The sequence below is a fragment of the Leuciscus leuciscus genome (genome assembly GCF_965113295.1).
Source record: "Leuciscus leuciscus genome assembly, chromosome: 12".
Classification (NCBI taxonomy): domain Eukaryota; kingdom Metazoa; phylum Chordata; class Actinopteri; order Cypriniformes; family Leuciscidae; genus Leuciscus; species Leuciscus leuciscus.
Genome location: NC_138736.1, coordinates 12,235,216 through 12,379,394, shown reverse-complemented (window position 1 = coordinate 12,379,394; position 144,179 = coordinate 12,235,216). Strand labels below are relative to the sequence as shown.

Genomic DNA, 144,179 nt, shown 5'->3' with positions numbered 1-144,179 from the left:
TCCATACCAGCTTAATCTGTAGAGACAACTGATTTCCCTAAAATATTTAAACACGACTATTAAAACAATGCTCTGTTTTATTTGATCATCTCGACCAACCCAACACAGCAACATTAGCTCAAATCCCATTGGCTGACCAATGATAGATAGGAGAGTTTTTGATCCATAAGTTTTGCAAGTGGCACAGAAATTACAGTTCAGAAGGAGTTGACCTTGAAAGATAAATTCAAAGATCAACAACCTCGTGACAAACAAACTACAATACAGTCACAACAAAAATTGGCACTGTGGCCATAAGAGGCAACAAATGGGGTCAGATAAAAGCTCCCATAAGCCCCAGAGACACATTCAGATGGACAAACAGTGATAACTAGGTAAATATGTGATCATATGTGAGGCTTAAGGTCTGCGGCAATAACTAAATGTGATAAGTGAAATCCAAAAGTGATGGAATGAGCGAGCAAGGGTGAAAGCAGGCTTTACGGGATTTCTGTCTCTGTCTGTCTCCAACTGACACACTGGAGATACAGCATTAATGCTCCCAGCACCATCTGGCCCCTGTGAAAAGAACACCACGTTTCTCTTCGGGGATTTCAAACTTATCTGCCCTGGGATTATGGGGTGCCATCTTTGATTCATATTCAGAGCTGCTTTCTAAAAATGACTGTGCCTGTTATGTTATGTGTGACTGTGTGGGTGGAGAGGTAGAAGGAAAGTGAGAGATCAGGGAAGACGTGCGTTAAAATTTTCTGTGGTAAAAACGAAGAGAGCTGGTGCGCCAAGCGGTCCAAAACAGGACGAAAACCATTCATATGCTCACAAATCACAGTGCTAATTAAATTCAGAAACAGAGTAAGTGTGGAACGATCGTTCAAACATTTGATCTTGTATTAAAAGTAAACTATAAACCAAGTGATACACAGTAATGCTGAAAAAATGCTCAAAAAGTGCAATATATTTGGACATGGTATTACGCAGGTTTCCAGAATAACGTTTTTTTATAATGAATATGTTTAAAATAATTATTTTATATTTACAGTATATACAATATGTAAACTTTTTTTAACAGATTTTAAATATATTTATTATTTATAATTTATTTTTAAATATATGGTAAGTAAAATAACTATAATATATAAAATTAATTAAATTAAAAAAAAAGTTTAATCAAATGTTAAGCTTTATAAAGAAAATGAACAATAATACCACAAAATACCATGCCGCGGTTTTGAATATTGATGTACTGATGTACCATAGTGCACACACAAATACCAGTTCCGAGGAACATATTGAAACTAAGAAAAAAAGAAAAACTACGTAATGTTCCAAACCAAAGTATTATCATTCTCTGTGGTCGGTGGCAGATTCTGGCTTCAGTTCTCTAGTGTTCATGTTTGCCTGCTCTCCAGTCCAATGAAAACATGCCCTCACTGATACACATGTCCTGACAAATGGCTGCAATTTTAATTGCTGCATTAAAAAAATGTCAGTTGAGCAAGATTTGAACTTATGACTGAAACTAAAGGCAAGAAATGTTTTACTAGGCCAAAACATATAGGAGCTGAACCTCCCTAAGGCAAATTCACAACTGTATCACTACACCATGATCATAATATCACAGTAATTCTTCATAAATCAGTGCAGCCATATAGTACTTCACTCAGCAGTTTCTAAACTTTAGATTTAGGTGTCGTTTACCCTCAACGACCACTAAATATATGAAATGAAAAGTGGTGAGGTTCAGTTGGTGAGGGAACTAAATAGCAATGAGTCGATGCACAGCCATAGCGCAAACATCAGGCTTTGGTAGATGAGCACAATACTGGGATTAGAGGAGATGTTCTAAGAGGCTTTAGGGGGAAATGATCACAACTCACAGCCCAGCGCTGTTAAAACGTGTTTGCTTGTTTTTCTATTAGGGTCCCTATATATCTCTCTGCTTTAGAATATAGAGATTGAGACTAAAATGGCTCAAAACAACATCCCCAAAAGACACGTGAGGGAAGGTTGTTTGTGTACTGAATATATGTTAGTTCAACCAAAGACTTTAGATACCAAGACATTCAAATTACTATGAATGGGAGAAAGTGTAACGCGCAATAAGTAAGGGATAATGTATATAGAGGCGGTCGTTATAGCGAATAACAACCCCGACAGGCTGAACGGGATCAGATCTTGAATCAGCCTGAAGGGGTTGTTATTCGCTATAACGACCGTCTCTCTATACATTATCCCGCGTATTACATGGCTACCTACAAAATAAATAAATAATTTGACACAAATTATTGATTTAAAAAGGAGTTTATTGATTTAAAAATGATTGTATTGCTTCCGCCAAAGAAAATAGTTCCGCGTCCATAGCAACGCGCTGTTTTTCATGGCAACGGTGTGTTATACTTAGCAGCGGTCTGTTATCAAGAAATAACAGACCGCATTCTACATTGGAATTCGATTTTAAGCATAAGAAAGAACATTTATGGTACTGTTCATGTTAGATTTTGTTGCCGATTTTAAAATATGTTATTTAAATGCGAGTGTGAAAGTAGGGTTGGGAATCGAAAACCGATTCCTATTCTGGAATTGGATACTTTAGGTCAATTTTGTTATAAAATTTAAATTTTGATTCTGTTTATTTTATTTATATATTGAAGACTCTGCAGTGTAATTTACATTTGATTTTAGTTTCTGGATACTAGACCTACCCGAAAAACTTAAAACACTGTTTCTTAAGGCTGCTGATTTCTGTTCAAATAACTGGGAATCGATAAGAATTGGAATCGAAATGTTAAAATTCATGCGATACCCAACCCTAGTGGCAAGTCGTTTTTTGGAATTTCAAAAGAGTTTGCCTTGGATGCCCAAACAGCTAAACAGAGGCGTTGCAAATATGGCCACAAAGTTTCCCTCAAACGGGACTTTGTTTCAACTCTTCAAAGCTGTGAAAAAAAACGCAGCTGTTCTTACTAAAACTAAGCATTCTGGGATGAGTATGCCATTTTTCAAACTTTTAATATGGAGCTTTATCTTGTAAGCACACAGTTGTCACATCAAATTAAACCAAATAAAATAAGCTAGATAAAATCTGTTAAAGATCTAATGACTGTAATCTAAACCAATTCAGAGTATTTTTACTCACGTTTACATGTCATTGAGTGGCATTTCAAACCAGCCTATTACCGACTACTGCCTGCATATTAGAGAATGTCATTTATTTTAATTTTGATACGACAACCCATTCAGGCACTAATATCACAAAATCACAGGCTCTAATAGTCATTGCTGCTTGCTTTATCTAAGATCTGTTGTTGTGCTGAAGTCTAATCATGAATGACATTTCTCTGTAGTGGAGGATGTTGGGTTCCAAGCATAGCAAGGCCCCCTGAAGTAATCACCATGTTAATTAAAACAAGGAAAAACAAATCATTCATTAGCTTGTCTCAAGGTGTCTCCTCAATATAATCTATTTATAACCACAACACAAAAAAAGAGACCCCAATTAACCTTCATATGTACTTTAGACCTACAGTATATGAACTATTACAAGTGCTGATGATAACACAGATTAGGGATAAAGGAAGAGAAGTGAGGGGTAAACCAACACTTAACCATATCATAACAAATGGGGCAAAGCAAAAAAATGAAAATGAAAATGAAAATGTACGTGTACAAAAACTAAATGGAAGTTTATATATTATGCAAAGGAATTAAGCCTTGAAAATTGCTTTGGAGAGGAAGCACCACATGTCCACCTCCATCTCTGTTTGACTGGCTAACAGGAAATGACTAATTAACAGATCAGTCTATTGGATGAGTTGTTACTGAGAAAAAAAACAAAACAACAACTGAAAATCATTTCACTTACAAATTACTACTATATGAGCCAGTTCATTTTGGTGAATCAAAAACAATAGCAAACCACCATAGTCTGATTCACAGACAAATTACTCTTATAAACAGTTTCCAGATCAGACCAGATCATAAACAATTGACCCTTATGAGCCAATGTTTTTTTTGTTTTTTTTTGAGAATCAAAAACATAGCACAACCAGTTTAGACCAGTGCACAAACAAATTGACTCATACCAAGTCGATTACTTTTAAGGAATCAAAAACATATGCACCACCAACATAGTCCAATGCAATTGATTCTTATGAGCCGTTCAAAAAGAATTATTCAAAAAGACTCAAAGTCATGAATTACAGGTTTGAATCTGTCTGATGAAATCCTTCACAGACATTAATGAATCAACATCTGACTAAATAGTTAAAAAGTTTACATTACTTTCATTGATATAATGAATATAAAATTTAAAGGGGTGGTATAATGCCCTTTTCACAAAATGTAAAATAAGTCTTTGATGTCTCCAGAGTGTGTATGTGAAGTTTTCGTTCAAAATACCCCACAGATATTTGTATATAGCATGTTAAAGTTGTCACTTTTTGAGGGTGAGCAAAAACGCACCGTTTTGTGTCTGTCCCTTTAAATGCAAATGAGCTTCTGCTCCCCGCACAGGGGGCGGAGCTACAGCAGTTTGTATCCTTTTACCTCACACAGACATGCACTGAAAATTTCAAAAACATTTAGCCTTTTGTGTTCAACCCGGAGTCAGAGTTGAATTACCATTGGTCCGTGGCGAAATTTGTGTGAGTATATCGGAGCCTTCACTTTTTTAACTGGTGTAGTGTAACTTGCAATTAGCTACTCCCCAGCTACAAACTCACAGAAAAACTTCCCAAAACTTAATTATATCCTCATGTATTGGCGTGCTGCATTATTGCAGACAGTCTCTTGGGGTTGGTAACCAGGACTCCTCCAGCATGTAATTGTCTCAAAAAAGATCCTTCTGCTGCGAGAGCCTTTGCAGGAGTGACTTGACCCTTCATCTCAATCACCCATTCAACAATGCTCCAAACCATTCAGAATCATTACCCTCCATTACCCAGCAGCCCCTGCTGTAATGCCACCACATCACATTCCACAAGGTCTCTCACACACGCTCACATACAAAAGACTAGGTGACACAGCGACCCGTTAAAAGTATCTCATCACAGTCTTTTTTAATGTAGAGGAGTGTGAGAGGAGAGGGGCTACGGGAGAGTGGGGTAATGACACTTTGAAGTGTCAGGGAGGTCAGGTGAAAGCAGCGTTTGTGACTCTACTCCATTCCTGCCGAGAGAGGATTCAATTATCTTCATCCAGACCAATTATAGGCGTTCTTCTGTGGCCCGTGGACCTCACCTGCATTATTCAACCCTGCTCTTAAACATGAATGACATGATAAGGCAGAAAGAGTGGGATTTTTCAGGAAAAAAATGGATGAATGCACACAGAAGAAAGTGTGGAGTCTGAAACTCCACAGTTCATGCAGGGATTTATGAGAATGGTACCTCATGTCCAAGAGCAGAGGGGCTTACGAGCAAACTGAGCAAAACTAGAGCATGATGGGTCATCCTGACATGTTGTAGGCAATCCGAGCATATTCTTAGAGATTTGCAGACAATCTAGCTTGTAACGCGTAAAGGTTCCTGGTCCCTTTTTGCTGTATGAGGTTGTTTGTTAAGGTTATTTTTATTTATTTTTATTTTTCATGGTGACTGAAAGAGTTCTTGATATAGAGTGCAACAGAGCCTGTACTTTTTTTTTTTTTTTTTTTTAGTGGTCTTGGTCCAGAAGTTCTTTTTTGTTTTTTCAAAAGATTTTTTTAAGTCTCCATTAAAGAATTATAAGCCATGAATCAAACCAACCAGCTACAGGATGAATCACAACATTAACTTTGATGTGAAGCATTGAAGTATTTTAAAAATCGGAAAAAAAGACATTCTTCATTAATAATGAAGAGAAAGAACTATCCTATGAAGCAATGCAAATGATAGATAGATAGATAGATAGATAGATAGATAGATAGATAGATAGATAGATAGATAGATAGATAGATAGATAGATAGATAGATAGATAGATAGATAGATAGATAGATAGATAGATAGATAGATAGATAGATAGATAGATAGATAGATCTATCTGAAAAAAGAAAAACTTTTACCTGTATGTCATGTGACCATTAACTAACATCAGAGAACCGTGAGCATGTAAATGTGTTAAATATCGTGAAATATTAACTTAAAATCTCAGGGTGTACTTGAAGTAAATTTTTTAGGAATATGAATATTTTATATTTTCAGCTCACAAAAAAGTTAGTGAATCCCTGTTCTGCAGCATAACGCTGTAAAACAGCTTTTTGAAACCTTTAATTATAACAGAGACAATGACAAACGAGTCCCCATAACTTCACAAATCAGCAAGCATAAATATTTGAAGAGCATAATCCCAATTTATCACTTCACCTTCAGAAATGAGTACAATAGCTTCTGCTAACTGTAAGTATATTTAACAAAACAAAACATTACATAGGCTACATGCAATACAATACATAACTAATTAATATTTTATTTTAAGTAATTATGTATTGTATTTATGGATTTCCAGTTCATTCGTCATACTGGAAATAAAAGGTCAAGCTGAGCAGACTTCATTATGGCATACAGTACTGTGGGTATTCCATGCATAAAAGAAAATTTGCATACTGTACACAGTGTGTATATATTCTATGGTATAATGCTTTTCAAACAAGATTGTTTTTATCCTATAGCCGCGTTTCCACCGCAGCCGCAGGAACTTTCCTCAGGAACTAGGGACTTTGGGGAGGTTCTGTGAGTTTCGGCCGCAGGGACCAGGGTCTAAATGGAGTTCTGGGTAAAATGTCCCCCTCAGAAAGTCCCTGCTCGCGAGGTAGTACGTTTTCAAAGTTCAGGAACTTTCGGGGTTTGGGACTTGGGCGCTGAACTTTGGTTGAGTTCATGCAGCATTTTATTTCAACCACCATTTTTCAAAGTCTGTTGTAGTGCGTGCTGTAAGAGTTGTTTTCTGTTCGAATCAACAATGGAGTTTAAAAAATACGACCGATGGGCCGACGACGAGGTTCAGGCTTTATTAAGCTTATTCAGAGGACGAAATCCAGCGGGAACTGGAAAGGCACGCAGTCACCGAACTAATTTGCCTAATCTTCACGGTACTTTAAACCGCGATGGGGTTCGGTTGGGGAGATCCTGGGACAAATTGTTCCGGGTAATTTCGGTGGAAACGCGGCTTATGGTGTGATTTCTACAGAGCAGCTTTGGAACAAGACACATGGAGGGAGAAGGGAGAAAAGTGGTGTCTTTCATCACTCCCATTTCTGTTTTCTCTTACCACCTCTCCTTCATGGTCTGACAGTTTCCAAGGGACATGACGTACTCAGCTCCAAGTGTAAGAGGAATCCTGCAAGGACTTCCTCCCAAAACCAAGTTGATCAGGAGCACCTAAGGCTCACCTTGAAAATATAACTAGAAATCTGAAGGGACAATGTAGAGAATTCAGAGATACTGAAATAAGGCAGTATACAAAAAAAAAAAACAAAAAAAAAAACATCCAAATGAACTGGCTTCGTTCAACTCAAAAATATTATTTAGCATCACTGAACCTAAATGCATTACACTAGTTTTTTCGCAATGCAATAGAAGAACCTTTTTGAGTTCTCAAAACCTGAACAGCTCTTAAAATATATATTTTTTTTTTTCTTATAGTGTGAATAATATTTTCTAATATGTATACCAGATGTAAACCAACAAATCTTTCATGGTTTAATCAGGTAGATATTGGTCTTCAAGGTAACAATTGCAAGTTACCACATTTTACATTGTACAATAAATACACTGGTAGGTTTGTCGATTGAATGCATTAATATAGTGTAATTAATTGCAATTAATTTGATACATTCCTCAGAACATCATGTAATTTGATCAACATTTTTAATCAGCCCAAGCAGAAAGCCTTACAGAGGCAGGACTAATAGCTTGAGGCTCTGCCATAAAAGCACACAGCACTGAAACTGCGGGGGTCACACTGTGAGTTTGTGAGTGTGTGTTTGCGTACGCACAGAGCAGATGAGAGCACAGCATTACTCTATGATATGAGTGGCTGTTCGGTTCCCAAATGTGTTAAATTATTCAGATCCAACCTTCAACTCACATCAGATCACCCCCCTGCTGGACAATACGCTCTCATTTCAGTCAACAATCCTGACGATACTATCGCCCAGAGACCATTATTGCGGGAAGGTAAAAGCTCAGGAGTGATCTGGCGAGCAGGCAGAGAGCCGTGTGTATGTGTGTGTAAGGTGCTCTTAATTACTGCTGTTATTTCTGGCAGTGTGTAAATCATACGTTATCCTCGCTAATGAGAGCTAGCGCTCCATACGTGCCTGTAATAAAATCTCACAGCTTCAGAGTCATAATCATCTGCTTTTCCTTTATTGGGAATTAAAAAAGACATACAGACAATATCCTGTGATCAAAGATTGTAGCCTAAGTGTAGAAAAAAACTGCACATAAAGCAATTATTTTATACTGGTTGAAACTCTCTTCACATCCTGATAGCAACCAATACTAGAAGTGGTACATATATATCTTTTGAGGCAGTCTCAGGACCAAAAAAAATTCATCCAATCATTCTATTCGGTCTGAACGCAATGATACGATGCCCTACATCCCTGCCTGTCAACATATGTGATGCGATCTGGAAAAACCCACCACATGGTGAAATTTAACCTATTACAGGTTTTGATATCATATGGAAGCTGGTATCAAGCCCTTTCCAAATCTGTTTTTATTTTTATCATAGCTTGTTGGTAGCAAAAGTTATGTTTATCTGAAGTCGGCCGATCGCTATGATTTTCTGGAACGGAATTTTGAGAAAAACAGGTTTAATAACTGTCACCGTCGGGATGCTTGGCACTCTTTTTTTTAAAACAGGATTGGTGCGAAATGCGCACTAATACACATTCACTGTACATGTTATGTGGTTTATTTTATAGGTAAACTATCTTTGTAGTGTTAAGAGACGGACAGGTGTATGGGATATACGGCGATTGTTTTTTAGTTTTTTTCACCTCTGCCGGGCGTTAGAGAAAATGGTCGCATAGAATGCATTAGAGAAAGAGAGTATTTTCAGCTTGACACTATCGCTGTTTTTCTGCACTAAACAAGGGAATTTTGCCAAGATATTTTCAAAGATAAGAGAAAATATGTTATAGAAGAATCATTTAATGAAAAAAAAAATTGACAAAAAACTGACATTCAAACTATTTTAGAATTTACTGAAAACGGCCCAGCGCGACATCCGACGGGTTTTCCCAGATCGCATCACATATGTCCACAGACCCTGCTCACACAGACATCACACGTCATCAGCATGTTCTCTGAGGCTATGCAGAGACACACAGTCACCGAGTGCCCTAATCAAACAGCAGCCACATTTTACAGTTCCTCCTGAACCAAAACAAATGAGCTTATGCTGCACCATGACACCATTTCATAACCATAAATATGAGATGGCAACCCATGTTGTTCAGCCTGGAGCAGTTCACGTCCTCAGACTTTGATTTTCGCGTTTCTATGTCAACACTATCAACGTCAAAATGAATCTGCAGCAGTCAGGAGGTACATGTAAGAGCTCTGTCTTGAGCCCCTGCCCCTTTAATCGCTAATAGAAAAGTGCCTTTTCCCCGTGGCCCCAGGACGCAAATTCATCTCGGCCCAAGGCCCCCAGCGGCGGTTTGTGCTGCATGCCACTGGGTTCTGAGGAAGCAAAAATGGTTCTTCTATAGCATTGCTGCAAAAAAAAACATTTTTGGAAACTTATTTTAAAGAATGTGTTGCTAAACAAACAAACAGACAGACAGTTAAATAAATACATAGATGGATGTTTGCATGTGCGAAAAACGGTATGTGACAAAATAAGTATGTCCAAATTCACAGCACTCATGTAGAGTACAAAAAGGGCCGGTTGACCAACTTCAGGCGATATTCTAAAATGTGCAAACAATGGACACTTTAGGCTATTCTATGAGGCCACGGGAGAGGATTTGTAAATGGGCCTAACTACTCAAGAAAGTAGGCTATGCGATTTTGGACACAACTTTTACACGTGAATGGGTATTTACATTATAAAATCTGTTGCTGCACGTGATCGCCATCCTCTTTGTTTAAATTTTTTTTAACATAATTGCATATTTACTAACAAAAATATATATTAACTCTACAATTGTACAACAACACTTCAGCTTCAATATTACTATTTTATAATGACAAAGTTCCAGCGACAAACAATTTGCGTAATAGCTAAGTTACAAATCAAAACGGAACTTTGGAGTTTTAACACAGCACATACCTGTTCAAATATGCCAGCTCTGCCAAATTTGCCATGTCAAACAACGTCCACTGTGTCACTACTCGAGCCGTACCGGAAACACGATCTGTAGGCTACTGCTCATGTGCAAGAACGCAAGTTTTGCTGCCACTTCCTGTCATCGCCAACGTTTTCACGCCAACGACGTCACTGTCACTACTCGTTCCGTACTGTACTGTCGCGATTTGTACTGTACTGTAATGTGCGAAAAAACATCTTGGTTACGTAGATAGCATATATATCGACATGGATAATTTTGCATTTTATGTACAAATTCAAGAATTTCTCTGCGAATTTTATCATCAAAGGTAACTATGGCCCAGTTTCACAGACAAGGATTAGGCCTTAGTTCAGTTATGGCATATAAGTATCTCTTATAAACATGCCTTAGAAAAATAAACATCACTGGTGTGCATCTTGAGACAAAAAAAAATATAAAAAAAAATAAATGGCACTGACATATTTTATAATAAAATAATAATAATAATTCACAAAACATTAATAGAAACTAAACATACAATAAATGAATACAAATAAATAGAAATAAATAACATGGAAAAAAAAATTGTCTTCAGGAAATCAGGAGGTAACTTATAATGAAACCATAATTTATTTGAGCAACAGAGCAGTTTTAGCAGCTTTCTTGTTAGCTGATAAACAAAGAGAGTAATAAAATAACTTTAAATCAACACAAAAAAAGTCCAAAATTGGGCTTAGAATCAGTTACTTTACATTTATGGAGATAAAACTCACCACATAAAGTTAGCAGTTTTAATCTGTCATCCATCTCCTTTGACCCGGAGTCCCAAATCAAAAACAGCACATTCATAATCTCAAAAGAAAAAAGTTTGTAATAAACAGAGAACTCAGAGATTTCCAGAACTCCTTTGCATAATCACATTCAAAAAACAAATGTGGTATTGTTTCAAGATTACAGTTATAGAATGTGCACTGTGAAGAGATGTCTAATTTAAACTTAGAAAGAAGAGAGTTATAGGGATAGTAATTATGTAGAATTTTCACTACACTGAAGCTACCACCCTGGGAAATGTAGCAAGCTAAGCTACAGCAATATGGTAAAAGTAGTTTACTACATCTAAGCTATTTTGTTTAAATTTCATTTTTTAGATTGAACCAACTTCATTCCAAGTAAATGCTATCTCAGTGATCAAAACTGTCAGTCAAACAGATAGGCAGGCATAATGTGCCAGTTCAATTGTTTATTCAACAACTGTTCCAAACAATTTGGCAACAAAAAACAAAACCATAACTAAATAAAACCATAAAACTATAAAAAATTAATTAAAAAAACAGGTGTCGAGAGTGTGTGCATCTTTCCATTAAGTAAATTTCTCACTTGTCAGCCCAAGGATTGAGATTGGTACGTCACGTGATGTCACCTTCTGGAGCAGACGGTGGTGGTAATGCTCCAAAAAGCTGGTTGTAGGGTCCTACACGTTCCACTTTTCCCACATTCCAAATTAATTTATTTTATTTTTTTGTTTACATTTTTCTATATTCAGTTTTTTTCCATTAAATTTTTTTTCGACTCCCATTTTAATGGTTAAATCAAATTTAAGTAATCAAAATTTAACAATAATTTATAACCAATTAATTATATTACATCATAACAATTACATACACGTGGTTACATACAATGGTTTAATTAAATTGTAATAACCAATGATTTAAAATGTAATGATTTAAGCAAAACTTTCTTCAAAGTTAAACCAACCTTTTATTTTGACGGGTTGCCATAGACCTTTGAGTTTCTCTGTTTTTATGATATGACGATAATTTTTCTCAAATCAAGCTAAAATGCTGCTGAAGTTACTCTCTGTGTAGATGAAGGTCATGCATTCATGTCCATATAGGCAGAACATGCATGATTCCTAAAATAGTATGCGTTTAACACAAGAAGTGCCAGAATTCCATAACTACTAGAACTGCCGCGAGCGGTCAATTTGACCGCTAGATTCCAAACTCTATATCTTTAATGATAAATACCCAATTGAGAGATTAATGCATTTATTGTATTAGGATATATTTTAAAAACAAAACAACACCAAACTGTACATTTAAACAAGTTTAATTATACATTTATAAATAATATCTGTAGATGTCCTGAACAAAATAACGGAGTAGCCTATGTTTTCATGTTTCCACTGTTCGATCGCGCCCGCCGACACACACACACACACACACACACACACACACACACACACACCATATTACAGCATTGCAGTCTTGACATTGCAGCCTGTTAACACATAATAAAATAGTCAACCTAACATATAAAAATTCCACTGCTCTGTCAGTATAGCCTCGTACAATTCGTACCATTTTGCACGTGTGAAGAGGATGATTTTTTTCCGTCGATATTGGAACGTGAGTGAAGTACAAAGCCTATAATAAAGTAGTTTAGTTTAAAATAGTTTACCATCCAAATACATCGCAAATGTTGAAACATTTTGATTCTAATTAGAGAATTACGTGAACCTAACGCCGCTTACTTTCACTTTCGCTTATAAAGTATTTCATTTTGGCTTGTTTATAGTTATTTTTTCATTCTTGTTCTGTTCTGAATATCATTACATTTAAATTATTTGTTGTTGAATATGTTTTGTGTATTTTGACCACATTTTATTGTTGTGTATATTGGTATAGCCTATAATAATACCGCGAAATTCAGTGCGGTCAATATGACCGTCTATGGCCGAAATAGGTAAATATGTTCATTTGTTTTTTTGCCTTATGTGCAATTTATATGAAAAACATTTTAAATGAAAATACAGACACTTTTAGGAAAAGTCAGGTACCGGCAGGATTTTATTTATTTTTTCAACAAAGTTATTGCAGATATAAAATTCAAAACGGTCAAAATGACCGCCATGGCACTTCTAGTGTTAATATTCACTGACACTAGTCTGCATCGCTATTTTATTTAAGTTTAGTGACTTCTTTTCATCCAAGATCTGACAAATTCCGTGACATTCCGTGTTACAGTATAGGTAAATTACGTGTTATGCCTTATCCATGTTTTCCACAATCGAAGGAATGAAATATGGCCCTATGGTTGCCAACCACCGTGAAACACTAAGACAAAAAAGATTTGAGCTTGAGCTTAAAAATGCTTGGGAAAATGTAGCTTGTGTGGATGCTACCATGCAAAAAAAGAGCTTCACAAATGAAAAGCTACCACCACACTACTGAGAAAAGTAGTTATTAACTTGACATAAATGCTCAGGGCAAGTTGTTATGACTGAGTATGTACATTGAGCACTGCTGTTCAGTTGGCTCGTTAAGGGCCAAATATCTTTTTATTTTTTGATAAATTTGTATTTTTGAAATATAACTTTTTATTTTATTTGGATGAATTTGTCTGTCTTTTATCAGATTTACCAATTGTTATAATTTCCATTTGTGCTGGTCAATTATGAAGAATAGGCAAAATTGAACTGCTAGCAAAAATTGAAGCGAATTTGGTGGGGCCGAGCGGCCGCTGCTGCAAATATTTGGGTGGCTCCTCCCCTAACAGATCTCACTCCAAACTTTTGATAAAACTTGAGAGTCCTGCGTAAACTACACTGAACAAAATTATAAACGCAACACTTTTATTTTTTCCCCCATTTTTCATGAGCTGAGATCTTAGACTTTTTCTATGAACACAAAAGGCCTATTTCTCTCAAATATTGTTCACAAATCTGTCTAAATCTGTGTTAGTGAGCAGTTCTCCTGTGCCAAGATAATCCATCCACCTCACAGGTGTGGCATATTAAGATGCTGATTAGACAGCATGATTATTGCACAGGTGTGCCTTAGGCTGGCCACAATCAAAGGCCAGTCTAAAATGTGCAGTTTTACTGTATTGGGGGGTCCGAAAACCAGTCAGTATCTGGTGTGACCACCATTTGCCTCACGCAGTGCAACACATCTCCTTTGCATAGAGCTGATCAGGTTGTTGATTGTGGCCTGTGGAATGTTGGTCCACTCCTCTTCAATGGCTGTGCAAAGTTGCTGGATATTGGCAGGACCTGGAACACGCTGTCGTATACGCCGATCCAGAGCATCCCAGACATGCTCAATGGGTGACATATCCAGTGAGTATGCTGGCCATGCAAGAACTGGGATGATTTCAGCTTCCAGGAATTGTGTACAGATCCTTGCAGCATGGGGCCGTGCATTATCATGCTGCAACATGAGGTGATGGTCGTGGATGAATGGCACAACAATGGGCCTCAGGATCTCGTCACGGTATCTCTGTGCATTCAAAATGCCATCAATAAAATGCACCTGTGTTTGTTGTCCATAACATACGCCTACCCATTTGTAGTGACGCAACTGCCCAACACTGAGAAAGATATGCAGTCATATGATGACATTTGCGAATCCGTTATTAGTTATTATTAATGGGAAACAAGCCGTGTGTGTGTAACGTTGGCTAGTAAGATCTGTGCATGTAAACTTCACTGTGTATTTAGCGTTAGCACGCCCGACTCCCATCCCGGAGATTATACGAATCCCGCTCGGAGAGGGTCGAGTAGGACCGGTTACATGTGCGCTCCCGTCGCTCTGATATTTCAGTATGGTCGCGTGTCTGGTGAGTGTTGTATTAAGGAGTTGATGTAGGCTACATATTGACATTAGACACTCCAAGCACAGACACACACTCTCTGACAGAGGAACTGTTCACTGATGATCTCGAAACGCCTTCAGATCGCCATATTCGGGACATTCAGAAGGTTTTCAGGTTTGAATCCTCAAACTTAATCTTGAACTTGGTAAAAACAATTATCTTTATTTTAAAAATGTTTCAAGCCTTCAAAATATGTTCTAAGTCTTAATATGTTTTTCTTAAACACAGCCCTACCTAGAAAATGTTCTACCAGCTGTCACTGAGTTCTATTTAGAACCATCATTCTGTAGAACTGTTTTATGCTTAAATGGTTCTTTGTGTTAAGCCGAAGACACACTTAACGACTAGCTGAAAGATTCCAAGACTGAACTGAACACACTTACAGACTGTTTCCAATGACTGGAGCAGATTTTAAACACCGACTGTGAACACCGACTGAACGCAACTGTCTCTGACTCGGCTCGTTTGGGAATTATCAGTCGTAAATATATAATTACATTCATAATCGGCCTAACAGTCGTTAAGTGTGTCTCCGACTTTATGGTTTAGGGTTCTTTATTTCCTCCTTTTTTTATTAATCTGTAACTGTCAAAAAATCCTTTCAAAGCCACCTCATTACTGATTTCCTGGAGCTCAACCATCCAACTACACAGACTGTCAATACACTCTCAACAGGTATGATATCCTTCTTAAAATGTCTATAAATTTTAACTTTCAGTTGTAAAGGGGTTTCAATGGGCTTCAAATTATGTTTTTTTCTTTTCTTTTCTTTTTTCAGTTTATTGACAGAACATGCAGGCTAAGTGTGTGACCAGCTCTTTCCAGCTTACCTCCTCTTCTCCACTAAGCAAGTAAGTGACTTGATATTGAATGTATGATCCTTATTGTCAAAATGTTCAATTATTACTTGCCCTTATGCATAAACATGCTCAGTCACAAAAACATTAAAGCTATCCAATTTCACTTTTCCTTTTAACATTGTGAGAGTCTCAAATACTGTCCATTCTTAATAAATACTTTTGGCCTTAATGAACATAATTGCTGTACTCTTAATGGAAAAGATGCACTGCAACTCTAAACTCATGCATCACACAGAGAAAAACTGTTGTTTAGGCAACGTCATTGTTTGTTTGTTTGTTTGTTTGTTTGTTTGTTTGTTTGTTTGTTTGTTTGTTTGTTTGTTTTGCAACAATAAGCTGCAAGCAGGTCATTTTGGTGCAGGAAACGTTTTTTTAAGTATTACAGTAATACTTAAAAAATATGTGTTATCCTTTAATAATATTGAACCGGTTTGGCATAAGAACATGAAATTGAGAGCAAGAGAAAGTGGCATGTATCTGTTCTATCATTTCACTATGGGTCTCTGGTGGGCAAAGAGTGCATATGAGTAGGTGGTCTCAAGTGTGTCTAACGTGTTTAATGTACGCCTGCTCAGAACTTGCCAATAAAACAACAACCATGAAAATACAGATATATGCAATCACAGCCAGCATAATCAAAAGCGACTGAAAACATCTTTAGAATCCTAGAATCATTTCCTTTAGAATAATTTTGCATTTATATTCATGTGCACTCATCTCTTTCAATGGCATCTATTCTCTGATGACGTATTTACTGGTGTGAGGACGGGACAACCTGTCACTCACATGAGATCACAGCAATAGCAAACAACACCGATCCAATCAATCTCCAATAGACAAAATCAAGTCCTGCCCTACATTTATTTTATTTTTTCTTGTTCGAGAAGCCGTTTCAATCAGATATACGTCACAATAGGGGAAAACCACAGGTGTTTTGTACAGTGACAGCACAAATGACATACTACTTTCTAAATGGTGAAAAAAAGGCCAAGTATGTTATCTTTGCTCTTTGAAGTTTGTCTCTTAGGCAACAGACAGCTGAGAAATGGTCTTTCACGCAAAAGACTTGGGAGGTGATTATTTTAAGATATAAGCTAAAGAGCACATAAAAGGTCTACACTTAAATGGGCAGATAAAGGATCAGGTTAGAACAGCCAAACAAATAATTACTATAAAAGTCAGTCCTGTCACTGCCTGAGCTAAATGCCACAGAAAGAAAGCCGCTTGATGCAGATATCTAAGACAAGGTGATATGGTACCATATAACCTGTGTGTGTGTGTGTGTGTGTGTGTGTGTGTGTGTGTGTGTGTGTGTGTGTGTGTGTGTGTGTGTGTGTGTGTGTGTGTGTGTGTGTGTGTGTGTGTGTGTGTGTGTGTGTGTGTGTGTGCGTGAGAGTGTGTGTGTGTGTGTGTGTGTGTGTGTGTGTGTGTGTGTGTGTGTGTGTGTGTGTGTGTGTGTGTGTGTGTGTGTGTGTGTGTGTGTGTGTGTGCGTGCGTGCGTGCGTGTGCGCGTGTGCGTGTGCGTGGGTGCTTTTGCTGACTTGATGGGGACCAAATGTCTCAAATAAAGAAACTGCTTCATGAAGAAATAATAATAAATAAAACACCAGAAGTTTAGGCTTAGGTTAGTTGTTTGACTTCTTCCTTAGCAATTGAAAGGTCTTTTAAGCGAGGTTGTTCATTTAAAAAAACAAAAACAAGTCAATGATTCAAATGAACCATCTCAGGAAACATGTATTGTGTGTCGTCTTTTTTCTAGCAAAATACATTTTTTGTTCAAAGCCATTTAGCATTTTGAATGAACTGTCCCTGTAAATATAGCTTGACCTTCCAGTTTTAAAAGAACGCTAAAATCCATTCATTTTTATAGTAGTTTAATCTTAAAATGTGTTTGTTGTTACTTTTTATCCATTTAAGCCATTTTTAATTAATCTTGCACATTCAAGTGGATTGTGCCTTCTAAAAGTGTCCTTGTACTATAGCAAATCTATTTCTTTAGTTTTTAGAGCTGCCAACACATTCCCTCGTTTATTCAACGAAAAGAACGCTGGCTTTTTCAATGTTTGCACCGAATATAATTGTGACTTAGTCAGAGGAAGGTTATCTTAACAATAATCCGTTTCTTTGACAGACTGGAGCAAGCACAGGCATGATTAGACCTCTTTAGCACAGTCGGATATTCTGCCAAGACCTGAAGAAAAACAGCTGGTGAAATATGCGAGTGAAAAAGAAAAGCATGAGTGTTTTTGAAACGTAGGAAAGTCTTAAATAGATTGTTTTCATTCACCCATGAAAGCCTCAGTGGTGCAGGCACTGGGAGCACAGGACACGTCTGGCTAATATGTATTTGATGAAACATATTAATATTCTTCCGACAGCTTTTGGAGTGAGCTTCTGAGGAAAGAATATGACCTAATATTGAAGTCAATAGCAGCTAAGGAAAAACGATATACGAAATGTAATGGAACGGTGAAAAAAAAAAAAAAAAAAAAAGAAGCTGCTAGAGATGAGTATGAAATACATTAACACACTTACATATACACACACTCTGCCCTTGTTTGCTGACATTTGCTCCTAAACAACCTGCAGGCTGTATGTGTATTTCTATGTACACGTATGTGAACAAATTATACAGCTCCAGTGAAGATGACCTAGAGGTCAGGTTAGAAAATAAAAAAAATTATACTAGGCCATTTTATACTATATTCGACTTCAGTCTGTCATGTTTATGCGACTTTCTCTTTATTAATATCTCAGTAAAGGCTGGCACTCGTCCTGCTGACAATGTGGTTTGGAAAAGCTCACGATTAACAATTATGCTTCCACATTTTGATGATTTAATAAAAACAGAATTAATAACTGTAATTGATTTGCTAGTAATTTTACTGAATAAGCCAACCACATAATTAGTTTCATGTGACTGGTTTCATGTGCAACGCTGCTACTGATGCTTTTGTAAAAGAAGAACCTGATTTCATGGCTTATGTCATCAAACGTATTTTTCAATTACAGCATGTGGCTCTCGTTCAAAATGCATGAAAAAAAAATAGGTAAACTCTTCATCAAAAAGCATAAGGATGAGATGAGTGCATGAACACTATCTATCTATCTATCTATCTATCTATCTATCTATTTAATTAATTATTCTATAATTATCTTATAATATCTATCAGACACTTTGCCGACAATGTGGTTTGGAAAAGCTCTCGTGTGCTTTCATAATTTGCTGATTTAATGAAAATAGAACAGATAGCTGTAATTGAATTGCTCATTCTATTGAATTAGCCGACCAAATAATTAGTGGGTAGTTTCATGTTCCACACTGCAACTGATTCTTTTGCCAAAGAACAACCAGTTAATTCATGGGAAATGTCAATCAACACAGCATAGCACTAATACAGCGTGTGAGCTCTTGCATGTTTGGGGTAGTTATATTTTCAGCTAAAATGTATTTAAAAAGATGAATATTTTATTTCCCCCTTTTCATTACTTTTACATATTTCATGGATTTGTTTACTGTACATGTTTAGAAAATCAAGCTAATTGTGCCTGAAGCTACTTATATTATAAAGTTAACTAGATCTGGACTGGATTTGCAAATTAGATGCGCCTTCCTAAAGTGTCTATGCTAATTATACTCGATTACTGTCTTTTTTAATTGAATAAACGTTGACTGATGGTTGACAGAGTTAGTTTTTAGTGATGCAATGGCTGCACTTAGTCTTACATTAATGAAATGTTCTCTTAAATTAAATTAAAGACATTTCCTAATGAAATTGTTTCTGCTAAACTGGGTATACAAGACGACAACAACAAAAAAACTGCAAAAAAAGTAACAATTTCTATCATAAAGTATAAGCATGTTTGGGTCACGCAATGTTAAAACATTTTTTTTTTTTTGCTATTCATGTCTCTTTATTTCCCAGCTTAAGTTTATTGAACAGCCTAGCATTCCTGTAGCTTAATTAGTAGACCATGGTGCTTAGCAATGCCAAGGTCATGGGTTCGATTCTGAAGGAAAGCATGAAGTGATAAAACGTGCCCCTTAAATGCAAATCCAAATGTTGTAAATTACTAGACTAGACGGTGTCTACAAAGTATATTTCAAATCAAACTGTAGCCATATATATGCTGTACAATTACATAACTGATCTAGATAAATCGCATTAACACAGAAAATGGAAGACACTTAAGAACAAATTGTGAAAAAATCTAATGTACCAACTATAATTTGCAGTCTGTGCTGCATTCATTGTAAATTACACATTTGATGTGAAATGCATTTCAATGCAGCCAGTTTGTGCTGTTTATATGTTGTGAATTAAAATATGTATGCGAGATGAAAAAGATGGTTTTATTCTTTATATAAGGAATTTGATATTCAACTAAAGCATTGGAAAACATTTGTATGATGACGTTAAAAAGGAATGTAGGGTGGGTGTAATCAAGACTATACTCTTAAGAAAATTTGTTCTAAACAGTACTAAATTGGGGTTCTTTGATTTGTAACAATACTAGAACCCTTTTTGGTGCTATATAATCTGTAGTTCATACAGAACCATGCTTTGAAGGTGATATAGACTTTTTGAGGGGGTCATTGTACTACTTGTTTTTGCAGTAGTTCTGTATGGCATCACTGTCGAAGAGTAATTAGCTGGTGAAGTGGATTTACTTAAAGTCCCGCTGTAGTCAATCATTTTATCCCTTAAAACTCCTCTTTGATCACCAAAATGACATTTAATAAATAAAAATCCTTTGAAAAAAAAAAATCTTCATGCCTTACAATAGCTTGAATGCAACACTACACCTTTGCTTCATTTATACACTGAACCATGAATATGCTAATTAGCCCCGCCTCCCTTCACTCACACCTGCTCAGAGATTCACTCGGCCAACTTACTGAGGTAACGCTGCACAATGGTATCGCTCTTTACAACATCGAATGCATACAGTAATGAATATGATTTGCCTTTTGCTTGACTATGTTGCTATACACAAACTATGTTCCCGATTGCCATCTCAGTCTGCCTTCTAACAATCATCAGAAACGCTTTGAACAACATCAGTGGAGAAAGGCATATAGTTCATCATAACATTGTAATATACATCATACACCAGCTATATTGCTAAATATACCCTATTTTATATATATATATTAAAAAAAATGTATACCGGGATAACCTGGCATCTCTCTCGAGACCCCCCTGCTAGTTTGCTGTCAATGATATGCTAAAGCCTGCCGGCACGTTGACGTGATTGGTTACAAGGTAGTTTGTGACCTCAGAAACACCAGCTTTTTTTAATAATAATAATAATTTATTTTCATTGCATTGATACGAGATTACATTAGACTAGAGCATCAATCGACAGTGCAATTTCATGAAGTGCAAGAGATCAACAATAGCCTATTTTATAAACAGGGAACAGCGACATATAACCAACAAGGAAAAGGGTATGAGGCGAAGAATCACTATTAACCAGAAAATGTGTAAAATTGTGTGTGCTGCATCAATGCAAAGTCCAGTTCACAGTTATTTCAATTGTTGGATAATGTTAAGTAAGTGGATTAAGTGAGAAGGGAACGGTGCTTATTCAGCAGTCTAACTGCTTGAGGGTAGAGGCTGTTGGCCATACTGGTGGTTCTGCATGGCTTGAAGAGACCTGTACCTCCTGCCCGATGGTAGCAGGCGGAACAAGCCGTGTGCTGGATGGAACCGATCTCTCATGATGTTGTGTGTCCTACGCAGACAGTGGGAGGTGTACACAGATGAAATCTCCGGGAGGACAGTCCCGATGATTTTGCCTGCAGTTTTCACCACCCTCTGAATCAACTGCTGTTCAGCTATAGTGCAGCTAGAAAACCATACTAACCATACTAATAAGTCAGCACACTTTGAATTGCACAGTTGTAAAAATGTATCATGAGCCTCTGGGGGAGTTTTGCTCTTTTCAGCTTCCTCAGGTAAAAGAGCCGCAGCTGAAGTGATGCTACTGCCCCATGACAGATCCTCCGACACAGTGACACCCAGGAATTTAAAGTTGTTTACCCTCTCAACTGCCTCCTCATTGGTGTTAAAGGGTGAGTGATCAAGGTGGTTTGATTTACGAAAGTCAACTATGATTTCTTTTGTCTTTTTGATGTTAAGTATCAGGTTATGCTTTTTTACAGTAGTTCAATCTCCTCCTTGTACGCCATCTCATCGTTGTTTGTTATGAGGCCGAGCACAGTTGTGTCGTCAACAAATGTAATGGTGTGATTAGTGGGGAAGGAGGCGGAAAAGTCATGTGTGTAAAGTGTGTAGAGTAGTGGACTGAGCATGCAACCCTGAGGGGCACCAATATTTATGTATGTGGTGTTAGAAACGTGCTCGCCTATTTCCACACATTGAGAGCAGTTAGTTAAGTAGAAAATACTGTTTTAAGTAGAAAATACTCAGCAATGGTGTTGACTTATGAATTTGCACATGATTTGTCTTAAAGTAAATTAAAACCACCACATAGACATATAAACAACATTAAAAACTTGATTCTCACCACAGGGGGACTTTAATGAAAGTTATCAAGAGCATTGTAATGTTTTTAGCGGATGTCATAAATGTCAGTAGACTGAGAAGATTTTAAAACCACCAGTTCATTCATAATTCCATATGATCTTACCCTCATGCTATGGAAATACAAGCTAGAAAACAAAACACAACAAGAGTAGCACTGAAAAGGGCCGGGGCTACATAAGGTCTGTTAAATAACTGTTTTAATTGTTTTCATTAAAATGAGCAATTAGTAGGTCATAAAAATTACAGTGCCCTGTTAATGGTTATATTAGCCAAATACATTAATAAAAGATGTGAGATGAATTGTGGTCAGCGAACTGAGTGGATAAGCTGAGTGCGTTGAGTTCATAGGTATGATCAGGTGGACACCCCGAAGGAATCGCTTCAGAGGCAATGTCACTGGCAATTTGCTCCATTAAGGACCAGTGGATGGGATTAAGTCATGCGGTTTCAACTTGCATGGGCTCCATTACTGGTTCTGGAGGGCTGATATACTTTGGCTTGCGAGGTGGAATAGAGGACTGCTGCACACGATGAGCCACTCTGATGGACAGTTGGATGAATTTTTCGATCAGCAGCAGGTGTCAGATTTCATTTATCAGCATGGTGGTATGCCGTGCTTATTCGTTTTCTTAATAAAGACATCTTATTCATTTTGTTAATACATGTTTTGTTTAATAAAAGCGAGTTTGTTATTGTACTGTTTTATTGTTGTGCTTTTCATTAAAGGGATACTTCAGGATTTAGTATTAAGCTTTGTATTAGTAGAAAACCTGTAGTATTTTCGAATTACCATGCTTTCCACCCTCATATCCCCCTGAGATGAGAGATTTATGTATTTTTTGTCTGGTAAAAATCCTCCGATGACGCAAAAATCGTCATTTTGCGTCATCGGAGGATTTTCTGGCCAGAGGCTGAAGACTACAGCCAGTAGGAGGGGCTGTCCCGCATGTGTTCAACCAGCCCATAGGAGGTGGGATCTCACTCACAGACTGGACACATAGTTTCAGCCGTCTTTCTTTGGAAGCTAAGCTAGCAGGCTCTTACTCTGTGGAGAAAGCTGAGTAGTAGGGGTTACCATCCTCTTTTTCCCGGACATGTCCGGCCGTCGAGATCGTCCAAAATGTCCGGGATTCGGCTTTTGCTTTCTGCAGTCGCCATTCATTGTTTAAATGCACACCTTTTGTTTCAATCTAACTGAATTCATTCCGATTGGTGAATCTGAATGTAGTGTTTACATGAACGCTAAACAAGTGATCGGCTGATGTGCGTTTTAACATTGCTAAGAAAATTCCCGCTCCTCCGTGAGAGATAGGAGACCGGTGCGTCTCAGTAATGACGCCACCGGCCTCGCGCCGTTCTCCCGTGGCTCTCAGCCTCGTCCTGCTCGCCACAGTAAACATGATGAATGGCAACTGTAGAACGCAAAAGCCGAATCCCGGACATTTTGGGCGATCTCGATATCCCGGGCAAACTCGTCACGGAGACTCACTAGTAGCCTAACCTTGTTGTTTTCAACTGCGCTCTCTAACCGGGAGGCGTGGCTTGGGAGTGGCCTCCTAGGGCAGCGAAGCAAGTGCATTCTGGGAGTTGTTGTCTTTCATCCACATAAGCCAAAAATAAATTTTCTAGCTTTTCTCAGTCTAGAAAGCTCCAAATTAAAAAATGTCTTCACATTTCTTCTCCATAAATTACCTATTTTAAATACACATTCATCTTTCCAGAGGTGAAGTATCCCTTTAAGAATAATACTGAACCCACCATTCAAGCAATTTCCACCCCGTAATTGCCACTAATTCAAAAGCAAAAGTAAAATGCGCACAGCTGCACGGGCATTCATAAGCATAAGCTGCACGGGCATTCATAAGAGAGGTGGAATAGAGGGAAAATCAGCTGCCGTCTTCCACCGAACCAGAGTTGGGCGCTGGATTGACCATGGGTCTGGCAACAACCCTAGGTAAAATGGGAACCAATGCAGTAATGGGTATGGCGAGCACTCTTCGTAGCGCGTCAACGATCTCTTGAACCAGATACGGGATTGGATTGGTCATTCTGCTTGTGTCATTCTGGTCTTCTGTAATGGTTGTTATACTCAAAGAAGAGAAGCACAGATGCAGTTTAACAGTTTATTCATGCAGCAGAGGAGCACAAACAAACAGGTGAGTAAATATGGCAGTACACAGGACAAAATAATAAACAGAATGAATTAACCACTTATCTTATCTTTACAGGAATGGTGACAGATCATGATGGCTGAATTCTGGAACTTTCCAGTTGCTGCAGGAAAGTGAAGCCCAGGTGAGTAGGTGAGTGAATGGTGATCAGAAAGTGTGACGATGGGGATAGACAATGGATCAGAGATTCTCAGAAGAGACAAGGAAGAATCACAAGGAACAATGGATTCAGAATCGCTGGAGGTAGGGATCACAGGTAAAGGTTCTTTGGTAGAAGTGAGGTGTGTTCTTAAATGCATAGGCTGATTGAGGTGCAGATGGGAAACAGGAGCAAGTGATTAATATTCGGGAGATTGGGATTGTTGTGCTGGAGTAATTGTGGAGCCTTGAGAATCTGTGAAAATTTTAGCATAAAGGGCTTCTTCAGGATGATATAGTTCTAAATAGAACTATGACAATGTGTAAAGAGCCTATAAAGAACCATCTTTTTTAGAGTGTATTTTTATAGGGCCTACCTAAACATACAACCCACAATGACTCTTTTTAATGAAAGACAGTAATATGACTGAGGAAGGTGAAAAGTTGTGACCAGGTCATTGAGAAATATGGTTCAAAGATCCCATTGGCGTAAGCTTAGCACCATGACCGATCCTGTATGTAAAGTAAACAGGAGGCCCCATGACTCCTAATCCCCAGTGAGGGTCTCAGAGCCTCTGGCCACATCTCCCCCAAAGCCAAGGGGGATCCAACTCCTGCTCTGATAACCAGTTAATCCCCTCAGCTTGTTAAAAAGTCTTTTATCTTCAACCAGCTCCATTCCAAACGGTATCTCTCTACATTTCCACTGAAATTCAAAGCAAGAAAAATCAATGCTTTGACCACAACAGTACAGCATCAGAGTACCATAAACACGGCCTATTGCTACATCACATAGAAATCCTCTAATCCAGCTAAAGGTTACCCTCATTTCTGTTCTCTTCCTGCCAATCAAATCTTGTCATGTTAATGTAAGAAACAGTTGGCGGTCAAATCACGGAGGACCCTTGGGGATTGTACACCCCTGACACACTAGTCTCAGACCTTGACACTAAAAAAAAAAGAAAAAGAAAAAGAGGCGGTTGGTTTATAAATCCTAAAGGAAATAAATGAATTGTGAGAAATATGATGCTTCCCTTATCAGCTCCCCCAGAGGATACACCAATTTCAATGAGGAGTCAAGCTTTTGTGGATCAGGGCAGAGAGATGATGTTCATAAACTGCTAATGCCTTATATCTGGCCCATGATGGGAACATCTCATCTTTAATCACTTTAATGCTGTCCGGCATCACAGATAAGGAGAGAAATGACTGAGAAGATGAGAACTCGGCACAGGAAAGAATCTGATGTATGCGATGAGATAGGAGCAAAACCATCCTGTCACAGCACCCCGTCCCACACAAAGAGCATTAGTGATAAATATGTGCTGAACTGATATAGAGGTTGTGTGTAGTTGTGCAACACTGTGCATTCTCACACAGGACAAGATCAGAATACTTTGTTTTAAAAGGATAAACAAACAAAACAAATAATCTTAAAACAGAATATTAACCTGTTAAATGTCACCCCCCATTTTGAGGGCTGGAATTCATTTGAATTGTAGACCTAAAGTTGATCTCGTTTCAAAGACAGAAACACTGAAGAAGAAAGCACTTAAAAATGTTTATTTTATACAAAATAAATTAATAAATCTCAGCCAATTATAGCAAACGTGCAAAGCGCTTAAAGTGAAATTAAAGTGTAAAGCAAAGTTATAGAAGTTTACTGTAAAGCAAATGTATTGAATGAAACTTGGTATACAAAATATAAATTTTACAAAAAAACGAAATAAATATGGACTCTAGATATGGCAACTAGAAAATCAAAGCCATGCCAAGTTGTGTTCCAAATTTGAAGTTATCTCCTCACAAAGCTCGCTAAAAGGTTTTAAAATACTGTTTCCATGGCAATGTTGTCCCATTTCAAAAGGTTTTCACAGGCTGAATTTTGAATGATACCTAATTTATGATGATTACTAAAATATGTGATTGGGGAAAGAGACAATAAAATGGCACACCATTGTGTCCTGTTACCAGGATACTGACAGTTAATAGGCCATGGTCATTTCTCAAATTTACTAACACAAATAGAAGTCTTTCTGCCAAGAAATAGAGTAGAGATGTTCAATCCAAACCACCAAGGGTAAGACTAAAATAATGCAATAAACATTAACAAAGTAGCTTTAAATGTAACAAAACACAGTAATTTATATTACTGATAACCAACATAAGAAAACATTTATATAAAAAAATAAGTGTCTCACAGGGACTTTTTGGAATAATAAAGTAATCTATATTGATTTTACTGTAAAAATGAATTATCTTGCAAAATTAAACCATCTACAATTTTTCATTGTATATGGTAAGTTAACGAACAGTTAACCATTTGAAAGATTTTGAAGTGTCATTTTTTAGGGTTTTTTTCTGTAAAGCAAAAAAATAAAAAAATAAAAATAAATTATATATATATATATATATATATATATATATATGCAGTGTAGTACGTCGACTAGAATTGGTGAATCCTTTTTTATCTGTCCATTTAAACGAATCACCCAAACCAATAAGTTGCACTTTCCAAAGTGACTAATGTGAGAAAGGACTGTTTAGGCTGAACCAACCAATTCACTTTAATGAATCAGACCTTCCTACAATAAGAGAGAGCCGTTCAGTACGAACCAATTTACTACAATGACTCGGATTTTCCTACGCTACATGAGCGAAGGGACCATTTAGGATAAACAGATTCACTAGAATTAATTACACATACAGAGTGAGAGACTAAGAGATGACAGTTGAGGTGAGTGTGTCTGATATTTCCTCAGCTCAGACGCGAAACATCAGCAAAGTAGCGTTTGGCTACAAGTTGGACAAAGTAGCTCGATATAAAAATAGCTGAACTACTCGCACAGCAACGCTACTGAAAAATGTTGTTAGGTTAGCAGCGTCGCTAGTACTTAGTTGTTGGTCTTGCTAGTTTAAACTAGTAAAGCTATTCAAGAACTGATGAATGGAAGAGCGACATGTGAAAGAAAAGTAAAAGAACTTAAAGCTGCTATGCAATAATGATGACCTTTTGACTCAGAAAAAACAACCATCATTGCTCATTTTCAGAATGGCAAAATTCACCTGTGAAGCCACCCTCTGTTTCTGATTAACCATATTTTCTTATCTCACCCCTTTCATTTTCATATGCTCATAAAGCCTGGCTGGTAATTGGAACTCCGTTAGCATGCCTGGCTGAACTCTTTGTGAGGAAGGAAAGCTCCAAATGGGACATTAGGATAACACACAGGACCTTCAATGAGTAATCAATCATGTTGTTCTTGTTGTTATGCAAATGATTTGTTGATTGGTTCTGAATCAATTAGCAGCATTCATTAATTAAGGACGAGGTGAGCTGGACGACGTCAGAGCCGGTGGGTAGATGTGCAGTGGGGAATAACTCCTGCGTGTGATTAATGGTTGTATAAATATTGACTCTCCCGAGACACTGCCTGGATATATGTGCTTTTGTTGTGTGTCTAAGTAAATGTTGACATTTTGAGTGATCTGTGCGTCTGTGTTTAAAAAGAGTGGCTGGTAGAGTTTTAGTTGGCATGAAATGGAAGGTGCTTTCCTATAGTTTTGTCTTTCATATTGTGACGTATTAGAGTGAAACGGCTTCTTGAACAAGACATTTTTTTTAAGGTGGGACTTGATTTTGTCCATCGGGAACTGATTGGAAAGTTGTGGTTTGCTATTGCTGTGATGTCATGTGAGTGACAGGTTGTCCCGCCCTCACACCAGTAAACATGCATTGATAAATCGTAATAAATAGCCTACTGAATTGTTGCAAATAATTGTCGATTTTGATTTGATGGTGACTTTAATATTGTGATGATCTGGAATAGGCCTACTGGATTCTGATTGATCAATTGCGGCATTCTTACTTTGCTAATCTTCACGCTATATTTTTTGTGATATGCTTGGTGTCACGTTTGGTCTTAGTTTTGTTGGAGTTGTATTCTTGGTTGGTTTTATACTGTTTCCTGTTCTGTTTCCCTATGTTTGCGTTAGTTTCTATGGTGATTCATTGTTTGATTAATTCAAGACACCTGATTCTCGTTTCCTTTCATTGGTCTCCATTTGTACAAACCCGATTCCAAAAAAGTTAGGACACTGTACAATTTGCAACTTATTAGGTCAATTGGCAAGATGATTGGGTATAAAAAGAGTGGGGAGGTAATGCTATGCTATATGCTACTGACAGTACCAAGTCTGCAACTGCACAGGGCCTCGCGCTAAAGTGACAGTTGATGATGTAAAGCCAATTAAAAGTTCCTGTTTTTGCCCTTCGAAATATTATAATAGTTAAAAGACATGGCAACAAGTGAGACTGTGTATCGTGATTCTGTACTATTCTGCTAGTTGAAAATGTATATGCAGTAACTTAATATTACTCTGAGAGAGAGTGTGTGACAGTGATTTATGTGCATACATGTCAGTCACTCTTTTTTTATAGTGTATGGTCCGTCAGCGCGGCATCGCTCGTCAAGTTCGTAGAGAGCTTATTCAGTCCATTTTAAATTCTGATTTTGGCCGCCTCTCAAATGGGTTAAACCATAGATAAATTTGCTGAGGTGAAGTGACGGCTAGTAACAGCAGACAAACGGCTAGCATTGACATCAGCGGCAATCCACCTGTCACTCAAGTGGACACACCCTTAATTATCTAGAACTTTAAATATTAATCAACTAAACGGATGAGTTATAAAAAAAATCACCCCCCTCACAGTTGTCATGAAGGGCAAAATTAGCTGTATAGACCAAAGCCACATACAGACACCAGGCTGTAAACACGTTTTTTTCTGCTGTAAAATTTGGCATTTTAACATGGGGGAGATACAGATTTGACTCACTTTTGACACCAGCCTCAAGCGGCCAGTCAACGAATTGCAGTTTAACTCACTTCCGTGTTGGTTTCAAGAGAGAGACGGGGAGGTTGCTGCTTGGCTAAAACTCTATAGGTCAAAAAAGAAGCCATATCTTAAAAGGATCCAGAAGCGCAAGCGTTTTCTCTGGGCCAAGGTTCATTTAAAATGGACTGTGGCAAAGTGGAAAACTGTTCTGTGGTCAGACGAATCAAAATTAAGTTCTTTTTGGAAAACTGGGACGCCATGTCATCCGGACTAAAGAGGACAAGGACAACCCAAGTTGTTATCAGTGCTCAGTTCAGAAGCCTGCATCTCTGATGGTATGGGGTTGCATGAGTGCGTGTGGCATGGGCAGCTTACACATCTGGAAAGGCACCATCAATGCTGAAAGGTATATCCAAGTTCTAGAACAACATATGCTCCCATCCAGACGTCGTCTCTTTCAGGGAAGACCTTGCATTTTCCAACATGACAATGCCAGACCACATACTGCATCAATTACAATATGATGGCTGCGTAGAAGGATCCGGGTACTGAAATGGCCAGCCTGCAGTCCAGATCTTTCACCCATAGAAAACATTTGGCGCATCATAAAGAGGAAGATGCGACAAAGAAGACCGAAGACAGTTGAGCAACTAGAAGCCTGTATTAGACAAGAATGGGACAACATTCCTATTCCTAAACTTGAGCAACTTGTCTCCTCAGTCCCCAGATGTTTGCAGACTGTTATAAAAAGAAGAGGGGATGCCACACAGTGGTAAACATGGCCTTGTCCCAACTTTTTTGAGATGTGTTGATGCCATGAAATTTAAAATCAACTTATTTTTCCCTTAAAATTATACATTTTCTCAGTTTAAACATTTTATATGTCATCTATGTTGTATTCTATAAAATATTGGAATTTGAAACTTCCACATCATTGCATTCTGTTTTTATTCACAATTTGTACAGTGTCCCAACTTTTTTGGAATCGGGTTTGTATAGCCCTGCAGTGTCCTTGGTTCGGTCTCGTTATTATATAGTAATTTTCATTAAAATCACTGTTGTGACTATATCAGTCTTTATTTTCATCCTTGCTGCAATCACTCCTTAATATGTGTAATCATTTCCCAGAAATACATTTTGAGTTTTATGCAAGGAAAAGGAAGAAGTCCCCCCCCAAAAATTTTTACTGTTAGATTTATTCAAACATACTTAAGATATCACTAAAAGATTACACGTGTGTGTGTGTGTGTGTGTGTGTGTGTGTGTGTGTGTGTGTGTGTGTGTGTGTGTGTGTGTGTGTGTGTGTGTGTGTGTGTGTGTGTGTGTGTGTGTGTGTGTGTGTGTGTGTGTGTGTGTGTGTGTGTGTGTGTGTGTGTGTGTGTGTGTGTGTGTGTGTGTGTGTGTGTGTGTGTGTGTGTGTGTGTGTGTGTGTGTGTGTGTGTGTATATGGTTTCTTTTTTATATATATGCTCTCCTTTGAAATAAGTGTAACAAACTTTTATTGTGATGTAAAAGGGACATAATTTTAGTAATGCATACATTAACCAAAGCCCTCTGATTCATTCATGTTTTAGTTTTTTTTTGTGTGGAAATTAGAATAGGATGATTGATTCACTTGTGCTCACGCCAAGCTACAAATAAAACTGTAATAACTTTTTGTAATAAAACTGACATCATTTGAAACCTGAGTTGTTGTTGCTGTTGTTGTTTTCAGAAATAACATACAACACAAAACTGTCAAAATTCAAGGTTTATTTTTTGGCTTATTATTGCATTTCTCCACAAATGGCTTATTGTGACTAGATCAAATCACACATTGTCGTCAATGTAAAACAAGGCTTTTTGCTTTGGTTCTAAAGCTTCTTGTCAGTGTTATTTTGTAATTAATTTTGCAGCCCTAATCATGTCACAAAAACAACAAAGAAAATACATATTCCAACACGCTCTCCTGTATTGTCTGTATACGTGATAATTTTTCACTTCCGAATTGAGTGAAGCAGGAAGAAAAAGTACTTAAATATCAATCTTTGCACCTAACGTAACCTCCGGCGACAGTAGCAACACACACACCCACAATTCCACTTCACTGCAGTTTGTTCACACCTTACTTGTGAAAACTCTGCCTGCTCAGGCTACCAACTGCTCCCTTACTGCAGAACAAGGGCAAATCTGGACCGCCAGACACCACCACTGAGTCATGCTAACACATACACGCTGCCCAACATTTCCTTCAGCCCGATCCTACATACCCCGTTTCCGCACAAGAGAACGTTTTCTCCATTCCAGCAATGCCACGCAGGGAAATGTAACATGCCGTCAGGCTTGAATAACTGGCCTTTGATCACAGGCCTCTTAATCTTTGCACAGACACCATCGTAGTTCGTCATGCATTCCTCCCGAATCAAACCCAAAAGCTGCTTGTTAATTCTTAACCTGTCTAGCGAAATTCAGGCGAAAGTCCCCATCCGATCTGAAATAATTACCCCCTTTATTGAAGAAAAATTAACCCACACCCCTCTGCTGCAGCATAAAGCACCAGCGGGGCCTCCGAGGTTCCCTTATCTCCACAAGTAATAAACATTCCAGTCCCTCAAGCTTTCAGTGTGAGTGAGTGAAAAGCAGACAAAAATGAAATAAATAATTAGAAAATCTCATGCATGCTCTGAACCCCTTTTAACCAATGCTTTCATTGCAGCTGATAATCAAAAAGAGGTATTACACAGAACAATCAATCATGTGTCTGCGCAGATATTCTACACAAGGCCTTTTTCGCGCCAAGTGCTGGAATTAAGATTGTATATATCCTGCACTGTATTTAAAGAAGTTAAATTATTCAAAGTAGCCTCACCTTATGCCACAGAGCGTCTATTCACACAAACGCATGTTAAATAGAGAAATAGAAAGCTCTTGGCTTTTGTGTGTGGCCTTGCAGATGGATAAGGCTGATTGTTTGCAGGGAAAGATGTATTTTTCCTCGCACGCCGCTCCTTTCACACTCTAAATATTGAATCATATAAAACTGAAAAGACCACATTATCCAGAAGATTCAATGCAATTTGCATATTCATTAGAATTAATTAAAATTCTTTGCTGTCTCAATTTTTTTCCTCCTTTATATCCAGTACTCGAGAGGGGCAAAAAGACAAAGAGGAAACAATCGGAATTAACAATTGGAGGGAGAGAGAGATTTGACATCACCAGCGGAGGAGTCTAGCACGGAAAATGTGTTTTCATTCAAAATCAAGTCCGGATCCCTGTAATGAGTTCTATTCAAAATTAAGCAAACATGGTTGCTTTTTTGAAAGCCTGGCCACTTTCTGTGATTTGAAGGAGTTTGGGTGCCTTTTCAGAAGGAAATTTAAATTGTCAATGCCGCCCATGCCCCGCGCCAGACGCACAAAGACCCCTGGTGGCTTTTTGTGTGCGAGCCGTGATGTATGAAGCAGTCAATCAGTCGAGCTGAATGCTTACGCATTTAAAACACCTTGATGCATTTACAAGCTTTTAAGTGAGGTATTGAAGAGCGACGGACAGGTATGCGACGAGGTGATGGCAGCTCCGTGTCACACTCACTCTAATGGACATCAACGGCTCTTTAAATAAAAAGTTAAGAGGAAGTTGTTGTAACACCAACCACTCTAGCTTTGGTGTACTGCATACGTGTGAATAAAGGTCGCTGTGTAAATTTTGTGATGGGGCTTTGTGCCATTTCTCAGGTTTTTGTGAAAGTGTGCCACTTAAATGAAGTGGTAAAGTGTCATAGCGACAATGCCGCCCAGTCTCAAGCTGCCTTGAGTGAACTCTGGCACTTGGAGAGCTGCCTGGATCCTTTCTCGTGAATAAATGTGGTGACATTTCATTCATTCTTTTTTTTTTTTTGCATAAAATAATAGTACTGACAAAACACATAATGTGTGTTAGGGATGAAATGGTTACCATTTCATATTTTAATTATCACTAAAAGCGTATTTGTTTACCGTAATTTGAAAAGCTCAGGATAAATAATGTCCCCCTGTGGTGAAAATCAAGCTTTTAATGTTGTTTATATGTCTATGTGGTGTTTTTAATATGCTTTAAGACAAACCATGTGCACATTTAATAGTCAACACCATTGCTGAGTATTTTCTCTTTAAAACTGTAGTGAACCAAAGACAGTCTCAAAAGCACGGTTTGAAATCACTGGTGTTTCTGACGTCACAAACTACCTTGTAACCAATCACGTCAACGTGTGATCGTCAACGAGTGGATCTCTGAGCTGATGTGAGTGGAGGCGGGGCTAATTTGCATATTCATAGAACCATGTATACTAAATGAGGCAAGGGTGTAGTTATTCAAGCTATTTTAGAGCATGAAGACATTTTTCCAAGGAAAAATCATTTAAATATGTCATTTTGGTGATCAAAGATGAGTTTTAAGGGATATAACTGTTGACTACTGGGGGACTTTAAGAAAAGTTAGCAACAGTCTCACACAGACGCTACATGCAATGTAGGGTTTGTTTAGTGTGAAAACATGCATGACGTAATGCAGAGAGAGGTTTTACAACTTCTCCAACCTTTACAACTGAGTGCTGAGGGAAATTGTGTGATGAATATATGAATGAATTAATTATATGTATGTATCTCTTTAGGGAACTGACTGAAGTATCCAACTGAAAAGAATCATTTGTTTTTGAATCGGACAACATTTGTTGCACAGTATGTTTTTAATTCAATTAAAAAATAAACGCCTTGCCAGATTTGTTTGTGAATTAGACTAAATTGGTTAAGCTGTATCTAAAACATAGTGTTACTTCATTTTTGCGCCCATGCATTTCTTAGGTGCCGAAATAACACCACAGACACAGTTTAATCACCATGGGAAAATCTCAGAGTAAAACTGGGAGTTGTGAAAAATATGATCCACCAGTGGTTTGCCAGATGAGAAGTTGATCTATGTATCATCTTTTTTAATCTTTTAATTCATTTTATAACTGTATCATATATCTCTTTTAATTTCTTTTATAACTTTTAATTTTCAGTGCTTTTATTTTGTGATTATTTTAATTCCTTTCTGTAAAGCACTTTGAATTGACATAGTGCCTTGCCTAAAAAAAGCGACTCATTAGAGTTATGCCACACTTTAACACTCACTTTAACTGCCAAACTGAATGTTTCTGCCTTACAAATATAAACCAACGAGTAATTTGTTCTGTAATCGGACTTGATTTGTACTCGCAAGAGTCATATGTTCTGGAATCAGACTGTATTCTTTTTAAATCACTAAAACGAATCATGAGAATCATTCGTTCAGCATACACATTGCACTTACAATACTGTATGTTTCCTAAAATGAATCGATCATGACAGTAATTTGTTCGGGAATTGGACTATACTGTATGTTTTTGATTCAAAATTTAGACTACACATTGTGTTGATGAAATGCAATGTAGTGGTAAATGGGTAACTAAAACATATTTTTGGGCTTTGAACCAGCCTGATTTGATGGCTTTAGAGGGATTTTGGGCACTGCGGACAAGAGTATCAGCAGAGTATCTTCACAATAAGGGAGTCAGCAGCCATTATGAATGCATATAATACCATAGAGTCTTGTGACGAGGTAAGAGCTGGTCTGAACAGGCTTTAGTGTTTCTGAGAGGCTGTTGTGGCTGAGCCGATCTTTAGCCCTTTAAGTGTTGTCTGCTTTTATTCATGCTTCAGATGTTTATTAGCTTTACAGCTTCTGACAAGAACCTCCAGGGAAGAACAGAGAGGGAACAGTGAGGAGAAGAGAGAAAGAAGCATAAGAACCATCCAGAGAAAAAAAAAAAAAAGCAAACAGCAAATGTGCATTAGGTGAACCCAGATCTCACAACGGACAGATGTTCTGAGTATTACAGTCATGAATACTGCATTGCCTTTCTGTTAATGTGGCGTGCCAGAGAGTGTTGTTTTCTCCATTCATTCATGCTCTCTATGGTCAGAGGTGAAACTCGCTGCCTGTCCAGTGGGAAACATGAAATAGTGACTCTCTGCTTCAACAGCACTTGACCTGAGTCTCCATGGTGAAACGTTCTAGACGGCCCCCCTGGAACCCTGAGAACCAGAGAGTCATGACATTTGTAAGGGTATGAACTGGCAAGGGGTCCCAGTCACGCAATATGAAACATTACATTTGATGTGAAGATTCTCACTAATTTAGGTTAGAATTACCTACACCTTGTTTTACAAATGAACTTCATTAGCTATTCAGTCAGTGATGAAGATATCCTATAGGCAATAGCTGTAGGTCACCTGGGACTGTGCAAGTGCATATATACGAACATGATATTTAGCCCACTTACCCCCTCTATAAATGTATAGGATATTACAATTTAAAAAAAATTCTGAAAACTACATAAGAGGTGCTTGCCATGCCACAATGAGAAGACCCAGCAAGGTTTTTATAACATATTTCTTACTGCTGCATTTTGAAACAACACCGGAAATTTGTAATAATAATAATAATAATAACATACAATAAATGTAAATGTACCAAAAGTTTTACTCAGGGAGGTTTTTCTGTACTTTTTCCGTATTTTCTTACTATATGACCCACGTGAATAGAGTAAATCAGAGAATCAAATCTGCGTTTTCAAATACATTTAAATTAGTTAATTGAATTCAAAAATAAAATGCGTATAAAACATGTATTTCATGCATGTATTGCCTATAACAGCACTCATTATTGCGTTGTAATTATTGCCATAGTAATATATCTATTTATTTGTTTAATTTTTATATTTGAATAATAATGAAATGTTATTTTTTAATTATTATTATTGTATAGTCATTTGAATAAAAAAAAAATGTTCCTTCTTTTTTTTTTCCTTAGCTGATCACATGCCTGAAAAGTTAAAATAAACTATTTTATAATGAAAAATGTTTTTGGGAAGTTTCATTTTGGTTTGTATCTTTGAATGAGATGTTTTAAAAACATAGTAAAAATTCCAAAAGAAAAAAAAAAACGTGAAGTTTGTGGCCACTAGTGGCATCAAACAGAATTGCATAAATGATTAATGTTTTCAACACCCTGTTTTCCATTGGCAGGACAAATAGTCAAGACAACATGAAACATCACAGCGTTTCTGCAAGGTTTTGAAAAAGCATATTTATTGCATTACAAAAAAATCAACAACATCTGTTACATTACCTGTATTTTGCATTTCTACCTTGAAACTGTTTGGTCACTGCCAAAAACCACAGAGAAAATTCCAGGCTATTCGTCATTCCCAGAGGGCACAGAGAGTTGGCAGGATCGTTAACTTTGCAAGGAGTTAGTGTATGCAGACATGGTCATGTGCACCAACTCCCTTAGTTTTCTGAACGCTTATGTAAAGAAGGTTAACATATGCAAATCGGTGGAAAAATCAGTTAGTGGGCAACTAGCTTAATTCTGCTCTATTCCAGTGCCGGCACATTAAGGCATGTCTTGGATTCAGGACTTGTCCAAAATGTGCCAGTCACATAAAAAAAAAGAAGACAATTTGTAGATATAAGCCACAGTGAAATGCAGAATGGAAATTTCCAGAGGAAAAGCTTGTAGAGGGCATGAGAAAGAGATACTGAAGCTGTAAAACACCACAGCTCCATTAATTTTGCTCAGCTCACATTAGCTGGGCCTGACAATGGATCAAGGAGAAGAAATTGAGTCGTGTACTGTGAATATAACTGAAAAATGTGACACTTTCCTACAAATCCCTGCAAATTCTGCGGGAAGAGCTAGAGCTGTCCTCACATGACACGAAATTAGGACCGCTTCTTCTTTAATTTTCTCTCCGTCCATCATCCTAACACGTCGCCTCCCTCTTTACCCTTTCTCTCATCTTGTTGCCTCCACCCCGGGTTTGCTGGAAAGGACCAAGCCTAATTTGTGCGTTCTCCAGCAGCAAAAAAGCAATTGTGAGAGGTCACTGTGAGAGCAGAGCAATATACTGAACTGGGAACAAGACCAACACAGGCCCTCTTGTATTATTATCAAGCCATTATTTATGTTACGAACTCATCCTAGCTGAAGGCTAATGATAAAATGCTAAAGTTGCAAAATTACAGTAACAAGCTTTTTTCTTCTTCCTACAGTGACAGTAAAAGTGTTGCATAACAACACAATTACAGCCAGTCACTGTAGTGAAGATGGTAAATTTGCATAAATGAAAGGCATACAACTAAAAGAGCAAGCCTTGTATTGTCAAAATTTCAATGATGCTTTTTCAAATGGCATCTTTTTTTTATTGTTTTCTTTGTGGAACTTGAGGGATTTGTCTTATTATATGAAATGTTTATCAACTTCCATCAATCTCTCCTATGGGGCTCAAATCTGTGTTTGATATTTAACATGTGCGAGGAGCAGGATTTTGGTCTGATGAGTTTTCGGTGTAGGCGGTACACAGAAACAAATTAATCGACAAATTGCAATCTCTTATTGGTTAATTGGACATAACCTTGTATTAAAGCCCCATTCAGACCAGGGTCATTGACTATTTTTTATTTTATTTTTTCAGATTTACTAAATGTTTTTGTTTTTTTTCTCTCATAAAAGCAGATCTTGGCATTATTACTAGTCATTGCCGCGGCCGTTTCAAACAAGGTGAGAAAAGGGTTTCTCCTTTGGCAAGCAGTTTATTTACAGAAATAACAAAAACTATAAACAAGGCACAGGTAGGACTGATCACTACCTACAGAAACAAATGAGAACATGACTTCAAAATGAGAATCCCCGCCGCCATTTTAAAGTGAATTCAACTTTTTCAAGATTATCATTTTCGGTTGTCATTTTTTTTAAATATATTTTCTCAAACAGCCCAAGCACACAGGCCAATAGAATGGTGTGCAAAAAAAAATAATTCATAAAATAACTCAGTGAATAATAAATCCGCTCCACAGTGGATTCTAAGTGATAAGGGCACAGTTAATATATACAGAAAAACTATTTTGAAACAAATTCAACAAAACTAGCCTAGACAACTTAAACAAGTCTACTAGCCATGACAAGGACAAATTGTCTATACTTTAAGGACAATATTTTTATTTTATTATTTTATTTCACAAATAAGAAAGGGTTGGGAATTATTCAAATAATAATGAAATATAATACAATGACAATAATGTTTATTTTTAAGATTGTGTCAATATCATCTTAAAATATTTTTAACTTATTAGATTGTAATCAATAAATTATAACAAAATTATTTTTCATTTTTATTAAACATTGTAACATCAATGATGTTTAAATGATCCATTTAAAAAAACATGTTTGTTTTAAATTGACATTTAAAAATGTCAATTATTACTTTTTTCAAAATAATGTGCACACAATTTGAAAAGCTTCTTCTTACTCTGAATTTTGACTATGAAAGTACTTTTCTATGGATTTTTGGATTTTCAAAATAAAAGTTTTATCATTGATAGCATCTTTGACAAATGGGTTTTCACATGCTTGACACATTCAAATAAATGTAAAAAAGATGTGCAACACAATCTACAGTCTATTTCATATTATTTTATAAACTTATTTTTATAAACTGTTATGTATTGAAATGTGTCATTTTCAATGGATTTTCTTGAATATTGGAAATCAAATTCCATTATTCATTTATTACCAAATTACTTTTTTCACCTTTGTTGAGTTGCAGGACACGGCCAAAACAAAATCAGGTATAGTTTTGTTGTTTGCGGTGTAAACGAGCTTAAGTTGGAGGATATTAGATTGTTATTGCTTGTCAGTTTGTCACGTCATTCCAGATTAGGACACGGTTTAATGCTAAAACACAGCAGACGAGCAACAAAGAATGGGCAATTATGATGCCCACATGCAAAGCTAAAAGATTCAGCAAAGTAGATGTGTTTTTGAAATCAGGCAATAAGCCATTCTCAGATGAAGTGAAAATATATAAAGAAACATAAAGAGTTGAGAATAAAGTTGAGACAATTACCATGTGATTCTGACTACAGCACTCCCTTGAGTCACATTATTGGAAAGAGAACTAATTTAATTAAATGATCCTAATTAGATTTCCTTGACTCCATTTCTACTTCAACGAAGCTTTATTTCATACTCCCGTTTTGCCTTTAAGAAATGAGAAACAAAGAAATATCCCTCATTTCCCACAGCGAGGGCGACTCAAATGTGAAGACACTTCCCAGACAATTAGCCAATCAGGATGTAAATTACCCATTTGTCAGTCAGAATATTCCCGCTCCTCAGCACGCTCGCGGTTATTTTCCACTCCTCCTCGGCCCGCTACGGGGTCACGGTACGGGTGCCAGTACTGCAGCGGTGGGAAGCGATGAAGCGCTCAGTTCACAGGCTGCTTTTTGTTATTCCTTGCTGATGTGACACAACATATAAAGGTCACTTCAAAGTGTGTGCATGAGCAAAAAAAAGTATTCTGCTACGGTGTCAGTTGCCACGTTTTCCTGCTAGCGTTGTTTGCTACAAAGGGTTTTGCTGACTGTTTACAGTCGATGCATTGCACGTCGTTGCCAGCACGGTTCCAAGAACTCTTGCACCTGTTTGCTGGAGAGAATCCGAAATGTTACACCTTATTACGTTGGCAGTTTCTTTGATATTTTGCTTCTTTCCAGTTAGCTTTTCAGCTTCATCTGGCCAGAGCATTCTGGGATTTCACTGGGGCTTTAGCAGGAGTTAGCAGCCTGGTGCTGTTTAGATGGCAGCGGGTTCATGTTATTTTGCCAAAGAGGTCACACATATGGCTGACATTACTGTATTTTGACTGGCACAAACAGCGCTCATTCAGATAATGCAGAAAACTCCCTCACATCTCATTGGGATGACACTGCATTAGGCGAATAGCCATGCCACTATGCCATGCACCGAAATCTGGCATCTGTGTGTGTGTGTGTATTCGTGCACGTGTGTGTACACACCTGGCAAGCATAAAGCGGTCAGGGAGCAAGCCATGAAAATGAGCGTGTTCTAGTAAAACAAACACCCTGAAATACCGCAATGACCGAAGGGCACATGGACTGGCACACTGCAACCTTGTGGAAAAACCCTTCGTGCCAGCCTCCATACCAACTCACTGAACTCATCGCAACCACAGGGGAGGAAACTAGGGCTGCTGTTAAAACACTAAATGCCTAAACCTAATAAACCCCATCGTGCACATTCACTGAGAGCTTTCTGATGTCCTTGCAGGGGAATTTGGGGAGGATCTTTTTTCCAGCTACCTCTTGGTTTTCTCTCACAAACACACACCCACACGCACACAAACACAAATAAAAGAGTGTTAACCTTGTGGACCCTTGGTTGATTATCCTGCTGTGACTCAGGAAGGCGTACGATGACTGCAGCTCTTCAAAAAAGCCACTGTCTCTGGCATATTATTAGGGTCAGGCTATTAGTCACCGCTGAACACAAACTCAGGTCACACCAGCTGAGGCGAACTAAACAGTTGTTGGAAAATTATATGCACATGTTTTCCAAGCATGAGGGGATTAAAAAATGGCAGGACAGAGAAAGGGCCTTAAAGACCCCATTAAATCGCTCAACGAGTGCAGTTTTTGATTTTGTGTTGAGGGTGTTTCCTGTTGAAACTGGGAAGTTTGGGTGGGACATATCGAGGGGCTTGTCCTTTTTTTTTTTTAAATGCCTGGAAAAAAGAAAGAAAATAAAAATACACCTGGGAAGCTCGGATGGGCATTCACTATCATGAATTCAATGATTACAAACATTTTTATTATATTGTTTTTAGATATATTTATATGAAATGTTCATTTACATCACTTAATAATGCATGGTATCTAACACATTTTTTTATTGTTTTGCATTAAAAACAAACTGTGGTAAATAATCCACTTGTTCATAGCGCCTTAAAGGGTTAGTTCACCCAAAAATGAAAATGATCCCATAACTTTCTCACCCTCAAGCCATCTGTATATGACTTTACAGTGTATATGACTAACCAGTACACTAGCATACAAAATAACACACACAGATCGCAAAACTGTCTTTTTAAATTCATTGGGCCTATAACACTGTTATATTACTGTTAACTAAAACTATTTTATTTTCGCTAATTAAAATAAAGCTCAAATAAAATAAAATGGAATTTTTTTAGATGTTTGAAGGTGTTCTAAGCGATGTCACGCTTTTTTTTAGGCCAAAACATTCTGTGTCACATCCAGCAACCATCTCCTCACTATCCGCTAGCTGCCTGTCCCCTGAACACACTGTAAAAAACCGCGGTCTCTGTAGACAGCCCAGGCTCCACAAACGGCAACAAAAACAAACTGGCCCAGCCTGGACCACGAGACATAACAAACAGTGTTCAAGCCAATAAGCGACAAGAATGATTTGGGGTTGGGGGTTGGGGGGTTGGGGGGTTAGTGTGCGTGCACATGAAGGGGCATGTGAAGGAGGAGAGAGAAGCATGAAGAGGGAAGTTAGAGGAGAGATGTCCTAACAACGACTAACGTTAAAATGGCATATTCTTGAGAATTTTGATATGGCCGACACACGAACAAAGAGACGACGTTCCGATGAACAAATAACAAAGAACAGGGAAAAGGAGAAGGAACCCTGAGTCCTGAATTTACATCGGAAAAGCGTTCAAAAGGTGGCGAGAACTCCGCCGGCAGAAGGGCTTCCAATCCAACATTCAGGTGGCTCTGTTTTTGCTGGACAGGTGAGTAAATCCAGTTTGGTTTTTCTAAATGGTTCATGACTGTTTCAGGAAGCACGGAAGGGAGGGGGAGGGGACGGGATGAAGAGGAGGGAGGGTCGAGCTAGCCTCCGTTTTGTTTGACAATACTTCGAACGTCAACACAAAGTGATGTTACCCAACATCGCTTAGAGCACCTTTAAAGTTGAAAAACTTCAACCTAAAAAACGAAAAAAATCAAAATAAAATAAGGAAAAAGTGAAACAAAATAAGTTACATACACAAAGTGCTAAAATTAAAAGTAAAAATTAGATCAAATAAATTATAGCTTGTTACATAACGTCACAAGGTGTAGGATCCAAATGCAGCATTTAATAAAGGGTAATCCAAAGACGTAATCCAATAAACAGGCAAGAGGTTATAAACACATGCAAACAATCCAAAACAAACACCATGCAGGAAACTCAGGCAAACAGGGTAATCCCGAAAACAAGCAAACAGGGCAATCCAGAAAACAGGCAAAGGGTCAAAAACCATTGAACAGGAAACCAGAAGAGCGCTCAGAAATTACAGTGTAACATACAATACTTCACAAAAAATTACTGAGTAAACCAGGTTTGGATAGACAGAGTTAACAAGGATAAATGAGACCTGAAAACATAAAAATAAAGGCTAATTCTTAATATCAAAGTGCTCCTATTATGCTACAAAAGATTTACATGCATCCAAGGTAAAATATTCTCATAATATCCATTGCACATCACTGTATTTCACAAAGATCGTTCGAAGATTTAGACTCTCTAAACCCCTCCTTTCCAAGTGTCTACTCTGTTCTGATTGGTCAGATGGCCCAGTCTGTTGTGATTGGTCTATCGCTCACTACGTGTGTCGGAAACGAAACACCTATTACTATATCTGAATTTCAGCTCCGGTGGCTCCCTCAGCACTTTTATACACAGTAATACGAACAGTAATGATGGCATTTTACCGTATCAATTCCGGCAGGAGTCCTCAATCCTCATCCTTTTGAAGTGCATCAAAGTGGATTTACAGCACTACAAACAGCGTCTTCTTGACCTGTCGACCACATGAACCAAACCCTTGCAGGCCTCAGCTACAACTACAGTGTTTGAGGGCGGGTCAAAGTAGACGTCGTTCACGCATAGGCTGGCATTATGCAAATTTGTTACATTGTTACATCGGTATGTAACAGGAAGTGAGACTGGAATTACTGGCGACTCGTTTTTAGAATTTCGGAATTGATTCTTTCTTTTAGGAGACAGACTTTATCTGTCGTGCATTTTGATCTTTAAATCTTAGCTGGACCTTTTACATTCACAAACAGCTAGGCCTAAATGAAAGGTAATATTTAGTAAATATTATAATAGTATATAAATAATACTAAAACAACACTATATATCTTAGATAAAACAGTTGATTACCCTGTGTTGATACTGAAAGATATGCTTCGGGGAAAAAAAGTTGTGTAACACCTCCCACCACAGTAAAGCGTCCTGACATTCAAGCTTGGATGAACACAAGCCACACTCTGCAAGGGGCCGTCGTGTTTCGCAACAAATATGCTGGCCTCGGTACAAACTTATATAAGACACTATGCCAACTGTAGACACTTACTTAACATTTGGAGCGTGGCAAAAAAGGGAAGTATACAGTAAAAGAGTCAGCGGGAAATACATGCATAGGTCAGCTGCCACATTTAAAATATTCTTTTTGAGCAAGCTTTCTCCATTCATGCGTTGACAGGGCACAGTATTAGTTAAAGAGAGTTAACACAATCCGCCCTGAGGGTTTCAAAGTTCAACGAGTGCTCAAGATATCTGTATGCATTCTGACTTTCACAGCCGCCCTATGTAGGCATATAGACATGCACTATAATAGCCTGGAGTGTTGATGCAAAAAGCATCATTGCATGGAAGCAAATGTATAAACCTCACAGGCAGTGGATATGCCCTGCTGAGATCGTTCACTAGCGCAGCGTGCAGATCAAAGTCTTACGCTGCATTAGAGCAACTGTACCAGAGCCCTATAGGGCCAAATATGCATTCTGGGATCGACACTGAATGCACACCTTAAGAACTTTCTGGCTTCCGCACTGCTTTAACCTGCAGGGTACTGAACACTGGCGGACTGGCGCACTGCCAAGACCTTGGCTGAATTTCCGCTGAGACTTTGTGTATTATCCGTGAACGATGCTCCTCATGAAGTCTGACTCCTTCCTCTCATCGGTTTGAACTAGGAGGAAGCAGATTATTTTTACCTGCCAATGATTTATGCACTGTTCAGTGATATGTTTCCTGTTTACTTATTAATTACTTGACAGTTGTCTATGCGAATCAGCCTGAAAGAATTAAAGCAACAAAGCCTATGATATCACATATCAAATCATCATTTAGATATTAAAGGTACACTATGTAACTTATTTTGTTGTTCAAAATGAACTAAATTTAATGCGAGGCACTACAGGCAAAAACTGTTTTTTCATGCACTGTCAAATTTGAGAATTATGGGCTTTTTGGCTTTTCATAAAGGTTTTTTATTTATTTTTTTATTTTATTTTTTTAGACTAGTGGAAGGAAAACATCCAAAATACACTTTTAACTTTATCGTTTAGAGCACTTTATCTATTTGCGTCTGTAGATTTTAATTACAGTTTGCACTATCTTAAAATGAGTTTTTCCTCCTACGTTGACCCTGAAATGCCCACTTCAATAGCACTTACATACACCAAACTTTACTCTTTGTGTTTTATGCTTTTAAACTTTACGTTTTATGCTTATCTATTCTGAAAATGGGGAAAAATTTATTTAATTTTGGCTGTTGACAGTATTTTCTGATTTGTGGAGTGATAAATAGAGATATCTAAAATCCCCTCTGTAAAAACCTTTGACTCTAATAAATCAAAAACATTAAACAAGAATTTACTGAACCAGAAATTTAAGCTGACTTTATCCAATGTTCTAGAAAATTATGCAAATTAGTGAATACTTAATTAGATAACGCCTCATTTGCATATTTAACATAACATTTCAGAACATTTGTAATACAAAAAAATTTTTGCAATCATTAATGTAATCAATCAACTGGTGAAGTATGGTGATGTCCATTAGTACATTTTTTACCCTATTCACCTAGGGTGTCTTGCCTTAAATAATGAGTCAATACATCATCAATCCTTCTTCCAAAACGTGTTTTTGTCTTACCCTGATTCACTTTGGTAAGCCTTATAAGTGTTTATATTTCAGACTTAGCGGGATGGTTTTTGCGGGATATTATATACATCACTTGCCCGTGCATGTCTCGTCATATCTGTAAATAGTGAAAAGTTGCTCTGACTACTTTGACTCGTTTTTGGTCAAGTGGCATGGGTTAGTTGTCACTACGAGCAAGAAAGGTTGACGCGGATAACATAAATCACGAACCTCCGGGGAATCAGCCATTTTAGAAAACACTGAACAGAGGAGAGTCTGCTGACAAAAAGAGCTCGTTGCTACATGATACCAAACAAAAGGTGGTTTGGTGTGTTTTCAAGTTAAGGATTGATATTGATTTTTGGTCGCACAAATCTTTGAGGATTTTCCATCTCGAGAACATTTCTCCACTTCTGTTCAGTGTTTGTATCGAAACAGAGGCCACAATCTCAATGTGCAGGGCAAATGGGGTGGAAAAACATAGATATATTTTGAGCAGACATATAAAGACAACAAAGAATAGGTGCTGTAAAGCTCGCACGTTGCCACACTGAAGTTACGATGCTCTCAAAGGTGGTGTTCCAAACGGTGTTATTAAGGCGCCACTTCTCATCAACAGAAGCCCCTCAGGTATGACCCGCACATCTCCTTCATTCCAGATCCCCATTGTGGATTTGACACGTTCCGCTTCCACAAGCTTCCACCCTGAAGGAAAGGAACCGTCTCTGTGGAACGACGCAAAGATATTCTCATTTCGGACCACGGCGCTCAGAAGCCAATCTGAGCATTTATTAGAGGCGTCAGAGCAATCAGAAGACCTGCGATTGTGGCGAACGAATGAATAACTGATTTCCAGAGGTTGGGGTTAAAAGGCTCAGGAGGCCCCTGTTGTGGGCGTCGGGGCCTTGGTGAGAGATGCTATTGGCATATGGATTCGGAGGTGAATTTCACACTCCACTAGGAGCAGTGTCATTATGATTCTGCTCGCTCGCCCTCTCTCCCTCTCTTTCCTTCTCTGTTTCTCTCTCTCTCCAAAGCTTTTGGAGCTCCAGCCGAGCAGAAAAGCCTCAACCCAAAAGCTTAATTACAAATCTACCCTGAGGAGGAAAGGAAAATATACTCTGTCGCCCTCACACACACACACACACACACACACAGTCTTGTGCTCATTCAACTTGGTGACATGTGGTTGTGATATTTGAAGCAATCCTCAGAAAAGAAAGAGAGGTAGCCTACAGTGTTTATGTATTGTGAGGGTGAAACGTCTGGGACTACTAGTGAAAATTTTCTAAATCCCAATTCTTGAATTTTTTAATTCATTAATAATTTAACAAATAATTAATGCATATGATTTTAATACATTTATTTATAATGAAAAATTTACATATTCATTCTAAATTATTATATAACTATAGCGTAGTAATATGAGTGCGAAGTTGAATTGAAATTTTTCTTTAGTCTCAATCTCATTAGAGCAAATGCTTCTATTTTGCATTTTTTTCTAAATAAAATATATTAAGACAAATACATGTATTATAATGAAATGTATATTTTATATTATATAAAATATCAATATAACAATTGGAGTGTCAAGTTGCATTGAAAAAATAATTAATTCAACCCATTAGTGATTTTCTAAAATGATGTCTGTAATAAAATAAATATATTTATTTATTTAATATAAATGATATTATAACAACAATTTGAGTGAAAAGTTGAATTTAAAAATGTATTAATTAATTAGTGTGAAAACCTATTTAGCATTTGAATTAAAATTCCACTAAAATTTAAATAAATTATCCATCATTAAAATGTGTGTCTGTTTTGGATTTTGTGAAAATAAAAAAATATTTTAAAAAGTATATAAATATTATCTTGAAAAGTTCTGCTTGTTAGGTTTAAATCAGATCACAACCTTAGAACCCACTATATACAAAAAGATTCAAAACATTTGAAACCTTTCCTAAAATGTCCTCGCTAAAATGTTTAATTGAGTTCATTTCCTTTCGCCCAGCCCAGTGCTTTTTCTTCAGACGGCGACAGCAGAACTAGACCTTCACATTAACCTGTGGCGAAATCGGACCGTTTACCGTGGCAAAACTATGAACCTCCCCCGCTAATGTAATGAATGCATCTGCTTCTTTTCTGAGTGAGATTGATCGCGCTGATGAAGGCAACACTCATCATAGCCTGGACTAATTTTTCATCTTTACGAAAAGTATGACAGAACATCTACACATGCAAAACGCAACTTGATTGGGAACAGCTTGCACATCCCTATCCTGACAGCATGCAAATGTATTCTCTGGGTCATAATGATACTTTCCTTAATGAAATTAATTGCAATCAGAGGCTGCTTTCTCCCTGCACAAGGACGAAGTCAATTAAGGTCACCTAGCAGAGCAACTGCGGTTAAGCAGCTCCTATGCAAATGAGATGCAAACTGAAAACTAGTTAATTTGGCCTCTTGACATAACCAACAGGCTTTTGGGGGGGGGCAACTGTATGCAAATTGCATGCAAATGACCAGACCAGGGAGCACTTCCGGAACCTACCGCTCTGTCCTCTCGCAATGTCTGAGGTTTGCAGGTGGGGCAGGAAGAAAGTTCAGGTGCGTCTGCCAGTGTTGGTGCAACTGGAGCGTTACGTTAACAACAGCTGGCCTGTCACTTCATACAAGAAGGTGCTACCTTCAACAAATGCTACTTATGTTACATTAATTTCGCATTAACACCAGATAAAACGGACTGGGTTTGTCGCTCTAGGTAGTTAATTACCATGTGTTGTTCCAACGCTACAAACTGGCCCCTCACCAGGGCAGCGCTGCATATCTGTGGCATGCCAATTTAAACTGCCGGTCACTGGCTGCTACTTATGCAGGGGGGCAAACATTACCTCATCCCAGACAGCCGGGGTCAGTGCATGAAAGAGACAAGCCGATGTGCCAACTGTCAGGGGTTCTCCTTTAAAAACCTTTGTTAATGCTTTTATTGAGCGTATATTCACGGTACGGTATGAATCTACCAGTAGCTGTTTTCATATCACCATTAGTTTGAAGCAAAAAGTGACTAATTTATTAAAGCAGGAATCCTGATCAAATAAGCTCATACGGACTGTGATAAGAGGTAACAACAGTAATTCTTCAGACTTAATATAATTTATCTTGATAGATGTTTTTTATACCTCTATATTGAACCTTATTCTAAGAGTGTATGACTCGTGTCCGACTCGTGTCCCTCTTTCAATGCAAGTCTATGGGATTTTTCTGCCCAATGTATCGTACCAGGCAACGCTACTTCCTTTACATTTCAACTTTAAGTAACTAATTATAATACTAAAATGCATGTGCCAAACACCTTATGGGTGAATATTGTCATGCATCATGAGCATGTATATATACTAAAGAAAGGAACTGGTTAATATTTAGCCATCCAATGTGTGAAATCTGCTACACAAACAGTACATTCACTTATGAGAATGCCTTCTTTTATTCCCTTCTGGAATCTAAACCATCTGGATCAATCACACACATTTTCACTGACAAAAGACAATTCTATCTGATTGATTAACCATCACTGAAATGCCTGCATTTTGATTTGTATGATTCTTAGGTATCAAACACATATATAATTAAATAATCTTATGCAAGTTCAATGAGCAAATAGTGGCAATCTGGGGGAAAGGCATGCATCCTGATATCCGTATCAATCAAATTTCTGTATTTCAACTAAACAGCCATAACACAGTCCATGTGAAGTGTGCTTAAATATTGTATGCTTAAGTATATTTCTAAAAACTGTTCTTGCAGGTAATACAATATTAATTAAATAAAAGGCCACTTCAGTGTACTATAATGCCATTTTAATAGCAATTAATAGGCAATTGACTGTCAGTTCAGTTCGCACTTAGTATATTCTTTGAAAATACAGTATATAGCCATCAGGCATATCTTTGTGAATGAAAAAAACTGTAGACACAAACAGGGTGAATTTAGTGTGATTGGGACACTTTTCGCCATTGAGATGACTTGGAAAAAGTGCCCCAATCAACCTGAATTTCACCCTATTTCCTGTACATGAAACAAAACAAGACCTTTTTTTGGGGTAAATAATGCTAAACACGTGGGGTATGGAGTAATATTTTGGATGGTCATTTGGTCAGTAGTCTAAAGAGGCAGCTGTCCGGTTGCTTGTGGTAATTTAGTCAACAAATGAGGCATCTGGGTTTAAATCTCAAACATCTGTGAATGAAGCAAGAGAAAAAGACAAATTTCCATCCGAGTAACCCTTTGATTTTCCTAAGAGACACAAGGAATGCTGAAAAACATGATTCTGACATGATATAAATTTCAAACAAACTAGCAAATAACAAGCACAAACAGAAAAATAGCACAATATATCAGTAACGACAGTCATTCAGTTGCCTTGGTATCCGCTACTATGAATTCCATACAGTTAGCACAGTCAGACCTTATGACTGCTTTTCTAAGTATGCAAACATCTCTTCCTGAAAGAAATAACTAGGAATTTGAATACCAATTAATCTGGCTAAGATCACCCATGCAGATTGCTTTCAAAGCAAATGTATGTTGTGTTTAATGAGCTCACAGCGATGCATTATAGCCCTGTTGTTTGCATTGCAATTGCAATACTAATCTATCCTTGTTTATACTGTCCACAGACCTCTGGCCACTGCTGCAGGATCCAGTTGAGCAGTCAGACTCACTACTGAAACTCTGAAACACAGAGCAGAAGGAATGGAGGGCAGCCTGCTTCTGATTGGGCACGTAGGATGCGGCGAATAGAAGCGTAGCGCAGCCCTCATCCAATCAGTATCCATCAAAACACGCCGTGTGCTTTTATGAATGAGGAGCAGCGTATGCTGTGCATGTGCGCACGTGTAGCGCTTCTACGCTGCGTGTACGTTTCAGCTTTACAGTAGCACTTATACACGTTCAGTGGAATGAATCACATGCTTTAGTAACTGATTAAACTCTATTAGTACTCATCATACAATAATTTTGAAAAAAATCTGATCATAACGTGGCAGTTCAACAGGCTGTACAAGCACATGGGCTGAAATAAAGTGCGCTTTGCAACTGTCTGGCTTGAAATTTCCCATTGGAGCCTGTGCGGACAACAACGGCAGCTGAACGAAGCATTAATCAAGGGCACACAAATATCAGTTTTCACATAACCAATGAGAACAGCTGCAGCCATTTGTTTTAACTGCTGGATGCATAGTATAATTTGAATAACTGATAAAATCAGTGACTTTCCACGAACCTAGTGTCTGGCAAGCAAAACTAGGGAATTAGGTTAAGTGTGTCTGGGCCCTCTTTGGTGTCTCAACAGTGCCCCCTACAGGCAAACGAGAGAGGCGCTACTCAAAATAAATTACATCATACATTGCCTGCCCATTCACCGCCGTTTCTCTCAGACAAAGAGCAGACAGCCTCAGAGCCGAGACACATTAGTCGAAGCATGGCGAGATAAGGGACATCTGTAGGAGAACGTGTCCGCCTGTTCATTCTGATGACACTGTCTGCTCTGATGGTCCTAAAAAAGAATTATGTGAAATTAAACATTTAATCGCCTGCACTGCAGGATTGAAATAATGCAAAAATGCCTTTAAAGGTTTCGAAATGCTCATCATAATATATATCATCTTGAAAGGAAACACTAAACAAAACCATATAAAGTAAAAATGCAAGTCTGCATGAAGAAAACAATTTGCACTTTAGTTTTATAAGAAGCAGTTTAAGATCTACATTAAATGACACTGCAGTGATTTTGTGAGAATATTCTCAAGATAGTGGTTTGCAGACATTTCTGTCTTTCAAATGAAGAACATGCCATCTAATGGCAAGCAAGAGAAGGACAGTCATTACAAGAGGCATCATGTTGTACCTTAATACATATACCCGGTTTCACAGACAAGGAGTAAGCTAGTCCCAAACGAAAATACATGTTTGAGCCGTTTTAAATGAAAGACACTTGCACTGACAAATCTTAAAATATGTCAGTGCTATTGTTTTGTCTCAAGACGCACACCAGTACTACTTTTTCCAAGCACATTTTGAAAGCTACTTAAATGCTGTAATTGAACTTAGGCCCAGTCCTGTCTTAGTCCAAGCCCTGTCTGTGAAACCGGGCCTTAAAAACAAAACTAAAAAACGTTCACTTACAAATTAAAATCAGAGCAAAAAAATGTATAAACATTGTTGACAGCACACTAAGGAAATTCCCCCCATTAACAAATTATGTGTTATGACAATTCTGCATCCATCATTACACAATTAGCATTTAAATTCAGCAGTGAGCTCAAAAGATCAGCTTGTCCTATATTTATTCTAATATTTTATGAAATAAAAATCTTTATAAATTCCCCAGTGATTGAACTAATCTTTAATATGGGTCACTAGGCGATTTCTCTGATGGACACTTTTCCATTTCAGTTGATACCAGACATATTTGAAATATGAGTTCAAATGATCAACACTGGGAAAAAAAGTGACAGTTTACCCTACTGACATATTACTGTTAATATTAAATGTCTTCTAGGAAACATCGTTCCCTTTTAGTTTTTTTTTAGTTTTTTTTTTACATTCAGGATCTGAGAAGTTTCTCAGATGAACCAATGAAATGACAGCTAAAAATAGATAATTTTTTGCAACATTCTTAAATTATTGCATTGTGATGTTCTATAAACATCCATTCAGAACCAATTCTGAATGATCAAAGTTCAGCACAAAGTTAGGACAAGCCAAGACCAACAATTCTAAATAGAACAAGATATATAAATGATCATATCATTACATAAAAGGCCTTTTACATCATATGTATCCATGATCAACGGGACAGAATGTGCAGAAATTCATAACTTTATTAAAAACAATTTGCAAACAATTAATGCACAGTTTACAGTCCACATATAAAACTTCACATTTCACACATTGGCACAAAACTGCCTCTAATTGTAAAAAAAAAAAAAAACTGCACTGTAGGAATAGAATACATACTGGCAAAGTGATTAGTCATTTTTCTATGCAATATGGCTGCATACATGACCAACATCCTCATTCCAATGCAGAACCAAGAGAACTAGTGAGCATTAGCACTAATTCAAATTTAATATGTACCATAATTTACTTTAACCACAGCAAAAAAAACTGCATTAACAAGTTACTTCACATCTGAAGTATTACACAATTGAACTTTACAACTAAAATACAACTAAAGTAACAGAATGGTTATGTCTAATTTGCTGGACTGAAGGTATTTAAAAAGGGGAGGGCTAGTGGTTATAGCCACTAGAATGGCTATAACAGCAGCCTGTGTACAAGCCCATAATGCGGTTGCGCTAGAATAAAACCAAATTAACTTAATTTATAGGATTGAACAAAGAAACATATGATGGGAAATTAATGTGCACTACACAAAACAGCTGCTACTGAAAAACCTAAAATTCTCTGTGGGACAGTAAATGTTAGATAATCAAGTGGCGAGTTACGCCACAGATGTCCATGATGGCTTCATAAGACTCAAGTCTTCAGTGCAATTCAGATACTGAAATACATTCAACATGAAGGGGGACTAGATTAGGGTAATATCCAAAATTCAGTTTCCAATCTAGAGTTTACAAATTAGCCAAAACTGCACAACTTGCAGAATCATTACATTGTTGTTTAAACATGAATCACACCAAAAATGGAGGAAAAGACACGTTCATTTCTTTGCACAAATCATTTGGTAACAAAAGTGATAAGACGCTGAAGTTCAGGAAAACCGATTTCATTCTACATTTACCCAGACATCCATAGATCACCACACAAAGCACCCACTCCTTGATTTGTGCCCTGAGATACTGTACACTGGCATATAGCATAGTAAGTGATAAAGCACCAAATGCACTTTGGATCATTCAATAAGGGAACAACTCGCTGATCTTCTTTGATTTTCAGCTAGCCTACAATGCTGAGATGACTTTCCCCATGAAAGCAAGCAAGAGATTAACTCAATGGGAGAAAACAAAAACTTGCATTAAGAGTAGAGAAATACTCTATTTTTGAGGAAATTGTGAACTTTCTGCATTATTCGCAGGGGCTGCCCATCACAAAAACCAGTATAACATTTACAGACCAATCACACAATTCATGCAACTCACCACACTAAAAATAACTTTAAAATGACATTATCAGGGTACAGAAACCCATCTGTACAGTAAGAGACAAGAGAAACCTTGGATCCTGAGGCAGTAAACCTAAAGATCCATGCGTAAACTGAATGTCAAATGTGATGAGGAAATTCAGTCTGTAGTTCATCCCCAGATTTACGACCCATCAATCTTGTTAATCTAGATTTCATTCAGGAACTAAGCACCACCGGTCAACTAACTTGAAATCAGGTCCGGCTGGCTTCCGGGATCGCTCATATCCTAAGCAGGTCATCCAGCGCTAGCGTGTCCAGGTCGCAGGAGTCGAACAGATCACTTATACCCTGCTCATCACCCAAGCTCAGCATGTATTCGTCATTGAGCAGAGCAGGAGACAGCGGGACGAAGGGGATTGACTCCTCTGGCTGTTGGAGAATGGAGGACAAGGAGGAACTGAGGGGTGACATGGGGGCACTTCCAGCCAAGGACCCAAAACCATTGACGCTACCGTTCATCTTCACACCATCAGCCATTCCATCTGAAGCAGCTTCTGAAATTATATAGAATGGGAAAATATACTTGAAGCAAACTTTCTTTTGGAAGGACCAGATGTTATTGTTGCTGTAAAAGTTGTGCGTTCTTGCCTTGGGAGACTTTGAGAAACGCAGGGTGATTTCCATTCACATCAAGGCCGTTTTGCAGCAGACTCCCGGAGTCGCCACCGTCCGTACAGAGGAAAACATCAATGGGACCCTTGGAGCTACTCAGGTGGACCTGTAAACTCTAAACAGACATTGCAAAGAAGTTTAAGTATAAAAGGAACAAATATAAATTACTTTAATGAGCTGCCTCTACTAGAACCAGAGTAACTTTAAATGGCTATTCAAAAAATTAATTTTCAGAAATTGAAGACCAGTTCATTATCCTAAAAAACCAAAAATAAAGTTTAAATCATAACATTTGTTCAATTACACCGTTTAATTTGCATGAGGGAGTTTTTTATATCAACTTAAAAGTTTAAAGTCTACTTTCATATCAGGGATGGGTCATTCATGAACGGCCTATTCATTGCGTCTGTCACGTGACAAATGAACGAAAGACTTGGAAGGTAAATTAAAATATTTATGTTCCCTGTAAATTATCTTTGGCTGCATTATAATGATTTCTAAATGTAAAAAATTAAGATTTTTAAACCATTCAAGGGAGACAAGACACAAACTCACTGCTGTCTCTAAGATCTAATGCGTCTTTGGAAAATGCTAAATTAAACATCACTGTTTGAGGGTCAAGGATTTCAACCCTCCCAAACCATTAAGGGCAAAAATTGCTGTTTCAGCCCAAAATAGTCCAGTTGCTGAAAATTTGGTGCATTACTCCAACAAAGTCCCGTGAGAGGAAAATATTTAAAGTATACCCATCTAACAATTTGCTACATCATATTTACACTCACCAACCCGCCAAATGCATGTTCAAATCAACACGAACAACTCACTAGCCAATTAGGCGGGTTATGTTCGTTTTATTACTCTGAATGTCATCACTATGAGCCAATCCCCTATGAGGAGCCTCTGACACGCTCTGGTTCATTGGCAAAGAGACAAGATGCCACTTTTTCCAACTCATTCTCACTTTTTTTTACTGTACAGACATCTAAACACTCCCTTTAGCATATTTCACAGTTAAACATTCGTTTTGGAGCGAGCTTAACTTGGAGTAAAATAAATGCTTTTTTTTAAGTCAGAATTTTACAACGGGTAGGATTCAGTTTGTGCCACTTGCACCAGGGTTTATTTGTTGCCTTTTCACATTCCATCTGCCTCGTGACAGATGAACGAACTAATGAATAGTTTTAAGTCAGAAGATGGTATTTGACCAGATGTGACTTCAATAATTTAGTTTACTTTTCATGTTTGTTAAGGCTTGAAGATGATCTAAATGGCTGGTAACTTAATTTAGCAGCCAAATTGGCTAGTGAGTGAACATTCAAACCCTAATTATTATACATTCCTACTATCAGATGGTAGTTTTTTTTGTCAGATGTGTTGTATTGTCTGGTGAGCTGCAAGACAATAAAGTACATAAATGAACAGTGGCTTTCAGTTTTGCTCTCGGAATTCAATTAACTTTTTTTGCTTGTTCATTTTTATTGCCACATCAGCAATCAACCTTTTTTGTTTTATCCTGGTTGAAGGAAACATACAGCTTGAATCTGACTACCCAGTTTATGAATAAACGACTCCAATTAGAAGGTTTTTTATTAATCTGTCAAAGTGACTCGACTGAGTTTCTCATCTGTCATAAATAGCTCACTCGCTCAATGAATCAGTTGGTTACTGAATTAAAATCTGTCATGTGCAAGTCACTAAACTCATCTCACTCAAAACAAGCACTAAAGCTACCTATATACTCTCAGCAAAGCTCGTATCTTAAGGATTTTATTGATACCAATACTGCTCTCCATAATTTGGGGCAAACAAAACAAGACAAAAAGATATGAAAAGACAGTTATATTACTCTTTTTGCAGAAATGCGCCAAATCTCCATTTTTTTTAATCTTTCGGTAATGCGTACTCCGTTGAATTTGCAAATAACGTGAGAATTGAAGATTTGTTTTGTGGAGACATTTGTGTGGCCAAGCGTAAATGAAACCGTTTTAACAAATTGGATGGCTATCTGGGGTCGTATTCAAAAAACATCTTGAGGCTAAAAGTAGCTCCTAACTTGCCGAATTAGGAGAAACCCTTAAAAAGAATGGGTGTGTCAGTCCTAATTTTAGGACTCCTCAATTTCTGCTTCAGAAAGAGTAATTTACAAAGCATTTTAGAGCGAACAGCATCTCCTAAATCTGTAAAAAGTTAGTAGTCAAGAGGACTCCCAAGTCACCAAGACGAAAATCACAAACAATCTTAATGGCTGTTGCCAGCAATCCTCCCAAAGACACTGTACACCGTTGAGGCAATAAGTATAGAGCCTTGGGTGCTGAGCTTTTTCTTCATAAATGCAGTAAATATTTTGATTTATAGATTTCATAACATAAAGGTTCCTTTATGTATAGGCAAAATGCATTGAATGATGGAGAAAACATTGCAGTCAAGTGGACCTTTCTCTCTCCCACTTCGCTGCCTGTCATTATAAAAAGGCAAAATGGCAGCAATACATCTATAATAAAAAAAATAATAAAAATAAAAAATGTCTGATTACCTGCGGCAGTTGTTTCACGAGTTCACAACCACAAATGATCGGGTAGAGGAAAATAAGCCTCAAAGAGGGCTCAAAGCTTGGAATTTAGCCCAAACCCAGAGGACTCCCCACTATCCCCAGCTGGGCCGAGAGTGAGGACTAGGGGGTGGCGGAGGGATGCAGAAAACTGTTGCGGTAACTAGGTATGTCGGCTGTGTATACTGTATATATGCCTCCTCTTGAATTGATTAGATAATGCTCCTCCAGAACTTTGCAGAATTCAAGAGAATTTCTAATTTATAAACAATCTCTCGAGATGCAGACATGTAAGAGGCTGACAATTAGTTAAACATACTTGTTTAATTAGTGCATACTTTATAAAATATTTATTGGAATATGGCAACATTTTTATTTTAAAATTTTTAATTGAATCTGGCAACATGACACCTCGTTCTACAATATTTCTATGATTGAATCACTGACAGAGACCTCTCCCCACTCACCTACTTTTTAGTAAGCTTGTTGACATCATCCATAGCAACGAGGTCAACCCCGCCCTTACTCTTAGCTTAAGACTTCTCTCTATTCCTTAGTAAAAGTTGGTCTCAGTAGCTTTGTGAATAGGTTATGAGAAAACTCTTACCTAATAACTTTTACTGCTACATTGTTGTGAATACGACCCCCGATCAGTAAAAACGCATTGTGACAAGTGTAAAGAGGCCCTGTAACACGTGAAAGCCGTGAAAGAACTGAATTCAGGATTGCGTGCCAACTAAGAGGCAGGTCACGGTGTTTGTCAGTCAGTGCGAGATCCGCATTGAGCGCTTAAGTCTTTAACATTACGCACCTCGCAAAGAAACAAACCTGAAGAGACTTTCACATTATGGACCAATGACAGTTTAACAATGTTACTGCTTTGATGAGAAATCTTTCATTTTCCTGTTATCACTGTGAAGCTGCTTTGAAACAATCTGTATTGTATAAAGCACTATATAAATAAAGGTGACGACTAAAGGTGACTTTGTTCTTCAATTTAGCTTGAACTATATCCTGGTGCATTTATGGCGTTGAACTTAAAGTTTAAAAGAGTTCAAACAGTATACTGGCCAGATGCTCATGTGATATGTAGTTAAACACACATTAAAAGTTTTGTTGTAATAAGCTACATTTAAAAGAAGGTTTTTGAGTAGGCAGAATACAGTTAGATTCCCAACCGTAGTAGAAAACAGTCCTTGTTTCATGGAGTGAATGGGTCTTTAAACACTACATGCATGAAACTAAAACAAAATGATTTACCTCCTTTGGATCAGGCACTTCCAGCTTTGTTTCAGATGGTGCTTTGATCGCTATGACGGTTTGGTCTTTTAGGCTCTTTATTCTTCGGATGTCCTGATAGGTCACATAGGCATATGTGAGAAAGGTTAAGGACAAAACAAGCAACTATTAAGTCTTTCAACACATCATCTGAATGTTCATTCATGTTTATTTCCTGCTGTAACTAGTAATAAAGAGAAGAGGTGATCAGTTCACGTGCCACTTGAACTGAGGTGGCTACAGCAATCGTCATGCCACATTAAAGGGACGCTTCACCCATTTTGCATTAAGCTTTGTATCGTTAGAAACCCAGTCATATTTTTGAATGGCCGTGCATTATTCCCACATTTTTCCCTGAGATGGGAGAAATACGGATTTCAGAGTTGCAGTTCCTGCTTATAATGATGTAAAAATCGTCATTTTGTGTCATTCTAAGCAGGAAGTCCCATATCTTTGTAGAGGGGTTGAGACTACAAACACTCGTTCCTCATTATTCCAGAGGGTGGGACTTCACTTGTAGAAACTAAAAGCAATATCCACCATCTTGTTTGGAAGCTAATCTAACAGGCGCTGAGGAGCCAGATGTGAAGTTACGACAATGGTGGAAGGTACTCAATAAGATATGGAAGAAGATGATTTCTAAAGTCTGATGCTCGAATCAGATGTTCGTGGCTACCTTTACGAGCCGCAATATAGCGAAGAGCAGCTGAGGCTGATGGAGGAACAGGAGGCAGAAGACCTGCCTGTCGCGGACGCGGACTGAACATCCCGGTACCATGCAATAATTCCCCCATTTCGAAAGAAATACAAACGAGGAGTAATTCACTAATGAGTTCACCAACTGACTAGAAATTGTGTGTGAAATTAATTTCAAGCTCTGGTGGTAGCTAGCCTTGTAGACGGAAGAGTGATTTCTCTGATAGGCGGATTTCTCATAAGCGGTGTTCTGGATTAATGGGAGCGGCTTGCGAAGCTGTGCATTGTGGGAGTTGTCTTCCATACAAATGCACCCTAAAGTTACTTTGTCTTTCCTCGGTCAAGGCGGCACCAAATTCGAAATTTAAGTAACATTTCGACTACATATTTGACCCACTTTCAATAAAGATTAATGTTCCCATGTGTGAAATGCTACTTTGAAGAGCGCCAACACAGCATTATTTGAATTTTCTAATAAAACCCGACAGACCTTGAAAGCTGACACTTTGTTTCAAATCAAAAGTAACAAAGCTTACTGCAATTTATTGGATGGGAGGTGCACTACAGATAAGTTTTGTTCAACTGACAACAACAGACTAAAAGATCGAAAGTTCGATCGATATTGATATTGGTTCATCAATTAAAATCTATTCAAATTGAGAAGACGATATTTTTAACCCAGCCCTACAACTAATGCCTGCTACAGACTGTGTGATTTCAGCCATCCTAAAAGATCATTACAAATCACACTGTATGACATGGATCTAATAAACGTGGGTACGACATGCATGTAGACTATACAGTGATGACACCTATTGAACCGTAGGCTACGATGCAAGATAGTATAGAAGAATTAAATGTCATCAGCATGCGCTAGGGGTAAACAAATAGAGCAAGATGAATCACACTTTGGAAATTGTACTTTTTATGTGCGCAGCAAAAAAGAATGAGGAAGCGAAAGATGAGAATATGGACGTGGTCACGGCTGGGGACTAGAGGCCAACATGGCATGCAAATTTAGCAAATGGAGCTTGAGGTAAAGTAGTTTTTAGTTTTAGCACCACATCACATTGATCAATATGCATTTCATGTTGCATTTTCATTGACTAGTCAGTAGACATAGGTTGCATCAAACACACTGCGACATGATCATGCTAAATTTCTTAAACTGTCAGAAAATTATCGCAGGCCATCTTTGGTTACAAGACCGTGACAACGGCCGTCTTTGCACCTCTCTACTTATACGACCACCGTTTAGGAGCCATGACCACAGAAATTGCCACGATTGGTCATCTTTCGTCTGGGACAGCCCAAAAATCGTACAATGTGTACCAGGCATAAGGCTTCGATTCCTACTCGTGCTCTCCTTTTCTGGCCTTCAGTGATCATTACACACTTCAGAAAGTACAGATAACTGCTTGCGAAGGATATTTCTGACTGTGGATCTCCTCGGTCATCTGCTGGACGTTACGTGTGCAGGTCTGAATGAGCTCATCCAGTCGTCTCTCCTCCTGAGTGAGCGCCAGCATCTCTCTGGCCAGGCTGTGACTCTGCATCGCTGGAGACGGAAGACCACCTTCTGACGGGAGACTGGAGCCGCTGCAAACACCAGAGCAGAAGTCAACACTTATAACACTTCAAATCCAAACAGGCTCAAATCTACTAAAACTTCCAAAATAATCAGTGTTGCAGAATATGAACCACGATTTTAAGTAACCCACAGCCATTGTATGTTGTTCTTAGACTTTTTCTTGATGAGGCGCACTCCCTCCAGCACGTTGGTGATGTCATACAGACGTCTCTTCTGCACGTTGAGCACAATGGCAGCTTTATTGAGATCCAGCACCCCATCGGAGGATTGCGCCAGAAGCTGACAGAACTTTTTAGTCAAAAAGCCCAAGGATGTGTCGTACCGAGTCTTCTCCGGTGGGGTTTTCGGAGCTGAAATGCAAGAGGTCATTCAATCATTCATAACTCTGCGGCAGAAGGAAGCAGGGCTGGTTGGTGATGCAATTAGATGGTATAATTTAATATTGACTTAACGCACTTATCGCATGAGCAAAACTGTGGAATGACAAAATGAATTGAATACCTTTGGGGACCTTCAGTTTTAGGGCTCCTTTGCGACTCCGAAAGGTTTTAGCTGGCTCGCTGTATTGGTGGTCTGTGATGTCAAGCTCCAACCTCCTTTTAGCCTGTGTAAAGAATAAAAATAAAAAACATGAACTCTTTTGGTCAAGTGTTTGTGAGTTTGTTAGGGTTATTAGACTACATTATTAGAATAGTATAAGACTACTATTATTACCCTCAATTTAAATAACAGCCTAAACTAATGTGCAGATACACAAACTTTTACTCCATTCAATGTGCTTGTATGAGTATCAATAGAAAATGTATGAGTACATCAAATCTAACACTTGTGTTTAGACAAGTTGGTAAAATAATTGGACAATAAATCTCAAATGGCCCCAAAAATGTGTCAATATATTGTTGGTTACCATTAAAAGGTACATTTTTCAAGACTAACAGCTTGTGTCCCTAAAATAGCATCTTCAGCAGACTGTACAGGCTCAGATTCACCTGAAGAGGAGCAGATTGTTTTATCATTTGTCTAGTAATACCACTTCAAAATTCAACACACAGATATATGTAGGGGAGAAATTAAAATGGCTGTCCTCCATTACCTAAGCCTTAAACTCAGTGACCACTGAGAAACTTAGAAAGGACAAATGACACTTTAGTTAATTATAGATGCAGTGAATATCTATTTATGCATTTTGCATGTTGCAGAAATACTGCTGTCATCACTACATGATAAACGGGAAATATTTTTGATGTCATAGGAAGTGCACTTAAGTGCTGCATAAATTATTGCATGCATTGCAACTTTAAACAAATAAAATACAAAACAAAATCCGTTAGAAATTAGTTTGAGCATAATCTGGTTTTGGTTGAATTTAAGGTCCTACATATTTGGTAACATTAACTGACATTCATAACATTAACATTAGAGATCCTAATAGTATGTTATTTAGAATCACAATTTTATGATTGATAAGTACCATATAATTTGATTTATTCTCGCATGACGTTATTTTTTTATTTTTTTGCTGTTGATGTTCCTTCATTCATCCCAATTTATGTTTCCTTCCAATCTTTGATCACTTGTAGTTCACTCCAGTTTTGCATTTGTCGTTTTTAAACTCAAAACAATGTAGATTTGTTAAGTTTGAAAAAGTTGTATTGTTCCAGAAACCTATAAAACATTTATAAAACAAAAAGTTTGATATCTCAATAAGCCGTTTAGCTTTGGGTAACATGAACACCACCGACCTCACGTATGAAAAATTACTTTATAAACAAATGCCAGTCAGGAGTTTTTGCAGTAAATCACGATTAAAAACAACAGTTAGCAAAGCATTCGGCTTAGCACAGAGTCCGCGAGCTCAGAGATGACTCCATCCCCCATCCTAAGACAACAAACCAGGGCCTAGACTTCACTATTTCAAGCTTTTTCATAGAAAGCAGACTCTTATGATACCATATACACTCGATATTAAATTGCATATGGTCTATATCCGACCTATATATAGCTATTTACAGCAGTAACCCTCGAGCTTTCGAATAAAACTTTAAAAGGCGTGCAACTGGACAACCAATCGAGTTACAAATACTACAGTACTGCTATTTTAAGTTAAAGAACAAAATAATACATTGCAGCATCTTGTTTAACACGATTATAGTCGTATTGTCCAATACAGTTAGTTATATCGTGACTACATTGCGAAAATGTGTAACGTTATGTGTATGTTTGTGGTAAACCATCATCATGCGTCATTACGCATTTTAGGGGACATTCAGTAAAGTTCTTAATTAGTTAAGTATCGTAAACGTGCTGATTAGTTCTGCACAATAAACCTGCCTACTCCGTATACTGAATGCACAACGCAGATCCAGCAGTTAGCCATGATGACAGCAGAAGTAGGCTAAGTGGACTTAGCCTAACGACTTAACATTTGCAGGATTGAATGTGTTTGACAGAATTAAAGCAGACATTTACCGGTGGTCGTCCTAGTGTGGGTCGTAGTCCTGTCCCATGTGTCGCTCCTTGTAGAGGAGTTGTGTACAAACTGTCAGCAGAAGCCTCGGGCACACAGACATTATTAGTGGACGGCGGTGTGTTTATCTGTATACGGGCTGCTGCATTGGAATAAGCTGCACATCGTCGATCGGAAACCGCACTAAAAACCCCGTGTTGTTCGCCTCTAACAACCCCTGTTAACATAATTTGTCCTGGGACCGAGGAACCCCCCTTTCTCATGATCCTCAGAGGCGCAGGTTCCCTTTGTCCCACTTGTGATTAGAGGCTCTTTTTCTGTCAAATCCGAGCGAGTGGCTATAAAATAATCATAAATTATGAAAGCGCACAGTCTTAGGAATGCATAGCTGTAATATGAGTGAGATTGCTAAATCCTAAAACACCCGATGTAAGCGATTAAAATGCGATGCAAACTCCCTCTCGCTAGAGTGAAAAATGGCTCCAGGAAGCGGACAATGAAGTAGGGGATGAGGTTTACGCGCGAAAGGTCCTCCCGCGAAACTCAGATTTCCCGGGAAATATTTGAAACAGATTTGCATATGTGCAGTCATTCGCCAGCTCCGTTCTGTTTTCCGCCCTTAAGTGCTGACGTGTAGGTATAGTGGAGCCAATGAAAACGCACGATGACGTTTTTTTAATACACCGGTTTGTCCTCTAGAAGGCGCTAGATATGCGACGCAGGACAAATGGAAAAACACATGGCTAAATGCTAACAGACAGATCTCGTTATACATAAATACTAAACAAAAGGTAGACAAATCCACCGAAGCTCGTAAAAAAAATAGATACTAAACCAAAATAGATATATTTATAATAAACATTTATATCTAACGTTAATTGAAATAAAATAAATATGAACTGATTTTAAAAAAAGTAACCTTATTTTATTTCAGTTTATAATACAACATAAATCACAATTTCTAGTACTCAAATAACTAAAACTGAAATAAAATAAAGAGGTAAGTGACAAAACCACAACAAAATTACTAAGACTTTAAATTTAAATGGGACATTAACGGTGTAAATACCAATTCAAAAAAAATTATAAATAATATAAAGGTATATTAATGATACTAAATAACACTGAGAAGGACTTTATTTCAAGAATTGTATAATATGGGTTCTGTGTACAGTACAATCTGTGTGTAATTTAAGAAAACTAGCCTACAGAAAGATGTATTGCAACTTCTGAAATACAACAGGCAAAAGTTATCAAATTGGCCATATTATAAGGTTAACAATTTTGTGCTATTAATATACAATACCAATGAGGACTTGGAAATCTTTAAGTGTGCAACTGAAGAAAAAATTACTTTTACACAGTTTTATCTATGAAATAAATGGAATACATCACAGGAAATTCACACTGTCTTTTAACAGCGCTTCATTGTAAAGAAACAAAGAACAATTGTGTTTTATCTGTGTTTTAATACAAATTCTCACTAAAAAACAGGAAGAATTATAATCAAAACATGAAAGCGTTAAATGAACTTTAGCAGACATTTCTTAATCATCGTCATCAAATCGGATCTTTTTCCCTTGGAATACTGTGATTTGTGCTTGCTGTTCTTTTCTTTTCCTGCTAGCCTCCCATGAGGGATGAAGGGACTGCTGGGGTGGATTTGACATGTTTCCAGGTGGACCTCTGGGATTCTGGTTCTGATACTGCTCGAACTGTGACCTTCCCCTCCCTGCACCTGACGGTCCCGCTTGCCTTTGTCCAGGATCTTTAAAAGTCTGTCTGTTAGGTTTGAAAGGAACCATCCTCCTGTCAGCGCCATGGTCTTGGCCTTTATATTGAGATGTTTTCATCCTACTCTCAAGACCTTTCCTCTGGTTCTGGAATCGAGGAGGTATTGACCCGTCATTGTGAGACGGAGACCCATACTTTGCTTTCTGAGAGGAGATGGTGGATTTGGATAAAGATGAGCAAAACACAGACTTTAATTTGTTGAGGTTTGTCTCGTGAGGTTTGCTGGTGGCCTCCTTGTCAGGTTTTTGAAGCTCACTCTTTTTCTCTTCGACTTTACCTTGGTTACTTTTCCGTTTCTTGAATTTGCTCACTTTGCCCAGGAAGAAGTCGTCATCTTCACTGTCTTCAGACTGAGATGATTGCTTATGGAAACGTTCTTCTGTGCTGTCATCGAAATATTCCTTCTCTTCCTCCTCTTCATCATCTGATAAATCGCTCTCTTCATCTGCCTCAAGCCTCTTGGTCTCAGGTAGGTCTTGTTTCTTTTGTGACATTAAGGTGATCTCCATTTCTTTGTCTGCTTTATCAACGTTCTTCGGCGGCGTAGACTTTGTACTGCTTACAGTTGAAGTCTTTTCAGGAGAACTTTGGACATTTGGAGCTGTGGCCTCTGCATTCTGTGATTTAACTTGAACCCCTCCGGAGTTTTCTGAAGGTGTTGTGATGATCTTGGATGGTGGTAATTCAAAAGCATCAGGGTCTTTATTCTCGGTTGGCTCTACAACACCAGACTTATTGAACTCAGTGGAAAAACTCTTTGATTTTTCCTCTACTGCTTTACTAACGTTCTTCGGTGGCGTAGACTTTGTGCTGCTTACAGTTGAAGTCTTTTCAGGAGAACTTTGGACATTTGGAGCTGTGGCCTCTGCATTCTGTGATTTAACTTGAACCCCTCCGGAGTTTTCTGTAGGTGTTGTGATGATCTTGGATGATGGTAATTCAAAAGCATCGGGGTCTTTATTCTCGGTTGGCTCTACAACACCAGACTTATTGATCTCAGTGGAAAAACTCTTACATTTTTCCTCTACTGCTTTACTAACGTTCTTCGGTGGCGTAGACTTTGTGCTGCTTACAGTTGAAGTCTTTTCAGGAGAACTTTGAACATTTGGAGCCATGGCCTCTGCATTCTCTGAGTTAACTTCGACCCCTATGGAGTTTTCTGAAGATGTTGTGATGATCTTGGATGGTGGTAATTCAAAAGCATCAGGGTCTTTACTCTCGGTTGGCTCTACAACACCAGACTTATTGAACTCAGTGGAAAAACTCTTTGATTTTTCCTCTACTACGTCACCATCCTCCTTGATGTCATTGCTGTCGTCATCCTCTGGTTCTTTATCTTCATTTTTGGACTGCAGCAAGTCCCGTCTGTCAGTGTTTCTCTGCTCAGCTTTCGCAGCCTTAGCTCTTTCTTCTTCGATGGCTTCTTTGACCTTCTGGAGCTTGTTGACGAAGCGGGAATGTGTGATGATACGTGCGATGGCTCTGTCCAGTGGGCTTGCCTGAGGGTCCTGCAAAATCTTCTCAAGCTCAGCATTCTCCTGAAGTGCCATCATGGTCACCTGATCTGGTTTAAGACTCCTTAAAGCCTGGATTTCTTTCAGGATTCCAGCTGCTCTCTCTTGGCTTTCCTTCTCCTCAGTTTCCTGACCCTTTTTCTTCTTCAGAGCAGCCACTTGCTCTGCCATTTTACTGATGATCAGCACCCTCGTCCTCTTCACTTCCTTCCTCATCCTGATCACCTCTATTGGGACGGCCACTGTTTCAGATGAGTCCTGTAAGAGGCATTTTATTTTCAGAATAATCTTCATGTAAAGAGTTCTTTAGAGTAATGATGTTTACTGCAAGAGTCTAAATATTGAATAAAAGCATGACATTCAAAGGAATGGTTTATATAAAAAGGAATATTCTGTCATTATTTACTCATTTTCGTTCCAAACTTATAAGCTATTGTTTTTCAGTGGCACACAAAATTGTATTTCTGAAGTATGTACATCAGTTTTGGGGTCACGGTTCTTTACAATTCAGTACAGTAGGGAGAATCTGTTCTGAAATTATTTATTTTATAAAGACAGCCGCTGCAAAAATTCTTATTGTGAACATTTTTTTCTTGTTTTATTATAAATAGGCAAAAATCAATTGTCAGGGTAACTTTACAATTTCAAACTTTCCGATTATTTTCTGAATTTGGGAATGTGGACATGGAAACTGGCCATGGAAACACAAAAGAAGATATTTTGAAGAATGTCTGTAACCCAACAGTTAATAGACCCCATTGACTTCCCTAGTATTATGGAAGTCAATGGGGTCCACCAACTGTTTGGTTACAGACATTCTCCAAAATATCTTCTTTTGTGTTCAGCAGAAGAAAGATAGAAATTCATACAGGTTTGGAACAACTTGAGGGTGATGACAGAATTTTCATATTTAAGTGAACTTTTCCATTAAGTAACCTGTAGTTTTGTTTATAGCTTGACCAATTATTTTACCTGTATTCAACCTAATCTAAAATAATTTCATAAACACTAACCTCAACTGTTAATGTTTCTTCTTTCTGGCACAGATTGGTCTGTTCTTTTAATGTCTCCAGACTCGTCTTCTGGCTCTCCTGTGAGGAACCATCAATCCCCTCTTGCTGTTCATCTGTGTTTTTGTCACCCTCCTCCTCTGTCAGTTTCTCTTTATCATCATTAGATTTCTCTGAACCATCATCATCATCATCTGCTTGTGGCTGATATTGCGACGTGACACTTTCTGCATGGTCTTTTCCTTGTTTTTCTGATTTTCTTGCATTTATTCTCTCATCTTTGAAAGCTTTGATGGCTGCTTTTATGTTCTGGATTCTCTTGCTAAACTGTGGATGTGTGGCGATGCGGGCGGAGGCCCGCTCGGATAGGCTGGCCTCTTTATTCCGGCACACTTTGTCAAAGTTGATGTCCTTCTGTAAGGCGGCCTTGGTGACGCTGTCAGGCACAACAACTTTCAGCTCATGGATCTCCTCCCGAAGCCTCGCCGCTCGCCTGCGGAACTTCTCCATGTCTGCCTCATTTCCTTTCTTCTTCTCCAGGGCTGAGATCTGACGGGCGAGTTTCCGGATGAGGAGCACCTTCACCCTTTTAACCTCCGGCCTCATCCTGACCACCTCATTGCTGAGGTTCAGTACCGCTGGCATCTTTATGTACTTTCTGAAAGCTGGAATGAGAAAAGCAACAGGTGGTGTAAGCATGCTAATGAAATGTGATTTTTGGTTATGTTTTGATATGTTTTCACATCATGAAGTTATGTGATCTCAACATTTCAATTTTAGTCTAGGGTCGTTACTTGCTCACAGACACAATGTCTTGGTGCACAGAAATACTACACAGTACCGGTCAAAAGTATGGAAACATTACTATTTTAAATGTTTTTGAATTAAGTCTTATGCTCATCAAGCCTGCATTTATTTCAAAAATACAGAAAAAAAACGAACATTGTGAAATTTTATAACAATTTAAAAAAATGGTCTTCTATTTTAATAAACTTTAAAATATAATTTATTTCTGTAAAGCAAAGCTGAATTTTCAACAGCCATTACACCAGTCTTCAGTGTCACATGATCTTTCAGAAATCATTCTAATATTTTTTGGAACCTGTGATACCTTCCTCATGATTCATTGATGAATAAAATGTTTAAAAAGAGCAGCATTTATTCAAAGTATCAATGTTTTCTAACAATATTTTACTATCACTTTTTATCAATTTACACATCCTTGCTGAATAAAAGTATTAATTTCTTTCAAAAAAAGAAAGACAAAAAAATATTACTGACCCCAAACTTTTGAACGGTAGTGTATAATTGTTACAAAATATTTCTGTTTTAAATAAATGCTGTCCTTTTAAACTTTTTATTCATCAAAGAATCCTGAAAAAAAGTATCACAGGTTATAAAAAATATAAGCTGCAAAACTCTTTCAACATTGATAATAAATCAGCATATTATAATGATTTCTGAAGGATCATGTGACACTGAAGACTGGAGTAATGGCTGATGAAAATTCAGCTTTGCATCACTTAAATTAATTATAATTTAAAGTATATTAAAATAGAAAACCATTATTTTAAATTGTAATAATATTTCACAATGTTACTTTTTTTATCAAATAAATGCAGGCTTGATGAGCATAAGATACTTTCAAAAACATTAATACTTGTTACAGTATGTACTAGCAATTTACAAAAAGTTTGTGTTTTAAAAGAAAATAATGCTGAGTAAGTTACATAATTAAATCACTACAAAATAATCACTTAAATTATTTAACATCACAACAACACAGCAGTTAAAAATAACATGGCAAAGTAAAAGGTATGTGTGCGTATGTTATGTTGTAATAACTGTACACAATTATTCAACGCAAATACAATGTTGACATGATCAGATTCGTGAAACCAACACAACTCTGCGAGGGACTTACACGCTAAACAATCAACCAATCTTAATAAACATAGACAAAACTTCGCCATCACTTCTAATTCCAAAACTTGTATTCATATAATAATTTATTCTCGCGACATGTCCCAACAAATTCGTGTTTCAAGCATGGCTGAAGGCATGTGTTGGAGTGATCGAATGTGCTCTACTTATATACACAAGCTTTACATAATATGCCACCAATTTGACTGGAGTATAATCATACAAACCTTCACATCCACAGTTTGTGTCAATATTAACACTTACCTCTACAAAATAATAATGAAAATCAAGCAGAAGAGTTGACTGCTCAGGACGCCGCCATCTTGACATGCGAACGTAGCGCACGACGTCGTTGCGTCACGAGGCTTCCAGAATAAAAATGGGAGGGCCTCACGCAGAGTGTTTTTATTTATTTCTTTGTGTCTGAAAGAAGGAAAACACTGACATCCTCGCATTGGCGTAGCGATGCGCATCAGTATTAGGACGCTCCCGTAGTTTCCCTCGAGTGTTTGAAGTTACAGGAATCTAAAGGGTGGAGAATGAAGCGGCGCAATGCGGACTGCAGCAAACTCCGTCGCCCGTTGAAACGGAACCGAATCACCGAGGGTATTCACAGCAGGTACGGACAGGGAACCGCACGGCCACTCGACCGCACCGTAATGGCGTCTCTGAACTGAGCTTGGCTGTATGTGAGCTGTCACAGTCAGATACAGATCACAGTTCAACAGTTCAAGACCAGGATACCTCTGACTCCTCTCAGTAAAGCATAATATGTGTGGATGCTGGCTTTTGTGTATCATCCATGGGCTTCAGTCGTGCATCATTTGAAAGAATAAGCATTACATTTAGTCCTGGCCATGTTATGAATGTTCTTCAGGTTGTGCAGTTGTCTTTAATAGCCATCATCACTATGTCTTGCTGGAAGATCCAGTTTGGTTTGGATCATGGTAGCTGGTGATTTTTGGCTGGTCATTGGCAGGTCAGCCAGCTACTCTTAAAAATAAAGGTTATTTATTGGAACTGATGGTTACATGAAGAACCTTTAACACCCATGGGTCATGGAACCTTTTTGTTGCACGAAAGGATTTTTATATATATAGCAGCTATTGTTCAAATGGTCTTCACATGTAAAATATTTTTTACTTTTAAGAACTGAAAAGTTCTTTGGAGAACAGAAATCTTTCCTTTATGGCGTCACTTTGAAACCCCCCTTTTGGAATCTTTATTTTTAAGAATGTGCCATGTAAAAAAATTAAATTAAATAAAAACAGCTTGATCAACATTATTGTTGCTGGTCCAAGATAGTCTACCAGAAACCAACTAAGCTGCTAAATGTTTATGCCACATTATTGTGACGTTTTTGACAACTACGCTCATATAGATAGATAGATAGATAGATAGATAGATAGATAGATGTCAGGTGAATGTTATGAAGGAATCCTAATACAAACTGATTGTTGACTGTTTTCCTTCTTGGAAGATGTGTAGATTAAACCCTGTGTGCAACTTGATCCTGCAAGTTTTGGTTTGTTCAACTTCCACATGACACTGTGTTGTCTGAAACTTTATATCTGCTGTCCATCTGAAATGAGTTTATATAAACATACACTACCAAGATATACTTTGCCAAGACCTCATTTTGGCTGTGTATATTTGAATAGTTTTGACATGCGGGAATGGATTCCCACAGTTCGAAAAAAAACCTGCAAATGACCGGAAAATGTAATGTGTAGGAAGTCATGGAAATGTTTATAGTGAATGTAAATTTCTGTGGTTATGATCTGCATGGATACTCGCATAAGTCTCTTTTTGCACACAAATAAGTATAATATTTAAATAAAATGTAATTATAATTTTTTTATATACCGTATATATATATACACATTTCTTCATTTTAATAATTTTTTACTATTGATATCAAACAAATAAATACTTCCTATCACTGAATTTATAAATGCTTATAAAATAATCATGGAATCTGGATAAGTAATTGAAATTCATTTATAGAAAGGGTTTGCCTAAGACATGGACTTTGATATGTTTTTTAAAAATTATTCTTCTGAATTTCTCTTGATCTGGCAGTACCTTTCTGTACCTGAAGTTCCTGGTCGTTTGGGCGCTGGTTCTGCTGGCTGATTTCGTGCTGGAGTTCAGATTCGAGTATCTGTGGCCTTTCTGGCTCTTCATCAGGAGTGTTTATGATTCCTTTAGATATCAGGGATTGGTGAGTATTTGAATTCCCAGGGTTGTGTAACTAGCCTAATGGCTCACTGTCTTCTTGGTCCTTCGTAAACCAGTCTTGATGTCTTTGAGTGACATGTTCTACACTGGTTAAATCAATTATCTCTACCCTTTTCTTCTCTTATCCCACAGGCGTTCTCTGTGTTCTTTGTGTGTGTCGCATTCACGTCAGACATCATCTGCCTCCTGTTCATCCCCAAGCAATGGCTGTTCTTCGCTGCCAGCACGTATGTCTGGGTACAGTACGTGTGGCATACAGGTGAGTCAACACCCGTCAGACTTTCCATGAGTATCTTTTTAGGAGTGAGGGCACTGACACATTAGAGCTGATTGAATGTTAGAGAATGCTGGGAATATATTGATGGTGATGGTGCGTGGCAAGTGTTTGCGAAAGTGATGCTCCATCATGCAACTAAAAGTTGCAAGCTTTGCCATTGGACATGTGGATCCAGTTGTTCTTCCAGAAACCCAATAATTCCACATTCCTGTCTGATATACTCCATCAGAAGTTTTGCTAGCGTATAAGTGCTCAAAAGCCTTTGTCACTTATTATTCAGTGGCATAATTCAGGATCATTCTGCTAAATATTACACAACTATTCACTTCCCTGGCAGTTACTAGAGAGGGAGATGTTGAAAGGGCCTTTCTTATGCAAACAATACCATTTAGATCTCTCTGGACTGTCATTCATTTTGAATATGTTTGATGATTGCATAAAAGAAAACTGAGCAAGTGGCCTTTTTTTCTCTAAATAGTTTGGGGTTGGTACGATTTGTTTTGTTTGTTGACAAAAGTCTCTTAATGCTCATCAAGGCTGCATTTATTTGATCTAAAATACAGTAAAACTGTAATATTGTAAAATATCTGTACTATTGTACAGTTTAAAATAGTAGCATAATAATAATAATAATTTAAATGTTTTCTATTTTAATATATTTTAAAATGTAATGTATTCCTGTGATGGCAAAGCTGAATTTTCAGCATCATTACTCCAGTCTTCAGTGTCACATGATCCTTCAGAAATCATTCTAATATGCTGCTCAAGAAACATTTATTATTATTATTATTAGTAGTAGTAGTAGTATTAATGTTGAACCATTATACTTTTTTTCAGGATACTTTGATGAATAGAAAGTTCCAAAGAACAGCATTTGTTAGAAATAGAAGTCTTTTATAACCTTATATATGTCTTTATTATCACTTTTAATTAATTGAATGCATCCTTGCTGAATATATGCTTCCATGTAGAGATTTATCTTGCTCTTGAATTTAAACTCTGAGTTTAAACCTCAGAGATCTTTTATTGATTTTTGAGTGCTCCTGTCATTATATGTCCTTTTCTTGGGTCGATTCAGTGATACCTCAGGAGAGAGGAGGAAAAGAATTGCTGACACTGAGTGATTGTTCCTTGAAAACCGTTTCAATATGCCTTGAGCTGTGACTGTGATTGCTCCTGCTGACACACGACTTGCAGCGTGTTTCAACAAGAGAGGGTGCTTTCAGCAAGCTGGGCTTTTGTTTGCAGCCTTGAGCCTGTTTTGTGAAACCTGTGACGTTATTGATCTGCCACACAATCAGTTGCCTTTTATTTAACCTCACTGATGACCCTAAAGGTCACTAATGGACTAGAAGCCATATTTTAAATAATTATGCATTCCTATATATGCCGTAAGAATGTCATAACTATTAACGGCAAGCTAGAGATCAATTGTCAACTGTTATACATAGTCTTTCTATTTTCTTCCTTTACAGAGCGAGGTGTTTGTCTGCCCACTGTCTCTCTCTGGATTCTTTTCGTCTACATCGAAGCAGCCATCCGATTCAAGGATTTGAAACATTTTCATGTAGACCTTTGCCGTCCATTTGCAGCTCACTGGTAAGATTTGTTTGATGCATACTTGTCCTCATGTAGTTCCCAACCAATATGACTTGCTTTCAGTTATGAGAGGAGAAATTATGAAGTATGTTCATGCTGCTCTTTCCAATAAAACAAACACAAAACAGCATGACCTTTCTTCACAGCATCTGTTTTTAATTAAGTCATGAAGGTTTGTATAATTTCAAAGGTGTCCTATTATGCTTTCTTTTTACATTTTTAAATTTTTTATACATTTTCAACTTTCTTTAGTGTGTAATGTTGCTGTTTGAGCATGAAAAAAGGTCTGTAAAGTTAAAAAGCACAAAGTCATTCAAAGTAAGCACTTTTTTGGAGTTTCCTGAATTTCTTCGATTGTAGTCTTGAGTGTTCACACATCACAATATTCCTCATTTAAATAATTCCCGCTCAAGGCATATGCAAAAAAAGGGGCAAAGCCCGGTTGAGTTGCGTTAGAAGTGTGTCGAAACTCACTGTTATGATATGGCGTGACATCAAACGCGAGCAAAGTGGTTGACCAATCACAACACACTGGTCCAGCCAATCAGAGCACACTGCGCTTTTTGGAAGGAGGGGCTTCATTAAGATCAGAACTAAACTGTGTTACAGACAGACTGGGAAGAGAGGTGCTGCAATGTAAAATATGTGAAAAATGACTTTGAAAAAGAGCATAATAGGTCCTCTTTAAAGGTTTATGAAATCTCACACCATATAAAATGTCAAATTTTTTTTTACTATTCAACATGTAAGGGCTAATGTAGAGCGAGGCGGTTGTTATAGCGAATACAACCCCGACAGGCTGATCAGGACCCCGACGCAAAGCGGAGGCTCTGTTTTTCATGGCAACGGTGTGTTATACTTAGCAGCGGTCTGTTATCAAGAAATAACAGACTGCATTCTACATTAGAATTCAACCAAGCCATGTAATAAGTAGTAAATAGCTGATGTAACTGTACTACTAATAGCGCAGCAGTCAGTTTTGTATTTGTAAACACACTGATGGCGTCTCCATAGCAGCACATGGGAGTGTTGCCACTGTTTGAAGGTGTCTGATGTTGAGTCATCACTAGTTGTACCAATCCTTTTTTTCTGTATTCTGTAACATGTTGTTCTAACCCTTTTGTTACAGCATTGGCTATCCGGTGGTGACGCTGGGCTTCGGCTTCAAGAGTTACGTGAGCTATAAGATGCGTCTGCGGAAGCAAAAGGAGGTGCAGAAGGAAAATGAGTTCTACATGCAGCTCCTACAGCAGGCCCTGCCCCCAGAACAACAGATGCTTCAGAGACAGGAACGAGAGACAGAGGAGGGTAAGATTACCATTTGGCTATTATGATAATACAATATTAACTGACACAGACAAAAAATGGGTGAGTCAAAAATCAAGGCATTGACTTCACAACCATGATCTCATTACTAGGGGTGTCAAAATGAATCATTTCTACGATCCATCGCGATGCAGACGAGGACGATTCGGTATCGGTTCAGTAATAGACCATAACCGGTTATAATGTACTGACGCTTTTCTTACGTCATTTGTCGCGTACGTGCTTTGTTGCGGTAGCATACAATGGCAGAGGGAGGTGAGACGCGAGTGAGAGAAAATTAAAAATGCTCCAACTACTTTAAAAGCCAACATCTGGGCACATTTCGGCTTTTATGAACAACGTGGTAAGCTCGACCTGCAGAAGACACGCGCTGTGTGCGCTCATGTCACGCACAAATAGAATATGCAGGAGGTAATACCACTAACTTGATAAACCACGTTAGCCGTTTTCACCCCGAGCTGTTATCGCCCGGCAGAGTCTGACTGCTTTAGAGTAAGTGGATGAGCTCCGTAACCCGAATCCGCAGCCAAAAACAAATCATCCACCCGCCCCAATAACTTTCTCTGATTTAAGTATCCGCACCCGATGGTCAAATTACAATTATTCTGTGTTGTTACGCGTGATTATAAATGGATGATCGTCACTTTCAACAGCGGACTCGGCGACGGTTGATGCGCGCATCTTTAATGGTAACATAATACACTGATTAATGAGCGCTGCTTTTAAATGAACATTTCTTTAAAACAAAATTTATTTGACAGATTTTCCTTTTCTTAAAGTCATAAACAAGCTTTAATCCCATGAAACTTAAACTGGAATGTCACTGTTTCTGTCACTGCAACTTCCCGAACAGGCGAGCACATGCACGCACACATCACTTTTGAAGTAAAAATTAAAATTGAGGATGCGGTGCATCGTGATGCATCGTGATATCGAATTGAACCGAATCGATGACATAATAATCATAATCGAACCGAACCGTGAGACCAGTGTCGGTTCACACCCCTACTCATTACTATATGATTGATGACCATTCACATTAAAAAGTTTGAGGTCAGTTAGACATTTATTTTTTATTTTTTATAGTTATGAATTCAGAAACAAGTGTTCCTTGGTCTTTTGACACAAAAAGGCCCCGATATACTTTTTCATTCTTCGTTTAGGGGTAAAACAAAGTTTGAAATGCATGACCAGCGATATACTGTTTCGAACTTCTCTTGATCGCCTACACTGCTGAAAACAGCGTTTAGATGATATTTAAATATGTGCTGCACGCTTTCCTCGCAATTCGTTCGACGTGTATTTGCTTAATGCAGCGGATTCCCGGATATGAATGAAAGCATGTAGAGAACACTGCTTTTGTTATTGTTTTGATCTAAGCCATTTGTTGTTATCCTGAATCTTCGGTTTTGTCATCAGTAAGACATTACTACACTTTTCATCTTATTTTTATTTCATATTTTAAACACGACACTGCAAATGACAATGTATACGTTTTTCACTTTATCGAAAACGATATTCAATGAATAAGCTGTAAGAATGACTGTGCGACAAACGATACATTCATTCATAATTAGTTTACATGAAACACTGTAAATTATCCTGTCAACTATAACTGTGGTGGTAACTCTTAAGCTTTATTTGCCACAACCAAGACTCATAAAGCATATGTAATGCACATATATATTGCACATTAACTATGTAACAAAATATTTTTCAACATCGGAAGGTTTCAAAACAATTCCACGTGTGTAATGCCAGGGACATTGAAAATTTATTTTAATATGAAAAACTGTTACCTAATCATAGCAGTGGGCGTTTACTTCCAAGTCTTGAATGCGGACAGCCTATCAAAACAGAGTGTTGGAAAGAGAGGGTCAAACACAGGATAGAAAATAACTTATTCTAAATTTGGATTATTTTTTTTATTTTTTATTTTTTATTTTTTTTATGTAAGAAAATTATTGTGAATTGGACCTTAGAGAATTCTATCAAATTAAAATGCAGTTCGTGACCCCTTTAAAAGGAATGTATACTTTTATTCAGCAAGGATGTCTGAATTATTGATCAATTGATTTATAATGTTACAAAAGATTTCTATTTTAAATAAATGCTCTTTTAAACTTTCTGTTTATCAAAAAATCCTGGAGAAAAAAATCACCGGGTTCCACAAAAATAGCAGCACAACTGGTTTCAACATTGATTATAAGAAATGTTTCTTGAGCAGCAAATCAGCATATTAGAATGATTTCTGAAAGATCATGCGACCGAACACTGGTGTAATGATGCTGAAAAATCACAGGAATAAATGACATTTTATGAATGACATATTATTTTAATATCTTCAAATAGAAAAGTTATTTTGAATTGTAATTATATTTCACAATGTTACACATTTTTGATAAAATAAATGAAGTCTAGGAGACTTATTTTAAAAACATATCTTAATGACCCAAAACTTTTTATCAATAGTGTGTTTTTGTATTTAATATATACTATTTAATACTTTTGAACTATTATATGAAACCGTACAATAAACTTTAAATGTTGTACATTTGTTTTACTACATTGTCACGTGACCTTTGTTGCATGATTGAATGAGTTGAAACCAGTTATCGTAAAAATGGTAATTTTGCATTTTTATTACACAATGTTTGTAATGTTTGGTAACTATCAAAAATATGTTCAAAGTCTGAGTTGATATCACACTAGGAATGAAAGGGTCAAGTTTAGTGTACTCCATGCTGTGTGCTTTGGATGTATACCACACATTTTGCCTAATGTTCCATGCTTGCAGATTTTCATATTGCGCTCATTATACATAGTGCAAAAATAAAATGTCATATGGTAGTACTACAAAACTATTCATTTGCATGATGCTTTCCAATTTGTATTTTTCATTTGAAATCATAGCAGTCAGACAGAATTGCCTTGTAACCTTAAAATCTCTCTTTAATTAATTTGGCAGCCACTTCAAAAGGCATGTCTGAAGCAGACTCTGTGTTAGTGGCTCAGAATGGCACTGCTAATACCAAGAAACTGCCCATCTCTCTACCTGAACTGGAGTACAAGGAGAAGGGGAAAGACAAAAAACAGCAGCAGCACAGCATAGGAATAAACAACAACATCTTACAGACTGTGGATGCTAAACTACAGGACATTGAGTATATGGAGAACCACCTAAACACTAAGAGACTCAACAATGAGCTCGGCGGCAGCGCAGAGAACCTGTTCCTAAAAGAGGAGGTAGGCGGTGGAGGAGGAGGCTCTGCCCCCTCTAAACATTACAAAAACTCCTCCCCCCGTAGCCACAACTCCGCCAATGGCAGCGTACCATCCTCCTCATCCGGCAGGAGTGAAAAGAAACAGAAGTGTGCAGGGAAGAACCTTGCACCTCACAGAGATCTGATGGAGAACTGTATACCTAACAACCAGCTGAGTAAGCCAGATGCATTAGTGCGGTAAGACTCCTCATGCAGCAACTACTGTGGTCCGGTTGAGCCATTGGAGTGTGTTTGTTCTGTTTATTCACTCTTTCTCTGTTTTTCAGGCTTGAGCAGGACATAAAGAAGTTGAAGGCTGACCTGCAGGCGAGCAGACAGGTGGAGCAAGACCTGCGCAGTCAGATCAGCTCTCTGAGCAGTGCCGAGAGAAGCATGCGCTCTGAGCTGGGGCAGCTCCGCCAGGAAAACGAGTTACTGCAAAACAAGTGAGAAATCAGCTACAATTAGTTACTAATATATGCCAATACAAATTTTAAACCGGGGGACTCCAAGACCCTGTCTCAAATGGTACCCTAAACACTCGCGGTCTCCCTACGAGTCTGCAAGTTTGCTGCGTAACGCTGCTTTGACTGTCAGGTGGAAGTCAGTGCAGGCTCAGCAAAAGTGCCCATCGAAGGTGCATATCGACCGCAAAGCTCGCAAGCACACTACTGAAACCTAAAATAACAAATGGGACTAGACCGTAAGTGCATATGAAGTGTACCATTTGGGACAGGGCCAAACTTTGATTACCTGGACCACTCCAGTCATATGGTCTGTTTTTCACTGAGGATGAACAGTGTCAATTAAAGTCACCATTAAATCAAAATGGTCAATCGCAACAAACCACAACGATCCAATCAATTCCCGATAGACAAAATCAAGTTTCACTCAGATATACAGTACAATATGGAAGAAAAGATTATCGCAACTTCTGTTTCATGCGTAAATGTGTAAGATTAAAAATTCATCATTTAAATCACAAATTGTTGTGAGGGGTCAGTCCTTATCAACGCTGACAAATGTAACAGGTTGCAGGTAGGGACAATAATTTACACCTGCATAAAGAAAGATCATTAGACAATTGACTGTCAGTGTAGAAAATAATAAAAGATAGTTTCCGTTAATCAAAACAAAGCTGCAATATATAAATATTAGATCAAAACTTAAAAATAAAACTAGTGAAAATAGAATTTTCATGAATTATTTCATTTCAACTGATGAAATAAAGTTCTAAAATGACTAAAACTATAAAACTGAAATCAATATAAAGCTAAATGGAATTATAAAAAAAATCACAAAAGCACAATACAATTCCTAGAACTTCAACGAAAATGAAAACGGAAAATATAAAAATAAAATCTCATTCAAAATATTAATAAATTAATATATTAAATGAATTGGTCATAACTGACCAGTTAGAGGTGTTTTTTGTTTGTTATTTGTAGTAAATCCCATCCCATTATTATTATTTTTAATTATACATTTTATTTGTATAGCTTATTTTTGTACTTAAAATCTCAAATTTAAAAAAAGCTAAAACTTTTAAGAAAAGTGCAATAAAAAAAATAAAAAAGAGTCTGGACCCCAGTTTAAGGCTAATAACTTTTTTTTTTTTTTTTTGTGGTAAGACCTGCATTTATATCCTTAGATGCACATTTCCATTTCTCTACCTGCAGTTGTTTGTGCCAGTGTTGATTATGTGCTTCTCTGTCTTAGGCTTCATAACGCTGTGCAGGCCAAGCAAAAGGACAAGCAAATGATTGTGCAGCTGGAGAAGCGGCTCAAGGCAGAACAGGAAGCGCGAGCCGCAGTGGAAAAGCAGCTTGCAGAAGAGAAGAAAAGAAAGAAGATGGAAGAGGCTACAGCCGCACGTGCTGTTGCTCTGGCAGCTGCCTCCAGGTGAGACATGAATAACTCGGCCAAAAATATTGTTCCATCCCCATATACTTTTACCATTTTCTGTGGAAAATACCCTTTAAATGATTATATGGAGCTTTGTGTGCATTTATGTGTCTTTTGTTATGTCTTTGTACTGGTGGGCTTCACTTTCGCTTCCATTCACAGAGGGGAATGCACAGACTCGCTGAGGAATCGCATACGTGAGCTGGAGTCAGACTGCAAGAAGCTCATGCATGACATGAAGCTAAAGGAGGAACTAATCAGAGAGCTAGAGCTCAAAGCGCAAGTAAGCCAGAACCCCTGCTGACATGGTGCTTTCCCAAGAGCAATATTATATATCTTTTTTAAGATAACGTGTGATTGTCCAAGAAAGTTCTATACGTTTAGACCTTGGACCTTTTTACTTCTTTTATTGATTTTACTGTAATTATTTTGTATATTTTTTAAGTACATTATATTTGGTCTGATTCCTGGGACAAAATGTTTGGTTTGATTTGCCCTGATTCATGGGATAAAACATTTGGTCTGATTTGGCCTAATTCCTGGGACAAAATGTTTTGTCTGATTTGGCCTGATTCCTGGGACAAAACCTTTGGTCTTATTTGCCCTAATTCCTGAATCCTGGGACAAAACGTTTGGTTTAATTTGGCCTGATTCCTGGGACAACATTTTTGTCCTGATTTGGCCTGATTCCTTAAACAAAACATTTGGTATGATTTTTGGCCTAATTCCTGGGACAAAACGTTTGTTCTGATTTGGCCTGATTCCTAGGACAAAACGTTTGTTCTGATTTGGCCTGATTCCTGGGACAAAATGTTTGGTCTGATTTGGCCTGATTCCTTAGAGAAAACATCTGGTATGATTTGGTCTGATACCTGGGGCAAAATGTTTTTATACCTGGGACAAAACTAGGGATGCACCGAATATTCGGCCACCGAAAATTTTCGGCCGAAAATGGCCCAAAAGTGTATTTTCGGTTTTCGGCCGAAAGACTTTTATCACCGAAACAATACGGCCGAAATGTTGTGATGACGCAAACAGCAGATACCGCGACCTGCACGTGCTTGTCTGAAGCAACATATCTGCGGTGTGGACGTATTTCAATATATCTGAGAGTGACCCACGGACAGCGATTTTTAAAACACAGACGTCCCAAGTCTTCCGGAAGTTCCGGGAGTCTCCTGCGTATTGATAGCGGCTCCCTGATGCCCGCAAATTAGTTTAAATCTCCCGGAATCGCGAGCGAGCATGAGCGCGCATACGTAGCGCTCGCGCGGCAGAGAGAGGGAGCGAGAGACCTTGCGTGTGTGTGCAGAGCAGCCGTCATTTATCAGAGGTGTGTGTGTTTACCTTAGCTGTTTATGGTTTTTGCAACTCACGTCCATGAGCATATAGCTGCAGATATTATTATGGGCTATGGCAGTATTGACCTAAATGCACTTTGTTTTTATGAGAGAACATTTCATTTTTAAACCTTTCTGCAGGCCAGTAGGCTTTTACATTATTATTTAATGTACACATGAGTGGGGTCAAGTTAAACATTTAATTTTATACTTTGCAATGTGCTAAATAAATATTTGCATACAATTTTAATTGATTTATTCTTTGAAACTTTAATATTAATTTATGCAATGCCTTGATTATAGTAAAGTTAGTACACAGTCATAGCCATAAATGCAATGGTACTAATAATTGGCATAATTTATTTCGGTGTTTCGGTTTTCGTTTTCGGCCTTAGTTTCCTCTTTTTCGGTTTTCGGTTTCGGCCAAGAATTTTCATTTCGGTGCATCCCTAGACAAAACGTTATGATTTGGCCTGATTCCTGGGACAAAATTTTGGTTCTGATTTGACCTGATTCCTTAGACAAAACATTTGGTATGATTTGGCCTGATTCCTGGGACAAAACGTTTTATCTGATTTGACCTGATTCCTGTGACAAAATGTTTTGATTCCTGGGACAAAACTTTATGATTTGGCCTGATTCCTGGGACAGAACGTTATGATTTAGCCTGATTCCTGGGATAAAACGTTTGATCTGATTTGGCCTAATTCCTGGGACAAAATGTTTTATCTGATTTGACCTGATTCCTGGGACAAAATGTTTTGATTCCTGGGACAAAACTTTATGATTTGGCCTGATTCCTGGGACAGAACGTTTGATCTGATTTGGCCTGATTCCTGGGACAAAACTTTATGATTTGGCCTGATTCCTGGGACAGAACGTTGTGATTTGGCCTGATTCCTGGGATAAAACGTTTGATCTGATTTGGCCTGATTCCTGGGACAAAACTTTATGATTTGGCCTGATTCCTGGGATAAAACGTTTGATCTGATTTGGCCTGATTCCTGGGACTAAATGTTAATCCTCTACACAATTGGCTGCAAACTCTTATTCTAATCTGGAAGCAGCATCATACCATTCAGGTGGAAAAAAATCTCACCCTACAGTTTTTCCTTACAATGTTTCACGCAGCAATTACATCAAATTATGGATGTTAAATAAGTTGTGAATGTTGTTTCATATTGACAGTTTCAAATCCTTTTTACAACTAGAAGAAAGTACCTTCATATGCTTCATCGCCTCTTTATTTCTCTGTGCAGGAGCTGCGTAAATATAAGGAGAACGAAAAGGACACGGAGGTTCTGATGTCAGCACTGTCGGCCATGCAGGACAAGACCCAGCACTTAGAGAACAGTCTGAGTGCTGAGACCAGAATTAAGCTGGATCTCTTCTCAGCACTCGGAGATGCCAAGCGACAGCTAGAGATTGCTCAAGGTCTGCCCTTTTCCTATCCTAATAGAGCTCTATATCTACTATATTTCTGCTTCCGCTCTCACTAACCTATTGTCTTTTTAACCGGCTCACAGGTCAGATTTTGCAGAAGGATCAGGAGATAAAAGAGTTAAAGCAGAAGATCGCAGAGGTCATGGCGGTCATGCCCAGCATCACCTACTCTGCAGAGACCAACAACATGACCCCTGTGACCCCACATTACTCCTCCAAGTTCATGGACACCAGTCCTTCCAGCTTGGACCCCAATGCCTCCGTCTACCAGCCGCTCAAGAAGTGAATGTTCATACACATCGTCCACTTTGCTCTTTGATTTGTCTAAAAGTTCAGTATGCAAACCAATGGGATGGGGTAGTATTTTTGTTTGATTTACCCCTCCTCTGTTAGTATGACTTCTTAGTTATAGCTAATGTATGTGGAGGATTAGAGGGGAAATAATGGATGTCACATTAACAAGAACTGCCCTCCTGGTGTTTAAGGTTATTTTTGAAGCTCTTACACCTAAGTTGTTTTCTTGGTAACGGCACTTCAGCCTGTTGTGGTTCTTTTGTCATCCTATATCCGTTTTGTGAGGTCTTAATGAAGACCTTTCATGATTTTATTAGTACCACCTCATCTTTGTGTTGAATCTTGAACCGTTTTATGTGCCAGAAATGGTGGCATGACTTCTTTAACTTCCCTGGTGTAAGCGTACATATTTAAGTTCATTGAATGTAAAAAGAAAAGGGAAAAATGTATGAGGCACAAGTATTAGTGATGGAAAACATGTCGTGTTCGTTGCAATGGAGTGATTAAGAATGCATTTCAGTTTAATTATGACCATAGTATTGTACATCTGTTTTCTGGGAGGTAAAATTTATTTCATTACAGATGTTGGATCTGAATTAGATATCTTTTTCTTTTTTTTTCTCCTAATGCTGTTTTCCAAGATGTCAAAGACACGAAAAAAAAAAAAACCACGTGTTTAAAAAGGGACTGATCTTCACATTGTATTTGTGGACAAAAATGCTGCATAAATATTTGGGAATGTTGTCGTATTTTGCGGTCAATGCAAGTCCTTTTTGTTACCGGACAAAATTGAAATAGAATTTAGTTGAAACCAGTTGAAAAACTGAACATATGATGTCTTGTTTGCCAGTTGTTATGTTACACAGTGCCTTGAAATATCTTGTTTAATATATTCTCACACACTTCCCATGCCATGGTCAGCCGCTCATAGAATCCATCTGATTGGTCAGCATACCATATGACCTGTTATTCCCAAGTGTGGCATTCAAATCATCTGCCCTCTTGTTGCCATGTGTTTTGTCAGGGGGGAAAAACACAGATAACAGCAAGCCCACTTTAATCCACTAGTTATCAGTGTTCCATTATTTCTGCTGTCTCTAATTTGCATTAACATGTTCAATGCATTTTATAATATTTTCTGAATGGTTTGATTTTGGTCAAATGTGCCATTTTTTTCTCCCCTCCACCATTTAATGTCATTGAAGATAATGCAAACTATACATGCATCATTTTTAGAGCTCTCACTGCAGATACCGTCTAAAATCAGTCCATTAATGCTTTATTACAAAGTTCTACTTCACATTTCTTCTTCATTGGTTTAAGGATTGTGTCAAGATCCAGGCAGAATATGCCTGTTTGGTTTAGTCCTTGTTTTACAACAGGGATTTCTTTTTTATTTGTCTACCTTGGGAAAGTATTACTGTGGATTGCATTTGGTGTTTTTATGGTAAACTTTGTGGAGAGTAAAGAACACGCCTTTGTTTCTCATTGTTTGGATTTTTTAAAGAACCAAGCTAAAGTGTGTATGTGTGCGTGTGTGTGTGCGTGTGTGTGTGCGTGTGTGTGTGTGTGTGTGTGTGTGTGTGTGTGTGAGTGAGAGTGAGTGAGTGTGTGTGTGAGTGAGTGAGCGAGCGAGCGAGCGAGCGAGCGAGCGAGCGCATGTGTAGGGGAATAAAATACCTTATTACTGTACTTGCTCTGAGGAATTTGCACTTTATTCAAGTGCTATTGAACTTGAATATTTTACAATTACATTTACAAGGGGAAAACATGTTTTACTCCTTTCACTGTCATTTTGCCTTCTAAATACTCCATAGGTCTTTACTTACTTATTTTTACCCTTCATACACTTTTGCAAATGTAATTTATATTTACAGCAGTAAAATATATCATTTTAATGCTAGATTTAATTGGCTACAAGTTTGGTCGTTCGTCCTTGTGAAATAGAACCATAAAAAAAGTTTTTTCATTAACTGAAATGAAATGAAATAAAAACCTTAAACGTATTGTTCTTCAGCTAGTTGCCAAGGCAGCATTTCTTATTTTTGTTTATTAAGGTACTAAAAATGTTAAATGTAGTCAAATATATATAGACATTAAAAAACTAACAAAATTACTAAAACTTAAAAAAAATATATATATATATATATATATATATATATATATATATATATATATATATATATATATATATATATTAATTCAAAATATGAACAGAATCTACAGCAGTGATTCTCAAACAGGGGGCCCGAGACCCAATATAAACCCTCTGGGGACTGCAGGATGACTTACAATTATTCAAATTAATACTTTATTATTAATCCAATTAATGTTAATAACATTATTAGTAAAAAAAAAAATATATATATGGGTCAGTATATATATATATATATATATATATATATATATATATATATATATATATATATATATATATATATATATAGCATTTTAATATTTTTTTCATTTTTACTTATTGGTTTATTAATATATATATATATATATATATGTAAGGGGTGGTAGTGGCGCAATGGATAAGACACATGCCTTTGGTGTGAGAGACCCGGGTTCGAATCCACTGTGAGACACCAATGTGTCCCTGAGCAAGACACTTAACCCCTAGTTGCTCCAGAGGCGTGCGACCTCTGACATATATAGCAATTGTAAGTCGCTTTGTATAAAAGCGTCAGCTAAATGAATAAATGTAAAAAATGTAAATATATATATATATATATTTTTTTTTAAGCTTTGTCAAATACCAGAAATACTGACGAATATATTTTATGAAGGGGACTTAGAATTGTGTTGGACAGTGGTGGACATTCAAGCAAAAATGCTCAACCACGGAATTATTGACTTAAAATAACGTGTTATTACCATAGTAGTGGAAGATAATAATTGACCGAGTCTCAATAGAGGACGATTTCTCCTATATCCACACGAGGGCGACAAATATGAAATCAATAGATCTCTATGTTCGTGTCACTTGTTTTTCATGTCTGTCTTGCTATTCTGCGAGACACCTAAACCTTATGAATGTTGACTTATCATCAAGCATTATAGGGAGGTATGAAGACATAACGCCGCATAAATGAGGTTCCTTCATAAAAGCCACTGTCTGGTTTTCGGACCCAGCCATTTAAAAAGCACACACCAAAGGCTTCGAATGGATTGTTTAATTCCGTTTCCATGGAAACAGAATCTGGGCGCCGCGTAATTCGAACGTCATTTTGATTGACGGATGAAACACCGCCCAGGAGACGCGAGGACTCAAGTATTCCCACAGATGTCGGCATCGAAACGGCAACAACAAAGTTGAGAGTGAGAAGACGTTCATGGCCAACAGCAGCACCTGAAGACGGTTCTCCGCTTGAAAACCTCGTCATGGATGTGCTGAAATCTGCCAGAAGGGCTTTTATTCGGAGTCCCAGCCTGACCAAACAGTCCTGGAGCTCAGGCAAACACCAAAGTGAGTAACGTTGTTCGCGTCAACAGCGAGACTTTTTGTTTGAGGTGTTTAAACGCGTCACTTGTGTTGTCCATCCGTTAGCATCTGAACTTGATTTGTCAATAGTGTGTAATCAAGTTTAGTAATACAATCAAAACATGCAGTTTGCGTAGTAGTTGTGAATCTTTATTAGTTAGTTTGTGGGTAAAATGTTTATTTTATTTTATTTTTTAAATTGGATCTTCAATATGATCTCAATATTCTGTGCAAAATTTGTTTAATGAACGACACAGACGCATTTCTACAGCTGTCGACGAGATTCACAATCTTCATTCGACACTAGAAGTTTTGGGGTTTATTAACGTTAGTGGTTGACCTTGTCTCAAAACCTGTTGAGCTACCTATCTATACAGCTGTAATGCCCAAATACGCTGTCTAGATTTTGAGAAATGGCTTTTGTCTCCAATACGATTACCATGTTTTTCATTAGCCCTCAGAAACCCATACTTTTATTTTAGCGAGCCACTTTGAAGCATACTTTGTTTGACTTGGGGTGAATATTTGCGGTGCACAATATCACCACTGTAAAACCCCCCAAAAAAGTGGTTAACCAAAAATTAAATTTGTGCCATCATTTACTCACCCTCATGTTGTTCCAAACCTGTACGAGTTTCTTTTTTCTGTTGAACATAAAATAAGATATTTTAAAGAATGTTGTTAACCAGACAGGCACCCATTAACTCCCATAGTATTTTTTTTTTCCTACTATGGGAGTCAATGCTGTCTGGTTACTACATTCTTTAAAATATCATCTTTTGTGTTCAACAGAAGAATAAAACTAATACATGTTTGGAACAACTTGAGGGTGAGTAAATAAATGATGACAATTTTCATTTTTGGGTGAACTTACTTTCCCTTAATAATTCACTATGCAAGGACATACTCTCTTAGACCAGGAGGCTGGAATGTGGATGTTCATCTCAGAGCAGCCTTCCGACACTTTGTAAAGATCCGGAGATTTCTCTACACCTCACTGACCTCCTGTTATACATAATGAAAAAGCACAGTGCAGTGGCTTTGACCTTTATAAATTTTCCAGCCCCAAAAAAATGAATTTTGAGTGTGTTCTTCTCAGAGCGCTCCTCTGACTGTCGTTAAAGTTTAATTAGGATACATTGAAAATCATTTGTAATATTAATCTGTGTGGCTTCATTGTGTGAATAAAACACTAATGTTAACCTTAAAAGGCAGGGTAGGTGATTTGTTCCAGAATGTTTTTTGTTATGCTGGTTGAAAGTCTCTTCACATCTAATAGTAAACTAAGTTAAGAGTATATATTATATATATATATATATATATATATATATATATATATATATATATATATATATATATATAATCATCTGTGGAAGGCGTAGGGCCATAAAATGTTCGTCCAATCATTGCATTTGGTCCGGTATTCAATTATAATGGAAATCTTTTGTAACATTTAAATGTCTTTTAGTGTCACTTTTGATCAATTAATTGCATCCTTGCTAAATAAAAGTATTACTGACCCAAACTTTTTGAATTGTTGTGTATTTAGGTTGATATTTTTGAGACATAAAATGACTGAACATGTGTTAAGGAAAAAAAAAAACAAGGTCATAGACTCAAAGGTCAAGTACTTAAAATACTTAAATTTGCTAAATATAATCCAAAACACTGAGCAATGGTGTGAGTAAGTAAACAGTGACTTAGTTGTGTGACTTTATAAAGCTGTGGCACTCGAAATGGCCATTTGTTTGTTGCTGTGAGTCAGAATTGTTCCTGCAGTTAGGGAAAAATAACAGTCATTTACTTGATTTAAACAGGTGTCGCAGTTTTGATACAGTGTGTTTTTGAGGGTTAATTAACAAGTGACCTTATATGAGAAGTTGCCAACAACGGTTTTGTGAAATAAACAATGCAAAGCCAGATTTTTGTCTGCATCTGAAATTATTTTCTTTCTCTTTGGCATCCATCCTGGACTACAAGTATGTACTTGTTTGCTGGAATATCCAAAACATTCTAAAGCACGTTTGTTTCAACAAAGAAAGTCTTTTTCAAAGTTGCTGTGGACAATCTCAGAAACTAAGCTGATGAACTGGGCTGGCTACGTCTTAACAAGTGCAACTTTTTTTTTTAATTGTCTTCCTTTAGTGGGATTAGAAAGTTTGCTGTGCATTTTCATTTCCCCTTTAATTCTGTCTTGACTCCACAAAAGCAGCTCTGTTTGTTTGCTGAGAGCTGCTTATCTTCATGACCTGGAATGCAAGAAGTCTGCAAGTACACGCTTATGATTGTGTTTGGTCACAATTCAGTCACAGTGAAAGGCTCAGGCTTTGCCAGAATGGTAAAAGTTTCCAACATCAGCAAGTTGCCAGTGTTTATAGGTTGTTCTTTCAACGGCTGAGTGATGGAGAATAAGACGCATTTGTGTGTTTAACATTCTTTTGTTGATCTTCTGACCTACTTTTAGCTCCAATACAGACTTCACCTCATTTCCTCCCTTTTTGTTGGAATCCAAACAAAGATCTTTTTTGTTTTTATTTGACTTTGTTGCGCTTGTACATTTTGCTAGTTGGTTATGTTCCCTCTTTAAACAAGTGGTTTTAATCTTGTGGGTCACAATCTAAAAATGGGTCACCGTCTCACAGATAGGGTTGAGGTTAGAAGTCTAGTTTGAAGCACGTCACCAGTCACGTGCGTAAATTTATTAAAATTTTGATTTATACATCATCTGAAAGCTGAATAAATAAGCTTTTCATTGATGTATGGTTTGTTAGGATAGGACAATATTTGGCCGAGATACAATTATTGAAAATCTGGAATCTGAGGGTGCAAAAAAATCGAAACATTGAGAAAATCTCCTTTAAAGTTGTCCATTTATGTACGTGATTGTGCTGCATTCACTCACAAAATTAAATGTTTTATATATTTACAGTAGGAAAATTTTTAAAATATCTCCATGGAACATGATCTTTACTTGATATCCTAATGATTTTTGGCATAAAAGAAAAATCGATAATTTTGACCACCCATACAATGTATTGTTGGCTATTGCACACACAAATATACCTGTGCGACTTATGACTGGTTTTGTGATCCAGGGTCACAAATGCAGATGATCAAATAAAAGTAGCCATATAATTATATGCACAGTTAGGATAGCAAAATGAATGGTCTTATCAACTTTTAAAGGGTAGATTTCCGAATGATTCACCTTATTATAGTTTATAATTACTTTCCTTCCTCTTGAACTTCTCATTCAGCTATCTCCTATGATCATTTCTCATCAGAGTGATCAAAAATGTCCTTCCTGCTGCTCCAAAGTCATGTGCCTCAACAGAGAAAGTGCACAGCTTGCAGCAAACATCGCTGCATTGTAATGGAGAAACCCATCTATGAGAAGTTTTTATGGTGTTTTATAGTGGTGAGATTTATCGCCCCGTGCCTCTGGATCTTTGGTGTTCGTCGGTGCCCTGCACATACTAAAAAGGGAGGCAGAGCGTGAGGGAGACGTCCAGCAGCTGTTGAGGCTTTTCCAGGCAGTCCATTTGATAAAAGCATTAGATATTAACCTTTCATGTTTCATGAGGAGTCGTGTGGAAGTAGAAGCATGAGTTCAGGCTTGTTATTAGGGAGCCTTAATTTTTAAATGTGCTTTTTTTATTTTATTTAGTTTTTTCACAAAGCCATCATTATCCCAGCGAAGTTTGATATGGTCAGTTTAGTTGTTTGCAATTCACACTAGAAGAATAAATATGATAAATCTGTCATCTCAATGTTCTCATGATAAACATGTTCCTATCACTTGGGTCATCTACTTTTATCTCCATTTGTCTCTTTAAGCAAGAATGATATCCTGTTTCTTAAGAGTGCTGTTTATTTGTCCATTTTGAAAAATAAGCAAAGGACATTCTTTCCTCTCTATCTGACTGAGATTGAAATAACTCCCAACCTTGCCATGACTTCTAGTCAGAAAAAAATAAAAAAACCCACACAATTTTGCACCGTAATCATATCTGGCCTAAAAAGCCAGTTCAGTTTTTGGAGCTTGGAGACAACCAGTGGTTTGGGTCGCTCCACCCTTGGATGTTTCTCCAGGAACATGGTTAAGACAAAGTAGTGTTTCCCCCCTGTGATTAAGGGCTCTTGGGTGTGTCACTAATCAGTATGTCACTAGAGCTGTATTATTACGCCCTTTTCCATTTCTCCATGTCTATGAATTACCCTGGTTTTTATGCTGGGGTTGTAGGGCATCATCAATAATTTCAGCATGATATGTTATTTCAGGAGCTGTGGGCAAAGTAATGATATAGATAGACACTATTGTGTCTTTAAATCGTTTGTCAGCCTTTCAGTTTCATTGTAATGGTTCGATCATCCTTGGTGTGGCTGGTTTTGTTTATAAGTGAAATGCCACATTAGAGCTTTAAATTTTGCCCTTGTCATGACATTCTTCAGTCATCTTTGTTTTCTGTTAGCTGTACGCAGTAATTAACAATAACTTTCTGAGACTATGATTCACTGTTTCCTGTGATTGTGATTCCTGTAAATATATGTATGATTCGTTGAATGGGTCATACGCCTGCTTAATGGTTAAGTGTTTATGAGGTCTAGCAGACCAGTGGCTTGTTCAGACCAAAGTAAATGAGATACAGGAATGGCCTTTTCCTTACTTCAATATAAATATAATGCTATTTAATATGTTTTATATATAACATATAGCCTAGGTGGATTATACAATTTATTAGGAACATGTAGAAAAATAACACAATAAGGTGAACTTTGTGGGACTTGAATACCTGTGTTGAACAAATCTGACTAAATGAAAAATGTCTTGTCTGTTTTGTCTTGGTGCCTTTGTGTTGTAATTCCTATAATTTATCTATGGGGATTTTCTGAATTTTAAAATGTTATAGCTCCACTGCCAAAAGCGATTAGGTGAGTCACAGGTAGTGTTACTTGAGTTCTTTCAGCAGAAATAATGAGCGTTTATTTGTGTGCATCTGCGTTAATGGATAGTCGAAACAGCTTAATGTGTGTTGTAATCATATTAGGAATTTATGCAGATTGTGATTGTGAAGGCAGGAGTGTTGGAGTTTCACAGGTGCTGTAATCACATTTACATTTTATAGATTAACATTTTTTTTTTCTTGGCATCAACTAACTGAGTATACAAAACACAAGCTTGAAAGCAAAGAACCAATGCTGCAATTGCAAAATTACAATTTATTGTCTGAAAATACCACTACTAAACTAATACAATACATTTGCATTTATATTAGTCAACCTAACTCAATTGTTTTATTCCGGAAGTGTTCAGTAGGGGTTCAAGCTGTGCTTTGTACAGGCCTTGTCAAGTTCTTCCACATTGTTTGATGAGCTGAGAAAATACACTATTCTAAAAACACTGGTTCAAGAAAGACATGTTTAATTTCTTGAACTTTTCATTTCTTTAGAGCTGCCAGGCCTTTGATTGTCTTTGTCTGTTTTCAGTCAGCCCTGGGAATAAAGTTGTACAGAGGCATCCAAAATGTTTTTTTGGCCTGGAATATTTGAGTTTCTCGAGCAAAGGTTGATTCCAACAAATATTTACTCATGCACTGTTTTTTTCTTCTTTAATATTTCATAACTGTTCATGATCTCTGCATCGCAAGTCTCTTGTGTGCACTTTGGTTGAAGTTGTTTACTGTTTACCTGTGCTGACTTGGTTTAACCCACATGTGTAAATGTTTTTGTAGCTATTCAGTGTTGCCTCAAACTCTTCACTCTGTTCATATTTTTCTTCTTCATGCAGAGCTCCCTGAGAATTGGACTGACACAAGAGAGACTCTTCTCGAAGGAATGACCTTTAACCTTCGTCATCTGGGGATGACTCTGGTGGACCAACCCAAAGGCGAGGAGCTCTCAGCTGCTGCTGTCAAGAGGATTGTTGCCACGGTGAGTTCATTTGTCATAGCTTGGATATGAAGATATTAGAATATCTAAAGACCACAATATCATTGTGACAGCCTAGCAACCACATAGCAACACCCTGCCAATCACCCAGAATACCCTAGCAGCTGCATAACAACAACCTAAAATACTTATAACACCTTAGAAACCCCATAGTAATCATACAGAACCGCCTAGAATCAAGTTCTGCACGGACAAGTAAATTGCGTAGACCACGGACAAGCAGCAATATTAAAAATGTTTTCATATTCATTTGTTAGGCCAAAGCCAGTGGGAAGAAACTGCCTAAAGTGGCCCTGAAAGTGTCTCCTCAGGGAATCATCTTGTGCGATATTGTGTCTAACCAGCTGATCGAGAACATTTCCATATACAGGTGACCTCTACACACCTCAGCTCAACTACTTCTCTTACGTTCAACTGCCTGTTAAACATTCACTTGTTGTGTTACTGAACCACATTGGAGTATGAAAGAAGTGGTCTCTGCACGCTTCCTCTTCTCAGAAGTGAGTGTGTCTGACCTACAGTGGAGATGATTTATCCTGCCATCCAGTGTTTTACCATACACACACAAACACACTCACCTCCGAGTTTCTCACTAGAGACATGTGAAATACAACATACTGCAGGAAACCAGCAGTAGTCCCCATAAATCTCATCTTCACAGTTCAGTGTGCTTTTGCTGAGCCTATTTTACACACACACACACACACACACACACACACACACACACACACACACACAATCTTTTCAATTCAATTCGAAAGGCTTTATTGCTGATTTAGTGCTCAATTATTAAATGGTGCTCAATTATTAATCATGGTTCTTATTATTATCAATGTTGAAAACTTTTTGCTGCTAAATATTTTTTAGCCAGGTTAGTTTCATGGTTTCCACAAAAATATTAATCAACAAAAAAAATGTTCAACATTGATAATAAGAAGAAATGTTTCTTGAGCACCAAATCAGCAAATTAGAATGATTTATTAAGTATCATGTGACACTGAAGACTTGAGTAATGATGCTGAAAATTCAGCTTTGCCACCCCAGGAATAAATTGCATTATAAAAATATAAAAATTGGAATAAATTGTTTTAAATGAGTAATATTTCATATTATTATTGTTTTGACTGTATTTGTCATCAAATATTAGACCCAAAAAAACAGTCCTTGAAGTTCCAACGCAGTCTGCGTCTGCTCAATATCCATATCCATATCCATATCCCTGCAACTCATCATCATCTTGTATTTACTCAAACCTGACTGCAAGTCCTTAACGCTGGTCTGTTTTGTGACCCTTTCTCACAGGATATCATACTGCACAGCTGACAAGATGCATGACAAAGTGTTTGCTTTCATCTCCCAGAACCAACAGAACGAGACGCTGGAGTGCCACGCGTTCCTCTGTGCCAAACGGAAAGTGGTGAGTGTTTGATGCTTTCCTTATGAAAGCTGTGAATCTTTCCATCAACACAAAGACTTCTGACTGGAACAAAAGGAGTCAAACTAAGCATGAAGAAGGAGGACAGGTTTTCAGAATGGCTGACTAGATTGCTTTCTCTCTGTTGGAAGGACATGCTGTTCTTCTCAGCATAGCACAATGATCCAAAAACATGTTAGCGTGCCTGTTGAGGCTACATGGTGAGGTTTAGATGCAAAAGCTTTTCCTACTTGGGCAACATTTGAAGGCACTGCATGTGAAGGCTGATCAGAAAGCTGGGAGATTTCAGAGATGCATTGATTTGCATTGATTGTTTTTATTCTTCAGAGAAAGTATTCTTCCAGAATGCACTGTGACACACTTGGTAAAACAGTTCTTCCAAGACTTCATACAATTCAAGAAAAGTGATAACTATAAATCTTTCATTCAATACTGAAAAGTATAAAAAAAAAAAATTGACTATTTTACCCAGTATTTCTTTGTATTCCAACAAAATTAAAGCTTGACGATTTGAATGGTCTTCCTCAACATCCCATAATATTCCCACCTGACGTAGGTAAATATTTTTAATTGGAAACATTTTATCTGAATCCCTAGAATCTTCCCAGGCCTACTGACCTTGACTAAAGAAAGAGGCATTATTCACAAGTTGTTTTCTCGCAACATTTGCAGATTATAACATGAAACATTAGAGAGAGACAAACAAGAGATAAAAGGGGCAATTTATTCTTCTACGAGTCTTCTACCAAGAGTGTGATGGAAGAAGGGGGCCTGTGCTCTTTAGTTATCTGAAGTATTGCATTTGAGTTACTCAGATAACTTTACAACATCTCCATACTTAACAAAATCTAACCCTTAAATGTATGCCATAACCTCCGTTGGGCAGCGACCGGCTTGAAACCTTCAGTCCGCCCCCTTACATTCTTAAACCATTAACACTCTCTAGAAGCATCATATATTGAGTAACAATAAGGTATAGTGTCTGTTTTCAATACATGCAATAAAAATATTGATGTACAGACACGTACACATTATCTATGTCAAAAAGATACAAAGTTATGTAAGAAAAACTCCTGTAGATTAACTAAATGAATCCTGTGTAAGCAGTGCTATTGATTGAATACACATAGAAAAATAATATTCTCTTACAATGATCTAAAACTCCCTTCAGTTTGCAGACCACTGACATTGAAACGCCTTGCTTATATGTTGGATCTGTCCATTTGTTCTCTCCAATGTATATATTATGGAGACCGATCTCATGAAAGTGCGTATCTATAGCACGAATGATAATATCTCGTATCATTTATACACCAAAACGAGTTTTAGCGTAAATATGGTACGCAGTTTTCGCGTGTATATGATACGCACTTTATGGCGTGTAATATGCACGCCCTCCTCACCCCTAATCCTACCCAAGGGGTTTGCAGTGCGTATCATTGGAACGCTAAAACTCGTTTTGGCGTATAAATTATACGAGAATTATCATTCGTGCTATAGATACGCACTTTCATGAGATTGTGTTGATATTCTGTCTGTCTGATTGAGTCACTGTTGTCCTGTTGTGTTCCCTCAGGCCCAGGCGGTCACGCTCACGGTGGCTCAGGCCTTCAGAGTGGCCTTCGAGTTCTGGGAGGTTGCCAAAGAAGGTACAGAGTTTCATATCTCTCCTCAAAACAATATGGAACTCATGTATAACTGCAGAGAATCATATGCCACAAGTGGAAAATAATTTGTCACTTCATGTTTTGAAGGATTTGCAGATTTTGCACTCTTGATAGGGTCTTCAAGGGCATTGATGCTGTTGTGATTGATAATGGCAGTCAGAACATTGCTCTGTTGCCTTTTCTTGTTGTAGAAAAGATGGATGCACACAAAATGATGTACTTTTTTTGTATTTGGAAAACAGGAGCCAGTTAATGCATCACCTTCCAAAAAAATCCTTGCATATTTTGTACTTGTCACACAATCTTAGAAACTTGGTTTAGTAAGAATGCATAGAACTTGGAACCCAGTGCTCAGTGAAAGCACCAAGAAAAGTCATTTATTTGTTTGAATTTATATGAACTTATTTTGTTTGTTAAAGCAGTATTAGTCATGATGTACTGTTGCTCTCCTTTCAGAGAGAGAGCATGGTGTGAAATGGGATTCAGCTGGAGAAACGTCCCACAGTTCACAGTCAGAGGGATCGGTCAGCCTGACCAGCCTGAAAGGAGGAGGTACTGACTCCTTAAACTCTCTTTGCCTCCTTTTGTGAGAAACTATCCCTTTTACACTTCAACATTAATGGTCTGTTTTGTTTGTTTTAGCTGTAGCTGCAGAGAACCTGTTGGACATCGAGGTTTACTCATCTGCTGTGGAAAATGTGGACAACCCCACCGAACCCAACAACAACAGCACCACCCAATGGGTAAGATCTTGTCCACTTATAAATGTGTTTTTCTCTCATGAGTGACTGCCGACCATTATCTTTACTTGTCGTCTTAAAATCCGAATATCATTTTCTCCTCTTTTTAGGAGACTGATGATGGTCTGGAAGAGGCTTTTTCAAGGTATGAGGCACCCAGAGATGTTCTTATCTCCTCTTTCAAGCTTCTGTTTTGTCTGAATCTCCTTTCTGTCTCTCTTCAGTGAGGGACAGGAAGGACGGATCCTTGAGAAGGGAGCTGCATGTAAAAAGCATTCTGATAACCTCTTGCACATCAAAACGATCTCCAACTACAATCGCTCTGTGTTCTTAAAGATTGTTGGAACCATTTGAAATGTTCCTTTCGTTTGCTCCGCATAACTTCTTGGGCTTTGATTAATCATCCAGAGCAATTGAGCAAAGGCAGTTTTCCCATACTGAGCTCTCATGGGACAGATTGTCTCATTTTATTTGTTTATTCTCCACAGAACCAAGCTATACCAGTAGTTTGGCAGGGTATAATTGTTGACCCTGCAAATGTAGAGTTGGCCTTCAATGATTTATTTCTGATGGCATATAGATGACAAACCTGACCTGAATATTTGTGCTTTATGAGTACAAACTCTTCCATTTTCAGACAGGCTGAACATGGAATGCTTGGATGTTTATTTAACAACTTTTTCTAGATATATATTTTATCTTTTCTTTTTTTCATGTCTACTTTTGTCAGACTTGTATTGCAATGCATAATTAAGACTTTATTTAAATAAGAAAATACTTTAATGTACTGTTTATAATACATGTTTATAATAATGATAATATTATTAATAATAATAATAATACAAATAATAATATATTATGTTTGTAGAACTGATTGCATGAATTAGAATAAAATACATGTGTATATAATGCATGTAAATAACAAAGATGATGATGATAGTACTACTACTACTACTACTACTACTACTACTACTAATAGGGACTATGCTAATAAAAAAAATTTATTTAATACATCTGTGTATATAGTAATTTATTATAATTATTGTTATACACGCATTATATAAATTAATTTTATTTACATAATCCCTATTATTATGTAAATAAAATACATGTGTATAATAATTATAATAATATATTCATATTGTTAATATTTATTGTTATTATATACACATGTATTATATACATTTATTTTATTTACATATTCCTTATGTTTGTAGAACTGGGCACATACATTTTAGTTTGAAAAGGAACTGAGAATAAATTAAATTTATATAATGTATATAATACATTTGCATATTACAATAATAATAATATTAGCAGTTTATTTTTTTATAATTATATAATTTATCAATTTTTTTTATATATTTAGTCAAATCTTGCATCAAGAGGAAGTTGTGTTGACTGAGGAATATTAATCAGTTTAATTGAAGATGTGAGCTTCTATATTGAGTAGCATCATGTTCAGGGTTGAAGCAGCTAATACTGTATTAAGCCTCTCGTGTCTTCTAAAAAATGAACGTCGAGATTAATCAAATTCAGCTAAGTTCTCTGATTAATGCATTGCCACCTTCATCAAAATAGAATTAGGAACCGAGAAACATCCTGTAGCTCTCAAGCCCTTGATTGTTGTGCTCTCTCTTTGTTCCTAGCTGCAGTTTGGATAGCTATGAGTACTCTCCAGGTAACAAGTCCAGGTCAATTCCTGTACCTAACGTCCACCCAAGCCATATCTGTCAGTCTGTAACATCATTCCCCTCCCCTGTTGTCTTCCAGAACCCTGTCAACTTTCACTGATCAACTCAACTAAATTAGCGCCCTGGCCTGGTACTGACCTAACAGACTGATCTAATTGTGAATTTGACGGCAGGGTTCTGCAATGATCCATATTTAAATGCAATTTGCAGGACAGATTTGATGTTTTTTATTTTATTTTTGTTTCAGTTTGTCTTTTTCATCCTGTTTGTTTTGATCCCTGAACATTACATTGATGTATTGCATGGCTTCTAACCTTACAAATGAGACCATACCAGTTGTTAGCATAGTAAATAACATAGTTATCAACCAAACGTGGCTTTTAATAAAACCTTAGGCACATGTGGGCAATTTCAGCATTATGGATGTGACCAAATCGGGTTTTATTTATTTTTTCCATGGTAAGGTTGACATTTGCATGGAATTGCCCATATGTTAATCAAATCTGCTGATGTACTGTACATTTGCATCACTGTAGAGTTTCAGTTTTTTTCAGTTTGCCTTCTCCTGTCTCTTTCCCCATAGACTCGCTGAGTCTCGTACTAACCCCCAGGTCCTGGACATTGGGGTGATGCCTCAGGACTGGAACTCTGAGACCGAATGGGACAAGACCAATGGAAACACACCAAACGCCGATGAGCTCTCCAGCCTCTGAGCACAGATAGGTATGTGGGAGAAAGAAGGTCCGGGAAACTCATGCAGGAATCTGCGTTCAGTTGAGATGTTGGCGCACTGGTCCTTCTCATCCCGATCATCTGGTCCATCACACCAAAGCAATAGCAGACGAGTCTATTTTTGCAACAAAAAAAAGCCGATATCTTACCTGAGTTTACATGCTTTATTTTTATCAATTGAATTGTATACAGAATAATGTATGTAGATACCAGAGTCAGTATTATTTTCATGTTAGAAAAGAAATGTGTATCATATGACATATAACATCATGCCTCTCCGGGTGCACTGTAGAGTTACTTTAAAGTCTAACTCTGTAGTTTGCTGCTTTGAAATTAATTTATCACCATAATGCTCTTCATTAATGATGAAACAGAAATCAGCGTTAAATTCACAGTACAGCATGTCATCAATGTCTTTTGAGGCCTTTGAGTCATATTTCAGTATTTACATGTGTATATTTTTTTTATTTAATCAGGATTGTATGATTGTTATAACACCCCAAGGGGACATTTAATATTTCTCTAAAAAGTCTAATAAAACTGTTAATATTATGTTATAATTTATGTTGTTTAATGTTTTTCATTAGTCTTATGGGTATTTCATTATTATTTCATTATCTCATTATTATAATTTATTAATTTGTGATTATCTATAACATTTTATAATTATAAAGTTATATTTGGTCCTATAAAATTACATATTTTGTTTTATTCTCCTTTTTTCTACCGTTTTTAGTCACCAGAAGAGGGCAGCATTGCCTTCTAGATTTCTCTGGCTTTTCATCTCCCTTTTAGTCCTTTGTGTGTTTATGCATTAGGTGGATTTTGCACATTTTCTATATTTGTCCCAGATGGCACAAAATGCACTCGACACATGTGGAGCACCTGCAGCAGTGTCTGTTTGAAACGCCTCTGGAGAGATGTGCCATCTTTACTTTACCGAAACACAATCAGCGTGAGAAATCCCTGTACTCCTCATGTATGACAGTTATTATGGCCTAGATAGCAATAAATTGGATAGAGGTTTTACAAAAACCTCAGACCTGTAAATCATATCCCAAGAAAGTCTTACTGAGAGCTCTCTGGGTATCAATTCGATATAGTATAGCCTATAATATTGTCATTTTCTGTAAACCATAAGAAAGCTTTTCTTAAGTAGGCCTACATGTGATTTTGTTTGTCATAATGGATAGTTTGACCTATAAAAATGGAAAGATATTGGTTTTCCTGTACATTTTGCTTCCGCTTATAGAATCGAACCCAGCCGGTTTACTTGTTTATGGTTGTGTGTGTTTGTTGCACACATGTGTGGAGTCAGGTGTGCATGTGGGTTGAAGCGTGTGACGCAAAGTGCTCCAGAGAACCCTTGACGCACATACACACACACACTCCAACAAAAACGTGTCTAAAAAACGTGTGGGAGGCTCAGAGCTTCAAAAAGCCGGCTCGCCTCTTGTTGTTCTCCCCTCACGCATGCTGTGTTCTCTCCCCTGAGGACTTTCCCTCAAACTTCATTTGCATTCATTCTCTAACGGACCCTCGAAATGATGTGAAATGTTCATATATGATGCAGTTCTCTCTTTTTCTGTCTCTTGTCTATATATAGGTGAAATGCCATCGATTTTGCCAAGGTCTCTAGTTTACATTTACATTTACATTTATTCATTTAGCTGACGCTTTTATACAAAGCGACTTACAATTGCTATATATGTCAGAGGTCGCACGCCTCTGGAGCAACTAGGGGTTAAGTGTCTTGCTCAGGGACACATTGGTGTCTCACAGTGGATTCGAACCCGGGTCTCTCACACCAAAGGCATGTGTCTTATCCATTGCGCCACCACCACCACTCTAGTTCAGAACAGATGAAGCTCACGCTTTACAGCCTGTAAAAATAGATTAAACCAAAAGGGCAAAAAGTCCGGAGCGCACATGCATCTGTATTCACTGGACCGCTGGTGGGATTTTGCTTACACTAAAACACACCAAGGTTGAACAAGATGGATGGGTTTGATCACAGTGAGCCAGTTGAGAATGTGCGGCCCATTACGTTTTACTTTATTTTTTACCTTAGAAGCCATCTTTTATAATTCACTGCTCAATTCCTCAGTGATTTCGATCTAACTGCTATCCTTTGTGTACATTTGACCCAGATGAATAGCTCTGATCTGAAAGGTTCCTTTTGAAGGTTTTTAATTTACACCGTGTGGATATTTCTTTCCGTTCATCTAGTTTTCTGTAGTGCTGTATTAGCTGGGGTGCATAGTGAATTTGTTTCAATTACCATAAAACTTCATTTTTTTAAAACGCAGTTAAGTGTTATTACTTCATTAGTCAGTGATGTCTTAAATACAGCCTGTCATCGGAAGAAACCGTTTGGAGGAAGTCCATAATTAAACAATCAAGATTTGATCCGACAACTTAAGGAGAACTGACTTCATACATTGGCTGCATCCGAAATCGCATACTTCCTTACTATATAGTATGCAAAAACAGTATGCGACTAAAGAAATAGCTTATGTCTGAACATACAGTACTCATGTGCGAGTCCCAGTTCGCCTATATTCTACGCCCTAAAAGTATGTGCTCTTTTTGTGAAGGAAAAAGTACTTTTGTACCATAATAGAGTAGACTAGCTTTGGGACATATTCTCATGTCATAAAATTGCATGGAGAACTCTCCTCATAATTTTGCATAATGATGCAATTAAAAGTTAATGGCCAAACAGATCTTCATAAAAGTTTTATTTAGTCATTTATCAGGTTAAATGTTGATTATTCACTTAAACCCCTCACATCTAAACCTCTCAACTTAACTGTCAGTCTGCCTTGTTTGTAGTTTTTAACAGTTTTTATTAGTTTAGTATTTATAGGCTTCTAAGGTGTGTGTGCATGCCAGTGGAATAAATGTAAAGAACTTAAAATATAACTCTTTCTAGTAAATAAATTCTTTGCTAAAAATAAAAATGTAACACAATATACAATTGAAATTTGAAAAGTAAAATAAATACAAATTTAGCAAATGAAAAACAGGAAAACCATTGTAAAGAAACCTAATTAATTAAAATATAAATAACTATTTCTTGCTAATATAAAAATACATTGTCCAAAAAATTAAACTTTTGAGAATTCATTTTAAAAACTTCAACTTTCATTAAAAAAAGAAAGAAAATAGTTTTGTGGTAATATAACCACTGCTAATAATTAAAAAAAAAAATCTCAATTGATAATGGGGGAAAAAATCCTTATTTTTCAGCTCGGAAGTGACAAACTATTTACTGAAAATATGACGAATAATAAATTATATAGAGCAGTGAGTTGCCAAATGTACAGTAATGGGTCTCTAAAGATGAAGAAAAGAAAAAGAATCAGACACTTAATTGAAAATACATGATCCTTTATTTTTTGTGGTTGTACATAATTAGACATTTATCTATTTTATGCCCATATAAATTGTATAATTCTGTGTAGAACAGCAGAAACATGCTAGCCCTCATGAAGCATTGTTCAAGAACAACAGTTAACAGACTCGATGGATTACATAAAACATTCCTTCTGTTTTGAAATCCATGCGTTATAGTAAATATGTGGAACGAATGTTCTCGTCAAGTTCATTATGCACCACTTTAACTCCAGCTGTCACGTCTACTGACTTCATCTTGCTCATTTTGGGTTCTTTAAGGCATGATCTCGCTGCTTTGCCTTCAGTAGACCTCCAGGAGGCTTTACTGGAAACGCTACGTTGCCACAACACAGAACTATGTACAAGAAATGCTAATTCGAAACGCTCTTAATGTAGCATAATCTTAACCTCGACACCTTATTTTAACCTTAAGTTATCATATGTGACTGTATGCTGTGGACTGAGTGAAGTGATGAAATCTGAGCATGATTTCACATAGACTGTCAATACACATGTCCATACACAGGCCAATGCATTGATTCACAAAAGCTTAACATAAGCATAAACATACCGTATCACTTGTACCCAAGGCTTTTTGTTCCTCATCATGGCAGCGCTAAATGACAGGCTGATAGAAATAGTAACTAACGTGGGGCCTATTTTTGTTTCTGATTTTAAACAGGGATTGAACTTTTTATGATGAACTATTTATTCTCAGTCTTCAAAGACGCTTGTGATGCTTCATATGTAAATTAGAGATTGTTCACCCAAAAATGATGAAAAAAATATGGCTTTCATTCTTATGCGAAACACAAATATTTGAAAAAGCTAAATATTATATGTCTTATTTCTTTTTGATTTTGAGGTAAAATATGACTCCGGCATGTTCTTGAATAGGTTTTATTAGTTATATTAGTAGGGAGAAAGTCCCCAAAATATATTGTCTGTGTTCTGCAGAAAAAAAGGAAGCCATTTGAGAAAATTATGACAAAAGTTTCATTTTGGGGGTGAAATTTCCCTTGAAGACATTTGCTACAACTTTTGCTCCCTTTGTACCCAAGAGTTTATGAATCGAATGGATGGTTTTAATAAACTTGTAAACTTCAAAAATATACTTATTTTATATCTGTCAGCTAGTAAATCCTGACAGGTATGATAATCTTAAACTTTCTACTCCACAATGAGAGAAAAATATCAAGCTATTTTTAGCTGGTTATTGAATATATTTGGTTCTTAAAGGGATAGTTCACCCAAAAATGAAAAATTAGTTCATTAATTAACACTCTCATGCTGTTTCAAACCCATATAACATTCTTTCTTGTGTAGAAAAACAACAACAACAAAAAGAAAGAAAAGAGAAATCTAGCAGAATATCCAAGCTGCTCGTTTCCATAGTCTTTGGTCCCCATTCACTTTAATTATATTGAAAAGGCAGTTTGGGCATTCTGATGAATATTTATTTTTATGTTTGACGAATATGGGTTTGGAACTAAATAAATGATGGCATAATTTGAACTATCCCCTTGAAAGTACATGTCAAGCATTTCAGATTAGTTGAGCTATTTGTGACACAGTTTGTGTGTTTTAGTCGACGTCATGAGACGAGCATCAGAAGCCCGTCCAGCTTTTCTAACTAATGACACAAGCACAGGAGCACAAAATGTGATTACATTTCCTAAATCTCTCCAACTGTGCAGCCTGCAAAAGCTCAGTGTCACTAACTAGAGAATTATTCTCTTCAATAAGTAGCAAATGAGCTGCTCTTAAATCCAGACGTTTGCTATCTTTCTATGGAGATTTCTCTTTGAAAGGACTTTGGAGGTAAAGAATAGGATAAGCTTGGATTGCGGGAGGGGAATACATTGCTCATTCTGAAATCATTTCAAACTGCTCGTGTGAAATGTGGATCCTGATCATATGACACACATAAGAGTCGACTGCTGGCTTTCATATGTAAGCTGATTTGTAAGATTATGGCTGTGTTCAGAAGAGCATACATGTTGATTTTCTGTTCGCATGTGATTCTAATCAAAAGATGTACAGGTCATAATTCACCCCAAAATCATTTGAAATGCATATGAAATAAGAAATTAATTTTTCATGACCATCAAGATTTCCTTCCCCCTCAAAATTGATTCTGATCCCAATTGCTTCCTGATGTATTACGATAAAATTTTAATTTAATATAGGAATAATCCATTAATAATTAATTTAATATAGGAATAATCCATTAATAATTAAAGGCAGTATAAAAAAAAATACTACCATGCACACTACCATTCAAAAGTTTAGGTTGGCAAGATTTAAGTCACTGAACTGTACAGACAAAAATAGTTAAACTGTAATATTGTCAAATATTACAAATTAAAATAACTTTTTTTATTTTTGAATGTATTTTAAAATGTAATATATTCCTGTGATGACAAAGCTGTATTTTTCTCCAGTCTTCAGCGTCACATGATCCTTCAGAAATCATTCAATGCTGATTTGCTGCTCAATAAAAACATTTCTTATATTATCAATGTTGAAAACAGTTGTGCTGCTTAATATTTTTGTAGAAACCAAAATTCTTTGAATAGAAAGTTCAAAAGAACAGCATTTATTTGAAGACTTGTAACTTTATAAATGTCTTTTTTTTTTTTTTGTCACTTTTTTGATCAATTTAACACACCCTTGCTTAATAAAAATCTTCCTAACACTTAATATTGAACGGTAGCATTCAATTTTTTATTTATTTTTTCATTCATTTTATTCACACTTGGGGGTAAATGTGCTTAATTTGAAAGAAACCCTTTTAAAATAGGTTAAATATTAAGATATTATACATTTCGTATTTCTTTCTTTAGATTTCGGGGTAAAATACAACCTAGACATGTTCAACACAGTGTAAACACTGCAATGAATGAAGAATTGATCTTCCATTTCCAGAGTGATGAATGAACCAGCTGTGATTTTTAACATCTCATTCTTCACTATTTGAAAAAGACATATTTCCATAAATTGGAAAGCAAGCAGTAAGTGCAGTAAGCAGTACACTAGAATTCCCCTCTAAACACAGCCCACATCTGTTCATTGTGGCACTTGTGTCTATTTCACATGAAATTATCATTATAATCTGAATGAAAGTGCTGCCAGTTAATACAAGACACAAAACCTCAGTACGTGTCTGAACAGAAAACACGTTGCCGGTCCTCTCTGGTTTAAGCCAGTCCTCGCACCCAACCTTCTGTTCTTCTGCGTAAGCCGCTCAGACAGAATATTGATATGAGCCATTTTTCACCCAGCAGTCTGTCTGAGCTCTCTTCCCCATGGCCAAGGTTAATTAGCAGTCATTAAAGAAGAAATATACGCTTTCCTCCTCTGGCGGGAATGAAAAACGAAGGTGCGGGTGACTCGTAGACGGCTGCGGAGTGAGAGGACAGTCCGTTAGGCTGTCGCCATGGTGACAGAGATGAGGAGGTAATGGTCACCAATGCGGAATTGTTTAATTGTTCTGAGATACCTTCAGGTGGCTTTCAACACGCTTGATTAATGGTGCAATCCATCCCAACATTGAGAGCTTCTGAATATAAATGGCGAGCCAACCTGGAGCCTCATGTCCTCAGAGTAATAGAAGTCTTAACTTTGCTTTTACATTCTTCTATGCGTTTGAAAAATGAGATGGGTCTGTTTCAATACCACTGCTCTTTGTGTACCCATATAGGTTGGTTTTAAGAATAATGGAAGGTTTTGTTCTTCAGATCAGATACTAACAGTCTAATTCACGTCCTTGAAGAATGCGTACAGTCTGTAACCTCATTAAAGTCGAACTGTTGCAGTGTCATTGAATTGAACTCAGATCATGTAGAGTCCCAAATGACCAATGGCTGAGGGAATCAATGTTTTCTAGACCTCTGACCTCCATTCCCACTCTTCATTCCTGACACACGAGGACTTCTTCAGTTTGCCCGGGAGTCTAGCCGATAAGGACGATATAGACCATCAGACAGATCTGGTCTTGCGTATAGTTTGCTTAAACTGTCAAAAAGAACATTTCTTATAATTCTAAATTAGAAGGAATTTAAAGTCAACATGAAACGGGACCATGTTACTTTTTTTAATGTGACCACTGTTGATCTTTTCAACCAAATTACGGAAGAAAATCTTTGTTACAAAGTTTTTTTTTTTTATGATTTTCATCTACTATAGTGAAGAAGTGATAAAATGTGCATTGTGTTGATAATTAAATGATTCATTTTGAACTGCTGACGAAAATGACAAGAAAAATGGCGCAGAATATTACCAATTGACTAATAATGATTTTGAAGAAGACAAATCTTAGAAAAATCTAAGTTAGTAATTTCAGTGAGAATGAAAGGGGTAAACAGAAAGTTGGTTGGTGAGGCAATCATCTATGGAAGCTTGTTTCCGCCACAGAATAAATCATAAAAGGATAATTGCAACTTTTTATCTCACAATTCTGACTTTTTTTGCAGAATTGCGAGATATAAACTTGCAATACTGACTTTTGTTCTTGCAATTGCGAGTTAACATCTCGCAATTTTTACTTTTTTTGTTGAATTGCGAGATATAAACTTGCAATTGTGAGTTATAAAGTCAGAATTGTTGGATATAAACTTGCAATTGTGAGTTATAAAGTCAGAATTGCTGGATATACAGGTAAACTCACAATTGCAAAAAATAAAGTCCGAATTGTGAGCTATAAACTCACAATTCTGACTTTTTTTTTTCCTGTTGTGATATAAAATATCTTAAATAACTTTTTTTTTTTTTTTTATTCAGTGGTGGAAACAAGCTTCCATAATCATCTGATGATCATATATGGAAAGTTTGTATATTTGGTACAAATTTTGCAATTCTCTTCGCATCCTAAAATGTAATTTATTTGGAAATTACAAGTCATTTAAAAGTTTTTAAATTAATATATCTGAAAAATTACTACATTTTGAATGCTATTTTAATCAAAAGACAAAAACCCTGACCAACAAAAAATACATTTTCTTTTAATTACAGAGTACTGCATATTATGTGGAAGAAGAAAAAAGATATTGTAGTGATGAATTAAGAACTCATTTCCACAAAATATATTAATATGTGGCCATGTTTTACTAATTTGTTCCCTTGTCTTCATTTAATTAAACTGTGAACATGATTGAACTAAAGCGAGGAAACTAATTAATATATTGTGGAAACAAATTCTTGTAATCCTCCCTCATGTAATGTGCGGTGCTGCATAAAAATTTACATTGAAGGCGACATGTTAAAAAAGATATTGAACCAGGGGAAAAAAATGAAGGTTGGGAAAATCAATTGAGAACTCAATAGGTCGCAAAAACAATGGTCTCAATTTATAACTTTTTTTTTTCTTCCCCGTTTGAATAACAGAGGAATCATTCACGATAAAACACAAGAAAGATGTAGTATGAAAGTTAATAGGGTCAGTTTTGATTTCATGTTGACTTTAAGACTGAACTTTTTAAAGGGACGGTAATCCAGAAAAGCCTGTGGGGAAAAAGGCACCCAACTCTATATCTTAGCGGCACATAAAAGCGGTAAATTGCCATACTCATGCTGAATATGCTAATGAATGTAATATGAAGACCAAAATAGCAATCACTGTACAGTAATGTGCTCATTAGAGACGACAAGCTGTTGATTTACTTGAGACAAACAAGCGATTAAATAGGTTTTCTATCACTATTATAATATGGAGCTCTTCATCAATCTCGGATGTGCAGTTCGGTCTGAACGGTGTGATTGAGCCGCAGGTGGGTGAATCTGATCTGATCTGGTCCATCATCCTCCTATGGATGTTTTCCTGAATGCCCTGAGAGCAAGAGTGCTGAGAAGAAAGATCCTACCGCACCAATTACACCACATCAAATTACCTAGACGGTGCGTGATTGGCTGCTGGAGGGCGGATAATGGAGTAAAGAAAACAAAACAAATCTAGAGGTGTGAAAAGAAAGAACCTTCAGGTGGTTCAGAGCTGAATATGACGGTGAGCTCTTCCTTCTTTTTCACAACACAGCTTCCTGGTTTATTTAAGGTTTATGCGGGGTGGCAGGTTTCTCCTTATCTCTGCGAGTCTACACAGGAGCCAAAGACACTCCTAGTGGCACGACGTCTCTGGTCTTCCAGCTCACAGCAGGGTTTGAGTCCTTCAGCTGAGGCAGCTGTAGATCGAAACTCAACAACTCGCTTCAAACGGCTGAAACTTCCAGCATTGCAGTTCTGGAACCATCCTGTCCATTTCATCCTCAAGTTTGTCTCAATGTCCCAAACAGACAAGCACCAAAGAGTTCATGTTGGTCGATGGGAATACTTAAAGGTTGTTCTGATTGAGGATGAGAGGTGGGCTTCACAACTTTGTGATTTGATGGCTTACTTGTTTTGTCTCAGAGCACTTTTGGGAAGACGAAACAAAATGAGAGTTAAAAGACCAAAAGATTTGCATTTCCTCAAGGAATTACTACTAGTGCTTGCAAGGCAGCAAAAGAACAATGTTCAAGCTTTAGGCTAGCTTATTATCTTATTGTCAGTCAGCTAAACACAGGAATCAATACACACACTCTGTTCCAAAATCTAGTAAACTGCCTAATAAGCCACTATTTTAAGGCACCATACACTTAGAAATAAAGGTAAGGTGATTTTCACAGTGATGGCATTTCCAGCTAACAGTTCTTAAAAGAACCAATTTTGTCCCAACATTTTAATAATCTAAAGAACCTTTTCCCACTATTACTTGTGGAAATTAAAGGTTTAATGGATGTTGAAGGCTTTTCATGGAACCATTGATGTTGGTCTACTGCTCAATAACGCAAATACAGTTCTAAAAGATATAGGCAGCATAATTATATTAGCATTGCATGTATCCTTTGTAAAGAAGGCAATCCCAGAATGCATTGTGACTGATGAACAATCCTACAAATCCAAGATGCCAGACAAAGTGAGAGTAATGCTAATTATAAACATTTATTTAATTCTTAAAAGATAGCTACAAATATTTTAATATGATTAAAAATTAACTATTTATATAACTGTCATTCCGTGTTATGTATATTTATTCTTATTAGATTATAATGCCATTAGCTTAGCAACATGCTAACGTCAAATTCTATTGAATTCAATTGTGATGCTGCATCCTACTTCGCCTACTTATACGTCTCCCTAGAAGTATGTACATGTAACGGACGTAGGCCAGTAAGAGCTGTGCGTTTAAACCTCACTTCCCTGGCCTCAAGAGGTGCGCTAACGACTGACTCGCGAGAGGCTGCGCTCTTTAGCGTCCTCCCACATCTGCCATGTTTGTAGTTTTTTAACATATATTCGTATTTGTAGTTCTGAACCGAATCCTCCTCCAAAGCACAATGGCTTGTGCGCAATATTAGCCATTAGAGTATGCATGGTTCCACACTTCGAAAAATCTACCAGAAATAGTAGACCATCTAGAAAATATTGGCACACTCTTTTCAACATACTATGCTTTAGGACACACTTATTTTAGTCTCACATACTATTTAGGATGTATAATATGCACATTGTGATGCAGGGATAGTCAAGTCTCTCGTGTGCGTCACAAAAGGAGTGCTATTTCTATTACTTACAGATTTGCTGTCTATGAAGAGCAGTCACTTATTAGGTTGCATATCAGTTAGCATGCTGCCACAGAAGGCAGTAGGCAGCGAGAAAGCTAACTAGCTTTTGGAACAGAGCCACTTTGCTAAAATAATTAAATGTTGTATATGCAAATAAAACGAAATCATACAATAATTGCAACTCATTATGCTAATAGATGTGAGGAAGTTGACCACTTGCAGTTTGGTATGCAAATATTGATGACATCATTGCTGGAGTTTTTCAATCTTTAATTCTAAACAAAAATATTAATTATAGTAAATTTATGCATACACTACCATTTAAACGTTTGGGTAAAATAAATTATTTTGACAGAATTCTTATGCAAGTCTTATGCTCACCAAAGAAGCATTTATTTTTTTATCAAGTAAAAATGGTTTACTGTAAAAACAGTAATATTTGAAATATTATAACATTTTAAAATAAATGTTTTCTTTTTGATAATGTTTGAAAATGTAATGAATTCCTGTGTTTTTCAGCATCATTACTCCAGTTTTCAGTGTCACATGACCCTTAAGAAATCATTCAAAATGCTGATTTGGTGCTCAAGAAATATTTCCTATTATTATCAGTTGAAATAAATGTGTTTTTTTTTTTTTGGAAACCACATTTGTTTCAGGATTCTTTTATGAATAACAGTTCAGCATTTATTTAAAACAGAAATCTTTTGTAACATTATAAATGTCTTTAAAAAACTCTTAATAACCCCAAACTTTAGAAAATGGTAGTGTATATTATATAAAATTAGAAAAAAGGATGTTTATATATATATATATATATATATTTTTTTTTTTTTTTTTTAAAAGGATAGCACACATGAGACTGAATGTACAGTAAGCAGTGTTTGGTTTAGCGGATTAGAACAAACCTGAACTAGAATGAGAAATGTCAATACAGCGCTGCCTTGCAAGTACTTTACATTTTCCCATGTTTTTAAGCATGGGAACATGGTTTGTATTAGAAAAGCAAACAATGAAACATATCTTAAATACTACAAAACAACAAAAGACCAAACCTAGTCCTTAAACTTAACTTAGATATGTTACACTTTCGATTAAGTCAAGCAAGCACACAATCAACCAACATACCTGTCCTGAGGCTAAAGCCTATTATTGCCGACAGGGGAAGGCTGAATTAGACCTTGCTGCGCAGTAGTCCCCCCGTAGGGTGCTCTGGAGTACTGCACTCTGAAGAGTTCTTGGCTTTGTCCTTGTTATTGTTGGGCTCGTTGTCTTTGATGATGTCATACTGGCGGCAGAACAGAGCTATCACACCTGTGCACAAATGAAAGAGGGTTCGGAGAGTTGAAGACAGGATGGGAGAGTGGTGGTGATGGATGAGACATTGTCGAAAGAAGGAAAGGAAAAAATGCAATGATGGATTGCAGCATGATTCTGCCCCAAATAATAACATGCAAATTAAATCTGGACTAGAACAGGATGATGAGCTGCACTGCGGCCTTGAGTTAAGTTGTGCTAGTACTGTCCTGTCTGATGATTTATTCCCCAGTCTTCTAAAAGACTTGACGTGGATTATAAAAAGATAAGGAAAGCCTCTATAAGACCCAATCATAACTTTAGATACGCTCTTGTCTTTTCTCCATTCTAGCATGACCACATTTATGACCACAGACTAGAGAACTTTTAATAGCAATTAATGACAATTTTATCAAAACCCATTATTTGCAAATATAGACGCGAAGAGTTAGAAATGTCATGCAACTAAATTTAAATGTTTAATGTGAATTAACTGTATACATACACACACACACACACACACACACACACACACACACACACACACACACACACTCACAAACACAATATTCAGTTATTCAACTTTATTCTAAAAAGATATAGTTACAAACTTGTAATCATATCTGAATGTTTATGAACTACTGATATGTTAAGCATTTTGTAATCTTAATGACTTTTAACATTAATGACTTTTTCATAAAAGTAATTATAAGTGTTACTGTAACTTAAATCAAATGGGAATTGCAAAAACATTCCTCACTTTGAGCAAAAAATAAAATCATAGCAGCGAGAACTTAAAACTATAAAAAACATAGTAAAAAAATATATTTTCTGATGTGGAAATGGTAATATTTATAGCTTTTATAATTTTTTATAATAAAATTAATCATTTCAGAATATTTGTTAGAATAATATTAGAATATTTTTTTATTAAATACAATTTTAACAAAATAAGAGGGATCATACAAAATGCATGTTATTTTTTATTTAGTACTGTCCTGAATACGATAATTTACATAAAAGATGTTTACATATAGTCCACAAGAAATAGCTGAAAATAATTGCTGCATTTATAAAAATGACCCCGATCAAAAGTTTACATACCCTTGATTCTTAATACTGAGTGTCATTACCTGGATGATGTTTTTGTGATGGTTGTTCTTGAGTCTCTTGTTTGTCCTGAGCAGTTAAACTGCCCAATGTTCTTAAGAAAAATGCTTTTGGTCCTGCAAATTCTTCAGTTTTACAGCATCTTTTGCATATTTGAACCCTTTCCAGCAGTGACTGTATGATTTTGAGATCCATCTTTTCACACTGAGGACAATTGAGGGACTCAAACACAACTATTAAAAAAGGTTCAAACATTCACTGATGCTCCAGAAGGAAACACGACGCATTAAGAGTCGGGGGGTGAAAACTTTTTGAATTTGAAGATCACGGTAAATTGTACTTAATTTGTCTTCCGGGAAACATGCAAGTATCTTCTGTTGCTTCCAAAGAGCCGTTAAAAAAAAAGAAAAGAAAAAAAGAAGATATTTAAACAAAATATGAAAAAAATTTGACATTCTATCCTGTTTTTATAATAATAAAAAACGTTTATAAATTCAGCTATTTTTTGTCTTGTGGACTATAACATATTTTATGTAAAATATTGTATTCAGGACAGTACTAAATAAATAATAGCCTGCATTTTATATGATCCCTCTTATTATGTTAAAATTATTCACATTTTCACAGATTCTGCAAGGGGTTCACAAACTTTCAAGCATCACTTTGTATATATATGAAGAGTTCAGATGCAAAAGCCTCTAAATGCCATCTGAAATTTTCTTCTAGAATGATCATTTTTATCAAGCTCGTATATTTAAATTCAATAACTTCACTTAAAAGGCAATGAAGATTACCTATTAATTATCATTTAAGTGAAATTACTGAACTTAAATATACAAGCTTGATAAAAATGATCATTCTACAAGAAAATTTCAGATGGCATTTAGAGGCTTTTGCATCTGAACTCTTCATATATATATAAATGATCAAATGTTGACTAGAGAAATTCACATTGGCTATTTCCAAATATATACAGTATATTGCTGTGTGAATGTAGCCAATGTGAATTTCTCCAGTCAACATTTGATTTGTGTCTGATTGGTCAAACTGTTTGATCATTGGTCACATTCTGACCTGCCCACATGACGAGAACCACCACAATGATAATGAGCTCTCCAGCCCTGAGCTGGGCGGCCTGGCCAACCTCCTCCATGGTCACTTCATCTGTGTGGATTCAAACAAACACAGTTCATTCACTCATATAGCCAGAAAACAAGCACACTTCTGTAGTTATCAAAGCACAGGCACCGTGAAAACACGCAAAACCACAGTAGAATTATTTAAGGAATTAAAAGCATTTTTGAGGGTTATTTAATTAGCCTCAAGAGGATATAAAGCGGAGCCTAAAGCAAACCATCTTCTCCGCATCAGATATATTTATTATTTATGTTTCATGTCAAAAAATCCCAATTCAACTCATAAAACCCAAGTCGAAGCGGATGACTGTGAGGATCACTTCGGGGTTGCGCTCTCCTCTCACTGGGAGAAGACCTCAGGGGTCACTTTCTTGACTGAAGATTTAAAGTGTCTTCTAATTAAAGCCTGGTTATTTAAAAGAAACTGTACGTAGCGCTCTGGTCTATGTTCACTGATTAACCGCAGAGGGAAAAGCCAAGTTCTTCAACGTCCTTCTTATCTGAAGGAGCAGAAGAGTTGTGCTTCATAATGACTGCAGGGAGAAGTTACACTCGTCTCTTTGTGCGCCTCTTCTTTCTTTGAAGAAAAACTCGATACCCTTTAGGTGAAACTGAAAGGCGCTTGAGTGCAGGGGAAAAGTTGAGGCAGTTTTCAGCTCACCATCAACATCAATACAAAAACCAACACGAAGCCACCCTGAAGCGATGGAGAGGGGAGGCCAGCGGAGAGAAAGATTAACTGTCTGTGTTCATTAGCTGCTCTGGTATTTAGTGAAGTGTGATGGTGATCACTTAATTACAGTGTACCTTGAGCATTAATGCCTGATGATTAAACTGTTTTTTTGTAAACGCTCCTGCTATCCAACTGACACATGCGTCAGCTAAAAATTATCCATCTGTAAACTATACTCTCTGCTGCGCCTAAGCACAATTCTACCCCTGATCCATCACGAATGGCATTAGTGCAGAGTTAACAGATTTAAGATGGATCCTGAAAAAGAGAACTTTATAGCTTAATGAATATGACACTAGAGCGTCCTTTAAATACAATAATAGATTAATCTACAGGCCAGTTTGTAATTTTTATTTTTACAGTGAGTCCCAAAAGTCAGAGATCACTTGTGAAAAATATTATCAAAATACATTTTTATATAAAAAAAATCAATAATAATTATGTATTTTTATATTTTATATTATCAGCATAATAATTATATATTTTTTTTAATAGATTGAAATATTTTGTTTAGAATTTTGCTCAAATAAAATGGAAGGAAGACCATCTGACCTAGAAATAGTTCAGAATATAAAATATTTCGGTAACATTTTACAATAAGGTTTCATTTGTTACAACTAACTATGAGCAATACATTCGTAACTGTATTTGTTCATCTTTGTTAACATTAGTTCATAAAAATACAGCTATTCATTGTTTCTTCATGTTACTTCACAGTGCATTAACTAATTAACAAATACAACTTTAATTTTAATAATGTATTAGTAAATTTTGATTTACTAATGTACTAATGAACTAATGTTGTTAAATGATGTTTACTAATTAAACCTTATTGTAAAGTGTTACCAATTTCAAATTCATTTTATAACATAACTTTTCTTTGTTTTAAATTGGTTACAATACTAAAATATTATTCATTTTTAATTACATTTTCAATTATTCCGTTTTTTTTTACCCCACTGTATTTTATACTGTATAATATTTAACGGTATTTTAATATTGTACTATATTGAGTGACATAAATGTTGTTTAGTTGTCAAAATGCCAAAATCAATATCTTGAGAGCAGGGCACATATACAAAATATATTAATATCTTTTTTTCTTTCTTTTTTTTTTGTTTTTTTTTGTTATACTCTACTGCTTAAAAGTTTGGGGTCAGTGTGATTTTTGTATATTTTTTTGGAAAAAGAAGAATTTAATACTTTTATTCTGCAAGGATAAGAAGTAAAGAAAATAAAGACATTTATAATGTTACAAAATATTCATATTTCAAATAAATGCTGCTCTTTTGAACGCTCTAAACATCCTAAAGAATCCTGGAAAAATGTATCACGGTTTATGTAACACATGTATAATAATGATAAATGTTTCTTGAGGAGAAAATCAGCATATTAGAAGGATATCTGAAGGATCATGTGACACTGAAGACTGAAGAAATGATGCTGAAAATATTCCATCACAGAAATAAATTACATTTTAAAACACATTAAAATGGACAACAGTCATTTTAAATTATAAAAAAATATATTTCACAATATTACTGTTTTTACTGTATTTTTCCGTAAGAGACTTCTTTCAAAAACATTAAAAAATATATATTACTGACCCCAAACATTTGAACAGTAGTGTACATGATAGCAAATTAGATAAATGTATTGCTTATTTTTCACATTTTTTATGAGAACCATTCTTTGAAACTAAATAATAGTTGCTTTTTTTTTCAAAAACATAGATGTAAGATGAAGAGGTATCATTTGACATTTTACTAATGTCTGAGGTTACACCTCACTGACAACTCCTGCCCTGACTCTAACCTGCACAACTGATGGTTTGACACTAAATGTCATCAACACAGTCCAGTGCCAAGGACTGACACTCACCCATAAAATGGCAAGTGTTTCAGGAACACAATCCTCCCCGGCAGATGTTTGTCCAAGTAAGTAGGTCATCGAAATGCATTACACAACATGAAAATTGGCTGTTTTGTGTGTTGCTCTAGATAAGACAAGCTCCTTAAAAGAAAACGCATTGGTAAAACGCACAAAAGTGAGCACTTCATGCACTGAATTATGACACAACACCATTTTTAGAGCGGTTGTATAACCACCTCCCTGCTGTGGCTTTTTTTCCCTCTACGGAAATTATTTGACCGTTAGTCATCTTTCAAACGAATCTATTTTTTCAACTGTGCAAAGATATCAGTATTGTATCTCTGTATATAATCATTTATATAAGCTAATGACTAAGCTAAATTAAGCTAAAGATTCTGTCATCATTCATCATGTTGTTCTTCTGAATGTGTGTGGCTTTCTTTCTTTCTTTCTTGAAACATTAAGTAGACATTTTATTTATATATATACTAGTCAGTTTTTAATACAATTGCAATAAATGGATGAAGTTTAAATCATTCAGACCAGTTTTGTGAACTGGATCAATCTATTCACTGAAAGATCTTACCCAAAAGGAATGATCTGTTCGTGAATCAGACTTTGCAATTTCTCTACTCAACACACCACAAAGAACTACTGCTGACATCAAAATGTTCAGTCAATAATGAAGTGAATTTCATCTTTATTCTAGTTTTCTCTGGTATTATCAGTACCTGTACTCCTCTGAACAATTTTAAACTTTGTATTTCAGCATTTCACGTTACTGCCTCCTTAGTGTGAATCGCTTTGTTTTATTCCTTATTTGTAAGTCACTTTGGATAAAAGCATCATCTTAATGAGTATCACTGGCTTCAGAAGACTTGGAATATAGTGCATGAGGAATATAACTACTTTTAGGATATTTTGGAGCTGTACATACCAGTCCTTATCCACTTTTATTATATTCACCAGCATATTCTTCCAAAAAGAAAAAAGAAAAACTTTTGTTTTTCCACAGAGGAAAGTAGTCATACAGATTTGGAACGGCATGAGGTTGAGTAAATTATGACACAATTAATGGTCCTGCAAGATATAATGTTGAAATTACAAGAAATGACATTTACATTTATGCATTTGGCAGACGCTTTTATCCAAAGCGACTTACATTGCATTATCCTATACATTTATACATAGGTATGTGCAATCCCCTGGGATCGAACCCACAACCTTGCGTTGTTAACGCAATGCTCTTACCACTGAGCTACAGGAAAGACATTGTGAATATGCTAAATAAATTTGCAGTTGCAAGATGTTAACTCTTAAGATGCTTTTACTTTAAGTACTTTAGTACTTTAAGATGCAATTTCCAAAATAATCCTCTGAAGTGCTTCAAAAAATATTATGGTACTATTATGGTATTGTGGATTATTTTGTCCCCAAAAAAAATTGCTTTCGGTAGTTACCTGGGCTTTTTGAGGCTAGTTTCTCTGACTCTTTGGGAGTGCGGAACAGAACAGGTTCACTCAGGGGGCTGGTGCCGCTCATGCTAATGGACTGCACATGCACAATGTACTCTGTGTCTTCCTCCAAGTCCCATAATGCACATGAACGAGTGGTGGTGTTCACTTCCTGGATGAATCGCAGCATACGAACGTCCTTCTTCTATAAACATCAAATTTAGAAAGAAATAATTAGATTGAGAGGCTTATGCTAATAATCCAAGGATAAATGTGGTTGATGCCACAGACATGTAAGTCAACATGAAATCAAAATTCATCCTATTAACTTTTTCAAATGCATGTTCCTGGTCTAATTGTGAATAATTCATCAGTGTATGTAATTCCAGAGATAAAAAAAATCCATTGTAATATATAATCAGTATGTAATATTTTGCTCTGTGTCTACAACAACTTTCCTCTTTGGTTGATGTCACCAAGTCCTCTTATTTTCACCACTCCGTCCAGGTGTCATGGGGAGAGTGGCTTTAACAAAGCGCACGACGATGGAGAGTTCACAATAGTCCTTTTATTAAACAAAATCCAAGAGAAACACGCAGGAGAATAACTAGGAAATAACTTAAAACCACAACGCAACACATAAACGCATAACTCAACACATAAGTGCAAACAAGACCGAACACTGAACAGAAAGAACTCAGGGCTTAAATACATGGGGAGAAGTAATCAGCAAAACAGAACACAGGCAAATGGGAACAGGGAAAATAACAACAAAACACAAGAAACTTAACATAACCCTGACATTACACCCCCGCTCCGGAAAGGCGCATACTAGCGACGTAACTATAATTAATAGTCCAACTCAGGAGGACGTGGATCAGGTGAATGGAAAGAATCTGGAAGAGAGGACGGTTCGAGAGACCAAGGCGGTGATGATGGTGGGAGGAGCCAGGAGCAGGAGGAGCCTGGCGGGGACCCAGACCACAGCCAGTACGAAGGCCCATGGAGGAAACTTAGCAGGTTTAACCAGGGGGATGACAGACAGAGACGGAGTCAATGGAAGTGAAGACCCAGGTGGAGCCAAAGAGATGATGGGGCAAAGTAACACAGATGGCTCTGAAGACCTAGGTGGAGCCACAGTGACGAGCTTCCGAGGTGGAGCCAGGGTGCCAGAGCACTGAGGTGGAGCCGGTAAGACTGAGGACCAAGACGGAGCTGTAGGGAAAGCGGAGCCGTAGGGGTGCAGGGACAAAGTGCAGCTGAAGGCCTGGAAGTCTGTGGCGCAGGAAGTGAGACGACTGATCAAGGTGGAGCCTAAGGGAAAAGGGAGCCCGGTGAAGCCTTAAGGATGCCGGTCCTAGGTGGAGCCGAGGGAGGGAGAAGCCAAGGTGGAGCCAACTGGTCGACAAGCCGAGGTGTAGTGATGGGCTCTGTGGCTGAAGGCGGAGCCAGGGAATCCTCTTTGCTAGGTGGAGCTGGTGACCGGAAGATCTGGTGACGTCCTCCTCGGGGCAGATGGTGCAAAGGCAAACAGTCTTCTGTCATGGGGTGTGTGGCCGTATACGCGCACAATGATGTAGAGTTCACAATAGTCCTTTTATTCAACAAAATCCAAGAGAAACATGCAGGAAAATAACTAGGAAATAACTTACAACCACAACACATAAATGCAAACGAGACCAAACACTGAACAGAAAGAACACAGAGCTTAAATACATGGGGAGAGGTAATCAGCAAAACAGAAATAGGTGTGTGTAACTAATTAACAAACAAGGAAACTAACTAGGAAAACAGAACTCAGGCAAACAAGAACAGGGAGAATAAAAACAAAACACAAGAAATTAAATATAACCCTGACACCAAGCTATCTTTCTTTCTTTTTTGAAAGATAAAATGGGTAATTTGTGGTCAAATTCAATTTGAAAGCCATTATTTGTAACATTTAATGAAAAAAAATTGTGCTTAGTTTAATTTATTCCAGAACATAATCACTTTTGTGTTCTATGTATTTATTAACTTCACATTAAAGAAAAAAATTTGTAGCAAACCTCACCCCCAATACAATCTCATGAATCTCCAGATATAGTTTATCTTTCATTCCTCTGTCTGCTCTGTTTGTGCATGTATCTTTTACCGTTTCACTCAGAAAATGAGAGAAAGGAAAAATAGTTCCTATCCAATATAACTATTTGGTAATACCAAATAGTATTTTTTTTTTCCACTTCAAAGCTTATGAGCATTAATTTGTTAAAAATGAACACCTGACTGAAAAATATATGTGATTATCTACCCTCTTGATACAGCATCAATATCAAAAATTAATAGTACTTTAAGATTGATCCATCTGTTTCACTCATGTATTTTAGTAAAAAAGATATCAAATGCTGTTTAATGTTTACTTTAATAATGTCTTATTCACTAAAGACCCGCATAGATGATGTCATTGTCGGAACAGATTTATAGTGTGCACTAATAAACAGTGCTATCACCGCAATTCTTAGTGAAATCATCCCATAGTTGTGATAAGTGGCATGAGAAATTCATGAGGAGATAAAATTAACACACACACACACACACACACACACACACACACACTGCAGAAACTCTGTCTTGCTCAGTTTGGTGACAAGCTGTAATGGCTTTGTACTCCAGCAGATGGTCACTGCGGTCCTTATTACTGAGGTCTCCACAGTGACTGCTTTCCTCAAATCTGCACACACACACTAATGCATGCACGCATAAAACATTTACAGAAGCTCAAGGCCATCTAAAATATCAACAGCATGTGCCCTCGAAGAGGAAGCAGACCAGTCTACATTGACACATAACCAATATGCTTACACAAGCATTCCTCCATGATATTGCCTCATTAAACTTGAGTTATGAGGTGATTTCCCCCTGTTTTGCACATGTAAGGACTCGAAATGGACCATTAACTGGTTCAGTACCTGCTGGGTGATGGCAAACCCAATAACTGGGTCTCCCTCCAGAATCTCCCATGTCACTATCGCCGAGTTCCCCTCCAGTGCTTTGATGGTCACATTGAGCGGAGCAGATAAACTGTCTGAGGAGACACAAAAAAAGACATAAAGGGATAAAAGGTACTGATGTGACATACTGCAAGACCTCTCTCATTTTATAGTCCCTCATTTATGCACAAGAACATTAAGACTGCACAAAATGCGAGTGTTTGTCGAACTATGCTATTTGCTAGGGTGTAATGTTGTGTGTACTTTGCAACAGCAAAGATAATTTTTGCTCATTTTCCTAATGAAACTTAAAAGGATGTAAAACAAAATAAATTGTCGAAACGATAATGATTATTTTGTTTCACCTCCTCACTGTGTATTATGACAATAATAACTGAATTGGACCAGTCACAGTCATTTGTGATAATAACTGATTCTGAATAACCATTTAATTTAATAATTTAACATACATGGCAGGGATATATATATATATTAACTTATTTACAACTCATAAGACGTCACAGAAAATGCATGTCTGCAGCAAGACCCATCCTGGTTATGATGTTGTGAAAATATTTACCAAACAAATGATTCATTCTGTCTCGTTTAACGTCTTTGTTATGTCATTCTCTAGCTATTTTGTCTAATACCGAAATGATAAGTGAGGTTTGGCTAATGGAAATGTAACAGTGTTACAATGAGTAACACTACATCAGTGTTACTCATTGTAACTTAGCGTTACCTCATGAGGCTCGCAAAGCTTTAATTTGTGGCTCGCACGGCGGTAAATAATAAGGTGATCATGCAGTCACTACCGATATTTCATAAAAACATTAAAAACAAGTAGGACTATAACATAACCCATTACAAACTCAAAGTGTCAGCTCTATTATAAATAATTTCGATCGGATTGAAAGGGGTGGTTTATCAAGAGAACATGTAAACACTTGATCGATTGAAAACAGAAACAGAAAGGACGACGTATGACGCGCTGAACGAGCTGTTCTCCTGATGAATACAGTGTCGTAAATGAGTGTCCTGTCATTCTATAATTCTCCTTTCACTCAGCATCTATGAAGTGAAGCAGGACAATGGCTCACCAGTCCTGGTTCCAGATTCTCATCCACAGACGACTGGTTTTGGGCCTTTATACTGCGTGATAAATAGCCTACAAACAGCACGGCACACCGGTTCATATGTTCATAGTCTCCAAATTATGACCAGAATTGGATAAATATTAAGTCTGCTGTTTAAAACAAAAAAAGAACCAATATAGGACAATGGTTAAGCGACAACAGCAGCGGGAAACTTTGTATATTTGTGCAGTGTGCACATGTCAAAAAATCTATTCCGATTTGAATCTTTTGACTTATAAATGCGCACATCAACCCGATCATGTATCACATCACGATGTTTAGCGTTCACGTGAACTACAATACATTCAGATTCATCAATCGGACTGAATTCAGTCCGATTGAAACAAAAGTTGTGCATGTAAACACATTATCTTCGGAGTTTACAGTCATGCCGGTCTTTCCAGCTCTTTAACGCTGCAAGCATGTGCTCTTGGATGGTTAGATAGGCTACATGATGGGCTAATGTTGAAAAAAATAACTTAAGGTCATTCTGGGATGAATATACACTCACCTAAAGGATTATTAGGGACACCTGTTCAATTTCTCATTAATGCAATTATCTAATCAACCAATCACATGGCAGTTGCTTCAATGCATTTAGGGGTGTGGTCCGGGTCAAGACAATCTCCTGAACTCCAAACTGAATGTCAGAATGGGAAAGAAAGGTGATTTAAGCAATTTTGAGCGTGGCATGGTTGTTGGTGCCAGACGGGCCGGTCTGAGTATTTCACAATCTGCTCAGTTACTGGGATTTTCACGCACAACCATTTCTAGGGTTTACAAAGAATGGTGTGAAAAGGGAAAAACATCCAGTATGCGGCAGTCCTGTGGGCGAAAATGCCTTGTTGATGCTAGAGGTCAGAGGAGAATGGGCCGACTGATTCAAGCTGATAGAAGAGCAACTTTGACTGAAATAACCACTCGTTACAACCGAGGTATGCAGCAAAGCATTTGTGAAGCCACAACACGCACAACCTTGAGGCGGATGGGCTACAACAGCAGAAGACCCCACCGGGTACCACTCATCTCCACTACAAATAGGAAAAAGAGGCTACAATTTGCACGAGCTCACCAAAATTGGACAGTTTAAGACTGGAAAAATGTTGCCTGGTCTGATGAGTCTCGATTTCTGTTGAGACATTCAGATGGTAGAGTCAGAATTTGGCGTAAACAGAATGAGAACATGGATCCATCATGCCTTGTTACCACTGTGCAGGCTGGTGGTGGTGGCGCAATGGATAAGACACATGCCTTTGGTGTGAGAGACCCGGGTTCGAATCCACTGTGAGACACCAATGTGTCCCTGAGCAAGACACTTAACCCTTAGTTGCTCCAGAGGCGTGCGACCTCTGACATATATAGCAATTGTAAGTCGCTTTGTATAAAAGCGTCAGCTAAATGAATAAATGTAAATGTAAATGTAAATGTGTAATGGTGTGGGGGATGTTTTCTTGGCACACTTTAGGCCCCTTAGTGCCAATTGGGCATCGTTTAAATGCCACGGCCTACCTGAGCATTGTTTCTGACCATGTCCATCCCTTTATGACCACCATGTACCCATCCTCTGATGGCTACTTCCAGCAGGATAATGCACCATGTCACAAAGCTCGAATCATTTCAAATTGGTTTCTTGAACATGACAATGAGTTCACTGTACTAAAATGGCCCCAACAGTCACCAGATCTCAACCCAATAGAGCATCTTTGGGATGTGGTGGAACGGGAGCTTCGTGCCCTGGATGTGCATCCCACAAATCTCCATCAACTGCAAGATGCTATCCTATCAATATGGGCCAACATTTCTAAAGAATGCTTTCAGCACCTTGTTGAATCAATGCCACGTAGAATTAAGGCAGTTCTGAAGGCGAAAGGGGGTCAAAGTATTAGTATGGTGTTCCTAATAATCCTTTAGGTGAGTGTATTCTGGAAATCCTGCTTTTTTGTCATTAAGGGAAATCAACTTGTCTCAGTTACAAATTTGACTGGCAAATGATGGTAAATAATTTTTTTTAGTTTTTTTTTTACCTTTTTGTATTTATTGCATTGCATATTGTATGTTCAGGGGTGACAGATTGATAAGCAGACATGGCATTTATGACTGGATGTAACTTTTTATACTTTGCGGTAAAAATGGCTCTCCTACTGACTTTGTCCTATCAGTGCGGCTCTCATGAAAAAAATAGTGAAGACCCACTGCTCTAGATCAATATTTCCACTGCTCTTTACTTTTATTTACTGTGTGGGAGCTCTTAGATTGCTATCTGAACCAGCCTCTTTGTCTTTGATGGTCATCAAACAAAGAAAATGGCCTGGCACAGCCTAGAGTACACAAAGCCAGCCGCTGTTTGGCCATTGGGCATTTTGTTCATGAATTAAATGAAATGTTTTGCAACGAAGATGTCAGAAGTTGTGTTGTATGTCATCACTTGTCAGAATGATACTATGCTGTTGCTTAAATTGGTGCATGAAGTTCTAATCATCAGTAATGTTTGTTGACTGCAGAGTGAAATGGTTGTCTGGTTAACGTCATCCATCACAATGTAACAAATTCACACCCTGCAGATGGGAAATTGTGTATGTAAAAGTGATGACAGACAGAGAAAGCCAGTCATCCCTGAGGACACAATATGTTTCCCACTGGGCAGGATGTGTTTGGAACAATCATACATCACAATTTAAATAGGGGAGGAATGTAACATGCATTCAGAAACATATATTGAATTAATTCCCGGAATTCATGGTTCGAGAAATCTTGTTGTGCAAAAGGTTAGTTCACTTAAAATGTAAATTTAAACATGAAAATATAAAAATAAAAGATCATTCAAAATATGAATAAATAATAATAGTATATAAATAATACTAAAATATCACTGGTATGTTGAAATTAGAAATATCTTAGTGTAAGGAACAAGCCAATATTTAAATTACTTACACAGTGACGTTAAGTTTGAATATGCTCAAGTTTGACAATTTTCAGTGAATAACAACTTCTCTTTCTCACATGACTTCAGAAGACTCTAGTATAGTGTATAAAGTTGTATGAACCACTTTTATTTTGCTTTATTGAGGTCTTATTTTAAGCTCCTGTTTCTATGGAAAAGAGCAGCATGAACTGCTAAACTTCTCCTTTTGGTTTGGAAGAAAGGCATTAGGGTTTAGAATGACATGAGGGTTACATTTCATATTTGGGTAACTATTCCTTTAAAAGTGTTTCAATGTTTCCAGTTATAAATTCGGAGAAAATAAAATCAAGCCTTTTGTAGGTTGACCGTGAGAGTATTTGTGAAAAAAAATGGGTAAAAATCCTTATTATTCTATTCAGTATCGCTCAAGTTACACACTTCACCTTTAATGAATGGATGTGTTTTATAATTTGCCTTTTGTTTGGATATTTTCCAAAAGTCTTCAACACCAGCGCTTCACCTAATTAAGCCTTTTAATTAAGCCTTCTTAAAAACTAAGGTCAAGCTGCCTTGAATATACATTTTTTACCACCACTGAAGAGTTGAGGTGTCATACATGATGTTAACACATACAGTGCGTTAATGTTACCTCAGGACAGGCAGAAGACGTTCATTCAGTCTTTCTGGATCCCATCGGTAGGTAATGGGCTTCATGTGAATGTTCTATAGGTCCTTGGCCTTCAGCCAGACACCAAACCTAAAGTGTATTAGCCTGTCCGCGGAGACAAACGTGTTTTGAATGTATAGACTTTCAAGGCATTCAACTCAATCGGCAATCTTGCAATGAGCACTGCTTAGGAAAACTGGCCCTTTGGAAAAGTTAATTTGATTCATTTTTCAACATGTCACATTGAACTCATGCATGTTTGCTAGTCGCCCTTGTAGGAAGCAAGAGTTTTTTCGTTCTGGTTGTCTTGTGTCTGAGGATTGTGCAGTCTGGCGGGCAGCCGCATTACCTAGACCAGCAGCCCTGATTTAGGGAGCCAAGGCTGTGAGGTGAATCTCTTGGCTTGGCTTGACTGCGTCCTCTGTCCCTGGACATGGCAGTCCTCGTAAATATTAAGCTTAGCACTGCTGTCCCACAGGAAGCCTTAGAGGGATATTTATCGGGGTAAGTTTTGGTCAGGAGCTGAAGCTCTGTCACATTGTAAATAGTAGCATGAAGCTAATTGGACGGAGAGGTTGCCATTTAGTTTCAGAGTAAATGCAAAGATTTTTGGTTTGTTTATATAAGGCCATCAGGTACTGTAGCTTTTTAAAATCAGATCATGAGTCTGGGGAAAAAAATGGAAACTAGCAGCTTAAACCAAATGTTTCATTATTTCACTGACCTGTGAAAATATTTCTTAATATAGGCTACAGTAATTTAGCAAAGCTCCCTTATGGAGAGTAAAAACCGAGCCTCTGATAAACAATTCAGTGATGACAGGAGGCAGTTTTGCCTGAAGTCTATAAGTGGTTTCACAGCTCAGGCTGACCTCCAGACTGAGAATATTAAACCCTTGAGATTAAAATCCCAGTCTCTGATCCACACACCCATGGCCTGTCTTGAACTCAGAGGAAGCGATGCAAACTGCTCTCCTCCAGCATCTAATAACAACTTAGCTCGGAGTCTGCACTCCACCTGACCGCCTCTTATTTTCAGATATTCTTGACAGTACTCTTGTGTGAGAGTAATATCACGCAGTGAGAATCCACCATGCTAATTTTATGCGTAACGTGTTTGTACCGTGCCTCAGAGGCAATATTATTTTGTCAAGAGGCTAACATAGCATAATCAGAAAGAGCTTCATTTTTTGTAACAGTTATACAGCATTTTCTCCAACATAAAATATATTTTGAATTAATTGCATGCCATTTAGCAACACAAGTCATCCAGCTTTTAGTGATATTCTAATATCGATCAAGCTTATTGCAATGTGCAATAAGTGTCTCATACCAGCCACCGAGCGAACGCACAGAGTAACATTATAACATAACTTTCAACACATTCAAATGTATTTTTTTTTGTATGATTGTTTTGACCAAGTAAACAGTACTGCGTTAGCCCACAACTTTAATTTGTCAAATAAAGTGACCCGTATATGAGTAATAATTCAGTACTTGCACAGTTGCGTTATTTCATTAGAACTAGATAAAATAATGTCAATTTAAGTGATCGAACGTTACTAACAAAGTTTATGTTCAGGGAAGAAGGAGGCGGACATTAAACTTAACTTTTATCGTAAAATAAACATGAAAGGAGCGGCAGTGGCCAACTGTGGCATATAAGCATCATAAAAACAGCATTTATTAGCTGTTCATTTACCTTTCTATTCATCAAATCAAAGAATCCTTGAACAAATGTATCAAAACCTGTTTTCAACATTGATGACCATTATTAATAATAGAGCATCAATAATAACTGATCATTATTGAGCACCAAATCAGCATACTATGATTAGTTATGAGTAGTTATTTTACATTGTTATAATATTTTTGCAATATTTCTCAAATAAATGCAGCCTTGGTGTGCATAAAAGACAAAAACATTAAGAAGTCTTATTTATTTCCAGTTTTTTGCTTTGTAATTATGGTGTATAGAGTGCAGACTGATGTGAAAAAAAGTCATTTAAAGCAGTTTAGCATAAGGCTGCAACATAAACATAATTTCACAAGATAAACGGCTTTGAGTCTGACCTGAGCACCATAACTCAATGTATTAATATCCTGTGCACTAACTACTGCATCCCAGCTCTAAACCAATGAGCAATTCAGGCTTCATGTGCCTCACCAAAATACACTTAAGACAAATAACAAACAATATATTGAATTCTATTGCCTGCCTATATTTTAGGGATCTGACATCCCTAGTCTTAATGCATCAAACACAGAATCTCAGAGTGATAAACTGATAGATTTGCTCTAATATTCAATGCACAGGGGCGATTGGCCCCGCTAAACAATATCAGACTCATAACATATTCGCAATGTCCTCCCGTAGCTTTGATGAGACGCCTGACACTGTCAGATGAAACAAACATGCGAGAGCTCGGAGCGAGGAACTCCGCGTTGCACATTGCGTGGGCACCTCTGCCTTTCATCACAAGCGTCATAACAAAATACAACAGGCCTGTAATAAGACTAAACCATCATGCAGCCTTAAAGTTGATCAGTTATTCTCCGACATGTTTGTTTCACCTGCTTCCTCTTGCTTCTCTGTATTAGAAAGGGTGTTTGAAACCGTGTTCTTTTCATAATGGTGTGGAAATGTCACTGGCTCTCTTCATTAATATTCCTCCGTCCTGCATCACTGCCAATGCCTCAGCATAAAGAAGTATGGACAGAGGCTTTGTTGCTTCTCTAGACAACATAAAAGAGAAAAGCAGATTGAAAATGGTTCGGTGTGCTTTATTAGTGTCTGTTTGTGTGTGTTGTCTATTACAGTTAATCTGTACATAATGTTACACATTAGCAGCTCAGAACAGCATTGTAATGTAGCACACGCTGCGCTCTTATTTCAACAAGATATATGGATTGGCCATATCACTTCACAGCATCTTTTTTTGATAAAAGAGCCTTTGTTGTGTATTTCTACACTATTGCAATTTTCAGATTGTCAAAACAGGTGCTGCTGATGTGCAATAGTAGACTGTTCTAGCAGACTGCCCTCCTTTACCAAACTACTGTTATAGAATCAACTCACAAGTGCCTTCCTCTAGAAAACCATGCATTTCAAGTCACCATGATTTCAAAATTAAAAATGAGTATTTTTATGGAATATCGCAATGTTTATTATAAATGCTTTATCTGTGCACATCATTATTATTTTTGATGTGCCCTCGTAATTTTTAATCAAAGAACTTCCCCTCCCTCTTGCAGCGACCTCTCTTCTCTTCTCTGATGATGTGTTCACTGGTGCAAGGGCAACAAAAACCTGTCACTCAAATGAGATCACAGCAATAGCAAACCACAATGATCCAATCAGTTCCCGGAGCACAAAATCAAGTCCCGCCCTACATTTTTTCTTGTTCGAAAAGCCATTTCCCTTGGATATACGTCACAATAGGGAAGAAACTTCCATTTCATGCCGACTTCAATGGTGCATGCCATTTGTCCTCCGAGGTGGGAAAGTCTTCGTCCCCAATAGGAACTTTTGAGTGGAATGCCTCCTCAAGTCGGAGTTGTGACTGGGAAACTCGTTGGAAGCGCAACGACCCCGACTTCAGAATCCAATACTCAGTGCATCAACCAATGTGAAGCAGTAGCATTGCTTATTAGCACTTCTGTTTGTCTGTGTCTCAATAAATTCAGTGGTGCACACAGTGCTTTCCAACCTCTAATGGTGGACATGATACTTCGGTATTATCTGTGCAAAATACTGCTTTTTTATGTGTTTGTATTCCAATAGGAATCTACAATAGGTTCTTCTGCAACGAAGGCTTGCCTGGACGCATCCATCTTAGATTTCTGACCTGTTAACTGGAACGTGGTCAACTCGGGTTTGACGTCATTCCCAGTTACGACATCCCGGTAACACTTTAGTTTAGGGTCCAATTCTCACTATTAGGTTGCTTATTAGCATGCATATTACTAGGATATTGGCTGTTTATTGTTACTTATAAAGCACATATGAATGCCTTATTCAGCATCACCATATTCTACATCCACTTAACAACTACCTTACTAACCATTAATAAGCAGTAATTAGGCAAAAGTCGTAGATAATAGTTAGTTAATAGTGAGAAGTGGACCCTAATCTAAAGTGTGACCGACATCCCTCCTCTGAGGTAAATGAACGCATGCAGTCCTATAGGTTTCTTGATGGCTATTATTACTGATACACCGATTTATCATCAGATTAATGTCATTTTGTTTTGATCATTTAAAAACAGCTAATGATCAGAGCCTATTATGTCTTGGTAAGAAAAAAAGGGTGGAATGGGGTACGTTTTTTTTTTTTTTATCTAATGTTACACACATAAATTTCGAGCAACGCAACATTCAATGCCCTCATCCATTAAATCGTCAACAAATCTGTCTACATTGTAAAATAATCACAATAATAGTGCTTATTTGGTGTTATGCATCCACATAAAGCAAGCAGCATGACATCTAGCAAACTCGGAGTAATTTCAAATTGCTGCCAATAGGCTACTTTTCACTTTTATCCTTTTTAGGTGTCAGGTGATCCACTCATTTTCATGCAACCACAAAAAGCAGGAGTGAAACTTAAAACACACACGCCATGTGAATCAAAATGCTTAAAACATACTCATTAAGACTAGTAATTGTTATGAATATTTAAATGTACATTTGCCTAAAAAGCTTTTTAATGTTTTTAGTTTCAGTGTTTCTGCGAACTGACACTTAGGCTACTTGAATTTAAAAAGATGAATTTGCATCTTTACATTGGTCATTCAAAAGTACTGGCACTTTATATATCTCAGGTTACATATTGGGGTGGTAGTGGCGCAGTGGATAAGACACATGCCTTTGGTGTGAGAGACCCGGGTTCGAATCCACTGTGAGACACCAATGTGTCCCTGAGCAAGACACTTAACCCCTAGTTGCTCCAGAGGCGTGTGACCTCTGACATATATAGCAATTGTAAGTCGCTTTGGATAAAAAGCGTCAGCTAAATGAATAAATGTAAATGTAAATATATTGAGAAACTGAGTTATACAGCACTTTTAAAAAGGTAAATTATCATTGTAAATCCTTTCCAAGCTGTTTAACTAACAGTATCTTAAAGCAAGTTAACAGCTGAACCATCCAACAAACGATATTGCATGTTGTTATCTGCACAAACATTTTTGTATAAGTGAAACCAGCTATTGTTTTATAGGTTTAAAAAATTAAAATAAGCAGAATTCCATATTTATTAGATTATATATAGGCCAGAGAAGAAAAAAAAGCATACTAATACAAAACATTGATTGGCTATTAAATAATATACTGCTTAGAAAGGTTAAATTAATGGAGAAAGATAAATGCAAATACAATTGAAGGGGGTGAATTTGTGACCTTGACAAAGTAATCATTATTCTGCTGTAGTTATTTAGCTGTAGCCTACTAGTTATCAGATCATAAGCCATTAAACAAATGAATTCAGTAGCCTACTAATATATAATGTGTCTGCATGCATCCAGACACATGCCCTAAATCCCAGAGCTCTCAATTGTGATGTGCGTTCAAACTGTAATCTCTGTCTACCGACCAGGTTTCTACTGTCTCTGTGAACAGAATCAATTAGGATCACATGAATTGTTCACAGCATTTACATGCAGTCTGAATGAACAGTGTAAACCCACGAGCGGCTTGTGCTTCCCAATGAAGGGCTGAACAGGTAGTAGCGCATCATTTATTCATCTCATACCCGCAATCTGTCTGTTCTCTGTCAGTGTGAACATATCAGAATGCTTTTTAACTATGCATATTGTTTGTAATATTAAGATAAAACAGTTGCCATTCTGTTTAATCATGCAAAAATAGTGTAACAGGGTTTCGTGTCTTTTTCTATTTCTAGCGCAAAAGCCCAATAATGACCATATATAAAAAAAATAACATTCCTGTCTAAATAAATATAATCACGCAAACTTACCGGCGTTAACCGAGGAAACGGAGATATAAGCCAAAAACAACAATAACAGCGCAGCGCACGAGCCTTCAATTCCCCACATCCTTCAAGGAATTCTTTACATTCTGTACGGAAGACGTTGAATCCCATTTACTCACACGATTTTTAAACTTATAAGTCGGCGTCTATGTGTTTAACGTTGACGACTGGTGGCCGTCTTTATTCCCGCATCAGTCCAGAACAGCACTGGATCTAAACTCCGTACTTGCCGCAGAAAGTCGACATGAGAAGACTGTCTGAGCCCATTGGACGGCATTTGTCACTATTAACAATGGGGCATAATGTATTCTTCCTCCAGGGGGCGCTCGGTGGCTCACAAAGCCTAATTTCTCAATTAAACCGCATTCAAATTTTAGTTCATTAAGAACATTTCCAAGTTTTTTTTTTTAAATCTATAAATTCCAAATATTCTATAAATATTCTATATCTGTCATATAACGGAGGTCAGTAACAGCAACTGCTGTAAAAAGGCTAAATAAAATACCTTATCCTGTAATCACAAGCGATTGTGATTGGCCCGCCCTAATATCGCTGAGTAAAGTAACAGGCTCCTCGTGACAACGCTGTCCAAGTTCCAGCGGTGATATGGATGATAATTTACACCCGAATAAAGACACTTGACGATCTTCAAAGTAGAAAAATAATTGAAATTGAAGAATAAGACGGTACTTAGACCTTTAGGGGGTCTAAATAATACTTTCAAACTGAGGCTTGACCCAAATCCTAAAGGTTGAGAGGCTTTAAATCAAAACGAACAATTCTTATTTTTTTATGGAATAGGTAGGCCCTATAGCAGTATTTAGCTATTAGCCTATAAATAATGTATCCGTAGTACATCATTATGTGTTTTTAACCTCAAAAAAAAAAAAAATTAGCATTAATTTTAAAATCAAAATAGATTCCTTTCCCTCTTGCCCCAGCAGCATCTCTTCTCCTCTCTGATGACGTGTTTGCTGACGTGAGGGCGTGACAACCTGTCACTCACATGAGATCACAGCAATAGCAAACAAACCACAATTATCCAATCAATTCCCGCCTTACCTTTTTTATCTTGTTTGTGAAGCTATTTCACCTTTGATAGGTATATGTCAAAATATGGAATAAAACTTCCCTTTGATGCTTAGCTACATATAGGCCTAATAAACAGTTTTGATAGCTAGCCAATGTTTCAACAAGCCTTTTAATAATATTTCAGTAACCATGAAAATTACATTACAAGTTACTCAGACACATATTAATACATTATCATTATATACATTATACATTAAAAAATAAACATTATCCCCTGGTTTCACAGACAAGGCTTAAGCCTAGTCCAGACTAAAATGCATGTTTGAGCTGTTTTAAAAGCAACTTGAACTGAGATATATGTCAGTGACTTAATTTTTTTCTAAGCACGTTTATAAAAGCTACTTAAATGCCTTAATTGAACTAAGGCCAAATCAATGGCTTAGTCCAAGCCCTGTCAATGAATCCGGGCCTTAGTGCTTTCTGTTAGGATAAATGATAATCTGGGATAATCCGGTAAAACAAACCTCAACCGATTGCTAATTTTTCCATAGATGTTTCTTTGTAAACCCCCTCAAAGTTATTGAAGGCTATATAAGTTGCAAACTGATGGTAGACAGAGAAATAATGCCTGGGCTTTTAAGCTCCACCTATTTTTGGACTCCCTTTGTCATGGTAATTTCCATTCTACCCATGTATTCCATTTCTATGTTGTAGCCAGTGCCTGGGACAGCGCATTGAGCGTTGCATGACAGCCTCGGCTTTAATACGCATTGACGGTTTTCGGTGTACGACATACACAACTACAGAACAGCTCAAAATGTGATGACTAAGGCTAAATGGATGGTCCAGTGACTGCTGATCTATAGTCATTATTTGCAGCCCATTCAGTCTCCAAATGAAATTCAGAGTGGAAAGTGCTGGCAGTGTCTTCATCGCTCCCTCTCGCTTGTTCCTGCCAGAATGCTTACTGAGGGAAACCACTCTTCCTAAATTTGCGGAGGTCTTTCCAGCTCTCTCCTTGAACTCTCGTGCCAAGTTCTGAGAAATACCCTCTACATGTCAAAAGGAGTTGCCACAAAATGACACCACTTTAAATTCACACAATGCACTTTCCATTCATAACGTCCGAAACGTTTTCATTATTCTAATGTACAGTAGTGTTTGTCAGTATGCCAAACACAAATATCTACATCTACGCGCAAACATTAAGATATGCTGACTTTTACAGTTGCAATGCAAATTTTATCAAGTGTAACAGTAACACTTAGCCTATTTACACTTAGTCACTTCTTGACTCACATGTAGATTTGGGACTGGTCAAGTTTACATATGGGCCAGCACAACAAACTTCCTAAAACTTAAAAATTTGAATAAAAAAATAAAAGCTAATTCAACATATTATTAAATAGCTGACTATAATAGTATACAATACTAGTATACGAATATTCAAATAACACTGAAATACCCTCACTATCTGTGATGGATGTATCAGCGTTTATACAGTAAAGAGTGCTTACCTTGCAAACTGTCTGACCTTTCACTAAAGAACAAGTTCAACACATTCTGCTTTTAATGACTGAACAAGACATTAAGAGATCAGAACATTTAGAGACAGCATGTCTACATCAATTCTGCCATATGCTACTTTGTGTTTATAAGGCATCACTGGTAAACTGGCAACTTGAGTGAGATTCTGATCAAATTAGATTTTACTGTGTTGTGGCTGTTGTGGACAAAAACTCATATTTACATGAATAGTATGTATTGCTTATCACTTTATTGTGTCACACTGTGAGCTGAACCAGGTTTTATTATTCAGTCTCTAGTGGCTTGGGTCACTCTTGACCCCCAGTGAAATTTAATATAGTTGGATCATGATGTGCAAATTCATTTTTTAAACCCGTAACACTCTACAGTACTTCTGCCTACGGCTGCTGTATAATGATTATTGAGTACTAGATCAAGAAGGAAATAGCTCTTTTTTTAGATCGATACATAATTAGCATTTTAATCAAACAGTTGTTCAAATCTCTTTTTACAATGTTTTACTAAAAATAAATAAATTAGAAAAATCGAAATGCACTTCAGGGAGAGATCGCACTTGCTTAGTTGTTTGTGAGAGAAACACGCTTTTTAGTAATAGAGTGTCCCCTCAGGCTAGAGGTTCTTGTCATGGGAACTGTTGGAGATGTTGGCTGTTTTCTGTGCCGTCTCATCCAGAAAATACAGAGAAGGTATGCTGAAAGTAGCCTTCGAGGGACTTGAAGTGAGACTGCCACATTTATGTAATGGCCATATGGCTTCTGTTTCACTTGGATGCCCTGTCGGATTCACTCTTTTTTCTTTCTTAAAGGGATAGTTCACCTAAAAAAGAGCAGTTTGTTATTATTTATCCACCCTCATGCTGTTCCAAAGCTTTATTTTTCTTCTGTAGAACACAAAAGGAGAATTATCCTGGTTGTTGTTTTTTTGTCATGCAATTAGTCCCCATTAGAACTGAAGCTTTCGAACTTCAAAAAGGAAACAAGCACAATAAAAAACATCCTCAGAAATGATTCATATGATGTGCTATATTCCAAGATTCATATATTCTGGCCTCTAATATTCCATATATTCCAAGTCATTCAATAGCTTTGTGTGAGGAATGAATCATTTGAAACTAGAACAACTAGATCAACTGATTTACTGAAGACATATGATTCAAAATTTGTTTGTGAATCAGACATTGCTGTTTCTCTTATAAACTCTTATTAATGAACCATAATCAGTTAGAGATCCAGTTCCCATCAGTGTTGTTATTGTTAACTAAACTAAAACTATTGAAAACATTTTAATTGTTAGTTGAAATAAAGCTGAAATAAAATACAATATATGATCCTGCTGAAGGTAGCCATTATAACTTGGGTACACTGTGGTCATAAAGGGATGGACATGGACAGCAACAATCCTATAGGCTGCAGCATTTAAACAATGCTCAGTTGGTACTAAGGGTTCCAATGTCTGCCAAGAAAATATTCCTCACACCATTAAACCGTCAAATTATGACACTACCTGAATGTCACAGCAAAAATGGAGACTAATCAGACCAGGAACCTTCTTTGCAAGTTTCTGTTGTCCAATTTTGGTGAGCATGTACGAATTGTACCTTCAGTTTCCTGTTCTTAGCTGACAGGAGTGGGACACGGTGTGTTCTTCTGCTGCTGTAGCCCGTCTGCTTCACCCAAAGAACTGCCGCTCACTGGATATTTTCTCTTTTTCTGACCATTCTCTGTAAACTCTAGAGATGTTTGTGCATCAAAATCCCAGTAGATTGATCAGCAGTTTCTGAGATACTCAGACCAGCCCGTCTGGCACCAACAAACATACCACACTCAAAGTCACTTAAATGACCTTTCCTCCTCATTATGATGCTCAGTTTGAACTCCAGCAGACTGTCTTGACCATGTCTACATGCCTAAATGCACTGAGTTGCTGCCATGTGATTGAATGATTAGATTGCGTTAAGAGCTGTTGAACAGGTGTAACTAATACAGTGGCCGGTCATTCACTAGAATAATACTAGTTCTGATTCATTATAATTGCATGAGAGCAACCTAAAATTTCTCCTTTTGTGTGAAAAAAGAAAGTTATACAGGTTTGGATTACATAACTAAATGATGTCAGAATTAATTTTCTTTGTTGAACTAATTATTTCATCTCGGCCTCTCAGTTCTTTCCTCTCCCAGGTTCTCGTTTCTCTCTTGCTGATAGAAAGAGAAATGAGGGCACAGTGGTTCTGCACACAGTGTAGTTCAGGGCAGCGGTTTTAGAGAGTCTATAAATTGGTGTGAAGGTGAATCTGTGTCTTGCATTACTGGGGCTGATCCTGAGGGATAACCACATATCTTTGTTTCTCAAAGCATGAGGCCACAGTTACTTCTTCTCACGTTCCCCTAGAAAAGCAGTCACTCCTGCAGGGCTGAGGCTTGTGGAGATATTATTGCCACAGCACATTAATGAATGTTTATGTTTTACGTGTTTGAGAATGCATGACTATGTTATTCTCAGCCTCCAGTCTTATTATAATCTATGTACATAAATAGCAAATATTACTATACGATAAGATTCCAGCGACAAGCAATTTGCCTTACCACACCAGACGCGATGCAACCAAAGCCAATCAGAAGAACATGTGGGCGGAGTCTCTCTGCAAGTGCACAGCACTCGCAACAACAAAGTACACATTCAAATTTTATTAATGAATATTACACCATTTAAAAATTATTAAAAATACAGTCAGAGTGAGTGAAACGTTCTTTGTCATAGAATACACTTGTTTGTTCACAATGCGTTGCACGTTCTTGTTTCCTTTAATTTTATTTTCAAGTTCTGAGGTGAATTATTCAATGCCTCTTTCAGTATGGCTATAAAGGTCACGCAAAATGACTCAGACTCATATTAGAAGCTTTTAACATTAAATAAAGCACACACCTGGCTGTGATTATCATTGTCATACTTTGTATATTTTTGTTCCAGCCGCAACATCACAGAAAATAGAAATAGTTGTGTCCCAAATGACGCGCTATACACTATGCACTTATACGCTTATACACTATACATGTGCTCATCCGTGTAGTGTATGAATTTTAAAAGGTTATTTTTTTTCATTCATCATAATAGCCCCGCCTTCTCCGCTATGAAACTAAAGCTGCAACAGTTGAGCTAGTGCATGAAGTGCCCAACATTTCACACTAAGTTTTTTCCGTTAATTAAGTGCTTCATCAGGGTATTTAAAATGCATGTTTTCTATTTGGAATTTTCAGTGTGAACACACTCCTTGAACTATTTATACTTCAAAATGGCATAGAATAGTGTATAACCTAGGCTACTGGAATTGGGATGCACCTTGTTTCTAAAAATAGAATTGTGGCATTGCTTCGCATCTGGTTAGGACACAGGGTGCTTCTCATTTCTTATTTGTGTGTCTTCGTTTCCTTGTGTTTCCATCTGTGTTTCCTTGCTCATGACTCCGTTGAGTTCGATTGGTTTCCGGGTCACGGCTTGAGGAAGTAGGAGCGAGGAAACATCATTTTGAATATTAAGAAGTACCCACGGTCTCACAAACAAACTGTGATTGGTCGCACATATCAGTCAAGCAGTCTCAGTGGATGATTCTTTGACAGAATAAGCTGCAATATCAAGCTAACAAAAATGTTATAAGAACTTTTTGCTAAATTTCCCATAAAGTTATGAAAACCTTTTTTTTATAATGTTCTCTGAAAATTCGAATCGTCAAGGGTTGCGTTTCTCCAAAACATCTTAAGCCTAAGTAGATAGAAGAACCATTGGCACCTATGCTCTTACAATCGAATTAGCTCACAATGTTTTTGAGAAACCAGTTAAAAAAAGTAAATGTTTTTGTGCTAATATTTTAAGAACGCTATGAAAGATCAGATAACTCTGAACAAACTTTTTATTAATATTATTGGAAGAACGTTTTTATGACTTTGAGAGACAATCAATTCAATGTAGTATGCACACATCAAAACATAACCAGCATGTGCTTGATAAAAAAAAAACAATTTACTGAAAAAAGTGAAGAAAAAAAATGGCGCACAGCCATTTCTGCTCCCATAACAGTTTAATATATTGCTTGGAGTGAGCATATATTGCAAGTCAGAAGTCTGGTTGTGTGGAACTGTGACAGTGGTTGGTGTGTTTCGTTTTATTGTTTCTACTCCTACAATAAAGCTGAAGTAGGTGACAACAACTAAAGTGAAGTATTTGTTTTTAATGTCTGGACTCCCAGACCTCACATACTGATCTCAGTGGGCATTACCTTTGGGAACAAATCACTGAACAGGTTTACAAGATGCCATTTGCTTTATGTTGCAGACGGTCCTGCTGACTCACTGATGGGCCGCAGTGGTTCTGTTGACAGGATGAGAATCTCTGAGCGTGAGCAATGAGTGATAGGCAGAGGTGGCGCTTTTCTCTGCATGCAAATGAATCATTTTCTTTTCCATTTTTTTGTCTCTGGCCTCATATATCTTTCTTCTGCTCCTTCTGGAGGTGCTTCAAATGATTCATGCACTTTAGAGAAACTCACACGTTTTAGAGGATTTAATTGACTGCTCTAAAGAGTATCATAAATATTGAATGGTGGTCTGGTGGTCACTATATTTCATAATTAAGCTTCATGTCAGAAAGTTCACAGTCATCCACAGAGCAAATTTCGGTCATTGCGACATAATTTCAATGACTCGGCAGCCTATTCTACTTTGTTGAAATGCTTTCCCCATATACAGCAATTCAAATAATGTATTAATGTATTGAGATGATTTGAGGTGTCATTCATGTCTAGCTCAAACAGTTCAGGATGATTTACATGCTAAAGTTTAAGAGGTTTCTCAAATGCTTCATTATAACCCTTGTGAAAAAGAAGTGTGCCTTAATTGTATTGAATAAGCACTTAGAGTACTTCAAATCTTATTAAAAAACTGTACTTGCAGATAATATATTATTAAAGTGTTAGTTCACCCAAAAATGAAAATTCTGTCATTAATTACTCACCCTAATGTCATTCCAAACTCGCACGACTTTCGTTCGTCTTCAGAACACAAATGAAGATATTTTTAATGAAATCTGAGGATTTTTTTTTTTTTTTCCTCCATTGACAGCTACGCAGCTACTTCACAAAGAGATTGTAAAACTCCATATGAATTGAGTGGTTTAGTCCAATTTTCTGAAGAGACACGATCACTTTATACGCTGAACAGATTTAATTTAGGCTTTTATTCACATATAAACATTCATCAACTCACACATCAGTTGTGGTAAACGGAAGCTCAAGCATGTTTGCTTGATGTGCAAGAACCAATGAGGTTAATTCTCATGTTACGCAGCACGTTTGAGCTTCAGCAAGAACCAATGAGGTTCATTCTCATGTTACGCAGCACGTTTGAGCTTCAGCAAGAACCAATGAGGTTCATTCTCATGTTACGCAGCACGTTTGAGCTTCAGCAAAAACCAATGAGGTTCATTCTCATGTTACGCAGCACGTTTGAGCTTCAGCAAGAACCAATGAGGTTCATTCTCATGTTACGCAGCACGTTTGAGCTTCAGCAAGAACCAATGAGGTTCATTCTCATGTTACGCAGCACGTTTGAGCTTCAGCAAGAACCAATGAGGTTCATTCTCATGTTACGCAGCACGTTTGAGCTTCAGCAAGAACCAATGAGGTTCATTCTCATGTTACGCAGCACGTTTGAGCTTCAGCAAGAACCAATGAGGTTCATTCTCATGTTACGCAGCACGTTTGAGCTTCAGCAAGAACCAATGAGGTTCATTCTCATGTTACGCAGCACGTTTGAGCTTCAGCAAGAACCAATGAGGTTCATTCTCATGTTACGCAGCACGTTTGAGCTTCAGCAAGAACCAATGAGGTTCATTCTCATGTTACGCAGCACGTTTGAGCTTCAGCAAGAACCAATGAGGTTCATTCTCATGTTACGCAGCACGTTTGAGCTTCAGCAAGAACCAATGAGGTTCATTCTCATGTTACGCAGCACGTTTGAGCTTCAGCAAGAACCAAAGAGGTTCATTCTCATGTTACGCAGCACGTTTGAGCTTCAGCAAGAACCAATGAGGTTCATTCTCATGTTACGCAGCACGTTTGAGCTTCAGCAAGAACCAATGAGGTTCATTCTCATGTTACGCAGCACGTTTGAGCTTCAGCAAGAACCAATGAGGTTCATTCTCATGTTACGCAGCACGTTTGAGCTTCAGCAAGAACCAATGAGGTTCATTCTCATGTTACGCAGCACGTTTGAGCTTCAGCAAGAACCAATGAGGTTCATTCTCATGTTACGCAGCACGTTTGAGCTTCAGCAAGAACCAATGAGGTTCATTCTCATGTTACGCAGCACGTTTGAGCTTCAGCAAGAACCAATGAGGTTCATTCTCATGTTACGCAGCACGTTTCAGCTTCCGCAAGAACCAATGAGGTTTGTTTTTGTGTGTTACGCAGCACGTTTAAGCTTCCGCAAGAGGTTTGTTCTCGTGCGTCAAGCAGGTTCAAATGAGCTTCTGTTTATTTTCGCCAATCAATGTGTGAATAAAAGCCTAAATTCAATCTGTTCATCATTTCAAATGATTGTGTGTGAAAATTTGGACTACACCACTAAATTCATAAGGATTAGTTTTACCATTTTTTTTATGCATCTTTACCATTTTAACTTTTTGAAGCATCAAAGTGGTAGTTACGAAGCAGTCAATGGAGAGTACAGAACTGGCTCAGATTTCATTAAAAATAGAAATGAAAAAATCACAGAATTTTCAATATAAATTTTCAATTTAATGAAATAAAAGGCCACTTACGTGTAAAGAGAGTACACTTTCATGACTTTCTTAACACACTTAAGTAAACTTTTTTAAAGTGCACTTCATAATGTCAAATTTAAATTTAAAGTTTATCAGTTGTTCAGATGTTTGCATCTAATTTAAACTAATCCACTTTAATTTAATTGCAATTAAGCAATGTCAGTAAACAATATTCGGTTTGTAATTAAGTATATTATTACATTAAATATAATTATTTCTGTAATAAGTAAAAGCTTTATAAAAAAAGGGAAGCAGTAAGTAGTAGTGATGTATTATTGTGGGCTAACTAGCACAATAAGGATGGACTATGATTGGTTTCATGGTACCTGGAATGATTTACAGATATCTGATAAATGTAACATACTGAAACATTAAAAAGAGATAAGGGAATATATTTCCGATGAAGAATGGGGGACAAAAAGAAAAAAAAGCTAGTTGTTGGGGAGAACAGAGGGATAAATATGTGCTGTGAGCAAAAAGACGAATGAATGCATAGATTTTCATCAGACATAAGAGACCTGACATTCAGAAATTCAGAGAGAAAGAGAAAGAGAGAGAGAGAGAGAGAGGCTGCATCCATAAAGTCTAGTTTGAGTTCAACACTTCTGCAATGTCACTACAAGGCACCTGCTATAAACTTCTATCAGGTGATAAGAGGTCAGCCAATACACAATGCTGCTTACAGCTGGTCTCTAAAGCACCTCCTGTGAATATGTGTGTTCAGATTTTAGGGGGAGGTTCTCAGATTACATCACTTACGCTACTATATCAATGTATGCATTCCTATGGTGCTTGGATCACAATGGATAAGCATTATACTACAATAGCAATGTGGTCAACTACCTCAGAATTTAATTTAAATGATCAGATCAGAATTTTTTTTGACATCAACATCAACATCTATTTTGTCCATTGTCGAATAAGCTGTAACCCAAATATTATTTGATCAATTACTCACACTCATGTAATTCCAAATTTATTTAGTTCATCTTTGAAACACAAATGAAAATATTTTTAATGAAATCTGTGAGGTTACTGTCCCTCCATCTAAAGTCTTTTCACCCAAAACTGAGTGTTCAACAGTTTCAGAAAGAGATCGTAAAATACATCCATATGAATCGAGCATCAAGCAGGCATGCTTGAGCTTCCTTTTACCAAATTTGATTGCTCTATGTATGTTCACTTATCAATGTTCATATGTGAATAAAATTCTGTTCATCAGATTAAATTCACCTGAATTAATTCTGTTCATCATGTAAAGTGATCATGTCTTTTCAGAAGCCTTTGATTAAAGTGCTCGATTCATCTGGATTTCTTTACGATCTCTTTATGAACTTTTTAAAGCGTCAGTCACTTTTTGTCACTTTCAACCATGCTTCAATATCTGACGCTCAAAGCACCCTTTAGCGTCCATATGAGACGCAGAACCCTACCACAGACCTAAACCTACCCAACCGAAGCGTCTCATATTGACGCTAGGGGGTGCTTTGTGCGTCGAATATTGACGCTTCCGAAAGCGTCAGTTACATGACGCCTAAACCTACCCATAACCGAAGCGTCACATATGGACGCTAAAGGGTGCTTTGAGCGTCAGATATTGAAGCATGGTTGAAAGTGACAAAAAGTGACGCCTTGGGTGTGAGAATGTGTTGGAGTTTTGGGTGAACAGACTTTCAGTGGAGGGACATAAATCTCTCAGATTTCATTAAAAAATTTCTTCATTTGTGTTCTGAAGATGAACAAAAGTAATTTGAGGGTAACTGATTACAGAATTTACATTTTTGGTTGAACTATAATTCTTAAAACATAGTTCACCCAAAAATGAAAATTCTGCCATCATTAACTATTCCAAACCTGTACGAGTTTTTTTCTTTTCTTCTGTTGAACACAAAAGAAGATATTTTGAAGAATGCTGGTAACCAAACAGTTGACAGTAGCCATTGACTTCTTTATGTTATAAAAATATATATATATATATATATATATATATATATATATATATATATATATATATATATATATATATATACTAGGGCAGTCAATAACTACAGTCACCTGTATTCTTTTATGTTCAACAGAAGAAATAAACTTTTGTTTGTAACAACTTGAGAGCGAGTAAATTATGACAGAATTGAAATTTTTGGTTGAATTATCCCTTTAATACCAGGTGTAGATAGAGGTCTAAAGACAATTTAAAGAAAATCTCGTCCAAACCCTCTACAACTTCCACAGTGGGCTGTTGTCTCTTTTTCACTCTCACTGGCCATGTCTTTCTTCCCAGCGCCCTCCTTGTCTCCCTGCTTATAGGGATTCTGGCAGTGAGCTGTTCCTCGGGGTGATTGGTTGTGTGGAGCAAATTTACTTAAGTGATGTTGGAATGCAGAGTTAGCATGAAGCAGAAGGAGAGGCTGTCCTCCTGATAAGGAGATGGAGCAAATAACTGAAAGAAGTCTGTAAATGACCCTACATGTCAGCACTTTCCTCCAGCTCTCAGAAAGGGTATACATAAAATGCAGTGTCAATGAGGGCAGCCCCGACCCTGCTCCATCATCACTGCATCTTAACCACACTGGATCTTCTAATTAACCTCCTTGATTTTAATCTAAAATATGCGCAGACACACATACACAGTTCATGGTGAAGGACAACACTCATCAATAAGCCCTCATGATAACACACATACAAGAAATATGCCTCACTCCTGCATTCCATTTATTTACATTTATGCATTTAGCAGGCGGTTTTAATGTTACAACCTCAATTGTTTTATTGTTGTTGTTGTTGTTGTTTTCCTCTTTGTCTATGTTGCAGAAGTGGCAGCTCCGTATTGGTTATTGTCTATATTGGAGACTGCCTCCCATTTGGTGCTGCTGATTCTAGGAGGGTTTTATCTCTTTCCCCACCAGTGTTTTTTATTTTATTTATTATTATATATTTTTTAAGTTGCCAGTCACCGCCAACATTTTTGATAATTTTTATGGCCCCCAGAATATTTTGTTGTATGAATATTTTAACATAGTTGTGGTCAGAATTATTGGCACCCCTGGTAAATATGATCAAAGATGGCTTTAAAAATAAATCTACATTGTTTATCCTTTTGATCTTTCATTCAAACAATTCGCAAAAATCTAAACTTTCTTTGAAATAAAAATTATTGAAAGTGGGGGGAAACTCACATTATGAAATAAATGTTTTTCTCCAAAGCACATTGGCCACAATTATTGGCATCCCTAGAAATGATTATGAGTAACATATCTCTGAAGTATATTCCCATTCATATTATTTTTTTTTTAGCACACCAGGGTGACTAGGAACATGAAATTGTCTATATGACTTCTTGTTCCACAGGAGTATAAATAGGAGGAAACACATAGGCCAAATTCTCATAATCATCCATCACAATGAGTAAAACCAAAGAATATAGTTCTGATGCGCAGCAAGAGATTGCTGAGCTTCACAAAAAAGAAAGTGGCTGTAAGAAAATAGCTAAAGCATTGAAATTTTCCATTTACACCATCAGGCCAATAATTAAGAAGTTCCAATCAAATAAAGATGTTACGAATCTGCCATGAAGAAGACGTGTGTCTATATTGTCTTAATGCATGGCAAGGAGGAAAGTTTGATTGTTTGAAGTTTGAACGGAGCCGATGAGAGGCGAAAACACAGTCCGCTTTCGTCACCGCTAGTTTTTTGACATCGACTTGGTGTGTCCCGGGATTAATTACTTTTCACCGGAAGATCGAGTTATGATATTTTAGTTAAACATTACAAGGCCAAAATAAATGAATAAAATAAAATCAGTTTTATATGTTGTAGCAGACATTTTTTCAGGCAAACTCATATTGGCATCGGGATCCTGATCACCCTGTCGTGGTTTGTGTTTGCCACTTTTCACACATTAAAAGTACCGTAAAATTACCAGATTTACTTTTCTGGTACATACACAATTGTGCTGTTAGAGAACGCAAGACATGGCACAGCAGTCAGACGTCCGTCCAGTGCATGCTAAAAACAATTAAAGTCGGCATAAAAAATTAAGTTATTGTGATACAAGATTATGAGAGCATTTTAAAAGACAAAATAATTATACATGCACAGAGAAATCATTTATAATAAATATTGCAATATTCAAGAAACGTCAATTTGGATTTCATGGTGACTTTA

The 144,179-nt window shown here is 37.2% G+C and overlaps 5 protein-coding genes across 6 annotated transcripts; 2 read left to right on the top strand and 3 right to left on the bottom strand.

The window, feature by feature from the left end:
- Positions 1 to 52,194: 52,194 nt before the first annotated feature.
- e2f3 (E2F transcription factor 3) lies at positions 52,195 to 63,441 on the bottom strand. The gene is made up of 7 exons (XM_082185216.1): positions 62,732 to 63,441; positions 60,764 to 60,866; positions 60,393 to 60,612; positions 60,103 to 60,270; positions 57,958 to 58,072; positions 54,126 to 54,264; positions 52,195 to 54,031 (listed from the first exon to the last, which is right to left on the bottom strand). The coding sequence occupies exons 1-7, from the start codon at positions 62,990 to 62,992 to the stop codon at positions 53,757 to 53,759; spliced, it is 1,281 nt and encodes a 426-aa protein (XP_082041342.1). The 5' UTR covers positions 62,993 to 63,441; the 3' UTR covers positions 52,195 to 53,756.
- A 407-nt stretch (positions 63,442 to 63,848) lies between these two features.
- Positions 63,849 to 69,373, bottom strand: srfbp1 (serum response factor binding protein 1). The gene is made up of 3 exons (XM_082185291.1): positions 69,235 to 69,373; positions 67,051 to 67,712; positions 63,849 to 66,295 (listed from the first exon to the last, which is right to left on the bottom strand). Exons 2-3 carry the CDS (start codon positions 67,690 to 67,692, stop codon positions 64,277 to 64,279), a joined length of 2,661 nt encoding a protein of 886 aa, XP_082041417.1. The 5' UTR covers positions 67,693 to 67,712; positions 69,235 to 69,373; the 3' UTR covers positions 63,849 to 64,276.
- Positions 69,374 to 69,455: 82 nt separating this feature from the next.
- On the top strand, positions 69,456 to 84,146 carry maco1a (macoilin 1a). The gene is made up of 11 exons (XM_082185294.1): positions 69,456 to 69,589; positions 71,053 to 71,194; positions 71,344 to 71,470; positions 72,964 to 73,087; positions 74,217 to 74,395; positions 77,382 to 77,874; positions 77,964 to 78,122; positions 79,396 to 79,578; positions 79,744 to 79,864; positions 82,181 to 82,355; positions 82,448 to 84,146. Exons 1-11 carry the CDS (start codon positions 69,510 to 69,512, stop codon positions 82,648 to 82,650), a joined length of 1,986 nt encoding a protein of 661 aa, XP_082041420.1. The 5' UTR covers positions 69,456 to 69,509; the 3' UTR covers positions 82,651 to 84,146.
- A 1,756-nt stretch (positions 84,147 to 85,902) lies between these two features.
- ldlrap1a (low density lipoprotein receptor adaptor protein 1a) lies at positions 85,903 to 98,919 on the top strand. The gene is made up of 9 exons (XM_082185319.1): positions 85,903 to 86,127; positions 91,931 to 92,073; positions 92,349 to 92,461; positions 93,394 to 93,508; positions 95,103 to 95,175; positions 95,650 to 95,745; positions 95,836 to 95,936; positions 96,044 to 96,078; positions 98,211 to 98,919. The coding sequence occupies exons 1-9, from the start codon at positions 86,043 to 86,045 to the stop codon at positions 98,338 to 98,340; spliced, it is 891 nt and encodes a 296-aa protein (XP_082041445.1). The 5' UTR covers positions 85,903 to 86,042; the 3' UTR covers positions 98,341 to 98,919.
- A 5,051-nt stretch (positions 98,920 to 103,970) lies between these two features.
- On the bottom strand, positions 103,971 to 130,884 carry fndc5b (fibronectin type III domain containing 5b). Of its 2 annotated transcripts, XM_082185328.1 has the most exons (7): positions 130,608 to 130,884; positions 127,205 to 127,366; positions 119,906 to 120,021; positions 116,964 to 117,162; positions 112,837 to 112,926; positions 110,485 to 110,670; positions 103,971 to 108,164 (listed from the first exon to the last, which is right to left on the bottom strand). In XM_082185328.1, exons 4-6 carry the CDS (start codon positions 117,145 to 117,147, stop codon positions 110,531 to 110,533), a joined length of 414 nt encoding a protein of 137 aa, XP_082041454.1. In that variant the 5' UTR covers positions 117,148 to 117,162; positions 119,906 to 120,021; positions 127,205 to 127,366; positions 130,608 to 130,884; the 3' UTR covers positions 103,971 to 108,164; positions 110,485 to 110,530. The 2 variants fall into 2 exon arrangements, with proteins under 2 accessions (XP_082041454.1, XP_082041453.1); XM_082185327.1 differs by lacking the exon at positions 127,205 to 127,366 and having other exon boundaries at positions 130,608 to 130,883.
- Positions 130,885 to 144,179: the final 13,295 nt, after the last annotated feature.

Excerpts from the sequence above, each read along its gene's own strand:
- ldlrap1a (XM_082185319.1), top strand. The coding sequence starts at position 86,043 with ATGGATGTGCTGAAATCTGCCAGAAGGGCTTTTATTCGGAGTCCCAGC. Across the intron at positions 86,128-91,930 it reads GAGCTCAGGCAAACACCAAA|AGCTCCCTGAGAATTGGACT; the intron begins GTGAGTAACGTT and ends TTCTTCATGCAG. Across the intron at positions 92,462-93,393 it reads GAGAACATTTCCATATACAG|GATATCATACTGCACAGCTG; the intron begins GTGACCTCTACA and ends CCTTTCTCACAG.
- srfbp1 (XM_082185291.1), bottom strand. The coding sequence starts at position 67,692 with ATGCCAGCGGTACTGAACCTCAGCAATGAGGTGGTCAGGATGAGGCCG. Across the intron at positions 66,296-67,050 it reads AAGAAACATTAACAGTTGAG|GACTCATCTGAAACAGTGGC; the intron begins GTTAGTGTTTAT and ends TGCCTCTTACAG.
- fndc5b (XM_082185327.1), bottom strand. The coding sequence starts at position 130,686 with ATGTGGGGAATTGAAGGCTCGTGCGCTGCGCTGTTATTGTTGTTTTTG. Across the intron at positions 117,163-119,905 it reads GGTTTGCCATCACCCAGCAG|AAGAAGGACGTTCGTATGCT; the intron begins GTACTGAACCAG and ends TGATGTTTATAG. Across the intron at positions 110,671-112,836 it reads GGTTCTCGTCATGTGGGCAG|GTGTGATAGCTCTGTTCTGC; the intron begins GTCAGAATGTGA and ends ATTTGTGCACAG.
- e2f3 (XM_082185216.1), bottom strand. The coding sequence starts at position 62,992 with ATGAGAAAGGGGGGTTCCTCGGTCCCAGGACAAATTATGTTAACAGGG. Across the intron at positions 60,613-60,763 it reads AAAACTGAAGGTCCCCAAAG|CTCCGAAAACCCCACCGGAG; the intron begins GTATTCAATTCA and ends CTTGCATTTCAG. Across the intron at positions 54,265-57,957 it reads AAGTGCCTGATCCAAAGGAG|AGTTTACAGGTCCACCTGAG; the intron begins GTAAATCATTTT and ends ATGTCTGTTTAG.
- maco1a (XM_082185294.1), top strand. The coding sequence starts at position 69,510 with ATGAAGCGGCGCAATGCGGACTGCAGCAAACTCCGTCGCCCGTTGAAA. Across the intron at positions 73,088-74,216 it reads CGTCCATTTGCAGCTCACTG|CATTGGCTATCCGGTGGTGA; the intron begins GTAAGATTTGTT and ends CTTTTGTTACAG. Across the intron at positions 79,579-79,743 it reads GCTCTGGCAGCTGCCTCCAG|AGGGGAATGCACAGACTCGC; the intron begins GTGAGACATGAA and ends TTCCATTCACAG.